The 144,179-nt window shown below is 46.8% G+C and overlaps 1 pseudogene across 1 annotated transcript; it reads right to left on the reverse strand.

Moving 5' to 3' along the window:
• Positions 1–42,633: 42,633 nt before the first annotated feature.
• On the reverse strand, positions 42,634–106,913 carry LOC146822463 (uncharacterized; annotated as a pseudogene). Its single transcript, XR_014963310.1, has 5 exons — positions 106,777–106,913; positions 57,541–57,677; positions 47,374–47,433; positions 46,533–46,586; positions 42,634–46,011 (listed from the first exon to the last, which is right to left on the reverse strand). The product of XR_014963310.1 is annotated as an uncharacterized LOC146822463 (transcript).
• Between the last annotated feature and the right edge of the window lie 37,266 nt (positions 106,914–144,179).

Raw genomic sequence — 144,179 nt, forward strand, 5'->3', positions numbered from 1 at the left:
CGGAAGGGGAAGGAGCTCCGGAGGTCTATATAAGGCCCAAGAGAAATTCTTGTCTTCCCTCTCATTTGAAGGACTATGTCACTTGATTATTGCCACATGATGTTATTGTGTTTATTGTTATGTATTTTCTGTATAGGTGTAAAGGAGGGAGATATGTTGTAATGGCTTTCTTTTCATGTAATTACATATGTCTATGTACTTCAGTCTGATGTTGCCTGGTGTTCTGGAATGTCAGGACTAAGCCAGCTGTGGAATGTTAGTGGGCAGTGAGATCATTATCTTACTGACAGTTGGGTGGATGAGTTGTTTATACCTACTACTAGAAATAAACTCAAGCCTCAACTACTTCAAGCTTCAGCGTCCTTCTTCACCTCAAGGAATCATCCTTTCAACAATATGGTTCGAGCGGCCACAAGGGCCTATCCATATAACGTGAAACTTTTGTGTATCATAATAACTCTTGTTTTAACGATTTGTGCTCCCGTGCTCATAAACAATGTTGCGACACCAGCCCGCCTTTTTTGTCCCATAGGTAGAGTGGGGAAGCTCCTGGAATGTGCTGGAACCTTCTAGAAGGGAGGTGGGGTTTTACTTTTGCCGCCTTGGCTAGAGGTCACCTGACCTAGGGCTACTTAAGAGAGGGAGGGAACTTTTTGTGGTGAGTTGGCCATTGGGGTGAAGCAGAGCTGGAAGAATCCACCAGGAGTGTAGGCGGTAGGGCCTAGCCAGGGACTTATGCCTCTGAGAGTGACAGGATTTAGGTACTGCCTCTTAAGTGAGTGAGGTGGCCTGTGAATCCCACTGATCTTGCCCAGTAGTAGGAGGACCCAGAGACTCTCTGCCAGCCTGACTAGGAAGGATCTAGTCGCCCTCTCCATTCCTATCCCCTGTAACAGAACCCCTGAAGGGCGCCAGATACATCTGCGCCACAAGACTTCATCTGACAACTGAGAACCGAAACCTAACTGTAAGAACTAAGACTGCATGACAAGAGCGAGCTGTAAGCCTTGAATGCCAGAGCTGAGACTGCGTGTCCAAGCTGACCTATCAAACTAAATGCCAAGCCGATTGTCGAGCCACCGGGGATCGACCAGGTACTAGCGCTGTGACCCCCGCGCTCCCTGCCCTGGTCTGTGACCCCCGGCAGCGTGCTCCACTGAGCACAACATCCCCATCCTTAATTTGAGCCCCCCCCCTCTGCGACGACGAAGCCAGCGCACTCACCGCCGCGGCCTGGAGGCCAGGAGAAGTGCCCTGCCGTGTCACGAGGCCCAGGTGAAGCCCGGTGCCCCGTCGCTGCCGTCGCAGCAGTGTGAGGAGGTGCGCAAGGCCGGGGCCGAGTTCCCCCATCATCGTGGGAACGGACGCCTGCCGACGCCGAGACTGAGGTAAGCCCGGAGGCTGAGATCACCCCCGGTGCGCCCCCTGCTGGTTGGGAGCCACACCGCACTCTTGGCCCGGGTTCCCCCTCCGTGGGAGTCTGCCCCCTGCCTGCGCGGCGGAGAGACCCCGCTGAGGGATCCTTTCCATGTGCCCCCTCGAGCGGTACTGAGCGTGGTGCCCTACGAACTGCACTGGAGTCTAGAGACTCGCTCCTCGAGTCCCGCTGCACTCCCCGCTGGAAGCCTCTTCAGAAGTACTGACTAACATTACTCCCGAGTGGCGCTTCGCTTCACCGGCTCCGCTTCAACGTCCTAAGAGTCCGGGACTACGAGTAGTGCGTGGTGTTATATGCTCTGCTCAAAAGTATTTACCTGCCAATGGGTACGAGTAGCGCGTTGTGTTATATGCTCTGCTCAAAAGTATTTACCTGCCCATGGTTACGAGTAGCGCGTTGGGTTATATACTCTGCTCAAAAGTATTTACATGCCAAGGGTTACGAGTAGCGCGTTGGGTTATATGCTCTGCTCAAAAGTATTTACATGCCAATGATTACGAATAGCGCGTTGTGTTATATGTTCCGCTTGAAAGTGTTACGTGTCATCCATTACGAGTAGCACTTTGTTTGATATGCCTTGCTTCACAGTATTAAGTGCCATTGATTACGAGGAGCGCTCAGTTCTACAGGCTCCATGTTAACGTATCCAGTGTCAACCATTACGAGTATTGCGCTGTGTTAGATGTCCTGTTCAGAGAAAGACCTTTCTTAACGCGGGCAGCGCTATAATCACCCGTGCTTAGCCATCTTCAGGAGGTGTATGTATAAGATTAGGCACTGCATGTACATCGTCAGGATTGCCGCATCTAGTGATTGAGGGTATTATAACGCATGTATAGCCTTGCTATTTCCTGAACTGCAACTGACCAGCTCTACTTGGATAAACTTGAAGTATTTGCATAATTTAAACGGTGTGGCGTCACTTATTGTGTGTGTCCCTAGTCCATGAGAAGCGTGTGGTGTATGGTTGCTTAACACACAGCCCTCTGGTTGCCCGACCGGCTCGTGCCACGTTACCGCCCATAGGGCCTGGTGACCCCAGGTTCCTACAGAAAGTAAAGAGAACTACAGACAATCACAGCTGAGTGAAGCAACCTCCCGTCACGGGCAACCTTTAGAGATGGAAATGACTGTTCAAAAGGGAATGTACAAAATACAAACAATGAACACGAAGCATTGTAAATTATTGCATAATCGTTTTGTAATGGCCTTAATATTATTGATTTTAATGTGTATTATATTGTCTTGCATAGGATGGGGACTACATGTAATTTTTACACAGCCTATTCCCAAAGTTACCGTTGAAATGCATACACATGTCACTCTACCCCCTCATGTTGAGTCGAGAAGGAGTGAATTCCGTAACAACACATTTGTTTCTATGCTACACCAACAACAATTGGCTACTAATGCAACAAACTTTTGGGTTTGTGGTCTTCTGCCAAGTTCAGTGAACACTGGAATACCATATATTACCCTTCCTTTTTTTTTTCATTCAATGGTTCTTGTAGTGCATGGTGGGAATTGAGTGCCAGTTGGGTATTTTCTGGAGATGGTGATATCCAAGACGTAAGGAGCTTGGGAGTACATCTATATCATTTATGTTGGCGGGACAGAAAAAGGATATATGGGACGAATAGTGAGAAGTCAGAATATGCTGATCGCCAAACCAGATCTACAGATTTGTATTTCCTGCCCTCCAATAAAACCTCTCGAAAAGGACAAACTTTTCTAGTGGTACCTGGACCAGCACCATTCTGTATTAGGAAAGGGGGGTTAGAATATAAAGGTACAAGCAAATGCCAACATATTGTGACCTTGAATGGGACAGACTGGCCTCGCATGGTGCCCTCACGTAATACATACTTCGTGTGTGGAAATAAGGCTTACACTTCCCTACCTGGTAATTGGAGAAGCAATTGTTATATCGCTTGGTTGTTGCCCCCTACATACATAGCGGATGCCAAGCATCACTTACAGAAAAGAAGGGTGGCGTCTGACCAGGATACGTCAGGACAAGAAGCCGGGGATGTCTTGAAAGGACTTCTTCCATTCTGGGGCCCAATAGCCAACAGTAGAGACATAAGACAACTAATTTGAGTTGTAGAAGCCACTGTCAATCAAACAGCTGGAGCTTTGAGTAATCTCTCTGCAGAACTCGTTGCTGACCGCCTTGTCACGGTTCAGAACAGAATGGTATTAGATATTATTCTTGCTGACCGTGGGGGCGTATGCAAATTGATCGGATCTAGCTGTTGCATTTATATTCCAGACAACGCCCCTACAGTATACCAGGCCATCACTAAGCTACATAAGATTGCTGAGTCCGTTCACCAGGATGAAGGGAATTGGTCTCTGATGGGATGGTTTGGGGAAATACTGTCTATATGGGGATGGAAGATTCTTACCTTTGTCGGAGCGACTTTGGCTATTCTCTTCTCATGTTGCCTTTGCCTACAATGTGGTCCCGCTATATGCGGGCTCTGCGCCACCCTGTGTGTTCCAAATCCTGTATCCCAGAAAGCAGAGAACATGAAGGTAATGCTACAACAACAGCTTGCAGATTTCATGGCTATTGAAGTGGATTCTGATTAATAACAGCCTCGGTGATTTTGCCTGAGTAATGGCAAAAGGAGGGTCTGAGGAAATTTAATTACGGCCCCATCTTGCGTATCGACACCAATGTGATGTTGCCCTCACTCAGGCACCAACGAACTCCGTAGCGTTTCTCCCATACTCTGTACTGTAACATGTAAAACAACCTTTTTTTGTCTCTCTGAGCAAGTACATTCTGAGACCCGTCTCGAAGCAACTAATCCCCGTGATAACCATCTGTTGACCCTCAGCGATCCTTCTCAGCCTCTACAATTGTTTTACGAATCACCTCCTGCAACACGCCAACACGTCCTGTTGTAAATTAATTTGACTTAGGAATGTCCATGCCATCTGACCTATAGGGTCAGGTAGAGAACATGACCCTGGAGAAGGAATTTCTATTACCTATTATCCTGTATCTTATACATGGAATGTTTGCTAGCGGATGATTTGTTTGTTTTTATTGCACATTGAGGGGTTGTTGTTTTAGGGGATTCAAGCGCTATAAAAGACTGTGAGCCACGGATTGAAGTGGCAGTCTCCTGAGAACCTACCACTGATGTACTTCTAGGACAACTGTACCTAGCTGCAGCTAAAATAAATTGAAGTTCCTATGCCCACAGAGTGTTCCGTGTCTCTGTATTTTGGAAGTCGAACTCAGAAGATTTCAGGCGTACGCGGCGCCGCCAGGCCTATTACAGCCTGGTTCTTCAGAGCTGCTATGGAAACAAGCCTTATTCTTGAAGACCTGCAGATTTATTTATTTACTTGTGTGTATAGACCACCTGGCACATCTGCAATTGCCCCTGCTTACATTAATAACTGACACGGTTAACGTCCATTTGCTTTACCTCCAGATCTGAAGCTTTCTCTCTGAGTCAATCAGCTGTCATTATAAGGAATTCCTATCTGTGTTTTTTTTAAACAACATGTGATTCAATCATTCTGTGGTATGGTTTTGTTAATATGAGGCATTCATCTATTTGGGTGCTGTACACGACTGTACCACGTAGAAGACAGAACTACTTATTGTGGTAAAGGAATTTGCAACAGAATATAACAGGACACATTTGCTGATGTATTTAAAAATGTGTGAATACTTTGTGAATATTTTAAGGCATGAACTGCCCCCTGGTTTACGTTAAAAGGATATTGCAAGATAAAGTCATGGACCTCCCACTAACTTGCAATATGATGTTTACATATGGTAGGGACATTTTATTTACGTTACAGTTCTTGGTCATGAACTTCATGTTCTTTCCCTCAGTGCTTTTTTAAATTTTCGTGGCACCTCTTTAATGAAAAATGTGAGATCTTTAGTATTGTTTGCCACAAGAAGCCGCTCCTAGTGTGATAACCCAAACGAGTTACAGGAACGTCGTAGGTGTGGGCATCTCACAAAAAGTTACGGACTGGTCTCACACACCACCTGGTGTCATGCTTCATCATTGACCAGTCCTCGCCCTCTAAAACCTTCGTTTGATAGAGGGCGGGCATACACTTGACGACAAGGATGCACTTTCTAAATGGTTGAGTGGGGGCCCGTGAAACTGTGAGTGGGGTTAAAAATCATTATAGTGGTCAAAAAGTAATTTTAATGTGATTGACAACTATATGATATTAAAAATTATGTGTGACGGTGCGTGGGGTATTTAGTGTCCCCTAACCGTCCTATGTGTGGTCAACATGTTTCTGCCGGAATGGCCCTGTTGGGTCCGTGGCATTCATCAGGACCAAATTATGAGTGAGGGCTCCGTTCTTACCAGGTGTTGGTAAGACACTACCACTGTGTGAGTGTAGCATAGGCCACACTTCACTTCCTATGGTGCTTCCAAAGGTGAAGCCTATGAGAAAAAGTGAGAAACAAGATTTATTTAAAACTTGTTGAGTAGGACGTACCTGTAAACGAAAAGAGAAAAAAGAAAGAAATACAATGCATGCATTGAACTCTAAGAGTGAATAAAGTGTTTGTGACTTTGTGACACTCTATTTGTGTACACTTTTGTGAACATTTTCAGCCTGGGAGCAGTAAATACTGCTACCAAACTTACCCTAATTGGTTGGACAACTTGTCCCAAGGGGGGAGGAGGGACGGGGGTAATCCACCGTTATGTCACTTCTGTTGGGAGAAAAGCAAAGAGCCTAGGTCTTAATCCAAACTTCAGAGGAAATGACACAAAGACAAAGAGAAGGTCTATCATTTGAGCAAATACCCAAACAGAATTGATGGGAAACATGGGAAGTAAGATGCTTATATAGTGAGAGTTAAACAATACTGCACTCGCATACTCCTTAGTCATTCGCACCACCCATACTCTTACTGTAACACGGAGCAGAATGTGCCTGTGTCCTAGGCGTCCTAGGGAAGCAACCTTGTGAGTAAACATTGAATGAGTGTTGGCCAGAAAGCTATAGCAGGGAAGCAACCTTGTGAGTAAACATTGAATGAGTCTCGGCCCGAGAGCTATGGCAGGGATGGAACCTTGTGATTAAACATTGAATGAGTCTCTTCCAGAGAGCTACAGCAGGGATGACCCTTGTGAGTAAACATTGAATGAGTCTCGGCCAGAGAGCTATAGCAGGGAAGGAATCTTGTGAGTAAATATTGAATGAGTGTTGGCCAGAAAGCAATAGCAGGGAAGGAACCTTGTGAGTAAACATTGAATGCGTCTCGGCCAGAGAGCTATGACGGGTCAGGAACCTTGTGAGTAAACATTGAATGAGTCCCGGCCAGAGGGCTACAGCAGGGAAGGAACCTTGTGAGTAAACATTGAATGAGTCCCGGCCAGAGAGCTACGTCAGGGAAGGAACCTTGTGAGTAAACATTGAATGAGTCTCGGCCAGTAATTTACCCTGCAACAGAAAGCAGTTCCTGTCAGGATGTGTCAGCAAAAGATCAATCAAGACCTTGTAAGAGTGTCTTGTGACATTGGAGCCCTGTTCCAATCTAATTTAAGCCACACCAAGATATCACTCCATAGACTATGCAGAATATTCATCAAGGTTCTTGGAGTCTCTTGTCTAGTGCCCCCATGAATGTCACTGGGCATTGCCCTAACAGGAAGCAGACAGATCACTTTAAGACAGTTGAGCGGGCATTGGGGAGGAAAGGTTGTTACCAGAGGATGTCCCAGTTTGGTCTGGAGCTGGTTTGTGGGAAGGTGGCAGCTGGCTTCCATTCTCCTCACTTCTGCTTCTTTTGTCAGAATGTTTGCACAGTTTTAGCCTTTGCATCTAGCAATGTGATAAGTTGATGGTTCGCAGGTTGGGCCAGATTACCATTTTTCAGTATGGGGGAGGGGGGTCAACCACTTTCCAAGATTCAGGAAGAATATTCGCCTACAAAGAGGCCACACTGTCAGCCCAATAAGCAGAGCCTGCATCATAAACAGGCGGTTGCTCTGCTCCTAGTCTTTCACCCAGTAGCTTACCAAACATTTATTATCCAATTGAGTTGTAAAAGCTTTCCTATCTTGTCATGTTATCATTTAAGAGTAAACTCAACCTTTGAGTTACTTACCAAAAGAGCTGAGACACGCTGAACGCACTCCTCGTTTGTAGCCTTATGTCCATAGGGTTCCCTTGGTCACTATGGACGTCATTTGCAAACATCCACAATTGTTTACGGTCTGCTTTTGCACAAATATCGTGAGATTCGCCCCACTGCCCCCCCCCCCCCCCCAGTGCTCTCACACTGACCTGTTAATGTGATTTTTGAGGGACATTGTCTCAACCTTGCCTCCCGGTGCGGGGTTCTTCTTTGCGGTTATGTGCAATCTTGTATTTATCGCCCACTTTTCCAATTAAAGGTCCTTTCTGTGCCACAGTTGTCCACAAGTGACTTTTGCCTTCATCTGCATTGTTTAATCAGTACTTAAGATGCACAACTTTACCCAAGAGCTACAAATGAGACTAGCGCCAAGAGACCTTTGCAATCAGTTTGTTTTATATTAATGATTTATCCTTTCATTCTAATGCACAATATAAAGAATAACAACTTGCATTCCCATAAGTTGCTCCAGAGAGCAGAAGCCCATTTGTACTGTTCTCTCGCAGATGCTTCTCCTTTCCATCTCTCAAACTGTGACATAGAATTAATATGAAATATTATGTTTTTTAACAACTTAACGCTAATGAAGACTTCTAGTTCTTGAGGAGTGGGCGCTTTAGATGTTACATTTCCAGTCTAAATTATTGTTGCGGTGAGATCAAGATCTCCTGTACAGCAGGGGTGGGCAATACAAGGCATATTACACTTTGTAGGTTTGTTAATACCCACAAGCTTGTATGTTTCTGAGCATGTCCGACACTAGAAATGGTGGGAAATATACTCCAGTCTGGGGCTGGAGAAGTCATCTTTAAGGATTGGAAGGGGGATGGAACCCCTAGATTCAATGGGCATAGAAAAGGGCTTTCTCCATGGGCAAAATAGAAAATACATTTGGATTTCCAAAGCTTCTTTGTCCCCCTGGTGCTTAGATGTCTGCTGTGTAGATTTCTGCGTAGGGAGAACAGGAGCCTTCAGGTGATGTCACATGACAATCCCAGTGGTATGTCTGGAGACCAGCACAGCTTTCCAGGAGTGCTACAGGGAACGTTTGCAAGCACCAAATAGTAACTCTGCACCTGTTCATAAGCATAGTTTTAGGGGTGCAGATATTCACGTATGGAAGAATTGGCACTCTATGCAAACGTGATGTTTCTTCTGAGCCACAACTGAATGTTGTGATTTCAATTAAGGTTGCACAAGTGCTATTAGCACTTTTTCAGGCGAACCGATTTACATAATATTTCGTCACATAAAATCAATATGTTTTGTTTGAAATGTTAAAACTGATCAGTAGTGCTCACTAATAACTAATTATGCAGATTTTGTTATCATAAATGTCACATTTAGGATTCCCGGTAAAAAGTATATTAAATTTAAGCATTGTAGAATTGCAATTATTCGCATGGGTTTCCGCTGCACGAATTTGTTTTAGAGTTGCCTACATACTTGCCATTTTCACAACTGAAGTCACTATGTGGTAATCACATCAAGATCATTATACCACATATTACGTTATAGGCAATTTTCATTCTTTATCCTTCTTTTAGACCTGAGGAAGTCATGGGATAACACTCCCGACAATGCGTCGAAACATGTGTTGGCTTTGTCAAAAGGCTAAGAATTCTATGGTTATGGCTATGAATTAATTCAACTGAACATGAGAACAATAAAGAACACAAGACAGGGGTGAAAGCTCTGAGGGTCACGCTTTGCTGCTAACGCTCCCAAATTTGCACAAAATATGTGTAATTATTTAATGTTTAATATTTTTAGAATGGTCCTAAAATTGTTTTTAGAATAAAATTTTAGTTGCCACTAATTCACCGACTGGCCGTAGACCCGCGGAGCGGCCTGTCAGAGCGAGCCCGCCATCTTGAGGGTCAGCGTTCTAGTTGTTTTCTTTCCAGCTCCATAAATATCATGCTGGCCCGTTCCTGCAGCGGGCGCGCCAAAGACAAGCCCGTCTGCGCCCAGAGCGTGCCCAGCGCCAGAACCCAAAGCCAAATCTCTGCCCATAAATACAGTCCACAACAACTCTATGATATTCGGATTGGTGGGTGCCTTGCTTGTAACCGATGGCAGGGGGGAATAGTGCCTGAAACCTATAAATGTACGAGTTGTAGCTTTCGGTTCATCCCACTATTGGGGAATGAGGGGAAGGACCCGGCCACAGTGTATATGGGGAATAAGGACACCTCAACATGCAACAAACGTCAAGATTTAAAACAAGCTCCCCCATACAAGTCAGGTGGAAATAGTGGCCAGGATAATGTAATTAAGATACAAGTTCAAACTTTAACTTGCATGCTATTGAGCATGCGATCTCTCGCAAAACACAAATATGGACTCAAATGCCTCCTGCAAATAGACAAGCCAGATATTGTCTTTTTAACTGAGACCTGGACTGACGCCAGCTCGGATCCTGACTGGAATATAGCTCTTCCGTCAGGATACGCAGTGGTGCATCAGGATAGGATAGAGGGAAGAGGTGGGGGTATAGCTTTGCTCTACCGAGATGGTCTAAAATTGCACCAAGAGGCTTTGATGCTGCTTCCAGCAGAAGCGCCATGGTTCTCATTTAGACTAAATGACCATTTTACATTTCAAGGTCTACTTTTCTGTAGGCCCCCTGGGCCTAGAACCGCTTTTTCACAGGCCATATTGAATTTTCTAGAACTAAGCTCGGAGTCAGATTTCTTTACCATTTTAGGGGATTTTAACAACCACCTCAAACTAGAGAATAACTTGGACACAATAAGATTAGTAGATAACCTAGCAGCATATGGGCTCTCCCAGATGGTCCGGGAACCCACCCATCTGTTAGATCATACCTTGGACGGTATTTTTACAAACCAACCGGCTATAACGGTTACAAAGACCGTACCTTGGACTGACCACAGAGCTATCTACTTTGAGGTGACACATAAAATATCTAGCCTAACACGTCCAACTTGTATTATAAAAGAGAGTGTCCGTAAATGGAATAAGATTAAAAAAGGAAGATCTGGAACAGGCTTTACATCCTGGGCCGCCCCTCTCACACAGTGACAACGACACAGCAGCCAACCAGTTTGATAACTGGGTGTGAGTAGCCGTGCATGGCATTGCCCCAGAAGCAACTAAAGTGCATCAACAACTGGGCCTTGGTACAGTCAGGATCTAAAAATCATAAAAATGGAATGCAGAAGGCAGGAACGGCTTTGGAGGTCAGATTATAGCACCAAACATAAGCTAGCCTATAATTGTAGCCTGGACGATTATAAAAAACAATCATTGAAGCCAAACGTGTCTACTTCACGGCTAAAATAGGAGAGGCAGTACATTCCTCTAAGGAACTTTTTAAAACAGTACATACACTAGCTGAACCTCAGCATACCGCCCAGTTCAGACCAGATCAAGCCCTATGTAAAGAAATGGCCAAATTCTTTCACAGCAAAGTTCAGCTGATCTATAATGATCTTCTAAATATGGCCACCACCGTTCCAGTAAATATCACCGAAAATGTAAAAGTGTGTACAACATTTAGGAGGCTGTCACACTTTAGGGCTTTGACGATGGAGGAGGTTCATGACCTCCTGACATCAACAAAATCCGGTTTGCCATTTGACCCATGCCCACCAGTAACATTCCAAATAGTAGCTAATACTATCAGCGTACACCTCACCCCTCTCTTGAATCAAGTTATAGGAACGGGTAAATATCCCAGTGTATGGAAAAAGGCCTATCCTTAAAAAGCCAACTCTGGACCCCATAGAACCACATAATTATCAGCCAATCTCTAGGCTACCCCTGGAATATTGGAAAAAGCGATGAACAAAGAGCTGATTCACTACTTAGAAGAGAATGTACTGCTGGACCCTACCCAACATGGGTTCAGACCCTGTCATTCTACGGAGACAGCTCTGGTGCTAGCAACGGAGGGGATCCGGAGGATAGTAGATGGGGGGGGCAGAGCGATCCTGGTCCTACTAGATCTCTCGGCGGCATTTGACACCGTGAACCATACAGTGCTGGTACAGCGGCTGAGAGGCGTAGGGGTGGAGGACACTGCTCTGACCCTCCTCTCCTCCTTCCTAGAAAATAGGGAACAAAGCATTCACTGGGAGAACCCACAGTCCGGAACCTTTCAACTCCCATGTGGTGCGCCGCAAGGATCCGCCTTGTCAACAACTCTCTTCAACATCTACGTGTCCTCATTGGCCACGCTAATCGGAAAGCATGGATGTTCCTTGATTATGTATGCTGACGATTTACAGCTTACAATCTCGGTTTCTCAACCATCAGAAGCAGTGGCCAACAGCTTCCATGTATGTCTGAAGGACATTATGAACCGGATGAGCTCGAACTTTCTAAAAATAAACACGGACAAAACTGAGGTACTTGAATTTGGTAAGTGTGAGAAGTTGGCATATCATATGCTGGCCACTACTTATAGTGGCCACCTTGCACCAGTCCAATTCGACTCTTGTGGTAGATAGGTTTAAGACAACCTTTTAAAGAAAGCTATCCTAGTGGTAGCTGTGGAGAGCAGCCTTCAGGCTAAGTCTCTGAGGAATGTAAAGCAGCTTGTTTTACCTTATAATCTCTTGAATTACCAAATGAAAAGACACCACACAGGTATATATATCAAATATATATGTATTTATTTCTAAATATACTCTACTAATCTCTTTATGAGATTAGAGCCAGGTAAACATTCAAAAGATCAACAGTTCTCAATAAATTAAGCACAATTATGGCTGTAGCCCTAGGGGCGTACCAGACCATATACTAAAAAAATGGGTTAACAAACTAGACTTGCAAAATGAAAAGGCCTAGGGCCTTGGGAATCGCTGGGGTTTCACTTCTGCAGTGTTAGCAGGTAAGTAATCAGCCCACGGGAGACGCATGCAGTGTCTAAACACAGCCGCGGGTTTCCTATACGTTTCAATGGCAAATGTTGCAGGTTTGTAATTTACAGTTTTAGGGCACTTCCGAAAAGTCAACAAGCAAGCCACTTACAGGGTAAGTATTTCGCGGGCCAACACACACTTGGGCACCGGAGTGCACGAGTTACCTCACCCAGGGAAGCCGGGTGCATAGGTGTCCTTTGGTGTCGGGTCGCGATGCTGTTTTCAATGGAGATCACTGAAGACTTGCTGCTTGTGTCGTCGGGAGAAGTGTCCGCTGGAATCCGAAGATGGATTGGAGTTGCAGAGGACCTGAAAATTGAAGGGACAGAGTTCAAAGTCACTTGCCAGTGACCGGTGGCCAGCAAGATGGATGACCACAGCTGTCGTGTCGCTTCAGGTGGTCGATGTCGTTTTGTCTCTTCGCTCACGAGGTCCAGGAGGGATCGACGATGACCAGCAGCTGGATTCGGAGAGTCCCACGATGTCTGCAGCAGTTGACGGTGTCGGCAACCGGATTGGAGCCAACAAGCCTTGGCAATTGCAAGTCTCTTGTGGAATGAAGATTGTCGATGGTGCAGACCAGCAAGGTCTGATGGATTTACCCAGCAAGGGTAAGTGAGGGCAGGCCCGGAGCAACCAGGAGAGCCCTTGAAGTTGATGAAAAAGTCTTCGGGTGAGTTACGAGCCAACGGGCAAGCAACCGCGAAGACGCCTTTGCAGGAAAAGTTTCACAGGAGCCCACGGTCACTCGGGACGGGGTAGGCTGCTGATTTTCGGTACTAGACCTGCTAGGGACTTGGACTACAGATGGTCCAAAGCACAAGTTCGTTGAACGTTGTTTAGGGCTTGCACTCGAAATCAGTGCACGGTTCCCTGGTATTGCTGTTCCTCGTCACTCGTGGAGTCCAGATGCCACAGCTTCGCTGGGGACTCAAAATGGCCAACGAGAAGTCAGGAAATCTGCTTCAGGGCACCCAGGGACTTCGGACTCCGGCGAGAGCGGTGAAGTTTGCAACCAAAGTTGAAGAGTTTTGGTGCCTGCCAAGCAGGGGAGTCACTCCTAGACTCCAAGGGAGATTCTTCAGTCTTCAAGAGATAGTGGAACGTCGAAGGGCCAGGATTCTTCTTTGTAGAGCGTCGTCCAGGGTAATCTGGATTGCATTGGCAATGCTTGGTATTTTATAGTGAAAAGATGGGAGGGATTAGCTCTATGACCACTCCTCTAGGAGGGTCAGGGTAGTGGGTGGTTACACCCACTTCCCTTTGTCCAGTTTCGCGCCAGAGCAGGGGCAGGTAGCCCCTGAACCGGTTTGAGCTGGCATATGCACAGAGGAGCCTACTGCTCCCCAAGTGCAGGACTTCAAAGCACTCTAAGAGTGCACCCACCCAGCTCCAATACACTAAATCCTGTCTGGGAGGTGGTGACACCTCCCTGTGACAGGAAACCTTTTGTTGGGCTCCCTCCACTGCGAGTTTCGGTCAGCAGCAGGAGGGCAGCCCGGTGTCTGTGCTGGTGGCATCCATTTTGTGATGCCAGGGCTCGAGAAGATTTCTACCGTTTAGTACAGTGGGTACATGCCATCCTCTCTACAAGGGTGGGATCATACTCCCACACCAGTTACTGGTGTGGGGGTATGATTCCAAGATGTTTGACACCAAACACGACGTGTTTTGATGCAGTCATTCCAAAGTTAGCATTTACCGCGAGGTTATAATGCACTTAAGAGTATATGGTTTAACCGCATCCACAAACAGCAGTGGAGAATAGACTCTGCCAGCTGCAGAGGGGTCCTGCTCAGGCAGAATCATCCCCTCACATAGTAAACCAAACACCCTGCCCTTGGGATTTATAGGGCCTACCATAGGGGTGACTGATAGGTTTATATGTGTGTGTATGGTGAGATATAGGAACCTATACCTCAGTGAGGAGTGCTAACACTACTTCAGTAGCAGGCCTGTGGTGTCAGATTGTGAATGCTTCCCAGGGGTGGCATTATACATGCTGCAGCCCCTGGTAGGCCTGTGAAGTACCAATGCCCTAGGTACCTAAGGTACCATATACTAGGGGCTCATAAGGTACCACAGTATCCAATCACTAGTGCATATAATATGCACACCAAGTTGTTTAGAGAGATCAGTTAGACTGGGGCCCTGATTAGCAGGGACCCAGCCAGACTTTAGCCAGAAACCAGTGTATACATCAGAAAAAAAGTGCGGGCAACACAAGTGCAGATCCTACTCTCCTACACAACCCCCCCCCCCAAACGCAGGGACATTAAACTAACCTTGACCAGTTGAGTCTTCATGTTCTAAGTGGAAATACCTTGAGAGTCCATCTGCATTGGCATGTTGGGTCCCAGGTCTATGTTCCACTGTATAGCCCATCCCCTGTAGGGAAATGGACCACCTGAGCAGTTTAGGATTTTCACCTTTCATCTGTTTGAGCCATAGGAGGGGCTTATGGTCAGTCTGAACTATGAAGTGAGTACCAAACAAGTAGGGCCTCAGCTTCTTCAGGGCCCACACCACAGCAAAGGCCTCCCTCTCAATAGCTGACCAACGTTTCTCTCTAGGGGTCAGCCTTCTGCTTATGAGAGCTACTGGCTGGTCTTGACCTTCATCATTAAGTTGAGACAGTACAGCTCCCACACCCAGCTCTGAAACATCTGTTTGAACAATGAACTTCTTTTTGTAATCTGGACTCTGTAAGATGGGGGCAGTGCACATTGCCTGCTTGAGGTCATCAAATGCCTTTTGACAGCTAGCTGTCCACTGAACCTTTTTTGGCATTTTCTTGAAGGTCAGATCATTTAAGGGGGTCACTATAGATCCATATCCGTTAACAAACCTCCTGTAATACCCAGTCAGGCCCAAGAAGGCTCTCACCTGTGTCTGGGTGGTTGGAGCTACCCAGTCCATTATGGTCTGGATCTTGCTCTGCAATGGTTGAACCTGGCCTCCACCTACAAGGGGGCCCAGGTACACAACCTGACTCTGCCCTATCTGGCACTTAGTGGCCTTGATAGTGAGGCCTGCTTTCTGCAGGGCCTCCAATACATTCCTGAGGTGGACCAGGTGATCCTGCCAGGTGGAACTAAAGACAGCAATGTCATCAAGATAAGCTGAGCAATAGGTTTCCATACCAGTCAGAACTTTATACACCAACCTCTGAAATGTGGCAGGTGCATTCTTCAAACCAAAGGGCATTACCACAAAGTGATAGTGCCCACCAGGGGTCGAAAATGCAGTTTTAGCTTTGGCATCATCAGCTAATTTGATTTGCCAATAGCCAGCTGTGAGGTCAAATGTACTGAGATACTTGGCTTAGGCCAAAGTGTCTATTAGTTCATCTGCCCTTGGTATTGGGTAGGCATCAGTCCTGGTGACTGCATTGAGGCCTCTGTAGTCAACACAAAACCTCATCTCTTTCTTACCGCCCTGGGTGTGAGGTTTTGGCACAAGGACTACTGGGCTAGCCCAAGGGCTATCTGAGGGCTCAATAACTCCTAGCTCCAACATTTTCTGGACTTCAGTCCTGATACAATCCCTGACATGGTCAGGTTGCCTGTAGATTTTACTCTTTACAGGCAGACTGTCTCCAGTGTCCACCTCATGGGTGCACCAGGAAGTCTGACTTGGGGTTAGGCTAAACATATGTCTAAACTGATGTAGCACTTGTCTACATTCAGGTTGTTGATGTTCAGTGAGGCTGCTTGCCAAAGCAACACCATCAACTGATCCATCATCAGGGTTCTGTGAGAGCAGGTCAGGGAGAGGGTCACTCTCCTCCTCCTGGTCCTCATCAGTTGCCATGAGCAAGCTCATGTCAGCCCTGTCCACATATGGCTTAAGTCTGTTGACATGGAGCACCCTAAGGGGGCTCCTGGGAGTGCCAAGATCTACCAAGTAGGTGATCTCTCCCTTTTTCTCAACAATTGTATGGGGGCCACTCCATTTGTCCTGGAGAGCTGCTGGGGCAACAGGCTCCAACACCCACACTTTCTGGCCTGGCTGGTAAACAGAAAGGACAGCCTTTTGGTCATGCCAAGCTTTTTGCAGTTCTTGGCTTGCTTCAAGGTTTTTAGTGGCCTTCTTCATGTACTCTGCCATCCTGGAGCGGAGACCAAGTACATAATCCATCACATCCTGTTTGGGAGGTTTGAGAGGTAACTCCCATCCCTCCTTCACCAGACATAAGGGTCCTCTAACAGGGTGCCCAAATAGAAGTTCAAAAGGGCTGTAGCCAACCCCCTTCTGTGGAACCTCCCTGTATGCAAACAGAAGGCAGGGAAGTAAAAGGTCCCATTTTCGCCTAAGCTTTTCTGGGAGGCCTTTAATCATTCCCTTTAGGGTTTTGTTGAATCTCTCAACTAACCCATTGCATTGTGGGTGATAGGGAGTGGTGAATTTGTAGTTTACACCACACTCCTTCCACATTGCAGTTAGATATCCTGACATAAAGTTAGGTACTCTGTCAGAGATGACCTCCTTAGGGAAACCCACCCTGGAGAAAACTCCAAAGAGGGCTCTTGCTACCACAGGAGCTGTGGTAGTCCTTAGGGGTATAGCTTCTGGATACCTGGTGGCATGATCCACTACCACCAGTATAAATCTGGGCCCAGATGCAGTTGGTGGGTCAAGGGGACCAACAATGTCAATCCCTACCCTTTCAAAGGGGACCCCCACCACAGGTAGTGGTATCAGAGGGGCCTTTGTAGTGCCACCTGTCTTGCCACTGGCTTGACAAGTGACACAGGAGCGACAAAACTCCTTGGTGTCCTCAGACATGTGTGGCCAATGAAAATGTGGCACAAGCCTGTCCCAGGTCTTGTTTTGGCCCAAGTGTCCTGCTAATGGGATGTCATGTGCTAGGGTCAAGAGGAACCCTCTAAACATCTGAGGAATTACCAACCTCCTGGTGGCTCCAGGGGTAGGACCTCTAGCCTCAGAATATAGGAGCCCCTCATCCCAATAAACCTTATGGGACCCACTAGCACTCCCAGCAGCCTCAGCAGCAGCCTGCTGTCTGAGAGGTTCAAGAGTGGGGCAGCACTGTTGCTCTTTAGTCAGATCTTCCCTGGAAGGTCCCCCTGCCCCCAAGAACTCAACCTGACCAGGCTCAAGTTCCTCTGAGGCAGTTCCTTCTTCAGGCTCTGCTTCTCCTCCCTCTGGAGGGGAATCTGAGATCTGAGACAGAGGGGAAGGCCCAGCCTTAACCCTACTGCTCCTCCTCTTGGGTAGCATCTGGTCCATAGTTTCAGGATCCAGAGCTGGTTCAGCTTTATGCATTTTGGCTTGTGACCTGGTCACAGCAAATACCTCTGCAGGTATGCCCAACATCTCAGCATGAGTCCATAATTCTACTTCAGACCAGGGTGAAGTCTCCAGATCATTGCCCAACAAACATTCGACAGGGAGGTCTGCACTGACTACTACCTTTTTGAGGCCAGTTACCCCTCCCCAGGAGAAATTAACAACTACCAGGCTATGGTTGGTCCTGGTGTTGCTAGCATTGATTACCTGGTACATTTCACCCAGGATGATCTGTGCAGGATCCACTAGGTCCTCTGCCACCATGGTGACACTAGCACCTGTGTCCCTGAATGCCAAGCCTGTTTGCCATTTATGATAGGCTGCTGTTTGTATTTGCTCAGATTACTGGGGCTCACTAGGAAGGACATATCAAGGTCTCCCTCACAAACTAGCAATGCCTGTGTTGGTACTCTGACTAGACCAGAGTCCACATCAGAACCCAGGGTCAACCCTACTACACCCTTATTCTGAGCATTACCTCCACCAATAACTGTACTAGGGGGAACAGTTGCCTTAGGGGCTGGAGTGGTGGTGGTTTGGTCTTTGGACTTGGTACAATCAGAATTCCAGTGCCCTTTCTGTTTACAGAATTTGCACCAGGGCTTCTTTTGGCCTTTTCCCTTTGCAGATTGTGACTCTCCACCAGTTGCAGATTTTTCGGGCCCTTGTGAAGACTTCTGGTCTTTAGACTTATCCCCACCTTTCTCTGAGCCTTTAGGATCTTGCTTCTTAGTGTCACCACCTTGGTTCTGGTTTTTCTGCCCCACCCTGGTTCTGACCCATTTATCTGCCTTCTTTCCCAATTCTTGGGAAAAGGTCAGATCAGAGTCCACCAGGTACTGATGCAACAGCTGGTTCTGGCAATTATTAAGGATCTGTTCTCTCATTACAATCCCTTAAAGTCAGTTACTCTACTACCAACCAGCCAACCTTCTAGAGCCTTGGTTGCACAATCAACAAAGTCAGTCCAATCCTGAGTCTGTGCTTTCTGGGTGTCTCTGAACTTCAACCTGTACTGTTCAGTGGTTAAGCCAAACCCATCTATCAAAGCACTCTTCAGGGCTTCATAATCATTAGCATCCTCTTCTCTAACAGTGAGGAGCTTGTCTCTACCTTTATCTGAAAAGGAGAGCCACAAGATTGCTGCCCACTGTGTCTGGGGGACCTGCTGAACTTTACAGGCCCTCTCCATAGCAGTTATCCATTTGTGGATATCATCCCCACTCTGGTAGGGAGGAACAACCTTGGACAGGTTCCTATGGTCTGGAATGTAATCTCTGCCTCTAAGGATACTGTTGCTGCCACCAGGGGTATCTAACACCTCCTTCCTTGAAGTTCTTTGGAGCTCGAAGGCTTCCCTATCTAAGGCCAATTGCTTGGTTCTGAGGGCAAGCCTAGCTTCCTCATACTGGAGCATCTTGAACCTTCTTTCAGAGGAGGTCTCCCTGGGAAAGTTGGAGTTCCTCTGTGGAACAGATTCTCTTCCAGAGTGATAAGACCTGTCAGAGTCCCTTGAGAGGGACCTAGGCCTGTCTCCCACTCTGTCAGTTCTCTTAAGGAGAATTCCTCTGTTCCTTTCAGACCCTTCTGGGTCTGGCCCTTCAATCACAGACTCCAGGTCATCCTGATTTTCATCATCAGACCCAGAGACTATGTTTGACCCACCCCCTGATGCAGACCCTCTTGCTCCTAGAGCTTGTTTCAGGTCATCTGCTACTAACATATCTATCAGGTGTTGTGATGAGGGACTCCTGCCCACCCTCAGTTGTCTTTAAAAGCATAAGGCCTTCAGTTCAGTGTAGGCTATATCTTTGTACTGAGATGAGGTGGACCCACTGGCTCCACCCTGATGAGACATACTAGTGTTGTGCAGTGTTGTACTACCTACACTAGATGGGGCCTACTGAACCTAGCTTGAGCTGTAGCAAGGGTGTGCTTATCCCTTCACAAACAGCTCTAAGTTCAGTAGAACTTATTGATACTAGCTTGACTTTATATGTACCTTGAGTACCTTTAGTGGTTTTCAGTTAGTAATTCAAATAGAGATTTTCTGGTAAAACAATGGCAAGCTGGAATCCCACACACTGCCCACCAATGTGAGAAGTTGGCCTGGCATGTGCTGGTCACTAGTTATAGTGGCCACCTTGCACCAGTCCAGTTCGACTCTTGTGGTAGATAGGTTTAAGACAACCTTTAAAGAAAGCTATCCTAGTGGTAGCTGTGGAGAGCAGCCTTCAGGCTAAGTCTCTGAGGAATGTAAAGCAGCTTATTTTACCTTATAATCTCTTGAATTACCAAATGAAAAGACACCACACAGGGATATATATCAAATATATATGTATTTATTTCTAAATATACTCTACTAATCTCTTTATGAGATTAGAGCCAGGTAAACATTCAAAAGATCAACAGTTCTCAATAAATTAAGCACAATTATGGCTGTAGCCCTAGGGGCGTACCAGACCATATACTAAAAAAAGCATTTGCAATGCATCGGTCTCGCCTTTGGGACCTCTTAAGTGTTTAGACAGAGCTATTGGCACTGCTAATGTGTTTAAGTTATGTTTGAGACAAAAATATCAAGCATCTGCAGGATACTAATTTTCAGTCGTATACTCTCTCGTAAGAGTCATCTCCTCAACAAAACAATTAAAACTAGGGACATTTTGGGTGAAAATGAAGAATGTATGCACAAATCAGAGGGAAGAAAAAGCTAAGGAAGAAATACCAAGCAAAGGCCACCTAAACAAACACCATCTTCCTACAATGTATACTGTAGGTGTTGTGGAATATAAACTTGCAGACATTAACCCCTTCGCTGCTGCGGACATTCCGCTGCAGCGCTGGGGGGGGCAGGGGGGCAGCGCGGTGGGCCTGTGCTCATGACGGAGCCGCTCCGTCATGAGCCACAGTTGAGCTGTGCTCATGACGGAACGGTTCCGTCATGACTCCGCCCATTTGCGTTGTCCCCCCGCACAGGCGGGGAAACAGCGCCACGCAGGCGGAGCGGCCGCCAACAGGATTGTCATGACGGAACCGTTCCGTCATGAGCACACGGCAACCGTGGCTCATGACGGAACGGTTCCGTCATGAGCGGGGAAGGGGTTAAGCAGGATAAAAGATGTTGCAGCCAGGAAACTTTGAGGAGTTCAATTCAGAAAACTCCAAGTGACTTTCTGCTCAACTAACCCGAGACCAGCGAGGATGTCCCAAATCACTCCTACCTGTCGCAACTCTGCCTGATCGCCCTGTTTGCTCCTACTGACTGTTCACTCTGCCTGCTTCTGCTGCACAGTCACTCTGCCTTCTCCTACTGACTGCACTCTGCCTGCTCCTACTAACTGTTCACCCCGCCTGCTCCTACTAACTGCTCACTTTGCCTGCTCCTACTGACTGTTAACACAGCCTGTTACTGCTGGCATTTCATTTTGGCTGCTCCTCTCGACTGCTTGCTCTGCCTGATCGTCTCGTTTGCTGCTACTGACTGCTCACTCTGTCTGCTCCGGTTGACTGTTCGCCCTGCCTGATCAGTCCCCCTCCTCCAACTAACAGTTCACTCTGCCTGCGCCTAATAGACAGCTGCTAATGACCACTCACTCTTTCTGCTACAACTGACTGCTCACACTGCCTTCTCACACTGCAGTGACTGCTCGCTCCGCCTACTGCTGTGGAGTGCTTACTACTCCGCACACTACCAGGTCCTACTGGCTACTCACGCTCCCTACTAACTGTTCTTACTGTCCTAACTCACTGCCAGCTCACGCTGCCTCCTCACGCATACTGTGCCTTGTGCTCCCTACTACATAACAACGAGCTGCTCATACGTTCCACTCACTCTGACTACACACTGAATTCTGACTACTCCGGCTGGCTGCTTACACTGCGCACTCATGCCCAGCACCAGTCTTAATTGGCTACTGCGCACCCCTACTGACTGTCGCCAGCTATTAAAGTACTGCCTGCTTGTACTCACTGTCCTGCTCCTAAAACCTGATCCATACACCACTGACTGCTCCAATTGTATGATCAATCCTGAACGTCCTGCTCTGACTGACAGCTCCGTTTGAATGTGCATCTTCACTGTTCATACTGCCTGCTTCCTCCGGTGAGCACTGCCTGCTCCTGCAGCTGGCGTGCTGCTTGCTCTGGGAGTGAGAGAAGCTAGGACTCCAACTCGCTTATTTAAACTGTTTTGGTGAATTTTCCTGGGCAGTGTTTTCAGGAGCACTACAATTTTACATACATCAAACGAGCGCACTGAATGACGATGCTCATTAGCAGGGAACTACAGAAGAGGCACACGGAAAATAAATAAACAGCAATTTTTATAGCCAGTATGATACCCGTTACTTAAATTGCTTTGTGTAAACACACCGCACACAGATTTCAGTCAGTTGTCAATAAAAAAAAAAACGGGACATGAGTTAAATCTCCTGAAATCAGTCAGAACTGCTTTTGAAAAGCAGGGACTGTCCCGGCAAATTCAGGGTGGCTGGATGACCATATTCAACTCAGAACAGGCATCAGGACCTGGGCTACTTACTACCCGGTTGACCTAATGCGTTACAAACGTCACAAGCGCATGCAGGAAATACTCAGGGCACCAGGGATCGTTATTACGTGCATCTGATTACGTTACAACAAACTAAGGTGAAGCGCTATAAATCATGCAGATACATACATCAAGAAAACCAGTTAAAAAAAACAAGATTTAAGCAAGCCAAACACCAAAGGTACCGGGGGCACAGGGCATACTTACCATCCTCATACGGACATTTACCCCACAGTAGAGATCGACAATAGAACCATACAACAAGCGTGAGACAATGAACAGTTCAACGGCATAGAAAAAGGACAAGGGAGTCCTCGATGTAGTCAATGGAAACCGGCAGACATGTTGATATGGGAACGCCTCCTATACGTGGTTCGATTAGAAAAAATAATGCATTTTCCTAAAAGGCATCGATAACGTGATGGCTGTTAAAATTAAACAATTTAGTTTTAAAAGTAAGTCGCAAGGGTTTACATGTAGGTGATAATTTAATTTTAAATTCAAACGTGTTTGAAAAGAATACAACATCATTATAATTAGAAAAAAACATTTTTACTTAACTTGGAAACTATTTAATTCCAAGTGGACAGAGGTTCGGTGGTGCTTTCATTTATGTTGTTTTGGCTATATACTCTTTCACTCCCATTAAACAAAGTGAGCGGATTTGGTCCAACGGCTAGATTGCTGACTTTGGTGCTGGAGACCACGGTTCGAGCCTCGGGGTCGCATCCACATTCTGTGATTTTGGGCAAATCACTTTATCTCCTCGTGCCTGAATGTGTCCTTGTGTAATGTAATCGGTGCTCATGTAAAGCACTTCAATATATGGGGAAAGTTTGCGCTATATAAATCTATAAAAGTCATCTGTTTCCCGGAGTGAAAACATGCCGATGCGGTTTGATGGGTATGCGCGCACAGGCAGGGGGAGCGCTTACAGACGTGGAGCTAAAAACAACAAAACACCGGCCAGGAAGAGAGCACGTCATCACGATCGCACTATTGTGATCAGGCCGGGTGCCAGAAGAAAGTGCGCAAGTGAAGGGGCCAGTAGCCTTGGAAGGTTACAAATGACGACATAATCGTCATGAGGAGGGACTAGCAAGCCTTAAACAAATCGGAAAGCAGCATTTACTGATCTAATCCAATGAAAAAGATGGGCGGCGAGTGGGCGGAGCTTCCACGAAGCTTCCCCACTAAAGTGAATACTGCATGTCTCGGAGAGACAGTGCAAGCACTGTCTAGGCGAGACCTAAAAATGGGTTAACAAACTCGACTTGCAAAATGAAAAGGCCTAGGGCCTTGGGAATCGCTGGGGCTTCACTTCTGCAGTGTTAGCAGGTAAGTAATCAGCCCACGGGAGACGGATGCAGTGTCTAAACACAGCCGCGGGTTTCCCATACGTTTCAATGGCAAAAGTCGCGGTTTGTAATTTACAGTTTTAGGGCACTTCGGAAAAGTCAACAAGCAAGCCACTTACAGGGTAAGTATTTAGAGGGTCAACACACACTTGGGCACCGGAGTGCACGAGTTACCTCACCCAGGGAAGCCGGGTGCATAGGTGTCCTTTGGTGTCGGGTCGCGATGCTGTTTTCAATGGAGATCACTGAAGACTTGCTGCTTGTGTCGTCGGGAGAAGTGTCCGTTGGAATCCGAAGATGGATTGGAGTTGCAGAGGACCTGAAAATTGAGGGGACAGAGTTCAAAGTCACTTGCCAGTGACCGGTGGCCAGCAAGATGGATGACCACAGCTGTCGCGTTGCTTCAGGTCATCAATGTCATTTTGTCTCTTTGCTCACGAGGTCCAGGAGGGATCGACGATGACCAGCAGCTGGATTCAGAGAGTCCCACGATGTCTGCAGCTGTTGACGGTGTCGGCAATCGGATTGGAGCCAACAAGCCTTGGCAACTGCAAGTCTCGTGTGGAATGACGATTGTCGATGGTGCAGACCAGCAAGGTCTGATGGACTTACCCAGTGAGGGTAAGTGAGGGCAGGCCCGGAGCAACCAGAAGAGCTCTTGAAGTCGATGAGAAAGTCCTCGGGTGAGTTACGAGCCAAAGGGCAAGCAACCGCAAAGACGCCTTTGCAGGAAAAGTTTCACAGGAGCCCACGGTCACTCGGGACGGGGTAGGCCGCTGATTTTCAAAACTAGACCTGCTAGGGACTTGGACTACAGATGGTCCAAAGCACAAGTTCGTCGAACGTTGTTTAGGGCTTGCACTCGAAATCAGTGCACGGTTCCCTGGTATTGCTGTTCCTCGTCACTCGTGGGGTCCAGATGCCACAGCTTCGCTGGGGACTCAAAATGGCCGACGAGAGGTCAGGAAATCCGCTTCAGGGGACGCAGGGACTTCGGACTCCGGCGGGAGCGGTGAAGTTTGCAACCGTAGTTGAAGAGTTTTGGTGCCTGCCAAGCAGGGGAGTCACTCCTAGACTCCAAGGGAGATTCTTCAGTCTTCCAGAGATAGTGGAACGTTGAAGGGCCAGGATTCTTCTTTGTAGAGCGTCGTCCAGGGTAATCTGGATTGCATTGGCAATGCTTGGTATCTTATAATCAAAAGATTGGAGGGACTAGCTCTATGACCACTCCTCCTACCCACTTCCCTTTGACCAGTTTCGCGCCAGAGCAGGGGCAGGTAGCCCCTGAACCGGTTTGAGCTGGCATATGCACAGAGGAGCCTACTGCTCCCCCAGTGCAGGACTTCAAAGCACTCTAAGAGTGCACCCACCCAGCTCCAATACACTAAATCCTGTCTGGGAGGTGGTGACACCTCCCTGTGACAGGAAACCTTTTGTTGGGCTCCCTCCACTGCGAGTTTCGGTCAGCAGCAGGAGGGCAGCCCAGTGTCTGTGCTGGTGGCATCCATTTTGTGATGCCAGGGCTCGAGAAGATTTCTACCGTTTAGTACAGTGGGTACATGTCATTCCCTCTAGAAGGGTGGGATCATACTCCCACACCAGTTACTGGTGTGGGGGTATGATTCCAAGATGTTTGACACCAAACACGACATGTTTTGATGCAGTCATTCCAAAGGTAGCATTTACCGCGAGGTTATAATGCACTTAAGAGTATATGGTTTAACCGCATCCACAAACAGCAGCAGAAAATAGACTCTGCCAGCTGCAGAGGGGTCCTGCTCAGGCAGAAGCACCCCCTCACATAGTAAACCACGCACCCTGCCCTTGGGATTTATAGGGCCTACCATAGGGGTGACTGATAGGTTTATATGTGTGTGTATGGTGAGATATAGGAACCTGTACCTCAGTGAGGAGTGCTAACACTACCTCACACAGGCTGCAGTAGCAGGCCTGTGGTGTCAGATTGTGAATGCTTCCCAGGGGTGGCATAATACATGCTGCAGCCCCTGGTAGGCCTGTGAAGTACCAATGCCCTAGGTACCTAAGGTACCATATACTAGGGGCTCATAAGGTACCACAGTATCCAATCACTAGTGCATCTAATATGCACACCAAGTTGTTTAGAGAGATCAGTTAGACTGGGGTCCTGATTAGCAGGGACCCAGCCAGACTATAGCCAGAAACCAGTGTATACATCAGAAAAAAAGTGGGGGCAACACAAGTGCAGATCCTACTCTCCTACAGTAAGGGACCTCCGTTATGGAATAACAACTATGGTGGCCTATGGAGGCGGGAGCCTGTCCCAGTCCAAGTACCAAGGTAAAGAACTTGGGGGTGATTTCAGATGAGCCGCTAAATATGTCAGCTCAATTTAACCAACCTGTTTCTTTCTCCTAAAATCATTGAGGAAAATCGTCCCCTTTATTACACACATACTTCAAAAAACCATTGTAGTAGCACTTTTTCTATCCAAAATTGACTACTGCAACACGCTCTTTGTGGGAATTGATAAAGCACAGGAGAGGAATCTGCAATCACTGCAAAATGCCGCTGCCAGACTGCTCATGAAGATCCCCAAGGGATGCCCAACATCAGAGGCTATTAGAGCCCTACATTGGCTGCCCGTTCAGCAAAGAGCTAACTCTAAGGCTCTTTGGATAGTACACAAGGCCCTCTATGGAGGAACATCTAGGGAGATGCGGAAACTTTTCACAATGTACTCTCCTGCTAGATCTCTCAGATCCTCAACCAAGGGCTTTGTATGAATTCCAAAAATACGCAGGGCAAGATGGGGTGGCCGCATGTTGTCATTCTGTGCGGCCAAACTCTGGAATCAGATGCCATCCACCTTGCGACTCCAACCAAACCGGACAATGTTTAGGAAAGAGCTGAAAACCTGGTTGTTGTCTCAAACTTAAAGAATCAGAATCTCACGCTAGTAACTCATGTGTCACAGTCAGCGCTAAGACGCCATGGCATTTGTGCGCTTAATAAAGTAATATTTCAAATCAAACAAAGGAAATCACCACTTATATTTGTGTATATTCTGTATTGATATTCTTTGCTTGTGCTGGGGGACTGTGCATATGTTGTTTTGTTGTCTTTGACCGCATACTTGGGAGGAGGGTGGTTCTCTCTACCTTTTCAGCACCACTATTCGCATTCTTTATGAACTACTAAAAACATACTATTTTGTGGACTTTCCCTTTGGGTGCCATTTCCCTACATACTTACGGCCCAACCTTTTCAGTCCATCGGGTGCCACAAGTCTAGTACATCCTCTCGATATCTACATCCCAAGGTTTGAGAAGTAGACCCTTTTAAAATAAACTAGAGCTAAAGAGGTCGCAAATGCTCAGGGGCATAGGATTGAATTGACGGCTTTTCTGTGAAAAACGTTCCAAGTGTGAAGTTAGAAATTGTATTAGAACCTAAGAAACTGAGTGTTTACAAAAACTGACTTACTTACCTTTTATCTAGGAAATCTCCCAGTGTGATATCTAGGCATATCACACTGAGTAGAAAAAGTAATCTGAAAAGTAATCTAAAACGTAATCACAAAGTAACTGAAAAGTAAATTCAACTGTTACTGAACAATTGACCAACCTGTAACAAAACCTATTGTATTCAACATCATTCAACTGTATTCCAGTGCATCATTCTTGCAAAGTACTATTACACTTACCTGTACCAGGTCCTGCTTGGTTGTAGAAATAACATACAACTAAATATTATGTTTTATACAAAACAAATCAGCCAGAGTTCAGTCTTTGAGTGTATGATATCATTTCTTGCCTGAGTGTGTACGATAAAGGCTTAACACCGCTCTCTGATAAAGCCTTACTACTCGCCCACACGACCACAAATAGAAAGTAAGGTATTATCTATTTTCACCGCTGTAAGCCATTGGGGATCCACTCGACTGTGCACACTATACCGTAGTTTGGTATAGTATATACAGAGCCAGCTTACTACACCTGGCTGCGCGTTAGTTCACAGTCAGCATCTTGCCATCTGTCGCGGAACTTGTGGTATCCGTGTCTAAACACCCTTTAGCCTTAATTGTTAGACTATCAGGTGCCACAAGTCAAGTACATCCTCTCGATATCTACACCTCAAGGTTTTAAAAGTAGACACATTTTAAAGTAAAGATGAGTTAAAGAGGATGTTAAGGGGCTTTTTACATAGGTAATGTATTTTGCACCCAACTAGTTTAGTCCGGTTAGATCTAGTTTCTTAAAATCCCTGTTTGGTTCTGAAAATATAAATAAGCATCAGTGTTAAATACCCTACGCATAAACCCCAGGAATTCACCATTGATTGAGAGAGACACTTCTCCCGGAGCGCAGATCCAGATGTAATGGCACCAGTTTTCACCTGAACTGAAGAAGAAGCGTGCAGCGAGACTCCTCCAAGACTCAGGCTGCAATGAATGGCACCAGAGCAATGTTTGTCCCCGAACATGCACAATGGTGCACATTACGATGGCAGACAAGACGTCGGCAGGCCCCCTGCCCAATTACAATGTGGCCGCCAGGCTGGCGGGCTTAAAAGTGCTCGATAACACTGCGGCACACTGTGGAAAAGGGCAGCAGCACAAGCCTCAGTGTTCTTGAGCACTTTGTGCACATTCATGCACCTTGTGCCAGGGACCGTGTGGTGTCTGGCAAACAGTGCATGAATGTGCGCTGGGGCACTACATGTGCCCCCAGGGCCACATTACAGTGGGTTACGGGGTACGGGAGTCCTGCTTGGGATCACTAATCAGACTGCCATCCCGTCAGGATCAGTGGATCCTGTCAGAGGCAACAGCCCGTCCACTGTCAGGGAAGGGTCCGACCACCTGCATTGCAATGTGGTGGTGGCCCGAAGGGCTGCTTGTTGGTGGGCCGTCACCGAAGGCCAGTCGGTGGCAGTCCGCCCGGCATCGCAATGTGCTCTTAAGTCTTTGTCCTTGAAACAGCTGGCAAGCTTTTCCAGACAGACAACGAACCTTGTTGTCCCAAGTCTGTGCACCTTGTAATTTTTATCTTCTGTGATGTTACCATATATTATGGTGAGCACTAGATTTGAGAATTTCAAAATATTTATTTTAACTAAATACGTTAAAATGCATGTTCCATTTCTGATGATCCTTGAGAGTATAACTCATTAATAAAAAAATCATTTGGATCACCACTGTGTCCCTCAACCCATTAGGAGGCTGTTAGCACTGGGACACTCTTGGGAGTAGCCACGCGCTTTATAAATACCAGATAACATAACATAACATAACATTAGTAACCCATAGAGCACAAGTCCCACACTTACAGGAATTCTCAGTGGGTTGTGCAGGGCTGCATTTACCTGGACTTCCCTACTCAGTAATGGTGCGCTTAACTAAGTCCTTCAACCTGTGGGTTAGGAATCTAAACCCTGTAGACATGGCCACTAGGCCCCACAATTTGCAACAAGCCCTTTAGTCCTGTATGTGTTGAGGATCATATTACGCATAACTTGTAACCCCCCCCCACTCCCATAAGGTAGCAAATACCCTTGTTTCACACTCTTCTCCTGTACGGGGAAAGGATCAGACTAGACACAAATTGTGCCCCCCCCCTACGGTGGCAATCTCCCTGCTCTGCCCATTATTTCAGTATGGGATGATGATCAGACTACACACAGCTTGTGAGCTCTGCACTCCAAGGTTGATTTCTCTTCTTCTGCCCTTACTTCCTATTCGGCGTGAGGATAAGACTACACACATTATTTTTCCCTTTTAGTGACTATACTATTTATTTTTCCCTGATCTCCTGGATGGGGTGAGGATCAGACAAGATACATCTTTTACTCCCACTTAAGGTGGCAATACCCATGTTGTGCCATTTACTCCTATATGAGGTGAGGGTCAGACTAGAAACGACTTGTGCCCCTCATAAGCTGGCAAAACAGCTGTTGTGACATTTACTCCTATACAGGATGAGGCTCAGACTAGTCACACCATGTGCTACCCAATACTGGACGGGCTTCAGAATGGAACTATCATGCCAGAAGTCACCCTGGCTTTCAGTGACAAACAGTTGGAGACAGGCTCCGGGCGTGGTGCAGAGAAGCGGCCTTCATTCTTAAATTCTACAAATTGGGAAAACAGTTATTTCAAGCGCTCAGCAGATGTAGGTCAAACAGTCAACAATGTCCAAGTCCAAAAAATGGTGCTCAGGAGGAAGGGATTGGTTCCCACAACCCCAATAAGACAACCAAGGTGGTCCAGAACTATACTCAAACACCTCCGAGCACTCAAATATCCATGTTGAAAAAGTACCAAATAGTAAATAGAATTGTCAGTTGATAAGACACTCCAAATATTTCATCCACTGTTTATTCGTCAGGATAGCAGTTCAATACAAGCGCAGCCGACACTTGTTTCGTAAAGTCATATCAGACTCACAACTTCTTCAGGGCTGAAATAGCAATTCTTAGCGCTCCTTCAAGTCCACAGAAAAGAAGAAATATTTATCCATCCAATCCGGTCTTCCAGTAAATAATCCGACACGTGTTTCGTAAAGTCATACCAGACTCACAACTTCTTCAGGGCTGCAAATCAAAAACCATATAATACATATAAGTACTCCACTCTAGGAGTATAGCATTCTAAGAACACAGTTCAATTACAGTGGAAACACCTTCAACACTCCCAAGTCCCAGAAATGTGGTGTAAAGTAAAGATGACATAGACCCCTCCAAGGACATGAATTAGTCACCCAAAAGAGTGTAATATGTCCAAATGGCAGGCAAGATATCCGCATGCCAAATGTATTCTCATTAAGTACCAAATTAACATAACATTTATTGCCCATAATGATGTCTTATAGGCCCCAAGTAAAGAAACCAGAAATTAAAAGTGATGTGACTCAAGTGGATTCCACGTCATACCTGAAATAGCAATTCTTAGCGCTCCTTCAAGTCCACAAAAAAGAAGAAATATTTATCCATCCAATCCGGTCTTCCAGTAAATAATCCATTGTACACTCTATAATGACACAATGAACGTAGTAAATGTCACCCTAATGATTCCATATTAGTGTCTTCAAAAACGAGTTATCCATAATGGCAACTCACCCTCATTTGCTTAAGGAGTTCCCAAGTTTCCTCCTTCCTATTTAATTCCACTTAAGTAAATCAGCAAATAATCCTCAAGAAAAATCTAAGGAAACAGTATATAAATAATACTTATCACCTTGGCCATTATCTTATTTTAGCGCACATATATCAAGCATTCTCATCTTGACACTCACCCTTGTCAGTTCTGAATTAAATCTCAAGGACAAATTCCTTCTCCTAATCCGCACAAAATTCGCATATATAAAGAATATCCAAAACTATCCTAAATAAATCAAAGAAAAGAAAAGTAAGTCCCCGATTTTAAAAAGGACTTTAAATCCACCACACCTAGCACCCTGTAATTGGCTCACCTAACACGGTAAATTACCGGATAGTCGTGCATTAATGATGTTATCTCTAAACACCACCTCTGCAAAAAAAGTAAAGCTCACATTATTCCCTCATTCAATTCAGCGTGCTCCATTGGGTACGAGTTGTCATTTGCATAATCTCACCAAAACGTAACTCTGTTTCCACGTAGATTTCCTCCGGTCCGGTCTTAACATAGGCTAAGAGAAATTATTATAAACCACCCGTTATTATCCACTTTCTGCACTATATCTGTTATCATTAATAAAAACTAAGTCCCTCAGTCACTCAGTCACTCACCTAGAAAGTGGCAGAATCACGCACACCGAACCTGCCTTTGTATTACTCCTCACCGTAACAAAAGCTCTCCAAATTTCCATACAAAATCGGAACACGAGTACGTGCCCTGTAAAAAGAGTCAAAAGCGCACCATAAGTCACCAAATCCACTATTCAATACTGTTAATTATACTCGCAGCCTCCAGCCTACTCACTCACCCAGGGTAACTCCAATCTTCGTTCAAACTGGTGGCGTCCACATCGGGCACCATCTTAGAGTGGCTTTTTATATGCAACAAAAGTATACGCCATCTTGGAACGGGCAATATTCACCTACCCCCGTTCTTATCTCAATTAATGCCGAAAGTCCTACACATCGCGCAGGATTCCCACATAAGTCACCAGAACTGAATTAGGAAATTATTCCAGACTAATCCTACGACACTCATGCTCAATCGTACACGATTCAATTTTGAATCAGATATCGCGCGCAGTGGTCTTGTTATCCAAAAAGTCATTTCTGACCACACAATCGCTAATAATAATCTTACTCAGTACCCCGCTTCATAACTTATCTTCAATATGAATTTCCATATTTCCGCAATACCGCGATGTTGAGACGGCTGGAGATCACGTGACTATCCTTCAAGATGCTACACAAAGTCCATATGCCACCACACCTTTGGAGTACAAAATAATTAGTTTGCTATAAATGGTATGACGCGGTCCCCACCCCAAGACCACATCTCTGAACAAAAGTATATCAAGTCCCCTCCACAAGTCCATGAGAGAGATGATATAGAGGTAGGAGTTCACAGTTCTTAATTCAATTTGTCCCAGTTAAAGTATAATATCTGTAACTTGAGACAATTTTTCCATGTCTATTTAAAATCATACAACATCACATTCCTTACACGGGCATTGAACTAAACATCTGCCCATATATGTCAAAATTCATAACGCAACATTACATATTCATCATCCTGCAAGAAAAATAAAAGACAGTTCAGTTTTTAACAAATTATTAACACCCAAAATTTTCCATCCCATTCAAAAGTCAGCTATTAGTAGTACTGCATTCTTATACTGATTATCAAGAACATAGCATGTACAAAAATTTCAATCAGTGAAATTGACACTCTCATTTAATTCATCTACCTTATTCCTGTCCTAGAAAGAATTCATATTCGTGATCACGATTAAGGCCGCACTCTACCGCCCTTAATTTGATCAGCCATAGTACCTCCCTCCTTCTCAGTGCAAGCAATCTATTACCCTCACGGGGATCCCGCGGTAAATGATCGATACCATGGTATGTAAAGGTATGTTCATCTCTTTTATCAAAATTCTGTACCATATGGGATGCAATCGGGTATCTTGTATCGCCATTCTTTAAGGCCCTATAGTGTTCCACCATCCTGTCTTTTAGTCTCCTAATAGTGCTCCCCACATAAATCTTGCCACAGGAGCAAACAATAACGTACATCACAAAAGTGGTGTCACAGTTAATAAAGTTTTCGATCACAAAGTCACCAGTTGCATTGTAGTTGAATTGCAGCACCTTTGGTTTCGCCCATCTGCAAGAACTACACCTTTCACATTTGAAAAACCCTTTGTATTTTAGTGAAAAGTCTCGTTTGTCCACTTTTTTAGGGTAGCTCGGACTAACCATGTTTGCCAATGTCAGGCCCTTCCTAAATGTCAAGCTAGGTTTTGACGTCAAAAAAGATTGTAAGTCACAATCTAATATTAATAAATGCCAATGTTTACGCAAAATGTTGTATAATTTAGCACTATCTGTACCAAAATTGGTGATTAGTCTAATCTTGTTATCCCTTTAGAGATAGCAAAATTACTAGTAGATATAAGTAAGATTGAAGATGAGATTAAGGATTTGAATCTTCCAGAGGCGACTATCAAAAACTATACAATTCTTGATGAGATACTTCATGACCTACAAATGGACATCAAGAAGAGAAAAGCACGCAAACTTAAGCGTGATGAGGCTGACTACCGGGCGGGTCGGGTTTACACATTCGCTAAAAGATTTGATTACTTGGTTATAAAAGGCCCGGCGGGTAAACACAAGGGCAGCACTCCTGTTGTTAGTGATACCGATGCGTCATCAGTAATCTCCAGTAGTAAGAATGAGGATGCTCCTGATTTAACTGTAGTCCCTGATACTGATACGACTTTTTTAGAGGAAGTGCAGAGATTAAGGAGGGGCAACAGGGACACAGAGAACAGGAATCGGGTAGCAAATACAAGAAGACCAGGAGAGGGGGGAGGGGTGGTAGGAGATCCAGGAGCAAGAATCAGGACCCTGAGGTCTTGGAAACAACAACCATGAGTAATGTTTCAGATATTGAAGTGATCAACCTGTCTATGCTAGAATTGACTAATGATATGATACAATTGTTAAAGAAAGGTTTAGGCTTTTGCCCTGCAAAGAAGCATAACTGGTGTATGACCAAAATAGATCTGTTTAAATTTGCAAGGAGATTGAAACTGAAAAAATACTTTGCCAATGTACCAGAGAAATCTAGGAAAACAGATAATAAAGCTATCAGCAATTTGACAATACAAGAGCTTAAAGACACACAGTTACTTGTCTCATTAACTGAAAAGGAGGATGACCCGGTGACTATTTCTAGACTGTTAGAGGAATTGGAAGTAGAGAGATTCCAGAGTGAGGGGAGTGGACTCAAAGTCAGGTCCAAATGGGCACCGCAATTACCAGCTGGTAATACGATAGATGTATTCTGTAAGGCAGTGAACATTGACATTGATAAGGAGATGGATGTCAAGAATAGATATGGACTGTATAGGAGAGATGATAATTTGACAGTTGGGGAGAGGAGAGCTCTGAAAGAGTTAATGGAGAATGCAGATATTACAATACGAAGTGCTGACAAAGGAGGCAACGTAGTTATCTTAAACACATCAGATTACAAAGAGGTATACTCCCAGTTGAATGACTCACAAACTTATGAGAGGCTTACTTCCTATCCTTAAGGAGAATTAACTGTTTTGTTGAATGCTAAGATTAAGGAGTGGTATGATCTTTCACTTCTTGACTATGATGAGTACCTTTATCTTACGATCTCTTCACCTAAGGCGCCATGCCTTTATACATTACCAAAAGTCCACAAATGCAGAGAAAGACCGCCCGGGAGGCCTATTGTCTCTGGCATCTGTGGCCCTACAGAACGACTGTCCCAGTTTGTAGACACCTATCTGAGACAGTATGTTTATAATCTCCCGTCTTTCATAGAAGACACTAAATACGTTTTGAATCTTTTGGCGGATATTGTATGGCAAGATGGGATGCTATTGGCTACTCTTGACGTAGTGTCTTTATATACGTGTATTGACCATAGACTGGGCATTAAGGCACTTGATTTCTTTCTTAGTCGCAGGGCGGCCGAACTTTATGACCACACACAAATGATTCTGCAGATGACTGAGCTGATCCTTACTAACAATGTCTTCTTATTCGATGGGCATTGGTTTAGACAACGGACTGGGACTGCTATGGGATCCAGATTCGCTCCGTCTTTCGCGAACCTCTTTATGGGGCGGTTCAAGGCGGAGCGAATCTGGGGACCAGATGGCAGGGAGTGGGTGTCCCATATACATTATTGGGGCCGCTTTATTGATGACTATCTGCTGATCTGGACAGGGACGGTAGACCAGTTGAAAGGTTTTTTCGACTATCTTAATGACAATACTGTTAACCTTAGGTTTACAACACAATATGACACTCACAGCATCACATTTTTGGACGTTGAACTATTTGTGGATGGGGATAGACTCAAGAGTAGGATGTTCAGGAAACCAACTAGCTGTAATGCTATTTTGCATGCTGGGAGTTGCCACCCCAGCAGTCAAATAAACTCAATACCCCATGGCGAGATGATCAGGGCGCGACGGAACTGTGCTCTGGACGTAGATTTTGAGAGGAATCTCCAGGATATGGAGGGGAGATTTTTGAACAGGGGTTATAACAAGCATATAATTGAGTTAGCGGCACGAAAAACAAGGAATATGAAACGTGAGACTACTTTGATTAGACGGAGCAAAATGGAGAAAAAAACGGAAAGGGATAACAAGATTAGACTAATCACCAATTTTGGTACAGATAGTGCTAAATTATACAACATTTTGCGTAAACATTGGCATTTATTAATGTTAGACTGTGACTTACAATCTTTTTTGACGTCAAAACCTAGCTTGACATTTAGGAAGGGCCTGACATTGGCAAACATGGTTAGTACGAGCTACCCTAAAAAAGTGGACAAACGAGACTTTTCACTAAAATACAAAGGGTTTTACAAATGTGGAAGGTGTAGTTCTTGCAGATGGGCGAAACCAAAGGTGCTGCAATTCAACTACAATGCAACTGGTGACTTTGTGATCGAAAACTTTATAAACTGTGACACCACTTTTGTGGTGTACGTTATTGTTTGCTCCTGTGGCAAGATTTATGTGGGGAGCACTATTAGGAGACTAAAAGACAGGATGGTGAAACACTATAGGGCCTTAAAGAATGGCGATACACGATACAAGATACCCGATTGCATCCCATATGGTACAGAATTTTGATAAAAGAGATGAACATACCTTTACATACCATGGTATCGATCATGTACTGTGGGATCCCCGTGGGGGTAATAGACTGCTTGCACTGAGAAGGAGGGAGGTACTATGGCTGATCAAATTAAGGGCGGTAGAGTGCGGCCTTAATCGTGATCACGAATATGAATTCTTTCTAGGACAGGAATAAGGTAGATGAATTAAATGAGAGTGTCAATTTCACTGATTGGAATTTTGGTACATGCTATGTTCTTGATTATCAGTATAGGAATGCAGTACTACTAATAGCTGACTTTTGAATGGGATGGAAAATTTTGGGTGTTAATAATTTGTTAAAAACTGAACTGTCTTTTATTTTTCTTGCAGGATGATGAATATGTAATGTTGCGTTGTGAATTTTGACATATATGGGCAGATGTTTAGTTCAATGCCCGTGTAAGGAATGTGATGTTGTATGATTTGAAATAGACATGGAAAAATTGTCACAAGTTACAGATATTATACTTTAACTGGGACAAATTGAATTAAGAACTGTGAACTCCTACCTCTATATATTCTCTCTCATGGACTTATGGAGGGGACTTGATATACTTTTGTTCAGAGATGTGGTCTTGGGGTGGGGACCGCGTCATACCATTTATAGCAAACTAATTATTTTGTACTCCAAAGGTGTGGTGGCATATGGACTTTGTGTAGCATCTTGAAGGATAGTCACGTGATCTCCAGCCATCTCAACATCGCGGTATTGCGGAAATATGGAAATTCATATTGAAGATAAGTTATGAAGCGGGGTACTGAGTAAGATTATTATTAGCGATTGTGTGGTCAGAAATTAATTTCTGGATAACAAGACCACTGCGCGCGATATCTGATTCAAAATTGAATCGTGTACGATTGAGCATGAGTGTCGTAGGATTAGTATGGAATAATTTCCTAATTCAGTTCTGGTGACTTTGGTGGGAATCCTGCGCGATGTGTAGGACTTTCGGCATTAATTGAGATAAGAACAGGGGTAGGTGAATATTGCCCGTTCCAAGATGGCGTATACTTTTGTTGCATATAAAAAGCTACTCTAAGATGGCGCCCGGTGTGGACGCCACCAGTTTGAACGAAGATTGGAGTTACCGTGGGTGAGTGAGTAGGCTGGAGGCTGCGAGTATAATTAACAGTATTGAATAGTGGATTTGGTGACTTATGGTGCGCTTTTGACTCTTTTTACAGGGCACGTACTCGTGGTCCGATTTTGTATGGAAATTTGGAGAGCTTTTGTTACGGTGAGGAGTAATACAGAGGCAGGTTCAGTGTGCGCGATTCTGCCACTTCCTAGGTGAGTGATTGAGGGACTTAGTTTTTATTATTGATAACAGATATAGTGCAGAAAGTGGATAATAACGGGTGGTTTATAATAATTTCTCTTAGCCTATGTTAAAACCGGACCGGAGGAAATCTACCTGGAAACAGAGTTACGTTTTGGTGAGATTAGGCAAATGACAACTCGTACCCAATGGAGCATGCTGAATTGAATGAGGGAATAATGTGAGCTTTACTTTTTTTGCAAAGGTGGTGTTTAGAGATAACATCATTAATGCACGACTATCCGGTAATTTACCGTGTTAGGTGAGCCAATTACGGGGTGCTAGGTGTGGGGGATTTAAAGTCCTTTTTAAAATCGGGGACTTATACTACTTTTCTTTTCTTTGATTTATTTAGGATAGTTTTGGATATTCTTTATATATGCGAATTTTGTGCGGATTAGGAGAAGGAATTTGTCCTTGAGATTTAATTCAGAACTGACAAGGGTGAGTGTCAAGATGAGAATGCTTGATATATGTGCGCTAAAATAAGATAATGGCCAAGGTGATAAGTATTATTTATATACTGTTTCCTTAGATTTTTCTTGAGGATTATTTGCTGATTTACTTAAGTGGAATTAAATAAGAAGGAGGAACCTTGGGAACTCCTTAAGCAAATGAGGGTGAGTTGCCATTATGGATAACTCGTTTTTGAAGACACTAATATGGAATCATTAGGGTGACATTTACTACGTTCATTGTGTCATTATAGAGTGTATAAGGGATTATTTACTTGAAGTACGGATTGGATGGATAAATATTTCTTCTTTTTTGTGGACTTGAAGGAGCGCTAAGAATTGCTATTTCAGGTATGACGCGGAATCCACATGAGTCACATCACTTTTAATTTCTGGTTTCTTTACTTGGGGCCTATAAGACATCATTATGGTCAATAAATGTTATGTTAATTTGGTACTTAATGAGAATACATTTGGCATGCGGATATCTTGCCTGCCATTTGGACATATTACACTCTTTTGGGTGACTCATTCATGTCCTTGGAGGGGTCTATGTCATCTTTACTTTACACCACATTTCTGGGACTTGGGAGTGTTGAAGGTGTTTCCACTGTAATTGAACTGTGTTGTTAGAGTGCTATACTCCTAGAGTGGAGTACTTATATGTATTATAGGGTTTTTGATTTGCAGCCCTGAAGAAGTTGTGAGTCTGATATGACTTTACGAAACACGTGTCGGATTATTTACTGGAAGACCGGATTGGATGGATAAATATTTCTTCTTTTTTAGAGTTAGTTAGAGTTAGTTTCAGAGTTAGTTGTTGAGACCTGAATGTCTGCAAGGTAGCATCTTTAGCTCTTTCAACTGTTTGAGAGAGGGTGGGAGTCTCAAATTCTGGGGGCAAACCTACCTACAGATCCCCTCATGGTTTTTACTTCTTGCATCTATATTTTGTGCAGATTCCACCTAAGATAGTAAGCTTTTCAGCTAGCTGGTCTGCTTTCAGCTAGGTGGACTGCTTTCAGCTAGGTGGACTGCTTCCGGGAATCAGCCTGCTTTGCTTTTCTCATACTCCAGTCAGCAAAGGAAAATGGGTCGTCCACTAAAATGTCCTTAGCTCACGTTTGGTAATGTGGCTTGAGCAGTAAAGCCACGATCGAAGGTAGAGCAAAACAGTGGAAGTCACGAATTTCATTATAGTGTAGTAAAAAAAGACCAAGATTCAAATCAACTTAAGATAAACAAGACTGTTTGATAATGAGCAAAACTAAAGGCAGGTCTGTGATTTAAGGATTAATAATTAGCAAAAATAACTCTCCTAAAGAAAATAAAGGATACTGTTAGTCATGTATTCAACACCACAAAAAAGAGTAAATGGAAAAAACAGATGATCCACTGAATCAATTCTGAAGCCGTATTGAAAATGGTAGTTGTCCTCGCTAGCCATGCTCGAGGGGGCACTAGTCAGTCTAGTCTCCAGGGATGATTAAAACTGGAATCTGATGCACTGTTTTGAGCTGAATCACTCTCAGAAGGTGATGAGCTGCACAGAAGTGGTTTGGATTGCAAAATGCCCACAAAGTAGAGTTGGGCCAGCAAGTCGAAACTGAATCTAAGGCCATCAAAATGTGTGAAACTTCAGCCAGTTCCAATTTATGGAGATGGTTCAAGGTTGATGATGCGAGCCAAAGCACAGAACATGGTGTGAGAACAAGCAGCGTACAGGAGCTCACGCTGACGATTTGAACATGAAGCTCACAGTCAATGTGTATCACAGCAGCTTCAAAGATCAATCAGTGATTAGAACCCATATCTTAGTTATCCAAGTGGAAAGGTAGAATACCAATAAAGGCAGAACAAGGTGCAGGAATTTCAGGTTTTGGGCTCTCTGTGTTTACATTGTATTCGTACAAGAGGCTAAAATGTGTTTACCGTTTAAAATGCGCACAAAGGATAAGAGTACCGCAGAATATGTTAACAGCAACGTTTCTTTAGCGCCTACATGATGGTAAACACAACAAAATCAAGTAAAAGAAGTAGAAAGGAAAATAGGGTTAAGGACATGGATGAAATGAATGAACCTAACAATCAATCAATCAAATTATTTGTTAAGTGCAGCTACTCACCCGGAAGGGTCTCAAGGCACTGGGGGCAGGGGTGGGGGACGGGGGCGTGGCTCCTTAGCACTCGCGGAGTATCATCAAGGGCCAGGGGGTTTAAAGGTTTACTATGGCACATCAGGGTACGTGGAGTCCTGGACGATTATGGTGATTCGTGGAAGAGCCAGGTCTTGAGCTCCATCAGGAACTTGGAGATAGATGGTGTCTGGCGGAGTTGGAGAGGGAGGGTGTTCCATGTCTTGGCTGCGAGGAAGGAGAAGTAACGACCTCCCGTTCTGGTCTTCTTGATGCATGGTACCGTGGCAAGGGAAAGCTGGGCTGAGCGGAGGGATCTTTGGGGTGTGTGGAACAAGAGGCGGTGGTTGATGTAGACGGCGCCTGTGTTTTGGAGGGCTTTGTGGATGTGGGTGAGAAGCTTGAAGGGGATTCTCTTCTCGACGGGGAGCCAGTGTAGTACCCGCAGGTGTTGGGTGATGTGGCAGTGGCACTGTAATATCAAATAGTTATGACAGGAGTCCCTCAATAATGTAGCAAGTACTTCAAGTTATACATTAACGTAGTAGGCCGCACACTGCTCGTCATACCAGCAAATAGCCCCAAAGAACTCTGGATAATGTAGTGGCAGCGGTGAGTACGCCTATGCCACGAGTGTGTCGCTTAATGCCATCCCTGGACACGTGTTTCGAGGTAATTGCCTCTCGTCAGCAGGGAGCAGGTAAGTATATGGGGTGCAGAGTAGACTGCCAAATTATTAAAGGAATAGTACCTCTCACGGCGCGCAGGTGCAGAACCAAGGCTCGTCAGCCCAAGTCGCTCAAGAGAGCTTAAATACATTAACGTAGTAGGTCGCACACTGCTCGTCATACCAGCAAATAGCCCCAAAGAACTCTGGATAATGTAGTGGCAGCGGTGAGTACGCCTATGCCACGAGTGTGTCACTTAATGCCATCCCTGGACACGTGTTTCGAGGTAATTGCCTCTCGTCAGCAGGCAGCAGGTAAGTATATGGGGTGCCGAGTAGACTGCCAAATTATTAAAGGAATAGTACCTCTCACGGCGCGCAGGTGCAGAACCAAGGCTCGTCAGCCCAAGTCGCTCAAGAGAGCTTAAATACATTAACGTAGTAGGTCGCACACTGCTCGTCATACCAGGATAGCCCCAAAGATCTCTGGATAATGTAGTAGCAGCGGTGAGTACGCCTATGCCACGAGTGTGTCGCTTAATGCCATCCCTGGACACGTGTTTCAAGGTAATTGCCTCTCGTCAGCAGGGAGCAGGTAAGTATATGGGGTGCCGAGTAGACTGCCAAATTATTAAAGGAATAGTACCTCTCACGGCGCGCAGGTGCAGAACCAAGGCTCGTCAGCCCAAGTCGCTCAAGAGAGCTTAAATACATTAACGTAGTAGGTCGCACACTGCTCGTCATACCAGCAAATAGCCCCAAAGAACTCTGGATAATGTAGTGGCAGCGGTGAGTACGCCTATGCCACGAGTGTGTCGCTTAATGCCATCCCTGGACACGTGTTTCGAGGTAATTGCCTCTCGTCAGCAGGGAGCAGGTAAGTATATGGGGTGCCGAGTAGACTGCCAAATTATTAAAGGAATAGTACCTATCACGGCGCGCAGGTGCAGAACCAAGGCTCGTCAGCCCAAGTCGCTCAAGAGAGCTTAAATACATTAACGTAGTAGGTCGCACACTGCTTGTCATACCAGCAAATAGCCCCAAAGAACTCTGGATAATGTAGTGGCAGCGGTGAGTACGCCTATGCCATGAGTGTGTCGCTTAATGCCATCATATGACGAGCAGTGTGCGACCTACTACGTTAATGTATTTAAGCTCTCTTGAGCGACTTGGGCCAACGAGCCTTGGTTCTGCACCTGCGCGCCGTGAGAGATACTATTCCTTTAATAATTTGGCAGTCTACTCGGCACCCCATATACTTACCTGCTCCCTGCTGACGAGAGGCAATTACCTCGACACACGTGTCCAGGGATGGCATTAAGCGACACACTTGTGGCATAGGCGTACTCACCGCTGCCACTACATTATCCATAGTTCTTTGGGGCTATTTGCTGGTATGACGAGCAGTGTGCGACCTACTACGTTAATGTACTTCAAGTTATACGTTGCCGCCCCTCAAACAAAAGCCTGGGACAAGCGCTCTGGTGTTCTATAAGGATCTTCCAATTTGCTCCAATAGCGGTCCAAGTACCTGCATCCGCTTCAGATTTACCACTCCTGTCAAGTTAAATACCTTGAGGCTATTTGCAACAGTAACTTACACCCATGAGTAATTTACACATACAAGATTACTCATACACTTTTGAATAACTTTGCTACTTTTGGCTATTCACCATTTACAGGTGTAAAGTTATTCAAAGTGTAGATTTGTGTAACTCCACTCTTTGAAACGAGGTGCAGCCAAATTTACGAATGTAAGTTACTACCACCAAAAAGGAGCAGTAATAAGTCCAGCCACACACATGGCCAACCAATCATACTGCAACATCCTCTCATAAAATATAATTGAGGCAAGGAAATAATATTATAGTCATTTATTTTGCATTTTTAAGATACATATAAATTCAATAGAATATTAAAACAGTATATATGTTTACAATAATTATTTTATGGTAAAATATGTTAATAACCTTTAATTTAAAAATAATTGTAACTAATTTGTTCTTAAAAAATTCAATTTCAATTAATTCTGTACTTAACGTTTTGTAAGTTTGAGTTCATATACATAGTACATAAATACAAATATTTTCCTTAATATTTTAAATCATATATATATATTTTTTAATTTAATATAGTTAGTTGATCTCCACAACCACTCCAGTTGCCAGTGACAGTCCTACTTACAGCCCGGACCTGGAAAGCAGCAGATTTTCACCATTATTGATAGCCTCATGGAATGTGGCAGACTTGACAAGAGAATGACTTAAAATATACCTCAAACAATTATTAAGTAATTAGACTAATTAAAGCATGTTCATCTCTCACTGTACGCTTTTCTCAGTAGATAGTAAGACCATCAATGGATTTATGTCACTGCGGCTGCTTCATGGGAAGGTTTTGCGATGCTGAAACCTCCTCCCCAGGGTTCACATTGAGCACCTTTTATTCTCCCACATTGTCTCTCCCATGTAGAGACGTGACATTTACAACTGAAGTTTCTGTCACATTGAGAACACTGATATATTTTTTTATGGTTGAGGGTTCCCTTATGTTGAATCAAACTGAATATCTGACTGACGTTTTTCTGGTATTTAGTACAATGATAAAGTTTTTACCCATTGTGGTTTTTCACATGTTGAATGAGACTGGCCTTCAGACTGAAGCGTTCCTAGCTTTCAGAGCGCTCTTAAGGTTTTTGCTCAGTGTGAGTTCTCTTATGTCTAGTGAAAGTTATTTTACAACTAAAGCTTTTCTGGAATTCAGAGCACCGATAGGGTTTGAGCCCAGTATGGATTCTCTCATGTTGGATCTCAGACAGAATTGGTTTTTTGCATGGAGAGCGCTGATAAGCTCTTTCCCCAGTGTGAGCTCTCTCGTGTTTAATGAGGTTTAATTTCTGACTGAAGTTTCTGTTCGCATTCAGAGCGCTGATATGGTTTATGTCCAGTATGGATGCTTTCATGTTTAATTAAACTGGATCTGACACTGAATTTTTTATGGCATTCATTGCATTGATGAGGTTTTTCCCCCGTGTGGGTTCTCTCATGATAAGTGAGACTTGTTTTATCACAGAAGCAGTTCTGGCATTCAGAACACTGATACGGTTTGAGCCCAGTATGCTTTTTCTCATGTCGATTTAAACCGCTTTTGTCACAGAAACCTTTTTGGCATTTAGAGCACTGATACGGTTTATGCCCAGTGTGGGTTGTTTCATGCAGAGTAAGAGTAGATTTGTGACTGAAGCTTTTCCAGCATTCAGGGCACTGATAAGGTTTTTGCCCAGTATGAGTTCTCTCATGTCGAATGAGATGGTCTTTCTGAATAAAGCTTTTCTGGCATTCAGAACACTGATAAGGTTTTTGTCCAGTGTGGATTCTCTTGTGTTGATTGAGACTGCCCCAAAAACTGAAGCTTTTTTGGCACTCGGAGCACTGATATGGCTTTTCACCAGTGTGGATTCTCACATGTCGAATGAGAGAAGATTTTTGACTGAAAGACTTATGGCATTCAGGGCACTGATGAGGTTTTTGCCCAGTGTGAGTTCTCTCATGTCGAATGAGATGGACTTTCTGAATAAAGCTTTTCAAGCACTCAGAGCACTGATAAGGTTTTTGCCCAGTGTGAGTTCTCTCATGTCGAATGAGATTGCCTTTCTGAATAAAGCTCTTCTGGCATTCAGAACACTGGTAAGGTTTTTGACAAGTGTGGATTCTCGTGTGTCGAGTGAGGCTGCCCCAACACCTGAAGCTTTTCTGGCACTCGGAGCATTGATATGGCTTTTGTTCAGTGTGGATTCTGACATGTTGAGTGAGACTGCCCCCTAAATTGAAGCTTTTTTGGCACTCGGAGCATTGATATGGCTTTTCACCAGTGTGGATTCTCACATGTCGAATGAGAGAAGATTTGCGACTGAAAGATTTCTGGCATTCAGAGCACTGATAAGGTTTTTGTCCAGTGTGGATTCTCTTGTGTTGAGTGAGACTGCTTGAAAAACTGAAGCTTTTTTGACACTTGGAGCACTGATATGGTTTATCTCCAGTGTGGATTCTCACATGTCGAATGAGAGAGGGTTTGTGACTGAAACCTTTCTGGCACTCGGGGCACTCATGAGGTTTTTGTCCAGTGTGAGTTCTCTCGTATTTAGTGAGGTGAGATTCATAACTAAATCTGTTCTCACATTCATTGCTCTTATTTGAAATGTATGCATCTCCGTGTTGTGTTCGTTCCTGGATACATGCCATCTTAAGACTGAATCTGATTGCAGAGGCTGTACTTGTTTATATTACACTCAGCGTTAACTTCTAAAATAAACTGAAGATGCTCATCATAACATTTGTATTTAACTAATTATAGCTTTTATCTGGAGATCAATTGCCTACTTTTAAAGGCAGCCTATCTAACTTGTCTTATAAACTTTGACTGTGGAGCCCCCTGTAATTATTAAGATGCATCTCATTGATTTATTTTCTCTAAGTTATACCCGGGTGATTTTGTGACTCCCGTTTATCACATTTGATTTAGGATTTTTAAAAACCCTGATAAGGTCTTTGGGGTTTAGTGTTTGCCTGTTAAGTATATTTGTTCACACAAATAATGACAGGTGAATAGGCATTACAGGGTGGTTTATGCATTATCAATAGCAAAGCACTGGCCTATTTTAAGGTTTCTGTGCCAGTATATGCTTTTTCGCTCAATTGCTAAGGCACTTGCAGGTCCAGGACACTTTGAAACCACTCAGATCAACCCAGCAGACACAGTTGAAGGGGAAAATCTTTCTATATTGGAAATGGTAATGCAGCGTCTTTGTCGTAATGACATCTGAGAAAGAGCATTTCTTTTAAACAATGTTTTCTGTCCTCTGAATCACAGGAGATGTAGACAGAAGCGTTCTCGTTTAAACGGAGGTCATTAGTTTTTCTGATAGTTCTGTCATACCACATGTACAGATACTGATTTGTTGGGGTGCAGTTTGGGTCTCCAAGTCATTTCACAGAATTTACAACAATGATTATTCTCAAGTGCACCGTGTGGGTATCAATTGTTGCCAATGTTTTTTGTTCTACCTATTTTGAAATGTTTACATTAAGTGAAAATGTTCTGACAATTAGTAGATGCAGACTTTCAATTTGCACTTGCGTTTCATTTATATTTCGGAGGCTACTCAATATCAGTAATGGACTCTTGGTAAACATCCTTTACAAATTTTGACAACTTTCACATTAAGCAGTTTCTTACGCTCCAAGTTCCTCACCATTTATGCCACTTAGAATGTGTTTCTCCCTTAGAGCTCCAGAATGTTTTAACTTTCCTTGAAATAATTATTTCTGTTGTGTTTCACTAAATTAAAACCTTCTTTTTTCTGTTGATGTTTCAGTGACCTGTAGAAATAGAGTTAGAGATTGTAAATGAACATGAAGAAAAAATACTTATGACCTTATACATTTACAGAAACAAGATAGGTAATCGTTTTGAGTTGAATTTCCGATAGTGGTGAAACAGGTCTTGGATACTGTGTAGATCGGTAGCTTGGGACCACTGGAACTCGAGATTGTGAGAGCAAAAGAAGTGAATATTTAAGAAGGAAACACAAGTTACACATATATTGTGACTCAGATTCTCAGCAGCAAACGCCATTAATTTACACATTTTGTGTCAATGGCTGGCATCAAAGTGAGATATTTGTAAAACTTTTGATCAATTATCAGATGCGATTTACTCCCCTACCCACTTAAGAGTGTTCATCTATTCCTTTTCCAGTGATTTAGAAAGGGACATTTTATTGAATAAAGGAATTGGCCTGCTTGTAATCACTGCTTTAAATGCCACTGTAAGGATAGGCCGTGTCCAGGTAGCTCAGTGGAATTCACCATTTCAAATTGTGGGAAAGATAAGGACTTACTTGAGGGCAGGGAACTCATCACACTCCTTCAACAGGACCCGAGCACTGCTACACCTGAAAAAGGAGAAGAAAGCATCACAACAGTAAAGGAAACCAAAAAGGGACAAGAAAAGACAAACACAAAACAACACAGGATAAAGAAAAAAAAAGACTATCTTCAACTTTCATCACAGGGACCCAGCACGACCCCTGAATGGCAAACAAGACAGATAAGGGCAGAATAAGAGGACGTGATTAATAGGGATGGCGGAAGTCAGATCCAGACAGCAAGGACACAGACAGAGCAGTCCGAGGGAGGAGACAAATGAGCCGACAGTCAAGGAACTGCTGGGCAACACGGGCGGCAAGTCTTCAAGGACCAGAGCGTCCCAACCTAGGTAGAGACCGGACTTGCACTAGGTGCACCACATTCATAGACCCAGAGAAATGTGTCTCCAACTGGTGGATGCCAGGGTACCCAGCTGGTCGGACACATTAGTGGGAATGCAAAAATAGAATGGGGGGGTTAGCAGCAACATTGGGAGGCTGGACACAACTACAACACCCTGCATGGCGAGGTACGTTGCCAGAGAACACTTAGTATTCGTAAAAGCCCTAGGGTAAGGGGAGGAAAGAAGAAAGTTCTGCAAATTTTTTTAAACTGGAGTTGATTAGCTTAAAGCTGGCAAAAACTAGCTTTTGTAAGAAAACAACCTCAAAGCAGCTAGCAAGCAATCAAAGAAGAGGACTAAATAAAAGTCACATATTGTTTTATTTTATTTAAAAAGCTGAGAGAGAGACTCAGAGAGCGACTAGAGAAGTAATAAGAGAAAAGGAAATAGGGGGTAATGGAAAACCTTACCTAACAGTTATTTTGTTTGTTCCCTCGGGGATGGCAGCCGCACCACCTGGTCCATCCTACCTTGAAAGCAAGTAAAGAGACGCTTCAACCAAGAGCTTATTTGCATTAAACCTGAATCCCACTTCTTCCTATCTTCCAAATAACCATCCTTAACTTACAAAGCAAAAGGAACTTTATTCTCTGGTAACTATTGTAAAGCACCTTTGGTCTATGAATAAATAGATTTTTTAAAACCTTTTTATTGTACTGGTATATACGATGAAACCCCCAACACACATCTTCCTCTAAATCAAAACCTTGCGCTACAATGACCACACTATGAACCCTTGTTGAACAAGGTCTGAGTGAATATACAGCGCACCCACAGGCTAAACAAGGTCCGAATGAACACACAGCACACTCACAGGCAGACCAAGGTCTGAAAGAACAGCCTGAGCACCTTCAGGATGAACCATGTCTGAGTGAACCAACAGTGGAGGCACAGGCTAAACACGGTCTGAGTGAACATACAGCACACCCACAGGCTAAAAAATGTTTGGATGAGCATACAGCGCACCTACAAGATGAACAAGGTCTGAGTTAATATGGAGCACAGCTGCAGCTTAGATAGCAGACCCTAAAAGCCCAGCCCACTTCTTCATAGCCCCATCTTTCCATTTAGAGCCTATGAAACACGCAAATTAAAACAATCTGGTTGACAAACAGCATGTTAAAGTCCTCGTACATAATTCAGTCAAACCTCCATAAAGCAATCAACCACTCTTAGAGCTACACATACCATGCTCTCTCAACAGCAGCGATTCAAGTTCAAACTGATGCAGCGTGAAACGAAGGCTGAGAAATGGCAGCAACGAGGCATCAATGGAAAACCAATCTCAGTTCTTAAGGTGAATTAGGAGTGGAAGGGAGGCAACCACCCCAAAGGACACTGAAGACAGTTTGAGGAGCCAGGGGACACGTCATCAACAACATGTCAGCCAAATGGCTGGTTGTTATGTTGCAGTCAGCAAGTCAGATGAAGGACATTCAAATGGCAGGACCCGTAAGCACTCCACTGCGATGGGAACTTTGCGGTCCATTAGCAAGTGAAAAGGACGCAGATTAGATGACGATGTGCAATTAGTGACCAATGCCCCGGAAGGGAAAGGAGTGAAGCAATGCCTTGTACGATGGGTGGTGATCACCCATTCCATGGCCAGCAACAGTGAATGGAGGGCAGCACGGCTTCCCAGCACAGGGTCGGGCAGGTACATGAGCGGAAAGGGAAGATGAACAAGTGCACACCAGTCACGCCAATATGGATGAATGCATATGCCATTATTACAGCACAAACCCAGCCAGAAGGCAACGGAGCACTGTGCATGGTCAAAGACCAGCATAAAGGGAATGAGTGATAGGAGGGGTAACTGGTTTCTTGACGGTTAATGCACTTGTGATATAGGGTTCTTTAAAGAGGTGCATTTTGACCTCTTTCACAAATATGAGCAGCTTTGGGGCGGCGGTCCTGAAGGATACAGGGATGTTGTTCAAATGTGTATTTCTCACCTCTCATCCTTTGGCGCCCCTGATGAGCCTGTCGAAACCAATGGTGAATAATGATTTTTTTTGAAGGAGTGAAGTTTGTTTGGAGGGTGATGTCATTGGTGTGGCAACCGCATGTTGGGGTTCCCCTCAGAAAAGGGGATTAGAGCCTGATGGGGTAGATTATAGCACTGTAGGGCAGTTATGTGAGATTGGAGATCAGTGGGCTCCTGGCATTCTGACAGGTGAGGTCAGGGAATGCACCAGAGTGCATTGCTTCTGTGCAGCGGCAGCATCAATGGGATTACACCCCATGGAGTGACTAACAGGAAATGTTCAGTGATCCTCCAGCAGGGAAGGTCCTATTCTGTCTGCAAGTTCTCTTGACATGTGAGCATGTAATAGCTGGCAGGATCCATGGAACTGTGTGGAGGAGGTGATGGGGGTTGAGGGGGAGGGGTGCATGGTTGAGGGGGTAGGAGCTAACACTGGTTTCATATGGACTGAAGGATGTGCAAAAAGAGCAACATTTCAAGGAAGTATTACAGTACAGTAATTCGCGCAGAGTCAGTTCTTTTGCTTTTTTCGGCCAAGTATCTAGTATTAGGTACCAAGTGGTGTCAAAGAGTTTATAATTTTCCCTACAATGGTCATCTGCTTTACAAAGCATCTCAATGTAAGGTGTGACTCTAAAAAGCAGCGGACCATGAGGTCAGAAGAGAGAACGCAGAGCATTACTAACATTATGCAGAACCATCCAATTGTAGGGCCTACATACACACAAGGGGGACACCTGAAATGGGTTCTACACCTTACATAAACCCAGTACACAAAACTACCTTCGCACACGCACCAAACATCCTGGGGGTGGGCGGAGGGGGGAGACATGTGAGGTGAGGAGGAAGGGCTCCAGCCATAAAACACATCACAAATATATAAGCAAGAGGTGGTAGGTATTCTGGCCACTGGCATTCGGTGCCCAGTAATGTGTACCAGTCTACTTTAGTTAGTAGTGTCATGGACTGGTTCTGGGGACAGTAGTCGCCTACAACAAGCACCTACCGCTCCACGGCTAAAAGAAAAGGTCTCAATCTACTTCTGACCTTTTTCACCACACATAAATATTGGTGGGGAGGCGCTTAAAATAAGCTGAATAAAGCTAGCAAATGCTGTAAAAAAAAGTCAGAAAACCCCTAACACTGTGGGCAATTCACGTTACATCTAATCCTGGCTTTACCACTTTACCAAAATGTGCTGGAAGTAAACACCAAATGTTAAGTCTCTGCAGGGCCTCTATACAGGTCATTATCCTGGGATTGTGGTTCCTCGGCCTCACCATCACATTCTCTAACACCCCACGTGTGGTTTACTGCACTAGGAAACTACAACCAGGAGACTGTTTAACCCTGGCCTACCAATGTGTCTAATAGTGCGCTTGGGGAATCGCTGATTATATTTATGGCTCTACTCCTATTTATGTCCAAGATCGTGGGTATTTACAATCATCCAAGGGTTGTAAGTAAAACTGTGGTTTTAAAAATGGGCTTAGACTGTGGTGACGCGTCTTTAACTTAAGATTCCGTGCCTGTGGCCCCTGGAGTGTTGATGATGGATCGTCAGGAGTGGTCCGGGCAGCTGTGTTCCAGGTGCAGTTGGGTGAGTGGTGAATACATCTTATTCTTAACCTACTGATGACACCACATAGACATTGGCTCTGGGGAGGGTGGGTACACAGTGTCCAATCTCATGGGCTATTCCCTAGAATGTATCATGCTCCACATTTGCACAAAACATAAAAAGCATGGACAACAGAAGTGCAAGCCTCAAACCTACAAAATAGGAGACAGCAGCAGAGCGAGCAAGCCTTACAAAACATGTGCAGACTCGGCAGCAACTGCCCAGACATTCAGTGAAAGTGTAGGTGTGCACCACTGCCAAGAGGTCCTTGAGAATGTTGAAAACTTTAACCAATCTTTACCCAACATGCTTTGCAAGGCCGAATTTTTAATCCCCTGCTCATATTGGTAAAAAAAAAAACAACAGTACATGTTCCAGAATGGAAAGTAATGTTGGCGTAAACATTATGATTTGTTGTATGCTGAAGTGTAATGGGGAGCAAGAACAAAAAGGTTGGGCTAGGATGCGTCCCGTAGTAATTACCAGTGCCTGAGATGAACCCAAACAATACATCCATCTTTTTCCATATTCCTAAATGCGACAAGAATGTCCATGCTCGCTGCACCTCTAGAGTCAAGGCCCAGAGAGGCTGAAACCAGTCTTGCACTGCTTGTGTTGCGGATCAGAAAGGACCTGGCTTGGCCTTTCAGGCTGGACTGCTCCTATTGGAAGGAATCTTAGGCTGATTTGCATATTTCTGCTTCCTATCTGAGGTGGCATGGTGGGCCACACAATGATGGACTGGGATGCAACCTCAAGTCTTTACCAGTGGCTGAGATTAGGTTTTCAACTTCACTGAAAATTCATCACCTCCCTTTAAGCCCGATGATGTCCACGATATTACAGGAAATAGCATTACATTACAATGGACCCAGACTTGCTACAAATGGAGATGGCATCAGGAAAACTACATGAGAAGACATAGAGAAAAGACTTTTGAGGACTGCCTCGCAGACACTTCCTTTCAGCAAGGTACGCAGGTAGTGCAGTGTTGGGAGCTCCAGGGCCTGCGGCGAGGCACTCAAGGTACTGTCAGACTACTGCAACGCTTACCTTGAGCCTGAGGTGTTGCCTTGTAAAGACGAATAGCAATCACCTCCACAGTCCCTTTCCTCTTGTAACGTTTCTAAACAGGACAAGGAAGAAGACTGGGTCAAGGGAGTGGAGGTCCTCTATAGTTTGGTATAGCACTGTCAAGAGCAAATGTCTGAATCCTGTCACGGGATCGTGATGAAGACGATAAAGTGTCTGGGCTACTCTTCCTAAAGTGTTCTTGATGAGGAAGTGATCAATAATTCAAGTAAACCTAGGCAAGACTCAGTTGACACCACTGAGTCTCTCCTCCTATTGATGCAATCTTTGTAGTGCTTTATAGAAATCCAGAAACAAAATAACAGAGTTGGAACAGCCCCATACAGGGGAAAATGCTTCCGACATGTGGACTATGTGGTTCCCCAAAAAGTGTTCCAGGTGTGTTGAGAACAAAGTAATAGTTAAAGCACTCCAAGCGTGTGGATGGACAACATAATAGGAGCGCTTCCTGCGCATTAGTGAGCAAGACAATGGTTGAAAAGCTTCCTGCGCATTACAAAATAAAGCTCAGAAAAGTGCTCCCAAAGTCACCAATACAAGCATCAGGAGCCCACAACAAGTGCGAGTACTTACGGCAGGGCCGGACTGGGAACCGAAACAGGCCCTGGCAAACTGCTCAGCCTCCCCCTCTCCTCCCGGCTGAGGGGGTGCAGCTGAGCATTTTACGAGGGCCGGTTTCGGCCGATTTTGTTACGGGAGCGATATTGCCGATCCCCTGTAACAAAAATGGCCCCCCAGGGGCCCAAAACCAGCCCCCACACTATTGGCCCATCGGGGAAATGCCTGGTGCCCGCTACGGCCAGTCCAGCCCTGACTTACGGGTGCAGGTGAATAGATGGCTAGGTTTCAGATTGCTATGCGTGACTTTCTATATAATTTCAGTGCAATTATAAATGACATTTCAACGACTATGAGTGACGCTTTCTCGTGAGAAGAATCAAGCAATGGACACATATAAATAACAGAAATTACACCCATTGAGCAATGAGAATGAGCAATGAGAAAAGCTAAGAAGATCTTAAAACTGCTGCAAAGCACCAGAAATGGAAGGGCACTAAACAACATGACATATAGAGATCCCTGCCCCTGAACAGGCCACTTGTTACTAGTAGGAAGTCTCATCTTCCACACTCGCAACAATACCATTAGTGTTTTTGAAAATGTTAACTGAAAGTACAGAGAAACAACTCTAAGAATAGGGCAGCGCTGCAGCCAGCCAGCCAGCACTTGACTGTATGTACCTCATTTAAAATGTCCTTTAGGCTAGTCCTTTCATGTATACCTCTATTTTTCATACATTGTCCTGTCCACACGACAATAACGATTCTAAACACGTGACCTTTTACCTAGTACCTTGCTCCTGTGTCTTTGCAGCCTGGCTCTCAGTACTCTATCATAATCCCTGTACCTGACGTACCAGGCACGGTATAATTATTCTGTATAATGTCACCACTTTTTTTCATCCTTGGCCAACAGCCTGCTGTGCATGATCGCATTTGTTTGGAAAAACATTTAAGATTGTCTTCAAAACATTAATGACTGTTTTTAAAACATATCAATTCTAGAAGAAACCCTAGAGTGACCACTCTAGTATATAAGACCCTTATTCCCCCCTTCAAATTAGAGATTTCCTTCCAAGCTGACACGTGGTCCTGCATGCTGAACCTTCGACATGCAGCGATCTGACATCCCTTGCGGGGTGTCATCCTCGAAGCAGAGACAGGGTTCTTCGTTCTCAACCATCAGTTGAGGGGGATGATTCTTCTCTAGGGGGTTTTTGTCTACACACTTACATATGCGCATATACATGCAGTTCAAGGCTGGGTATATTTAGCCAAATTACTTAGGGCGTTTATTTTAGGAATATGCAAGTGCTAGTGTTTTTATCTGAACTGCTTATTTTCATCTTATTAGCACTATGGTACAAATGTATCTACTATTTACTATATTGGTAGTAGCAATCTCTTGCGTATGCTTCTGTCTCCTGATTGTCGCAGCACATATGTTTTACACAAGACTGACGCTGGACCAATAAATACTTATTGAAATGTCCTAATCGTCCTCCTCTGTATTTTCTGAGAATAAGTGAGCCAGAGTGACTGGGTGAAAAGTACTGTACTGTTTTCCACGATCATTGAGGAATCAGGGTTGTCACGATCAGTGGTTGCCAGAGACTACCTACACGACTGTAAGATACATGGGGGTGGCAGTGGCACTGTAGAGCTAGCTGGTCTAACGGCTGACAAATCCTGTGGATGTGTCTGGAAGCGGTCGGGACACCAAGCACTCAGTTTAGGTCATCCAAAATGCACAGGTCCTGGGAATTCCTAGGAACTACACGACATGGCGCCAAAAACGTTGGTTTGGTTCTTATATTTAACAGTAAAAATCTGAGAAGTTCAGTCATGCTTTCTCAGAAAGCCCTACTCAGACTTTTCAGAGACGTCTGAAGTGGGAAGGGGTATCCGCCTCAGCTGAGCAGTTACACTTTTTGTTTTTACTGAACGTTTAAAGAAGCTTGGAAAGATAAATGGTTCCCCACATTGTGCAAAACCCTTAAATTTCTAAAAGAATATTTATCCATCTCCATTTGAGAATGACTGAGTCCACGAGCAGTGGTTCAGGAAATGGCTTTGTTAACTTCGGAATTGAGGCACACGAGGTGTTCGGATCGGAGGTATTCTATTCTTGGATTCAGTTTCCACCTGCAGATCCACAGATTAAATTGTTCCACACATACATTGTGGCTAAACCACCGCAAGAATACATTCCTTTAAAAAGACATTGAAGTCCAGTTAACTTACCAGCAACTCAGAAAGTGGTTTAAAGTCGCCCTCCCACACACAAAATCTGTCATAAGACTTGGTCCACTCAGCATAGAAGGAGCAACCTGGCCAGTCTTAGCGACATACAAAGTGGATGAAGTCCGTACAATATATAAAGACATAGTCCGGCTATACAGACACATTGTCTAGTTCGTCATGCGAACATTAACAGACCAACCTGCGAGAAGTGTTCCAGTGGGTCCACATCAGACCACACCCAACATTAACCCACAGACACTAAAATCAGTGATGGGGACAATCCCCTCGAAACGGGAGCAAATTCCATTTTGGATAGCACAGAAAACTGCACAGCTGGCAGTAGTATTTCCCCACATGGGTCCGCAGGAAAAACACAGAATGCTAACCATTTGCTTGCCAATAGGGATGTTTCCCTCGATTGAGGATTGTACCACTTGGGGAACAATCTTTGCTGCCATTTACATCAGAATACATGGTACCCCTTCCATACCAGTCGTTCCAGAAGTATTAAAACAGATACAGAATGAGTACGGGCAGGACCCGCCCTGGACTTGGGAATGAACCTGATGGGTAATTTTTCCCAGGTCTCTGCAATCATCCTGAGCAACATAAAAGGGGAGGCAGCAGCAGTGGCTATACACCACCACCTAAGGGAATTAGCTCCTATAAATAATGAGCGGGAATTACCAGAAATTATCAATGAAACCTATGTTGCATTAGATAGATTGGGCGCCAAACCAGGGAAGCCACAAATGGCGGGTAGTCCTGATAGGACAACTCAAAGCAAGCATCCACGTCTTCTAAAAAGAAATGGGAAAATAAAAACTCTAAAAATAACAATTCAGAAAAGAATTCAGGATCAAGGGATGGGTCTCCCCAACGGGAGTCCTCTGAAAAGAGGTATAACCTTAGGAATCACGATAACATTAAGAAAACTGAGAGGTATCAGGACATTGATACACATTCCTTTTGTTCCTTCCAGGGTTCATCAAAAAACTCGGGAGAGGGACGGGCGATCAGAACAAAAGACTGAAGATCGACCAAAGTCAAAGTGGGAAACACATCATAATTCACATTACATCATCAAACAGGAAGAGCAACCTAAAGCAAAACCTCATTTCAAAAAGAAGAAAGTAGCTGGCTTGAAAATTAGACATGCCCAGGTTTCTGAGGACTCAGCTTCTGAACAAGGAATAGGATCTGACGATGCTAGACAGCGAGGCAGAAGTAACAATAGCTCGCCAGAAACTGAAGGATTTTCTGGTGACAGCAGTATTGAATGAACACATCACGGTGGAAACACCTGATACAAGAGTTAGTGTCCCCCATCGATTACACAAAATTACACTCCAAATAGAGGGGGCCATCTCAAGAAAAGTTAAAGGTCTCTTTTGGGAGAACTTAACATATGGATATGACATACTGGTAGCAGAAAAAGATTGGCCGTCTGAGTTTGTGATGGATTGCCCAAGAGAGGAAAGCGTAATTTTGCCTTCTTTCTCCGACCTCGTTCCAGAAACTTTAAAACATTCATACGCGCTAGCGCTAGGTCCAGAATTACATTGCAACCATGTAGGGTGGTACGTGGAGCCTACTCACCACGAAATCCCATTAAAATCTACTCCAAATCCACAAAGACAGTACCTTATTAAAAACAATGCAAAAAGACAGGTCAAAGAAATCTTAGACCAACTTAAATTCCAAGGTATGATTGAGACTTGCACCTCCCTGATGAACAATCCTTTGTTTCCCGTAATGAAACCTGACAACTCATATTGTCCAGTTTTAGATTACCGACATTTAAACACATGCACATGAACATTCGTAGTTCAAAACGCACACAGTTATTAATGAATAATATTGCGTGGAAGAAATACAAAACAGCATTAGATATCTATGTACTATGTAGATGATATCTATCTAACGGATGATGATTTACCTGAACACTTGTGCAGGGTGAACAACATAATTGTGGGTTGTCCCAATTTGGGCTACAAATTTAATTCCAAGACATCAAAAATTTCCCATCTCAATGTCCTATTTTTGGGATATGAGCTCTCAAGTGAAGGCAAGAGCCTGGCAGACAACTTTTTAAATAAGTGCGCGCTGCTCTAACCTCCAAAAACTCTCAAAGGTTTGCAATCCATCTTACAATTTTTTAATTTTGGCAGAACATACATTCTAGAATATGCAGAAAGAGTAAAACCTTTCTACGACTTAAGCAGACCTGATATCACACCACACCATGGACACAGCAACACACAGATACTCTCCGTTCAGTTCGGGCTGACATTATAGCATCAAAACATTTGCACACACATGTGAATTCTACCAACTTGGTGATCCGGGTGGCCCCGGGTTGATCAGGATATACATATATTACTTTCAATGAAGGTGAGACAGTCCCAATTGCATACAAATCACATTTATACAGAAATGCTGAAATGAAATTTGCAGCAACTGAAAAAACATTGACCGTAGTATAAACTGCTGTAGTGAGAGAAAGAGCACTAGCACAGGGGAAATGCATTATTGTTGTAACCCCGGTACCAACTTTAGAAGCTGTTACCAAATTTGAAAGCACTGCATTAGGCTAATTCTCTCACTGCAACAGATGTAGGTTACAAGTACGATTCTATATTAAAAACGCAAGCGTTCCTGCAGTACGAACGAGAATACCCTCTCCCGAATGAAATCTTGTCTCTAGAGAAATATGAATACATCATTTACACTTATGGTTGTGCTCAGCCTGCTATAGGAAGTAAACAACAGTATAGCGCAGCATGTGCGATAGTGAGGGACGTATGCAGGATGGTAAGTTCCATCCCAGCAATACGACTACGCAATCTCTAAGAGATTGAACAGCACAGTTGGCAGAGCTGAAAGCCCTGATACTAGCACTACAGTATACAGATCGGGAATTCTCCACACTGACAGTGGCGATCCGTTCTACTGTGTGCAGTCTTATAATGAATATCTTCATGACTGGGGCCAGAATAGGTTTAGAGATTCAAAGGGTTGCACAATTAAACATAAATTGTTATGGGTACAAGTGGCAAAACTGAAAGCATACCTGCCACGAGCTCAAGTTATTCACACCTTGAGTCTTCAACATGTTGGCGTATATGTTGAAGGGGATTCACTGGCTGATGAAGCTGCCAAAGCGACAGTTGCTGCAATCACTAGTTCTTAGAACAAGAAACACGGTTCCTGTGGAATGGTAAGTGTCAGTGATAATAGAAAAGCGCACAATCGCAATAAACTTGAGGGTTGAAGTGATATCAAAGAGAGAGGGACCAACCACACCACTGATCTTGTTACATAAGTCTGTATTAATCATAAATCATAGAGAAATGATACATCAAAACATTTGTGCAAGGTGTCCCAAGTGTTATATTGAACCTAACAGTTGAGTGACAAGGTGTAAAAATATATACAAGGTTTCACGTTTTGTATCAATTGAAAATGACCACATCTGATATATTCACATAGTATAAAGCAACTATATACAGTGATAAGTGCTTCGTGAATGGTTCGTTTTCATCAATGGTTTCGACGACGTTTCGACCCTCTCTAGAATGTGGGGTCTCATCAGGACCTATGATAATGGTAATAGACCATGTACTGGCGAACTTATAAAGAATCGAGTGAGGCAAGGACAAGGAATACCTGAGTTGTCAAACGCGCAGCTTTAGTGATTGGTGCCAACCGAGGATGAAGTAAGAAAGAAGGTACTCACAAGGAACCCGGCCGGGTTCTGATGGAGTGCAAGATAAAGAAAAACAGAAGAAGATTAGGGACAAGAAGGGCTCTGATGGCAACAATTTGTATACTGATGAGGGGGAGCACTTACCCCAGTTGAGGGTGAGAGCTGGCGTTCGCGATGGGGTGGATGTAGGTCAGGAAGACATGGGATCTGGTGCTGGGGGAGCATACGGAATTAGTACCAGGCTGACCGGGTCACTGTTAGATAAAATTGTGATGAAAACAGATTATTACCGGGGCGTAGCCATCCGATAGTGACGGATGCGTAAAGTGGGTCGGGGTGTTACTGTGTCAATGCTTTAGAAAGACCGATTCCTGAAAGTGAAGGAGTCGTAGAATTAGCAGTGCTGGGTATTTTAATTGTGATGTGAAAGCTCGCAGGGCTGCATGTCTCTTACCCAAATAGGAAAATGGCTCTTGGTGCACTTTTGATGCGGGCTTACAACAGGCTGCCTTCGTCTGTCTGTTGATGGTCGGTAACATGGGACCGACGTGCGCATGGGTTAAATAGTGTGGAACGGGTTAGAAACCGGAGCCGCGCGCAGGCATCTGAAGGATTGCCGCATCTCAGATGGATCCAGTTTTCGGGATAAGTGAAGTGAAAAGTGAGAAAAGACGGCATGGAAGTGTAGAAGGGAAGGTTTGCCTTCTTAGCGCTTTACTTAATATATTATATATACGGAGCCGCAATGTGGACTGAAAACCGGTACACAAGGTGTTTAATGTAGCGGTAAAAAACTCGGTGTGGGTGTGTTGTATTTACATATTGTGAGTCATACCGTAAAGAACATGAAAGGCACATGCGTTGATAATCTATACATATTTTCCAAAATTGGTAGATATTAGGCACAAACTAACACGTCATCTACAATACAAGCTGGGTGCACGTTGTCTGTCAAGTGGCATTGAACTTGAGTGATGCACTTGTCCAATTAGGTAGTATATCGTATTGTAACAGTGCTGGGAAGTACAATTCACAAATAGACATAGGACGAGCAAGGAACATACGATTCACAATTAAACATAGTGCGAGCAAGGAACATACGGTAATGAAACAATGTAGACTTACGTACATACTGGACATAAGCTCGTCAATAACAGGTGTATTAAGTCAAGCGCTAAGATGCCAACCTTCTCTTCTACACTTCTTTGTATACCTTTTCCTCTTCTCTCTCTACCATAAACATGCCATCTGAAGGATTTCCTCGTCTCGGATGGATCCAGAGCAAATTCCGTTCTGGATAGCACAAAAAATTGCACAGCTGCAAGCAGTATTTCCCCATACGGGTCTGCAGGAAAAACATAGAATGCTAACAATTTGGGGCGGTTCCCTCAATTGAGGATTGTACCACTTGGGGAACAATCTTTGCTGCCGATTACGTCAGAGTACACGGTACCCCTTCCTTAGCAGTTGCTCCTGATTTATTGAAACACATACAGAACAAGTACTGGGCAGTACCTGCCCTGGACTTTGGGATGAAACTGATGGGTAATTTTCCTCAAGTCTCTGCAATAATGCTGAGCAATATAAAGGGGAGGCAGCAGCAGTGGCCATACACAGCCACCTAAGGGAAACAGCTCCTATCAATAGGGAGTGAAAATTTCCCAAAAATTATCGAAGAAACCTATGCTGCAATAGGTAGAGATAATTTGGGAACAAAAGCAGGGAAGCCACATATGACGGGTTGTCCCGACAAAGACAACTCAAAGCAAGCACCCACTTCTTCTAAAAGGAAATGGGAAAACAAAATTCTAAAAATAACAATTGAGAAAAGAATTCACGATCAAGAGGTATAACCTTAGGAATCGTGATAACAATAGGAAAGCTGACAGGTATCTGGACACTGATACACGTTCCTTTCGTTCCTTCCAGGTTTTAATAAAACTCGGAGAGGAACAGGCAATCAGAACAAAAACAAGAAGATCGACCAAAGACAAAAAAGGAGCACATTGAAATTCAGATTGTATTATCAAGCAGGAAGAGCAACTTAAAGCAAAACCTCAATTCAAAAAGAGGAAAGTAGCTTGCTTGAAAATTAGACATGCCCAGGTTACTAAGGACCCAGCTTCTGAACGGGGAATGGACTCTGACAATGCTAGACAGCGTGGCAGAAGTAACAACAGCTCACCAGAACCTGAAGGATTTTCTGGTTACAGCAGTATTGAATGAGCACATCATAGTGGAAACACCTCATACCAGAGTTAGTGTCCCACATAGACTGTACGAAATTACACTCCAAATAGAGGGGGACATCTCAAGAAAGGTTAAAGGTCTCTTTTGGGAGAACTAACATATGAGCATGACATTGTCAGGCTCACCTGAGGTCTCCGCAGGGACGAGAGGCAGGAGATTGATGAAAAGATCCCAACGGCCCTCCACCACCAGCCTGCCCAACTAAGTCAAAGCAGCACAGGTGAATAGGGGGAAGAGGGGAGACAAAGGGAGGAAGAAGAGAGAAGCAGGTCCAGCACATGTCCCACACCACTTTTAGCGTCACTGGGGTCCAGAGGAATTCCTGTAAACAGAAGGTTGAATCAATACTGGACTACACTACGTGCAACATAGTATATAGCTGTGATTCTTCATAACATTCTACCTGTTAGTCTCCCCTCTTCCATGTGTGTCCACAAAACATACAAGGCGTAACCAGATATGAATACTTCCTAAACACAGACAAAAAAGAACAATTAGTAATGCTTTTACTGATTCAGGGGTATAATGCCTTTGAATGGCGTATTTTGAGCAGCTTACCTCAGACCTATGAGGAACTCGGTTGTTAGGCAGCCATAATAAGAAAAGAATACTGAAGTGGGTTGTTAACAGTACAACTCAATGTAAAAGCAAATCCAAATGTGTAGTTGCCTAAAATCTGTAGAGCCAAGCTAAGCGCAATAGGAGTAGAGATTCTTGCTAGCTTGAATGCTCCGAAACTACAGCTATACTCCTTGCCTCAGGAGTCGATAGAGCTGACCTTACGTTGTGGAGATACACACTACTATCAATACTGCCAACGATGAGCGTGATCACCTGCTAGGAGATAATCATAAGGAAAGTGCAGATTCCCAACGCGCAACCCAGAGTGCGCCCCTGCATCACAAACAAAAGAACAACCTCTTAGGAAGCCACTGGCGCTAGCGCAAGCACGTTATCACCCAGACAATGAGATCTCAGAGGCAGGGGCCGAGAAGAGCAAACACGAGCCAAGGAAGATCCACAAACTGCCGACAGGAACGATGTTTTGCAGGAAGGCGAGGAACCACAGCAGTTCTCTAGGCGCGACGACTTTGTGGACGCGACGCGCCCGTACCGAAAACGAAGACCCGGAAGTACCTCAGCTGTCCCGGACAAACGAACTCTGGGGAAAACAACTAGAACGCAAAGCGCCAGCGCTTCGCTAACGTCTCCTTTTATGCAGGCTGGGACTCCGCCCCCGCCTCTTTGCCCGCCACTGTGCTGGACTGGGCGCAGCAATGACAGTATATTCCCCCTATAGAACCCCCTACTGGTTTGGGCTTCCAGGGGTATTTGCGATGGAACAATCTCACCAAATGAGGCGCATGCACATGACCCACGGTTTCCCAAGTCCGATCTGCAGGCCCACACCCTTTCCAATGGATGAGGTATTGGAGTTTACCTCGGACTCTTCGAGAGTGTACAATAGCCCCTACCTCGTTCTGAGGTTCCGTAGCGATCTGAACCCTAATATTCGGTATCATAGTACTGACACGATTTTGATACCAATGAACCGCAAATGATCCATTATATACATGACAGTATTTTCGCTACGCAACGAGCTTGGATTCGCTGGAGAATAGGGCATTTCTGTTGTCAAGTCATGGCATCCATTTTAGATGCAGCGTCCATTTTGTTTCTTGCCCTCACATAGTCAATGAACGGACGATGACCCCGGCAGGATCACCTTGTTAAGGACACGTAAGCTCGAGTCCCGAGAAAGGCTGACGCTACATGACTAGGCATAATCAAGCTGCCTCCCTTGCCTGAGGCCTATCCTGCTATACTGGTTCTCGTATCCATTGTCCTGACCGAGAGGCCGAAGACGATAGCCCTGCCCGTTTACGATCCATAAACACCTCTTATCCTGCCTTTCAATCCTTGCACCTGGCTCTGCTCCTCTCCTTCTGGGCTTTTACAATGGGGAGGTTACGATTTTTATGATGGGGAGGATCAGGTAGAGAATGGAGAACTGACAAGAGAATTTGATCGAATACCGAAAACCTACAACTAACCATTGTTTGATGTATATTTATTGTCTGTTTGGGATATCGGGTTGGGCATGAGAAATATTCGTGTAATGTTGCCCCAAGAAATTTTTCGTGTATTTAAGAAACGACCCACTTAATGCAATTTGAACAGTCTCCTAGATTCTGCCTCTGTGTGGTTCCTATGACTTCTGTGTCCCTGCAGTAAATAAACCTTGGTCTTTGACGCCGCCATCGAGAAACCCGCGTCTCTGTTTATTTTGTGCACCGGGACAGGTGGAACTCAGGGGTCTTCGGGTGTTGTTTCCCTGACACCTCTGGACTCTTAAAAGTCCAGAACCTCAAATTGGCGCCCAACGTGGGGCGACGTCATTCGGTACCGGTCCAAAGCCTGAAAAAGTTCGAGGAGCTTCGTGTGAAGATTCCGGAGGGAGGTACCCCGCTTCATCGATCCCTGCATGTCGTAAAAGTGGCCCGACGATCTCTTCCACGAGGGTTCCCGTTCCCAGACGGCTACAGAGGACCGCTGCCTTGGCTGTCGCCCTGTCTTGGACCCGAGGTGCAGACCTTAGTACGGCGAGACGTAGACGGGTTCTCCTTGGTGACGTCTTCCACATTTCAGTTAAGTATTAAGTGGGTCGTGCTCAGTTTGGTTATTCGGATACGTTTGTTTTGGATTCGTAGATTATCATTGGTTGCTCTTGTTAAGATAATCTTTGTCTTTGGTATTGGTTCATTTTTGGTAGGCCTAAGTTCTCTGCGCATTTTTGGTTGGAATTTGTCTTCGTTAGTCATGACTTAAGGTAACAATTGTTTCTTGTCCTTGTTACGTTGCAACGGGGATTCCCGGTTGGAGGATTCGTGTTTGGTTCCTCCGATTGGAACTCCTACATATGAGCTCTACTGTAAACATGGTGTTGGTCCTATTACGTATAATGAAGTATGGGTTCGTTATACCAGAAAAGATGGTGTCCTTAGTTGGCCACCGCATGGTAGTTTCGAAAGTGAAATCCTAGACAATCCAGAAATGAAGTTGTTTAAGAGAAAAGCCCGGCCGGCAATGTTTGATTCTTTTCGCATATGGCGTAAAGAAGCCAAACAGAGAGAAATTAGGAAATCAAAGCAAGAACAGAAAGAGAAAGGGTTGACCTTAATGGAGTCTGCTAGGCAGCTGCATGTCAATGAGACTGAGAAAGCAATGGAGATGGCGAATAGAAAATATAATTTGGCAATTGATACATGTTACCCTGTACTGCCATCTTGTCCTGCTAAGCCGATAGAGGACCTTGAAAAGGATCCTCTGTTGTCTTACCTGTTGAGCTCACCTCCACCGTATGCACAGGGTATTACAGCGCCACAGTTACTACCTGTTGTACAGCCAGCTGCTGGTCAGCCTGGAATAGGTGCTCCACTTCCTTTGAATCCAGCTCCTGTCTTTCCCGTGATTAATGATCCCACGGCACCCCCTCTTCCTGGGTCGCCTATTCCGCCTTTGCCTGTCGTTTCGCATACTGCTTTACCTACTACTCCCACCCTCACTATATCATCTGCTTCAGCTGCCCTGTCCCCAAGCCCTGTCATTTTGACTCCGCTTTCCGTTCGTCGGAAGATAGCCGACTCTGTAACTAACATCTTAACTCCTCTCTACAGGTCTTTTATTGGGACCCCCGTTTCTGACTCTATACAGAGACGTAGCCAGCTTCCTGGTCCCCAGGAACAAGAAATGTTAGACTCGACAGCTCTTAGGTGGATGTCGAAGACTGCGAAGTATGATGTACAAAGGGTGTTAGACACCTTTATGCAATGGAACGAACCAACTCAACGTTACGTTTTTGACGTGATGTGTTCTCTTGTACGTGAAAAATGGGATGATGATGACTTAGATACTGTCCCCTCTGATTTGAGAAATATTCAGCAGAAATTCGCCGCAGGAATGGTGATAGGTTCAGAAGTAGGAAAAGCGATAGAACTGATTTTAGCATATAGAGATGATTGCCCTCTTCGAATGCCAAGGGACCATGATGGTTCACCGATAACTAGAAAAAGACGAGGTCAGTATCCGATGAGGGAAGTTCCGCCCATATGGCGCGAAGCAGTTGCCGCTGATGGGGCTAATGGTATTGCAGCTGCTCCAGCACAATTCCAGAGAGTGTGGATACACATCCCTTGGAAGCGAGCTGAAGTACTAGCAGTAAAACAAGCATTGCCAGACCCGCGTAAAAATCCTGCTGGTTATTATAAAGAGTTGACGCAAACAGTCCAAGCGTGTATCATGAATTTGGCAGACATTGAAATGCTGTTTGGCAATGTAGTGCCACAGCCTATACGGGCCAAGATTCGGCAAGAGAACCACCCAGTCGCCCTAGGAGGTGATTGGCCAGCTATCGTAGCGGCAGACGCACAGCAAATTGGCGGAGCTAAGCCTGAACCCCTGATTGCTGACTTACCTGGCAGAATAATTAATCTGATGAAAACGCTGATGCCAGCGTTACGAGTAAATTGGGATAAACTATCAGCATGCAAACAAAAGAAGGACGAAAGCGTCTCTGACTTCTTCACTAGATTTGAAGAGACCTTCGTAGACCACAGTGGACAAGATATGAGTACCGAGGGAGGTCAGAGGTTGTTTGTCGATAAGTTCGTGTTTAATTTACTACCTGAGCTTAGTAATAAGTTAAAGGATTCGGAAAGTGCATGGGCAGTATCGACGACAGCACAGATACTTGCAACTGCCCAGTATTACGAGAATAGAGAGAAAGAAGAGAAGGAAAAGTCAGAAAAGAAAACAAAAGATTTAAAGACTAAAGTACTATTGCAGCAGGCTTATCCGCCTCGCTCGAATCAGTCAGATTTACAACAGCGACCCCAGTTTCAGCAGCAGTCGCAACTCCAGCAAGGGACGTCCCAAAGATTTAATTATGGATTTCCCCGACAACAGTTAGCATGGAACCAGTGTGCCTATTGTAAAAAGGAGGGTCATTATAAGAACGAGTGTCCAGTACTGCACGCACAGACCAGTGGTGTCCCAGCTCAGAGAGGTAGTGTTGGGTTTATGCAAACTCCTAGAGGTAGAGGACGTGGTACTATGACACCACAGGCCGATCGTCCATCAAATTATTTCGATCAGCGAAATGTACAACCTGCACAGCCAAGTAGATCTTCACAGTATCATGTTGAGGATTACCACGATCATAATGAACAGATTCAGAGAAGCGAGTACTAGGACAGCCACAGGCAAAGAGAGGGAGTAGTATCAGTTCCAGTTGATCAGAGTGGACCTTATGTCTCAGTAGTTACATCAGGCGTGGTCGAACCGTTTCTGTTGGATACTGGTGCGGCAAAAAGTTCAATCATGCGTGCGAAACTCCCTGGCGCACCTTTGTCCGGCTTAACGAACACTTCAGTAGGTTTCTCAGGCGCCCCTGTTCACAATCCTGTGTCTAGTCCTTTATCTATCTCTGTTGGGCCATGCGAGCTAGAAGCACCCCTCATCCTAACAACCGGTTGTAATGAGAATCTGCTTGGTTTAGACCTGTTAAAACGCCTGCATGCGACATTGTACTGTTCTCCTTCGGGAGTACAGCTCACATTAGGCAAGGGAGTCATCTCTCCAATGTACATGTCGATGGATAAGCTCCCACCGGAGCTGCATTCTCTCCCTGATACTCTTTGGGCAACTGGTCCTAACGATGTAGGCCTCTTGGAAATTCCCCCGTATGTGGTAAGTCTAAAAGCGAATGTTAAATTCCCACGAATCCCACAGTATCGGATTTTGAATGAAGGTGAACAAGCACTCTTACTGATCGTGAAAGACTTAATACAGAAAGATGTGATAGAGGAAACGAGAGGAAATGTCTGCAATAGTCCTGTCCTGCCAATTTTAAAACGCACTGACCCTTCCAAGCCTCCAATCTACAGATTTTTGATCGACCTCAGAGAGGTTAATAAAATTGTGATTCCGCAGTTTCCAGTGGTACCAGATATCACTGCATTATTGACGTTGATTCCTGCATTGGCCTCATGGTTTACGGTGATCGATTTGAAAAATGCATTTTTCAGCATTCCGATAGCAGAAGAAAGTAGAGATATTTTTGGTTTCTCCCTAGGAGGTCTCAGTTTCAGATTCAAGCGCGCTCCACAAGGCTATTGTGAGAGCCCTTCAATTTATAGCCAAGCATTAAAAAGTCAATTAGATACTCTTGTACTTCCTCCTGGTGTTGCTCTGATCCAATACGTAGACGATCTTTTACTGGCTGCTGATGACAAGGAAACTTGCAAAACAGCTACAATTTCTTTATTACGACATTTGTCAGACTTACATCACAAGGTGTCACCTTCTAAACTGCAATATTGTTGCCAAGAAGTGACCTACTTAGGTCATCTTTTGTCAAAGGAGGGAAGAAGGTTGACCCCAGAGAGAATCAAAGCAATTTCGCAGATGACTGTACCAAGCACACAGAGAGAAGTGCGTGCGTTTTTGGGTATTACGTCATACTGCAGGCAATGGATCCCAAATTTTTCTCTCATGGCAAAACCATTGGTAGCCCTGACTGGAAAAGGTGTTCCGAGCCCTTTGCCATGGTCTGATGAATGTCAACAGAGTTTCTCCGACTTACGTGATGCGCTGTGTTCAGCTCCTGTGTTGGGTACTCCTGACTACAGTAAGCCGTTTACACTATATGTCCATGAAAGAGAAGGTTGTGCATTGAGTGTATTAACGCAACAATTTGGTGACAAACAGCGGCCTTGTGCGTATTTCTCATCTACATTAGATCCGGTAGCCAGAGCGTTGCCAAGTTGTTTGAGAGCTACAGCAGCAGCTGCAGTGTCTATCCGACAGTCTGCTGGACTAGTCATGAACAACATGTTAATAGTCATGGTTCCACATGCTGTGGATACACTTATGAATCGAACGAAAACTCAGCACCTCACCAGTGCTAGATTATCGGGCTACGAGCTGACACTATTGGCAAGTCACATTCAGATCAAGCGATGCAACATATTGAATCCAGCAACGCTGTTGCCGACTACTCAAGAGTCGAGCGATTTAGAGCCCCATGATTGTTGTTTCAGAACTGAGGAAGAGACAAAAGGTCGGATTGATTTAAAAGACACTCCATTACTAGATCCAGACGGCATTTTATATGTCGATGGGTCCTGCTTTAAATTACAGAATGGTGATGTGACGGCCGCGTATGCAGTTACGACTTTGAGTACAATTGTGGAGACCGCAAGAGTGAGTCAGAATTCTGCCCAGGCTGCAGAATTAATTGCATTGACAAGAGCGTGTGTTTTAGCTGAGGGAAAAAGAGTGAATGTGTTTACTGATAGCCAATACGCCTTCGGCGTTGCACACAGCTTTGGACGTCTCTGGAAAGAAAGAGGTTTTCTCACGTCCCATGGAACTAAAATCCAACATGGACAGTTAGTCAGCGATCTATTGGAATCCCTGACCCTACCGAATGAAGTTGCGATTGTGAAGTGCAGTGCACATCGAAAGATTACGGATGATGTTGGCCGTGAGAATGCATTTGCTGATGAGGTCGCCAAAGAAACGGCCAAGAACATGACGAGCCGGATGTACGTTGCAACATCTGCGAGATGGATTGCTGAATCAGGAATGTGTGAGAATACGATTGACAGTGTGAAGGCAATCCAGAATGAAGCAACTGAAAATGAGAAGAATACATGGAGGGAGAAAACGGTTAAATTGGATTCGAGTGGATGTTGGATTGATCTGTCTGAACAGCAGCGTTGGATGTTACCTGATGCGTATGTGCTTGCGGTAGTCACGATGGCGCATGGAGCGGCGCACATCAGTTCGAAAGGGATCTGTAAAATGTTAGCTCCAGTATGGAAGAATGATGGAATTACTAAGTGTGCGGAAAGAGTGGTGAAAAATTGCATGGTATGCCTGATGCATAATCCTGGCAAGGGAACCCCAACCCCAACTGGTCATTTCGCTCCCCCTTCTTGTCCCTTTGAAGTGATTCAGTTGGATTATATCCATATGGATAGGTGTAACAATCTTAAATATGTCCTGGTGGTAGTCTGTGCCTTTTCAAGATGGGTAGAGGCATACCCATTAAAGGATAACACTGCTATGTCCACTGCCAAAATCCTCCTCAAAGAGTACTTCCCCAGATATGGTATGCCACGGATTGTTTGGTCGGACAATGGAAGTGAGTTCGTAGGGAAAGTTATGAAGAGTGTGTGTGCGGGCCTGGGGATCGTCCAAAAATTTCACAGTGCGAATCACCCACAGTCAGCAGGTTTGGTTGAAGGGTACAATGGCACCCTGAAATTGAAACTTGCTAAAATTCAAGCTTCCACTGGTCTATCTTGGCCAGATGCACTGCCTTTAGCTCTATTGTCCACCAGAGCGACTGTACACTCTCGAGTAGGGCTTAGCCCATATGAGATTGTGTTCGGTCGTCCTGCTAATGTTTGGGGAGTCCCCAGGCCAAAGGAATTCAAACAGATTGAATACCCAATGTTGATTGATTATCTTTATGATCTGACTACTAAATTAAGCCTTATTCGTCAACAGGTATTCGAATCCTTGCCTAAACTACCAGAGAGTCCAGGCCACACGCTGAAACCAGGAGACCAGGTGGTGGTCCGAAATTTCGAACGGACTCGAAACCTGCAGCCAAGATTCGTGGGCCCATACCAGGTGCTCCTGGCAACGAGAACTGCTGTACGACTAGCTGGAAAAAAGAATTGGGTACACGCTAGCCATACGAAACGTGTCCCTCTCCCACTCCCCTACGACAACTGGGTTAGACAGGGATTTGGTGTATCCGAGACAGAACCTGTTCCTAGGCTTATCCCTTTCAGTGATGCAGAGTATATAACGGACAAACAAACTGAAACGAAAAACTCTGACACCTCAGCAGGAACTGCTCTTTCAAACCCTGAACAGAGTGGTGTACAAAGTGAACATTTATCACCTATGGAATCGAACATTTCTGCACCTGAAGACCAGCTATTTCAAGACCAGACAAGACCTGGAAAGTACAGATATAATCTACGTTCTCATGTTTTGAACTAATGACATTACATAATTACCTTTCTGTTTGAAAACTGTATGGTGTTGATCTTGTTGCATTCCGTTCAGTCAGGAAGTTTTTTTTTTAATCTTTTGTTTTTTTGCTATCCTCTTACCTTGCCGTCTGGGTTACCGTAGGGTCGTAACGTGTGCCTTGTTTTAATTTGCAGGGAACCAGACACAAGGTCGGTTTCTTCTGTCTACTTTGGGAACTCCCAAGGTAAACAGAGGCAATTTTTAACAGGTACAAACCATCCGTTGCGAACGGTTGTAGAAGATGGAGCTTCCTGAACTACGACGGGTTAACGTCATAAATGTGCACAAGACCAAACTGTATGATATACTTTATAGCAAATGTTTCCTAATGCAATGTGCCCTGACACTTCTGATTGTTTTTATAACTCTGGTAGGCGGAATTATTTTTGGTATTCAATTAATCTTTGCACCTGTTATGTCTACAATATCTCCCCATGTTTCTGTTTCTCCGACTGTTGGTTCTATCCATTCTTTCCATCCTTTTCCTGCACATGAGCAAGCTTGACGCTCCGAGTTTATAAATAACACTTTCATTCAGCTCTTGCACCAACATCAACTAGTGGTAAACACAACGAACTATTGGGTATGTGGCTTGATACCCCATACCATGGATAAGGGCATTCCCTACCTAGTTTTGCCCTTTAGTTATAATGGATCATTCTGGGCATTTCAGACCATGTTCGCCTATGCTCTAGAGACCTATCCCCCACGTCCTCCGCGTTCCACTAGGTATAACTCCGCTAACAGAGCCTTGGTAAAGGGAATTACTGACATGGTTAGAGACGTCAATGACACTCCGTTTATTCCCAAGGATGAGTTGCGAGTTTACATGGGGTGGAACGTTACAGAATATGGCATTACTCTGGGTGAGAACAAATGCAAAAGCTCGACTCCGATCTGGGTCGTACCTCACCAAGGTCAAGTCTGCTTGCAAGGGAATGGGAGGAATCCGAAAGCTCGACTAGGGAAGAGTGACTGTATTGAAACATGCGTGTTCCCGTCACAATCTTCCCCTGCATTTGTAGCCGCTAAGGGTACCTATTTTGTTTGTCAAGACAGAGCATATACATGGCTGCCCGCTGATTTCTCAGGCTCATGTTATATCGCTCAACTGTTACCTCTGACATACACTGCTGCACCGGACTATCACAAAACTAGAGTTGTGAGAGGTGTTTTCAGTAAAGAAGATACTGCTGGCCAAGAAGCAGGAGACTTTTTCAAGGGTTACCTCCCGTTCTGGGGGCCTATGGCCAACAGTAGAAACCTACGTCAACTAACACGAGTAGTTGAATCCACCATCACCGAAACTGCGGGTGCCCTTAGTCACCTAACGGCTGAGCTTCAAGCGGATCGCCTCATGACGTTACAGAACCGTATGGTCCTTGACGTGTTACTTGCAGATCGAGGTGGGGTATGTAAGATGATCCAATCAAGTTGCTGCGTTTTTATCCCAGATAATGCGCCAACGGTATACAAGGCCATCTCTAAGTTGCACAAAATCTCTGACTCCATTCACGTAGAGGAAGGTGACTGGTCACTAATGGGATGGCTCTGGAATCTGTTATCTGCGTGGGGATGGAAGGTTCTAATGGTCATTGGTGTTGCGTTGGTATTTTTATTTTCATGCTGTCTCATCATTCAGTGTGGTCCTGCCTTATGTAGCGTTTGTTTCATCATGCGTAAGAAGACCACCTGTTTTTAAAGATGCGCCACGGGATAGAGTAATGATACAACAACATATCAGTGACCTAATGAACATAGAAATGGACTCTGACATAGAGTAAGCTATTGCCTATGTAAGGGCAAAAGGACGGTCTGAGGTTCCGTAGCGATCTGAACCCGAGTATTCGGTATCATAGTACTGACACGATTTTGATACCAATGAACTGCAAATGATCCATTATATACATGACAGTATTTTCGCTACGCAACGAGTTTGGATTCGCTGGAGAATAGGGCATTTCTGTTGTCAAGTCATGGCATCCATTTTAGATGCAGCGTCCATTTTGTTTCTTGCCCTCACATAGTCAATGAACGGACGATGACCCCGGCAGGATCACCTTGTTAAGGACACGTAAGCTCGAGTCCCGAGAAAGGCTGACGCTACATGACTAGGCAGAATCAAGCTGCCTCCCTTGCCTGAGGCCTATCCTGCTATACTGGTTCTCGTATCCGTTGTCCTGACCGAGAGGCCGAAGACGATAGCCCTGCCCGTTTACGATCCATAAACACCTCTTATCCTGCCTTTCAATCCTTGCACCTGGCTCTGCTCCTCTCCTTCTGGGCTTTTACAATGGGGAGGTTACGATTTTTATGATGGGGAGGATCAGGTAGAGAATGGAGAACTGACAAGAGAATTTGATCGAATACCGAAAACCTACAACTAACCATTGTTTGATGTATATTTATTGTCTGTTTGGGATATCGGGTTGGGCATGAGAAATATTCGTGTAATGTTGCCCCAAGACATTTTTCGTGTATTTAAGAAACGACCCACTTAATGCAATTTGAACAGTCTCCTAGATTCTGCCTCTGTGTGGTTCCTATGACTTCTGTGTCCCTGCAGTAAATAAACCTTGGTCTTTGACGCCGCCATCGAGAAACCCGCGTCCCGTGTTTATTTTGTGCACCGGGACAGGTGGAACTCAGGGGTCTTCGGGTGTTGTTTCCCTGACACCTCTGGACTCTTAAAAGTCCAGAACCTCAGTACTCCTCTTACTTATCAACTTCAAAGGGAACCGGTTGGACTGGTAACTCAATACCCGGTGTAACAGGGTTCAATAAGGATACATGGAATACCGGGTGTATCTTCAGGATGTCAGGAAGTTCTATTTTCATGGCCACTGGATTGATGACTTCTACAATGCTGTAGGGACCTAATATATCGAGGTTTGATCGGTATGTGGCGTGTGGATAATCAAACATTATTCCCCACAACGTAATCAGGGCTTGGGCGGCGATGAGCATCTGCGCTGTCCTTATAAGCCGCTTTGGCCTTTTCAAGATTCTCTGTTGCTGCCTTTTGTGCCTCTTGGATTTGTGCCAGAAACTATTTAGCTGCCGGGACTGGTGCAAAAGATGTAGAGTGAGAAGGTAGGAACCTGGGATGGAAACCATAAGAAACAAAGAAAGGGGAATACCCTATGGAGGAATGTATACTGTTGTTAATGGAGAATTCTGCTGCCCATAAAAACCTATCCCAATCTACCGGTGTTTGTAACAACTGACATCGTAGATATTGTTCTAAGCATTGGTTGATTCTTTCTGTTTGTCCATCCGTTTGGGGATGATGCCCTGAAGAAAACCACATATCTATACTCAAGAGTTTACCCACTCCCTTCCAGAAGTTAGACACACATTGGGTCCCCGATCAGAAACCAAAACAGTGGGCAATCCATGCAACCTAACCACATGCTGCACAAATAACCATGCTAACTCTTGTGAAGTGGGAAGCGCTTTTAGAGGGCTGAAGTGGGTCATTTTGGTCAACATGTCTACTACCACCCAAACTACTGTGTGTCCTTTGGCTTTCTTAGGAAGTTCCGTAACAAAGTCCATTGAAACAGTGTGCCAAGGACTAGGAGGAGTAGGCATGGGGAGTAGGAGCCCAACCGGGGCTTGATGAGAACTTTTACCCTGTGCACATACATGCCATTTTTGGACATAGGACTTAACATCAGCCAACAGAGAGGGCTACCAGAAATAACGACGTACTAGGTCTGATGTCTTTCTATAACCAGGATGACCCACAAGTACATGAGCATGACACCACCTCAAGACTTGTTCCTGTAACTCGGGTAGGTATCATGAGATCGCCCTGTATGTATAAGAGGTTGTTGATTCTGTTCCCTTGATGTTTCATTTCCCAACTCTTGAGCTCCTCTGTGTATTGAACCTCTCTTACTTTCTGCAAAAAGTCTTCTTCTAGTGTTAGTGCTCCTAAAATGCATTCTGGGGCTATAATAGGGGGTGCATCCGATGTTTGCTCGTCAGCCCCATAACCCAAGCGGGATAATGCATCAGCTTTCCCATGTTTCCTATCAGACTGATATCAGATTGCAAAGTCATATTCACTAAAAAATGAAGTCCATCGTAATTGTCTTGTGGACAAGGCTCTTGCTGATTTCAGAAATAACAAGTTCCTATGGTCAGTTAAAACAGTGACTTTATGTAAGGCTCCCAATAGATACTGTCTCCACTCCTCGAAAGCTCTTTTAATAGCCAGTAATTCTCGGTCCCCGACTGAGTAATTTTGTTCAGTGGTGTTAAGCTTATGAGAGAAAAAGGAGACAGGAAGCAAACACCCAGTGGAAGTGTCTCTTTGAGAAAGGACGCCTCCAATGGCCATCTGAGATGCATCAGTTTCAACCGTAAAAGGACGGGAGGGATCCGGATGTCTTAAGATGGGAGCCTGCGTGAAAGCTCGCTTTAGAGTTACAAAAGCGGATTCCGCTTCAGGGGATTATAAAAACTCTGCGTTTTTCTTAAGCAATCTAGTAATAGGAGAAGCAAACTAAGAAAAATTGTTGATAAATCGCCTATAAAAATTGGCAAACCCCAAGAAGCTTTGTACATCTTTCACGGTTTTGGGGGATGGCCATTGTGAAATTGCCTCTACCTTCTGTGGATCCATGCTGACCCCTGTAGGTGTTAAAACAAACCCCAAAAAGGCTACTCTAGTCGTATGAAACTCACATTTATCGAGTTTGACATATAGATGGTTATCTCTTAGTCTTTGCAGCACTGCCTTCACATGTCTTTTGTGTTCCTCCATGGAGGAAGAATATACTAGGATGTCATCTATGTATGCGATGGCATAGACGTCCAACATGGCTCTCAACACTTCATAGATGAAATATTGGAAGGCTGCAGGAGCGTTACAAAGCCCGAAGGGCATGACTAAGTACTCATAAAGCCCAAACTTAGTACGAAAGGCTGTCTTCCACTCGTCGCCTTGTTGGACTCTCACTAAGTGGTATGCCTCTCTCAAGTCCAACTTTGTGAATATCTTTGCCTGCTTGACCTGATCTAACAAAGAGGATATCAGTGGCAATGGGTATCGGTTTTTTATGGTGTTGTTATTCAGTATGCAATAGTCAATGCAGCATCTGAGACCTCCCTCCCGTTTGGGGATAAAAAAAAGAGGAGAAGACGCCGGGGACCTGGAAGGACGAATAAATCCTATGCGTAACATTTCATCCAAATATTCTCGTAAGTACAGGTTTTCTTTTTCAGTGAGTGCATGAATGCGCAAGGAATCTGGGCTCAAGGTATCAGATCTATCCTACAATCTTAAGGACGGTGTGGCGCAAGAGTCGTGGCCTTTTGTTTATCAAACACATCCGCCCAGTATAGATAACAAGAGGGGTGTTCAGGTTCAGATGGTATACAAGATCCCAGCAAAGGGGCTACAACTTTCACTTGTTCCAAACAATGTGTACTGCAGAAGTCTGAAAAAAAACGTAATCGTTCTACAGCTCCAATCTATACTTGGGTTGTGCTGCGATAACCAAGAAACCCCCAACACCACAGGAAACTGTGGGGATTTAATCAGGTCAAATATAACTTTCTCAGTATGTATCTCTTCAATGCACATAGACAAGGGAATGGAAGCGTGAGTAACTGGACCAGATTTAATGGTACTCCCATCTATGGTTTTCACTGTCTCTATGATAGCCTTTGCTTCAGTCGGAATACCATTCGTAGTGGCCCACTGGATGTCCATAAAATTGCCTGTAGCACCGGAATCAACCATTGCTCGGACTCTGATTTGCTGGCCTTCCCACTCTAACCTTGTGTCTACATGAAAATGTGAACTCACTGTACGTCGTGAATTTTCCGTGACTACGGGTTGGGAGACTATTAAACCTGCGCTGCCTGAAAGTCTTGTCCCATTAGATCCCAGGCTGATTAGTTTCCGTGCTCTTTTGGTCTTTTCGGTTTATCAGGACACGCCTTCAAGAAATGCCCCTGTGTGCCACAATAGAGACATAACTTTTGGTCCCGTCGCTGCTGCCTTTCCTCACTAATGAAAGGACCTCTCAAGCTTCCTATTTGCATTGGTTCACCCTCTGCCGCAGGCCTCTCCAACTCAGCATGCTTTTCTCTGTAGGTTATAAGCCGTGCCTCAGACCTCTCCCTCTCCCTCCTCCGTTCATGTAACCTATGATCCAGTTTGACCGTCAAGTCCATGAGGGCCTTAAAATCCTCAGGTGGGTCTACTACCTGTGCTAATAAATCCTTTAGTTCATCTTTAAGCCCCCTATAAAACAGGGCACTTCTCTTCTCTTCTCTTCAGGCCATCCGGCTTCCACCACTAGGCGATTGAAGTCAGCAATATAAGTTATTAAGTCCTTCGAACCTTGCTTCAAATTCAGTAATTCTGAGTCTACCGACTGCACAAAGGAATGTCTGTCAAACAATTTCTTTAATTCTTCTTTAAATGCACTGTAATTGTACAAAAGAGGATCATTTCGTTCAATTAATGGAATTGACCATGTGGCTGCAACTCCACACAGATAAGATAACACAAAGGCGACTTTAGCTTGTTCAGTTGGAAAACAAGCGGCCTTGCACATAAAGTGCAACTGGCATTGATTAATAAAGGCTGCAAACCGAGAGGGCTCTCCCATGAATCTCTCAGGAGGAGCCAATGGTATCGTAGGAGGAGTGGTGACCTGTATAACAGGGCTACTGACTACTGGTGTGGTAGTAAATGGGGAGGGACCACCTCCGTCAGCCCCTTTTGGGGCTTCTTGGGCCATGCTTCTTTGTAGAGTATCTACTCTTATAGAAAGAGCTTGTGTTTCTTTTTGCAAATTCCCTAACATATGTGCTAAATCTGCTAGGGTAATCTTATTCTCCACCATCCCGCCCGGGCAGAGATTCCAAGTGGGCTTCGCGTTCTGTCAGGCTCACCTGAGGTCTCCGCAGGGACGAGAGGCAGGAGATTGATGAAAAGATCCCAACGGCCCTCCACCACCAGCCTGCCCAACTAAGTCAAAGCAGCACAGGTGAATAGGGGGAAGAGGGGAGTCAAAGGGAGGAAGAAGAGAGAGGCAGGTCCAGCACACGTCCCACACCACTGTAGCGTCACTGGGGTCCAGAGGAATTCCTGTAAACAGAAGGTTGAATCAATACTAGACTACGCTACGTGCAACATAGTATATAGCTGTGATTCTTCATAACATTCTACCTGTTAGTCTCCCCTCTTCCATGTGTGTCCACAAAACATACAAGGCGTAACCAGATATGAATAGTTCCTAAACACAGACAAAAAAAAACAATTAGTAATGCTTTTACTGATTCAGAGGTATAATGCCTTTGGATGGCGTATTTTGAGCAGCTTACCTCAGACCTATGAGGAACTCGGTTGTTAGGCAGCCATAATCAGAAAAGAATACTGAAGTGGGTTGTTAGCAGCACAACTCAATGTAAAAGCAAATCCAAATGTGTAGCAGCCTAAAATCTGTAGAGTCAAGCTAAGCGCAATAGGAGTAGAGATTCTTGCTAGCTTGAATGCTTCGAAACTACAGCTATACTCCTTGCCTCAGGAGTCGATAGAGCTGACCTTACGTTGTGGAGATACACACTACTATCAATACTGCCAACGATGAGCGTGATCACCTGCTAGGAGATAATCATAAGGAAAGTGCAGATTCCCAACGCGCAACCCAGAATGCGCCCCTGCATCACAAACAAAAGAACAACCTCTTAGGAAGCCACTGGCGCTAGCACAAGCGCGTTACCGCCCAAACAATGAGATCTCAGAGGCAGGAGCCGAGGAGAGCAAACACGAGCCAAGGAAGATCCCCAAACTGCCGACAGGAACGATGTTTTGCAGGAAGGCGAGGAACCACAGGAGTTCTCTAGGCGCGACGACTTCATGGACGCGACACGCCAGTACTGGAAACAAAGACCCGGAAGTAACTCAGCTGACCCGGACGAACGAACTCTGGGAAAAACAACTAGAACGCGAAGCGCCAGCGCTTCGCTAACGTCTCCTTTTATGCAGGCTGATACTCCGCCCACGCCTCTTTGCCCGCCATTGTGCCGGACTGGGCGCAGCCATGACAGACATACTGTTAGCAGAAAGAGATTGGCCGCCTGGTTTGTGATGGATTGCCCAAAGGGGGAAAGCGTCATTTTGCCTTCTTTCTCTAACCTCGTTCCAGAATTTTTAAAACACTCATATGCGCAGAAGTGGGCGCTAGCTCCGGCATTATACCGCGACGATGTAGGGTGGGACGTGGAGTCTACCCTCCATAAAATCCCATTGAAATCTACTCCAAATCCTCAGAGACAGTCCCTATAAAAAATGATGCAAAAAAGCAGGTCAAAGAAATCTTAGACCAACTTGAATACCAAGGTGTAATTGAGACTTGCATCTCCCTGATGAATAATCCTTTGTTTCCAGTAATAAAACCTGACAACACTTATCGTCTAGTTTTAGATTATCGACATTTGAACACATGCACATGAACGTTTGCAGTTCAAAATGCACATAGTGCCGCATTAATGAATAACATTGTACGGAAGAAATACAAAATGATTTTCGATATCTCGAATGGATCCTTCTGCCAAAATTTAGCTCCAGAGAGCACTCAGCGTCACTTCCGTTGTTTGCCCCGGGGGGATAAGAACAGCCCGGGGCTATTCTCTGCAAGAGTGTCAGAATTATTACAAACATGTGACAAGAAGGCAGTGTCCTCTGTAGATGATATCTATCTGATGGAAGATGGATTACTTGAAAACTTGAGCAGTGTGAACAGCATAATTGTGGGATTCGTCAATTTGGACTACAAATTTAGTTTCAAGAAATCTAAAATTGCCCATCTCAATGTCCTATATTTGGGATATGAGCTATCAAGTGTAGGCAAGAGCTTGGCAGCCAACTTTTTAGAAAACTGCACGCTGCTCCAACCTCCAAAGACTCTCAAAGGTTTGCAATACATCTTATGATTTCTAAATTTTGGCAGAACATACATTCTAGACTACGTAGAACGAGTAAAACCTTTCTACGACCTAATCAGACCTGATTTCACATCACATCAGTGGACACAGCAACACATAGATACTCTACGTTCAGTTCAGGCTGACATGATAGCATCTAAACATTTGCACACACGTGTGAATACCACTAACTTGGTGATCCAGGTTGTCCCGGGTTTATCGGGATATACCTACATCACTTTCAATGAAGGTGAGACAGTCCCAATTGCATAAAAACCATATTTGTACACAAATGCTGAAATTCGATTTTCAGCAACAGATAAAATACTGACAGCAGTACAGACTGCTGTAGTGAGAGAAAGAGCACTGGCACAGGGGAAAGGCATAAATGTTGTAACTCCAGAACAAACTTTAGAAGCTGCTACCAAAGAGAGCATTCCAAATACAAATGCATTGCATCCACAAAAGATACAATGGGCTAATTCTATCACTACAACAGATGTAGATTACAGATACGATTCTCCATTAAACACGCAACCGTTCTTGCAGTACGAACAAGAATACCATCTCCCAAATTAAATCTTGCCTCTAAAAAAATATGAATACATAATTTATACTGATGGTTCTGCTCAGCCTGCTATAGCAAGTAAATAACAGTATAGCGCAGCATGTGCGATAGTGAAGTGACGTATGCATGACGGTAAGTTCCATCCCAGCAATACGACTACGCAATCTCTAGAAGATTGTACAGCACAGTTGGCAGAGCTGAAAGCCCTGATTCCCCACACTGATAGTGTTTGACTCGTTTTACTGTGTGCAGTCCTATAATGAATATCTTCATTACTGGGGCCAGAATGGGTTTTAGAGATTCCAAGGTTGTACAATTAAACATAAATTGTTAAGGGAACAAGTGGCAAAGCTGAAAGCATGCCTGCCACGGGCTCAAGTTAATCACAGCTTGTTGACGTACACGTTGATGGGAATTTGCTGGCTGATGAAGCCGCCAAGGTTACAGAGCAACCTGCGGCCATCGCTGCAATCACTCTTTCTAGCACGAGGATAAACTGAGACAATCTGATAGCTGTCAACGCCTCAAAGAACGGCCCTGCCACTTCGAAAGACTTTCCATTAAAATATTCCTATAAATTAGATGCGCAAAATACACTGTATGCTCAAATTCCAGGAGTAGGGGATAGAGTTATACCAAACATGGATTGCAGATTAGGTTTATTACTAGCTGCACACAAGGGTCTGGGCTCTGCACACACAGAAGTCCCTGCTACAGTTTTGTTACTGAAGCGGCGATTCTGGTGGCCACATTTGTTAAAAAAAACAAAAGCTTATGTCTTAACCCCTTGTGTGCCCCGCCCTTTCCCCGCCCTGTGCCGGGCGTTTCATTAGCGGGCGGGGTTCATGACGAGCTGGACTCGTCATGGGCACAGCGCGACCGCGCTCCATGACGAGTCCAGCTCGTCATGGGCACACAAGGGGTTAAAGTGAGACATCTGCCAGCAAATGAAAGGTTCCACCATAGCACAGCCACCACAGACACCATTACTCATCTCAGACAGACTTCTCGCATGTGTCTATTTGGATAACTGCGGCCCTTTAAATTCAGACAGGGCTTACAAGTACATCTTGGTGGCAATGGATTCATGCTCTAGATTTCTATGGGTTTGGCCTCAGCGCTTGGCTGACACTCGAACTATTATAAAGGATTTGTGAGTCTTCATCGGGACATACGCAATTGGCGCATTACTTTCCAACTGTGGCCCTGGGTTTATCTCTGGCTTACAAGGAAGCCATGGAAAGTATGGGCATGGCCTTGCGGTACTCCTCTCCCTACCATCCTGAAGGAAATTCGGTAGTGGAGAGGAAAACCCAGGACCTGAAGCAAACCTTAGGTGCGGGCAGTAGTTGGGTCAATCACCTATATGGGGTCCAGAGGGCACTAATCAATGTGCCAAGAAATCCTTGGGAGGACGTACCCACTATGAGATCCTGTTTGGGACAAGAATGTGTGTACTTGACCTAGATTGTGCCAGCACAGTGGCGGATGTAAAACCATTTGAAATGAATGATCGTTTGGCTGTTTTACAGGAACTCAATGAATTTCGTGCATTACAAAGCAACATCCAAGTAAAACGCACCGCCACGGGGGAAGTGAATCTGGTTCTGACAAGGCCTGTCTGGGTTCCGAAGGTTGGGGACCTGGTCAGAGAAAAAATCGTGGACCAGAAGCAGTTTGGACCATTCTAAATAACACCTGTACCTGTCCTGGTGGTTCAGGAAACAAGAACAGTACTTCTTCCATTTCTTGCCAGTAAAAAGAAAAAAGTCTCCAATGATCTGATCATATCACACTATGTGGCCGATTCTCAACAGCAGGCCACATGGAGTCCTGAGTAGCCACGGATTTCCTCTCGCTACTATAGAGGAAGTTTAGATGGAAAGACTAATAAAGTTTAAAGACTCCTCTCTGCAAGATTCCATAGTAGCAAACAACAGAGTACGATTCACACCTGTTGAAACAGAACAACATCCAAATAAAACTGAAACGCAAGTTGCAATTCGGCCAAATAATGAAGTTTACATTAATATGCTTCACAAGAAGCAACTACCAGTTCTACAAACATTGCTGAGCTCCCAAAGTTAGATCAAACTGCGTCTGACTACTTCATCAATTTCAATGCCTTTTCTTCAGATTCAAGTGAACCTGAGCAAATGCCACCCATTTTCAAGAAATAAATATTTTGACAATTCTATCTTTGGCTGAAAAAGACTTACTTTGTCTCCCCTTGGCTGCATCTTTGGCTTACATTAGGGATCATGTTCCTGTTAATTTGGCATGGCATAGTAACTGTCTTTTTCCTACTACTGAATGGACATTACCTCCCACAACGCTCTGCAGTACAACCTGTGAACTTGGTCCTGAGACCACATACATCATCACGCCGTGAACAAAGAGACTTGTCCCTAGTGAACATTACAGCAGTTCCAGTACACAATGGTACAACTTGGGATAGGGTTTCATATGATGTATTTGGTCCTACTAAACGTTTAAAAATTCCACACGTGTTTAACATTTCAGTGAATTATTTCATTACCCCGAGTACACTTCTGATGATTGGGATATTGAGACATTAAATACTATGCTCTCAGATTTAGAACAATCTGCTGCATTTTATTACAGGGAATTGTATGAAGATACACCTGACTTCGACAGTATGTTTTGTTACCAACATTATGGTCATCACTTTTTGCACAGAGCTAGTGTTCCACACACTGTAAACACTTACCATCAATAGGAACATGGCCCAACATCACCAAAAGGTAGTTGTTTGACATTCGCACAGATATTTTCATACTTTTCAGGGTTCAATACATCAGACCCAATGTCATACTACTAGAAGCTAGTACAAACAAATGCAACTGCGAAGAAGATGATGCAGACAAACACCAAGCTTATATATTCAGCACCTTTTATCTCCCATCTGTGAATACAAGGTTTCGACTATTGGAGGGATACAATAAACACAAAATCCCTCTGGGGGACGCAAGATTGGCAGGTTCAGGGATCTGAGGCTTTATTTAGAGCTTTCCTCATTCCATTACAGATGATACTACTGAACAGAATAGTGCAACAGACTACCTGCTATGGGTTTGCAAAAATTAAAGACCTGAAACACCACAAATCCCCTCGCCCATACCTAATGGAGGTATATCGAATGGCACATTGATTAGTGAGAAGGTACTGGGTATAATGATACAGAATGGTATATACAATTCTTCAGCTCCCAATTGGAAGGGATGGTTGGTTTGGCGTATTGACACAAATAGGTGTCAGTCAAGATTCAGGGGTACCCCCAGAGGGTTTAGTATCCATAGGCCTGACACACGCTATGTACATACAGACGACCCAGGGGTAGTGACTTTTTATAGTGTTAAAAAGTTGAGCCTAAAATGGCTAAAAACCTCAACACTACAACAGGTGAAACAACACTTGTCCTTTCTGTCAGACAACATGGATCTTAGGGATTTCTTGCTAGGTGTCAGAAGCTTCAAGTAACACTGGAGTCGACACTGATTCCTATGCCCACTACCTCTGAAAAAGAACTCAAGGAACACTCTGGACAATGGCTGTTAATTAATTGGAAAAAACAGACGAAGTCTCTTACCCTCAATATAATCTGTACAAGCCCCAGGAGGTGATAGATGACAGGCAATGTTCTGTTTATCCTCACAAGAGTCAATCAAGGAACAATGGAGAATGGTCTGACAACACTCTTGAGGAATAGTATGGAGTAGTCCCGACTCAAGGAATAAACTTTGAAGTAGACACTATGACTTAAAACCTAGCTATGAGTAAACTAATATTGTCCTATTGAACTGACTGAACTGTGAAGGAGTACTGACCCCAATTCTGGCACCAGAGATAATTAACTAGAATTTCATGAAGTGGCACCAACTAAATACATACTACGAATTCTTCAATAAAGTCACTTGCCAGAATCCCACGTTGCGCATGCGATAAGAACAACCAAAACAGAAGCGCTGACAGGAATTCCCTCAGAACAAGAACTTCACACAGAGCCGCGCTGTGACTCCGGTGAAGAGGTCAGTTGAAGTGCGCAGATTCCTGAGCAGCTGTGCGCTTCATCTCCACAGCTGCTCGCGCGCTCTCGAAGACTAGAGCGCTCACTCCTCGCTGTTCGTAATCCCCTTCGGCGGCCATGTTGGGATACTCGCTTCTTCAGGTTCTGTACACAGCGCCGCAGGAACAACGTGGTGACTCTATGCTGCCTTCGCCAACATGGATATTTGGAGCCCTGCTTTAATGACCGTTGAGTTTTTGCTGGCACTGATCTAATGCCGGCTATGGTTCTAGAAGTCTTGACAGTACCCCCTTTCAAGAATGTTCCTTCCACAGCGGGCTTGTTGGGGTGTGCCTGATGGAAGGCTTCAACTAGTCGTGGGGCATTTACATGGACTGCTGGTTCCCACGACCTTTCCTCAGGTCCGTACCCCTTCCACTCTATCAAGTAATACAGTTTGTTTCTCGCCACCTTGGAATCTAAGATTCTGCTGACTTCGTATTCTTCGCTCGATTCTACCACTATGGCGGGTGGAGAGTTTTTTAACCTGACCTTGTCTGGACTCTTCTTCAGAAGGGAAACATGGAAGGTCGGATGAATTTTCAATGACTTCGGTAATTGTAACTTCGCCACTACAGGATTTATGATCTTCTGAATTTTGAATGGCCCTATGAATCTAGGCTGAAACTTCCGATTACCCTTTAATCTCAAATGCCTTGTGGATAACCACACCTGGTCACCTTTTAAAAACTGTGGGCCTAGTCTTCTCTTTTTGTCTGCCTGCTTTTTATAGGATTGTTTGGCCTTGATTAAATTGCTCAAAGCTCTTTTGTAAGAGCTCTGTAGCTCTTCCATTACTCTAGCCACGGCAGGGACCTCCCCAATCTGTTTCCCCAGTGTGATAGCTGGATGTCTGCCTGTGTTCAAGTAAAATGGAGTGAACCCTGTGGAATCATGAGTTGCGTTGTTGTATGCGAATTCTGCAGTCCACAGTAATTCGGACCATTCAACATCCTGCTCTAACAGATAGAGGCGTAAATATTGTTCTAGCTCCTGGTTCAACCTCTCGGTCTGACCGTCTGTCTCGGGGTGGTAACTAGTTGAATAACGTGCGTCTATGCCTAAGTTGTGCATAAAGGTCTTCCAAAATTTCGACATGAACTGCGACCCCCTATCTGAAATGATTACTTGTGGAATTCCGTGTGCCCGAATGATGTGTTGGTTGAATGTCTGTACTAATTGCGAAGCTGTGGGTACAGTCTTGAAAGGAATGAAATGTCCCATTTTGGAAAATGAGTCCACCACCACCAAAATCACTGTGTTACCTTGACTAGAGGGCAGATCCACTATTAAATCTAATGTCACGGTGTGCCAGGGGTAGGGTGCGTTAGGTAAGGGTTGCAATAACCCTTGCGGGGCCTGACAACTGGGCTTCCCTTTGATGCAGATTTCACAGGTCGAAACATATTGTCTTACTTGGGCTGCCAGATCTGGCCAACAAAAGTGTCGCCGGACCAGTTCTTCGGTCTTCTTGACCCCTTTGTGGCCTGCCATCCGATCATCGTGGCAACCTCTCAAAGCCTCTTCTTGGAGTGTTCTGGTTGGAAGATATAGCTTGCCTTCATGATATGGGAGTCCTTCGACAAGGTTTCTTTTACCATCTGCCTCGGCCCACTTACGAAGATCCTCTTCTGAGCAGACTTGCTGAATTTGTTCATCGAATTCTTTCATTTGCATGGCTCCGATTATTTGTTTCAATGGGACTATGGGTTCTTCGGCTGAAGGTTTCTCTTCGGCTGTTGGGTTCATGCGCGAAAGAGCATCGGCCTTCCCGTTTTTCGCACCTGGTTTGTACGTGATCACGAAGTCAAATTCTGAGAAGTACAAGGACCATCTCAATTGACGTGGCGAAAGTGTTTTAGCAGACTTTAGGAATTGGAGGTTGCGATGGTCTGTAAACACAGTGACAGTATGCTTGGCCCCCAGTAAGTAGTGTCGCCAATCTTGGAATGCTTCTCGAACAGCCAGTAATTCTTTGTCGGCGATGGAGTAATTGCGCTCCGTGTCCGACAGCTTCCTGGACCGGTAGGCCACCGGATGCAGTTGTCCCGTCGTTTTGTTCCTCTGTGACAAAATTCCTCCGGTTGCGAAGTCTGATGCATCAGTTTCAACGAAAAAGGCTTGTTCCGGATCAGGGTGCATTAGAATGGGGGCGCTAGTGAAGGCCGTCTTCAAGTCCTGGAAGGCTTGTTCTGCAGTTGCAGTCCACACAAATTTTTGTCCCTTCTTTAGCAGGTGAGTGATGGGGGTGACCTTAGACGAGAAATTAGGAATGAACCTCCGGTAAAAATTGGCAAAACCAATAAAACTTTGGATTTCCTTCACACTTCCTGGCGATGACCACTCCTGAATGGCACGGACCTTTGAATTATCCATCTCGACCCCAGCTGCGGACAACATGAATCCCAAGAACTCCACCTTCTCGGCATGAAAAGAACACTTCTCCAATTTCACGTACAAGTGGTTATCCAAAAGCTTCTGGAGTATAGCTCGCACATGCTTGACATGATCTTCCATGTTGTCGGAAAAAATCAATATGTCATCAATATAGACGACAGCCACTCGGTCCAAGAATTCTCTCAGAACATCATTAACGAAGTTTTGAAATGCTGCTGGGGCATTGCTCAACCCATAAGGCATCACTTGATACTCAAACAACCCATACTTGGTCCGAAAGGCTGTTTTCCATTCATCACCCTCGGCCACTCTCACCAAATGGTAAGCTCCACGCAGGTCAAGCTTGGTGTAAATCTTTGCTCCTTTGACTTGATCCAATAGTTGATTGATTAGTGGCAATGGGTACCGATTTTTCACTGTAACTTGGTTCAAGGCTCTGTAATCGATACACGTGCGGAGAGTTCCATCCTTCTTTGGCCGGAAGAAAAGCGGAGACGAAACTGGAGACTGTGATGGCCTTATGAATCCCATCCTGGCAAACTCTTCCAAATACTCTTTGAGGTAGATGTTCTCCTTTTCAGTGAGTGCGTAAACTCGACTGCAGGGCAGGTTGGCACCGGCTTCCAAATCGATCTTGCAATCATAGCTTCTGTGTGGTGGTAATTTCTCAGCATTCCTTTTGTCGAACACACTCGCCAAATCTTGGTATTCTTTTGGTATTTCCACTGCGCTAACAGTGCAAATGTGGAGCGACAACTTGGCCAACCCCGTAGCGGCGATCCCTCGCACTCTTCTGAGTTCTTAGTAAAACAATTCCTCTGACAAAATTCCGAGTTCATCTTGACTGTTCTCCTCTCCCAATCAATAATCGGGTTATGCGTGGTCAACCATGGTAACCCTAAAATCAGCTGGAACTGGGGTGCGTCTATGAGGTTAAATCTAATAAATTCTCGATGACCCTGCAATCCTTCCAATTCTAAGGTCTCTGTTTCTTCTACTATGGGTCCTGAAGTCAAATTGGAGCCGTCAACTGCCTTTACGACTTCGAGATTCTTCTTCTTGATCGCCTTTATGCCCATTTCTTGCGCATATTTCAGGTCACAGAAGTTCCCAGTGGCCCCCGAATCAATCATGACTGAGACTTCTTCCAAATTCTGGGTTCCGAATTTGACTGTAAAAAATACTGTAAGATGGGGGGGCGCTGACAGCAATGTGTTAATCAGTTGCTGAGGTTCATGAGTTGACTGTTCGGAACATCCCACCAGGGCAACTCCTGTTACTGGTGGGATCGATCTTTTAACCCCTGGTTACTCTTGTTTCTCTTCGGACACTCCCTCACAAAATGTCCCGAGGTACCACAATACAAACACAACTGATTTGCTCGCCTTTTATCTTTTTCTTCTTGAGAGAGAGGGCCCCTGATGGAACCTATTTGCATTGGTTCCTCTCCGGTACCCGTATCAGGTTTTGAGGGTTCGGGTCTCATACGGTCTAGGCGTGGCACAAACGACTTGTAGTCTCGCTTCTTTTCTGACCTTCTTTCAAACAATCGATGCTCGATTTGAAGAACTAAATCAATAAGTTCTGAGATTTCCTGAGGACGTTTCGGGATCTGCGCCAATGCATCTTTTATTTCATCTTTGAGACCACGATAGAATATCGCCGCACGTTTACTGTCGGGCCAATCTGTCTCGACGATTAGTTTGTTGAACTGAGCTATATATGTTACCAATTCTCGATTGCCTTGCTTAAGGTCTAGGAGTTCGTTGTCGGTGGCTTGATTGGCCGTTCTTCTGTCGAATATTCGTAGAAATTCCTTCTTGAAACGATTGAAATCGGACAAAGCTGCGTCGTCTCGAGAGACCAATGGCATAGACCAGGCTGCGGCGTCGCCGCTCAAGTAAGACAACATGAATGCGACCTTGGCTTGATCCTCTTTGAACACTACTGATCTGCACAAGAAATGTAGAGAACATTGGGTCAGGAAAATCTGGGCCTTATGGGGGTCCCCGCTAAAGCGTTCTGGGTTGGCTAAGGGGACAATAGGTGCCACTGAATGAATTACTTGCGTGGCCACTTCTGCACCAGAGTTCTGAGAGGAGTTGAAGCTAGGTAAAGGAGTTGTTCCCGCTAAGAGTTCCTCTAATTTCTGTTGAACGTGACGAGTTTCTTGTTGGGACCTTTTTACCTCATCCCTCAGGACTCTATTCTCTTCTGTGGAACGTGTAAGTTGGGTCTGTAACCCTTCTAGGATTCCCGCCAAGGAGTTCATATCAAATCCCTCAGCCATGTCGACTCGAGTGAAAGGTTTGGCACTTCAATCTGTCAGAAGCTTCAAGTAACACTGGAGTCGACACTGATTCCTATGCCCACTACCTCTGAAAAAGAACTCAAGGAACACTCTGGACAATGGCTGTGAATTAATTGGAAAAAACAGACGAAGTCTCTTACCCTCAATATAATCTGTACAAGCCCCAGGAGGTGATAGATGACAGGCAATGTTCTGTTTATCCTCACAAGAGTCAATCAAGGAACAATGGAGAATGGTCTGACAACACTCTTGAGGAATAGTATGGAGTAGTCCCGACTCAAGGAATAAACTTTGAAGTAGACACTATGACTTAAAACCTAGCTATGAGTAAACTAATATTGTCCTATTGAACTGACTGAACTGTGAAGGAGTACTGACCCCAATTCTGGCACCAGAGATAATTAACTAGAATTTCGTGAAGTGGCACCAACTAAATACATACTACGAATTCTTCAATAAAGTCACTTGCCAGAATCCCACGTTGCGCATGCGATAAGAACAACCAAAACAGAAGCGCTGACAGGAATTCCCTCAGAACAAGAACTTCACACAGAGCCGCGCTGTGACTCCGGTGAAGAGGTCAGTTGAAGTGCGCAGATTCCTGAGCAGCTGTGCGCTTCATCTCCACAGCTGCTCGCGCGCTCTCGAAGACTAGAGCGCTCACTCCTCGCTGTTCGTAATCCCCTTCGGCGGCCATGTTGGGATACTCGCTTCTTCAGGTTCTGTACACAGCGCCGCAGGAACAACGTGGTGACTCTATGCTGCCTTCGCCAACATGGATATTTGGAGCCCTGCTTTAATGACCGTTGAGTTTTTGCTGGCACTGATCTAATGCCGGCTATGGTTCTAGAAGTCTTGACACTAGGTCCCAAGAAACAGTGTAAGAAACACTTCTTATATTCCATATACAATGAACTGTGGAAAGTCTCCCAAGAGGATGCTGCTGAGAATTTATGTGAAATTGATAGGATTAACCTAGAAAAGGCCCTGGCTGTGGTAGACAATGGTATGACCACACTTTCTTAAAGTATTTATTCACTGAGCAACATTGTGTCCTCGGCAATTGACATCATGGAACAAGATTTGTCTATTTTACAACATGGGTAATGTCAATCGCGCTCCATTTTGCTTTTGAGCTGGATGCTACAATCGCTGCATTCTGGCCACGTGCCACGGCAGTACATTAATGGCTCAAATCTGTTTTTGGCTTATAATTTGATCGACAGACAGTGACAATGGCATGCAGAGATGCAAAGTATACCATGCTGCTCATTGAAAAATGTGAAAATGTACCTTTTACAGTAGCAGAGTCACTGTCCACAGAATGGTTAATTAATGGCTACATCACACTGCCAAGCACGACATTCCAGGTCAAATACTGCCTTAGATACATCCACGCAGGCAGGTATGAAGCATTGGGTTTAGGGGACATACAAAAAACCTGGGAGTTACCGTACAGATATAGGTGTAGAAATAAGGACACTGCAGTTTTCTTAAGTGGAACAGACTGCGAGAAGGCTTTATGTGGATCTTTAGTGTGTAGGGAGGTTTCGCTTCACTGAGCGTGTAATGCTTCGAAGGCAAACTTATCCTGCTACTTGAAAGGCTCCCAACCTGCAGTGATTCATCCAGTTTTCGAGTTACTTTTGAATGGGAGTTATTTAATGCTGAATGATCAAGGCTGTTGCGGGATGGCGCCAGGCATCGCATATCTAGTCACAGTAAACCTCAGGTTTGTTTGTTTTAAGCAAGTATTGTTTCCCCCAGCTCACACAGTTACGGAGGCATCATTGAATGTTTCCAGTATAAGGTTTGATTCGCTGAGCAGACTGAATGCTATGTTGTTTCAACAAAATGTGGACTCACATTCAGCCCGAGAGACTTTTGATCTCCAGGTTGCAAGGTCTTCAGCAGAGATACAGGCCCTGATCCGTACGAACTTTCCGATCCTTTTTGGAGAAATGATTCATCGTATCTTTAACATGTCTGATACCAGTGGAATCGTACATTATTTAAGCATCTTGGATCAGGTCTCTTAACCACCTTTCAGACCATCTTCAGAGTAATTCCAGCTTTCATGCACTCTGTACTTGGAAGCATTTTTGGAGGGCCTCCTTTGGTCCTACTATCGGTAGCGGGCATCCTAATTCTAATCCTATTGATTCGCAATGGCCGTCTCAATCCCTCAAGACATGGAGAGAACACTGCTCGAACGACATTGTCGTGAGCGTATGGTGTTCTTCTTGTTTACGTCTGTGCTCCGAGAGCTGCGTGAGCATTAGTTCCTGTCTTTCAGACCGGTCTGGCTAGACTGTGTCCTGCCTGTGTTCCGCTGCCTCTTCTGCGGATTCAGATTTTTGTTGTACCTGTGTCTGACACTGCCATCGGTTGCGCCACTGGACATAGACTTGCTCCTGGAGCCCTTGCAGGCCCACGTGTACAGTTGTCCACAGCGTAATTCCCATGCTGATAACGGCATTTCTAGAGCCTCCAAAGGATGCTTCCGCTCCTGTAGGAAGGAAAATCGGCTGCTCCAGTGGTACAGGCATCGGTTCCAGGCATGCATGCATTTCATTCTTCCCCAGGGCCTACTATGGGAACCAGAGATGGCCATCTTTGCTCACTCTACATTGTATTGGAAGTGCTGCAGTGTTTGCCACCTGCAGATGCAATGTTCAGCGATGTTGACTCTGCTGTACAGGATTCATAAACAATCTGGCATTTCCTGTGCAGCGAACTATTTGGCATTTTTTTAAACATTTTCCAAATTGAAGGTCGAAACTGACTTTGTTTTATGTTTTCTTCTCCGCTCTGATTGAGCACAGTGGCTTTCAAGGTGCTCAAGTGTAATAATAAAAACATATACAACTTTATAGGACCTTTGGAATGCTTTTAGGGAATATGGATTTTCTTTTATGAACATTTTTTACAGGCTTTTAAAGTGCTTTTAGTATTAATATAAATGCTTTAAATGCTTTTACTTGCCTTAGCTTTATCGTGACCCTTTTGACCTTTTGATGAGGAGTGGGTTTCATGTCCTTTAGGCTAGTCCTGTCGCAAATACCCCTATTTTTCAGGTTACCTTTTACCTAGTAGCTTGCTCCTGTCTCTGTGATACCAGGCTCTCCGTACTCTATCATAATCCCTGTACCTGACGTACATAAACATGTCCCCCGGCACAGCAGAAGTATTCTGTATAAAGGTCACCACTTTTTTTATCCTTGGCCAACAGCCAGCTGTGCATCACACTTGTTTAGAAAAGCATTGGTGATTGTTTTCAAAACATCTATGATTGTTTTAAAAGCATATTGATTCTAGAAAAAACCCTGGAGTGACCACTTTAGTATAAAAGACCCTCACTCCCCCCCTACAAATTAGAGGAGAATTCCTTCCAAGTTGAGACGGAGTCCTGCATGCTGAATCTTCGACACACAGCTGTCTGACATCCCTGGTGGGGTGTCATCCTCGAAGCAGAGACTGGGTCATTGATTCTCAACCATCAGGTGAGGGGGCTGGTTCTTCCCTGGGGGTTTCTTGGCTACAGATACACATAGCTATACGCATATACATGCTACACATACAGATCTAGTTTAGGTACATTTAGGCAAATTACTTACGGTGCGCATTTTAGAAATATGCAGGTGCTACCTGTTTTTATCTGACCTGTTTATGTTCATCTTATTAGCACTATGGTACATAAACATGTCCTCAGGCACTGTATAATTATTCCGTATAAAGGTCACCACTTTTTTTATCCTTGGCCAACAGCCAGCTGTGCATGATTGCATTTGTTTGGAAAAACATTTATGATTGATTTCAAAACATTTATGACTGTTTTCAAAACATATCAATTCTAAAACAAACCCTAGAGTGACCACTCTGGCATATAAGACCCTTTTCCCCCCATGCAAATAAGAGTAGAATTCCTTCCAAGCTGACACGGGGTCCTGCATGCTGAATCTTCGACATGCAGTGGTCTGACATCCCTTTCTGGGTGTCATCCTCGAAGCAGAGACGGGGTCCTTCGTTCTCAAACAATCAGGTGAGGGGGATGGTTCTTCCCTAGGGGTTTCTTGGCTACATACATACAAATACACATATACATGCTACACATACAGATCTAGGCCTGGTACATTTAGGCAAATTACTTAAGGCACACATTTTAGGAATATGCAGGTGCTACCTGTTTTTATCTGAACGGCTTATGTTCATCTTATTAGCACTATGGTAGAAAGCCATCTACTATTGACTATATTGATGCTAGCAATCTCTTTCCTTTGCTTCGGTCTCCTGATTTTTGCAGTTTCACACAAGACTGATGCGGGACCAATAAATGCTTATTAAAATGTCCCAATCGCCCTGCTGTGTATTTTCTGAGAATAAGTGAGCCAGAGTGACTGAGCGCAAAGTACTGTACTGTTTTCCACGATCCCTAAGGAATCAGGCTTGTCATGATCAGTGGTTGCCAGAGACTACCTACACCACTGTAAGATACATGGGGGTGGTAGTGGCACTGTAGAGCTAGCTGGTCTAATAGCGGACATATCCTGTGGAGGTGTCCGGAAGCAGTTGGGGCACCAAGCCCTCGGGTTAGGTCATCCAAAACCCGCAGGTTCTAGGGATTCCTAGGAACTACCAAAACAACTCCCAAAAGGAAGAAAGAGGGTCTTAGGGAAGAGTTTAATGACCAATCTACAGTTCCAATCCCCAATACAATTAGAAAAAACTACAGAAGAAACTGGTGGTCAGAAAAAGGGGGAAGAAACTCTGTAAGGAACACAAAACCTATATCTTTGCACCCAGATAGACTATCCTAACTGCAATAATCACTCTAGAGCAGAGATGTAAGTGAAAGAAAAAGAAAGAAATGGAAAAGAAGGGAATTAACGCAAATTGATAGGATTTCCATCAACTGCCAAGAGAGGCCAGTGTCATCACTTGGTTTTCCTTCTATCTTGCTACTACTCCTCAAAACATCGAGGGAAAATATGTAGCAAAGATTGCAACTGGACAATAAAGGTAAAGCCAGAAAAGAAACCTTCAGAGACAAAGAATAACCGACATGGTCATGATTTAACAGACGTAGTAAATCGTCTCTTGTGTGATGAAGGTGTAAGTGCAGTGCATATACGTGAAAATTAAAAAGGGAGTTGGGAAAGAGAAAAACAGACTTTAATAACCATCTCTCTACCAATCCTATTAAAAACGTGTATAAGCAACTTTTAACAAATAGGTTGCTTCACAAATTGGTCAACTAGTTTCAGCCTGAATGGAACTTGTTCCCGGCTTTCTTCAGGACCCAAAAATTAAACCGCTACTGCAAAATTAGTGAAAAAGTGAACATAATGATAATTAAAGTGCTATAAAAGTTGTCAAAAATTACAACCGTATGTGATGAGATCTCTAAACAGGCAGGGTACTCTTCACTCCTGTAAGAGAAACACACATATAGTCTTTTTTTGTGAACAAAGTAATGATTTAAAGTGTTCCTTACAATTCTATATGTCTCGATTTAGCGATATCGATCAGCTCCATTATTGCATATTAAGATGCCGCACTGTCATGCACAAATGAAAAACAGTGCACTCACCTGCCTAGTGTGAGATTCAGACCTCACCTCACTTGGTCACTAACTCAGGTATGGGAGACCCCGCCCTATAAGAAATTGATTATATAAAGTGGTTCAATAATAGTATTAAGAATTCACTTGTATTTCTTAAGTTTTCATCTGACTCTATTTTGTAGACCTTATAGTGTCAATTAGATGTTTCTGATGTCAATTAAAATACGGGAAAACAGTAGAACCCCTCGTAGTAATGAAATGGCTGGCCTTCCTTAATGTTGTCTGTGTGGTACTGTGACTCACTAATTTCATTCAGATACGGAGTGACCATGTATCTTATTATAAATACATTCCTGCAGAGGGCTTATTATAAACTTCTAATAGCTTATTTTAGAAATTAATAAACCTTAATTGGAATCTAATTCCTCTGTATGTATAAACAATGTCTCAGCTCGCCCAAATTAAAGAACGGGCATATATAACGATGTATGTTGCTTAGTCATAAGACTGATGTTAATGCGTCTAAAAACTCTAGTGATTACAAAATGATTTATCTTGTTTCGGTCAAACAGGGCCTCTTTGCGAGTCTCAAAATAGTGTAGTTTACAAACTCAAGCAAAAGGATTTTAACTATGCAATCAGAGGCAAAACGCTATCAATGCTATGATAAACAACGCGACTCGTGCTTGTTTGTTTGCCTCTTATCGCGTCAAGTGATATCTAGCTTTAGAGAAACACAGTATGCTCTGTATGTAACTTCAGCACGCTGGCAAGGTAAATCTAAAAGCAAAAACCGCATATCAACTGCCGTGTAGCTCTGTCGCTTACCTATCCGTCGGTGCCTCGGACTCTCCTGAGTATGTGGGAGGTACCGAGGCTCCGACTAGTGACGTTTTTTAAACCGTGTGTTGCGTAAATTACGGCGCCAATCCATGTTGTCGTTTGAAACTACCAAATGACGTCCTGGAGGCCGGAAACGGTAGTTTATCGATATGGTGGCTTCTGTATTATGAAAAAGCTTTATCGACACTTAGAATCAGCAAGCGCACATTGAAGAAAGGGCTTTGGAGGATAAAACACATTGTGTAAATGCAAATGGGAATGTTTGTTCCAGACACTATAATTAACTGGTCAAGGAGTATCAACATAGGAGTATCAAAAAAACGATGAATACTCGTAGGCTAGTTTATTATTAGCCATAACAAAATATCAAGTTGTCTGGCTCCCTCATTGTTGCAGTAGTTATTTTTGTATATGTGTCGACTACCCAAGTAACGACTGTTAATAGTTGCAATCACTTCTCATATGTTATTTTGCACTAATAAAAATAATAAATGCTTCTTTGTCAGATAATCAGTGAATTATAGTACCAGGCAATCTGTGCCCATATACAGGTTATTGTAGGGATGTCCAAGGGATCGAATCATTTAAACCCTTTTTATCACTCTGCAATTTAAAGACCCATCGTTGTTCTTTGTTGAATAGAAATTTGGTCTTATCGCTGATATAGGATGGTATGAATGGTTTCTCCAGGACCGTCCATGTAAAGTCATCTGCTTGGTGGTTTTTTTCGACAGAATGTCTTGTCAACCTAGTGTTGGTCTTTTTGCATCTAAAGGTGCTCTTGTGTTCTAGCATCCTCAATTTCACTTTACGAGTTGTCATACCTACATATTGACTTTGGCAAGGGCATTGCAGTAGGTAGATCAAATTGTCACTGTTGCAATTAGAGAAAGACTTTTGTATCCATGGCCTGGTAGTACCTATATCTATAGTTTTCGATCGTTTCGTTTGTGGGCAAATAGCACATGCCCCACAAGGAAAATGACCTTGGACAGATGGTAAATCCCATAGGGTACCCAGTTTCTTTGGTTCTTGTGCGTGTATGCACCAATTTGTCACGAAGATTAGGACCGCTTTTAAAGGCAAAGAGGGGCATTAGAATTTTCTGGTTACAAGTGTTCAAGAGACGCCAGTTTTTTCAAATGCATTTCTGAATGCCATTCGTAAGTGTGCTAAAGGTATTGACAAATGTCAGACGCCCCAGTGTTGGTTTTTTACTCTTTGCTTCTAACAACACATCTCTATGATTGTTAGTAGCGCGTTTACATGCATTCTTTATCAGTTTTTTGGGATATAGTTTAACTGATAGTTGATTAGAAAGATCACTAGCATGTTGTTTGTATAGATCCAAAGTTGAGCAATTGCGTCTCAGTCGTAAAAACTGGCCAAACGGCAGATTATCGCGTAGGGCTTTAGGATGTTGACTATCGTATCTAAACAAGGAATTCCAAGCCATAGGCTTGCGATAGAGTTCACTCGCTAAGCCATTCGCTGTTGCAAAAATAGATAGATCCAGGAAAGCTATCCTGGTTTTGTTTGCCTCCAAAGTAAACCTTAAAAACGTATTTCGCGTATTGAGCCATTCTTGGAAAAGTACGACTGATTCTAAATTGCCTCGCCATATCACCAAAATATCGTCAATGTATCTCTTCCATAGTCTAATTGACTTATGGAAGGGATTGTCCTAATTGAGGATATGTTCTTGTTCGAATCTGTGGACGTAAAGATTCGCTAAACTTGGCGCAAAAACACTTCCCATGCTTGTACCTGAGACTTGTAAATAGATCTTATCCTCATACATAAAGAAATTTTCTTTCATGGCTAGTTGTGCTAGGGTCATAATAAAATGGACCAGGGTGATGGAGTCTAAATTGGCATCGCTCAGGATAGAAGCAATGGTATCTAGTGTCTTGTCTTGTGGGATCGATGTGTACAGTGATTCGACATCGAAGGAAACAAGTAAATCTTGTTCTGAGTCGAAATCTACTGTTGGAAGAAGACGGAGTACATCTTTGGTGTCTTGGAGATAGGTTGTCATTTTTCTCACTAGCGGTCTCAGAAAGAAATCTACAAAAGTAGATAGAGGCTCTAACATGGAGCCAATTCCTGAGATTATGGGTCTACCAGGGGGAGGTCTTTGGGTTTTGTGTATTTTAGGTAATGTGTAAAAATACGGCATTACCGGATAGGTTGTTTGCAGAAAAGCACTTTCTTGTGGTGTTATCCAACCTTCATTTAGTGCTTCTTCCACTATTCCGATGATGGTTCTGCCATTTCTTACTGTAGGGTCTTCTTTTAATAGTCGATAAAATCTCTTATCGTCCAATTGCCTCAGGCACTCCACTCGATAGGCCTGGGTGTCCATTATAACTATGACACCGCCTTTATCTGCGGGCTTGATTGTGATTCCTCTATCTTCAGTCAAAGTGCGGAGTGCAGCTAGTTCTTTCTTAGGTAAATTCATATAACTCTTTCTCTTGTTGGTACAAAGAGTTGTGATTTCTTCTTGTACTGCTCTTTTTTTTCTTTTTATTCCTAGGAACTACACAACACAACAATCTGCCATAATATTCCATATGTAAAGTAAAATATAAAACAAAAGATAATGTTAATTTTCTTCTGATTCTTCTATGTAGAATGGTGGATGTGATGAAAACAACATCTCACAGTTAAAAAGGTCAAGGGTTCATACTGTTATTTTTTTTATTTGCTACTGATTATTTAAATTACACTTTAAGGTGCGTGCACTGTTGTTTTATATGCAGTTTAAAATGAACTCTGCCTGCACCTTACACTTGGACACGGCACACACGCCAGGGGCCAGGGCACAGCTGTAATGATCTTCAAACTGAGGCCATACTGGGAGATCACAGGGATGCACACTGAATAAGGTCTGCCCTTAGGCTTGGACAACAGCGTTCAGATACATGGGTTTCACTTTGAAAAAAACATCTTGTGCACACTGCCCACCCCTGGAGCACGACCACCTACAGGCCCACAGACCTAAAAGCATGGGGTTCTCCGTGCCACCTTCTCTGGGCATGGCACTGACAGCCACGTTAGCGCACCGCAGAACATGCCACAGCCTTGGATCACAATTATGCCTGATGATGAATTACCCCCTGAAAAGGGGGATATTAGATGGCCTCAAATGTGTCTTCTAAATGAGAAGTGGGTTGTCACTAGTGCAAACGATTTTCGATGCAGGTGCCTTGCCGCTACACCCGACCCACAGCCGGTGCGGCACTAGCCGCAGCTTGAGTACACTCAGCCCATCATGGTCAGACTGTCACAGTGGAGCTACAGGCTCTGAGGCCTCATGTTTAGCTGCTGCAACTTTACTTTGCTCATGATAACAAATGCATAGCTCTGTAGCAAGCAGCGCCATCAGCGGAAAGGGCCAGCTCGCCACAGCGACTTCCTCCCGCATGGGCTCTTAGCAGCGGCTGCGGTGCAGGACTCGATCACTCGCTCCAGCCACGTCATTCACATGGCTGTGCTAGTCTGTAGTGCAATACCACTCTGGACGCGGTCCGGGTCTTGTCATGGCAGGTTCTCACATCATTAGGCAGTGCGTACCACAAGGCAAAGTGCGATGCAGCTAACTTCACTGTTTGTCGTCTGTCCACTTGGGCCACGTGCGGCCATGCAGCCCATTTATTGGTTAAACTCATCACTGAGTCAAGTTGTGACGTCAGTGAATGTCGCAGAGGGTGAGAACGTCGCTACATTGTTTTTGCAATTAACTGCCTTGGAAGATACGAGCTGAGCCAACCCCCAAGCCTGCTTGCAAGCAGCACGGAGCCAGCCAGCTTTCTGTCAGTGGAGCTAATAACGCTCAGTCTTCACAGCTGAGGAGGCGCTAGGAGATATTATGCTTGCCTATATATTTCAGTGCGGTGATGCAGTCCACCACACTGAAACGCGTTGGTCTAACGCCTGATGCATGGTACTTGGCAGGAATGCAGGTAAAAGAGATTTGCAGGTACTTTCACCTAGCACATTTGGTAGATTGAGACGTGGCAACATGCGGTTTGAGCACCGCTGCAGAGGGGTATCCTTCAATGCAGAGCGGTCGCTCAGCAGTCACAAGACAGGGAGCTTTTCCTTTCCTCCCAAACATGAAACAAGGCTTCCTGGTGCTGGCATCTGAAAGGAGACGAAGCAGAATAGGGTTCATTAACCCGGGTCTAAATACCAAAAGACCAGGAAGTCCAACCCAACCTTCTGTGTGTTGGAGTTCATCAGGAAGAGGCAAAGACTAGACTTCGCTGTGCAGCAACCAGACATCCTTCCTTTCAGCAAATGGCCGAAAGGAGACAAATGGCCATAATAGTAGGTCCCACCCGCAATCACAGCACATTCACCCTTTCGCTACAAATGGGAGGAGGCTAAGCAGGGAGATATTGGTTTTGAGACCCAGAACCTTGACAGGGACTATGGGACTTCTCACTCTCGATTGCAGAACCAGGCAAGGACCAGGCTGCACAGCCCGCTAACTCCTTTGACAACATGGAAGGCATATTAGTACAGCGTGGTGCAGCTATGCAGATATCTCATCCACTCCCTTGAAAGGCCTGGTATGGACCAGGATGCATAGATTGTTCTTTCTTGCATGGCCTGGTATTGACCGCAATGTGAGTAAGGGCCTGGTAAGGACCAGGATGTGAGGCGGAGCCTGGTGTGGACCAGCATGTAAGCCAGGGCCTGATGAGGACTAGGATGTTGACACAGGCCTGGCGAGGACCAGGATGTTGAGCCGGGGACTGGCGAGGACCAGGATGTTGAGCCGGGGCCTGGCGAGGACTAGGATGTTGAGTCGGGGACTGGCGAGGACCAGGATGTTGAGCCGGGGACTGGAGAGGACCAGGATGTTGAGCCGGGGACTGGCGAGGACCAAGATGTTGAGCTGGGGAGTGGCGAGGACAAGAATGTTGAGCCGGGGACAGGCGAGGACAAGGATGTTGAGAAAGAGACCTGGGGAGGAACAGGACATGAGCTGGGGCCTTGAGAGGACCAAGGTAAAAGCCAGGGCTTGGTGAATACCAGGACGAGAGCTGGGGCCAGGAGAGGATGAGGGTATGAGCCGGGGCTTGGTGAAGACCAGGATGTGAGCCAGGACCTGGTGAGGACTAGGGTGTGAGCCAGGGCCTGGAAAGGACCAGAATGTGAGCCGGGGCCTGGCGAGGACCAGGAAATTGAGCCCACCCGCACTCCCTTCCAGAGACCGGACTAAATAGCTGGTTCGTCCTATCACGCAGGACCAGGCCTATGCCAGTACTGAGATCCATGAACAACAGAGACTGGGGCGCTTGACTTGCACCCCCTGTTTTCATTATATTAATCCCTGAAACAGATACAACTGTGTGAAATCTCCTTGAGAGAGATTCACTTTATCCCAGATCTCATTCGACTCACAAACTGCAGAAAGATGCTGAGAATGAAAGTTCCTGCACATTTATCACAATGACTGTTCTGCCCTTCTCTACACGATGCCCAGGGAAGGTACCACATATTTCTGTACATTGATCCGCGAATATTCATGCCAGTACTTTAATTTAATAAGTGCATTCTGGGAGTTATAATCTTCGTTGCTTCATTGAAAATAGTGGTTTGTAAATATAAACTCCATGATTAAAGAAGATGTGTTCCTTTGTCATGACCCTACTGTGGCCCTATGGTAACTCCCGATACTTTTCAAAAACTGAAATTAGGACCTCTGCACCCCTAATGGACAGGCCTTACATCCTCTGCACCCCTAATGGACAGGCCTTACACCCTCCGCACCCCCAATGGACAGGCTTCACCTCTTCTGCACCACCAGACAAGCCTCACCTCCTCTGCACCCCACAGGACAGGCCTCATCTCCCCTGCACCCCATGGGCAGGCCACACCACACATGAACCCACCTGGACAGGCCTCACCTCCCTTGCACCCACTGGACAGGCCTCACCTCCCTTGCACCCCTCTGGACAGGCCTCACCTCCTCTGCACCCCTCCCCCATGCACAGGCATCATCTCCTCTGCACTCCCCCTGCACAGGCCTCACCTCTTCTGCACTCCCCCCTGCATAGGCCTCATCTCCTCTGCACTCCCCCTGCACAGGCCTCATCTCCTCTGCACTCCCCCTGCACAGGCCTCATCTCCTCTGCACTCCTACCCCCCGCACAGGCCTCACCTCTTCTGCACTCTCCCCTGCATAGGCCTCATCTCCTCTGCACCCCCTTGCACAGGCCTCACCTTCAGTGCACCCCACCTAGACAGGCCTCACCTCCTCTGCACACCTTGAACAGGCCACACCTCCTTTGCACCCCCTCTGGTCAGGACAGACGTCAACTCCTCTGCAACCCCTGGACAAGCTTAACCTCCTATGCACCCCCACTGGTCAGGCCTCACTTCCTCTGCAACCCTGCCACACCCAGCACAGGACAGGCCTCTCGTCCTCTGTACAGCCCTGGACAGGCCTCACCTCTTTTGCACACCCTGGACAGGCCTTACCTCCTCTGCACTGCTCTAGACAGACTCACCTCCTCCTCATCCACTGGACAGTCCTCGCCTCCTCTCCTCCCCCCTGGAGAGGCCTCACCTCCTCCTGACCCACTGGACAGGGCTTACCTCCTCTCCACCCCCCTGGAGAGGCCTCACCTCCTCTGCACCCCGCTGGACAAGCTTCACTTTCTCTGCACTCCCCTGGACAGGCCTCATCTCTGCTTTCCCTTGGACAGGACCTACCTCCTCTGCACCCCCAGAACAGGCCTCACCTCCTCTGCACCCCCAGCACAGAACAGGCCTCACCTCCTCTGCACCCCCAGAACAGGCCTCACCTCCTCTGCACCCCCAGCACAGAACAGGCCTCATCTCATCAGCACCCCATGGGCAGGCCTCACCTCATCTGTACCCCCTGGACAGGCCTCACCTCATCTGCACCCCATGGACAGGCCTCACCTCATCTGTACTCTCCTGGACAAGCCTCACCTCCTCTGCACCACTCTGAGGATGCCTTACTTCCTCCTCACCCCCTGGACAGGCTTCATGTCTCCTCTGCACCCCCTGGACAGGCCTAACCTCCTCTGCACCCCCTGTACAGGCTTCATCTCTGCTGCTCAGCATGGACTGACTTCATGCCTCCTCTGCACCCCCTGGACAGGCCTCACCTCCTCTACCCCTCTACCGGACAGGACTCTCCTCCTCTGCACACCATCTGTACGGACCTCACTTCCTCTACACCTCCAAAGGTAGGTATCACCCACTCTGTACCCCCTGGGCAGGTCCCACCTCCTCTGTACCACCCTGGACTGGCCTGACCTCCTCCCCACCCCATGGACAGGCCTCACCTCTTCTGTACCCCCTCAGTAAAGGCCTTGCCTCCTCTGCATCCCTCTGGAAAGGACCTTACCTCCTCTGCACCCTTTGGACAAGCCTCATCTTATCTTCTCCCCACAGCACAGGGCAGGCCTCACCTCCTCTACACCCCTGGACAGCCCTCACCAAATCTGCACCCCCAGCACAGGACAGACGTCATGTTCTCTCCCCCACTCCTCCCCCCGGACAGGCCTCACCTCCTATGCACCACCCTTGACAGGCCTCACCTCCCTGCATCCTTTTGGACTCGCCTCACCTCCTCTGCAACACCCAGCAGTGGACAGGCCTCACCTCCTCTGCACCCCTGGACAGCCCTCACCTAATCTGCACCCCCCTGGACAGGCCTCATCTCCTATGCACCACCCTGGACAGGCCTCACATCCCTGCACTCTTCTGGACTCGCCGCACCTCCTCTGCACCCCACAGCACAGGACAAGCCTCTCGTTCTCTGCACCCCACTGGACAGGCATAACCTCCTTTGCACCCCTCAGACGGGCCTCTTTTTCTCTGCACCCCCCTGGACAAGCTTCCCCTCTTCTGTCCCTCTCTGGACCGGCCTCACCTCTGATGCACACTCCCTGGACAGGCCTCATCTACTCTGCACCCCCCAGCACAGGACAGACCTCACCGTCTCAACACCCCCTGGACAGGGCAGGTCTCGCCTCCTTTGCATCACCCAGCACAAGACAGGCCTCACCTCCTCTGAACCCCCTCTGGACAGGCCTAACCTCCTCTTCACCCCCCTGGACAGGACTCACCTTCTCTACACCCCCTCTGGACAGGCCTCACCTCCTACACACACCCCAGCACAGGACAGGCTCCCTTCCTCTGCTCCTTTCTGAACAGGCTTCACCCTCTCTGTACCCCCTGGAGAGGCCTCACTTCCTCTGCACCCCCCCGGACAGGCGTAATCTCCTCTGCACCCACCTGGACAGGCCTCAACTCCTCTGCCCCCCACCCCCGCTGGATCGACATTACCTCCTCTGCATCCCAGGACAGTCCTCAACTTCTCTGCACTCTCTGGACAGGACTCCCCTCTGCAGCCCCTGGACAGGTGTTACCTCCTACGCAACTACCAGCACAAGAGGCCTCATCTTCTTTGCATCGCTTTGGACAGGCCTCTCCCCTGTACCTCTGGACAGGCCTCACCTCCTCTGCTCCCCCTCTGTACCCCTGGACAGACCTCACCTCCTCTCCAAAGCTCTGGACAGGCCTCACCTCCTCTGCATCCCCCTTGGACAGGCATTACCTCTTCTGCACCCCAGGAAAGTCCTCACCTTCTCTGCACCCCCAGCAAAGGAGAGGTCTACCTCCTCTGCATTCCCTGGACAGGCTGCCTTCACTCCTGTCAACCCCCCTGGACAGGTGCTACCTCCTCTGTGCCACTCTGGACAGGTCTCATGCCTCCTTTGCACCCCCTGAACAGGCCACACCTCCTGGACAGGCCTCAGCTCCGCTGCACCGCATGGACAGGACAGGCCTCATGCCTCCTCCGCACCCCCTGAACAGGCCTCACCTCCTCTGCGTCCCCCTGGCTAGTCCATACCTCTTCTGCACCCCTGGATAGGAGAAGTCACATCACCTCCTCTGCAACCCCCTGGACAGGACAGGCCTCACCTCCCTTGCACCACCTGGAAAGGCCTCACCTCCCTCGCACCCCCCTGGACAGGCCTCGCCTCCCTTGCACTCCCTGGACAGGCCTCACCTCTCTTGACCCCCCCTGGACAGGCCTCACCTCTCTTCCCCCACCTGGACAGGCCTCACCTCTCTTGCACCCCCCTGGACAGGCCCCATCTCCTCTGCACCCACCTGGACAAGCCTCACCTCCCTTGCACCCACCTGGACAGGCCTCACCTCCTCTGCACCCCCCTGGACAGGCCTCACCTCTTCTGCACCCACCTGGAGAGGCCTCACACCCCTAGCACCCACCTAGACAGGCTTCACCACCTCTACACCCCCCTAGACAGGTCTCACCTCCCTTGTACCCCTCTGGACAGGTCTCACCTCCCTTGCACCCACCTGGACAGGCCTCACCTCCTCTGCTCCCACTGGACAGCCCTCCCCTCCCTTGCACTCACTAGGACAGGCCTCGCCTCCTTTGCACCCCCTGGTCAGGCCTCACACCTCTTGCACCCACCTGGACAGGCTTCACCACCTCTACACCCCCCTGGACAGGTCTCACCTCCCTTGCACCCCTCTAGAAAGCCTCACCTCCCTTGCACCCAACAGGACAAGCCTCACCTCACTTGCACCCCCCTGGACAGGCCTCACCTCATCTGCACCCCCTGGACAGACCTCACCTTCCTTGCACCCACCTGGACAGGCCTCACCTGATCTGCATCCCCTGGACAGGCCTCACCTCCTCTGCATCCCCTGGACAGGCCTCACCTCCCTTGCAACCCCCTAGGCAGGCCTCACTTCCTCTGCATCCCCTGGACAGGCCTCACCTCCCTTGCACCCCCCTGGACAGGCCTCACCTCTCTTGCACCCCCCTGGACAGGCCTCTCCTCCTCTCCCCTACACCCTGGACAGGCCTCGCCCCCTCGCCATCCCCCGGACAGGCCTTGCCTCCTCTGGACAGGCCTCATCTACTCTGCACCCCCCAGCACAGGACAGACCTCACCGTCTCAACACCCCCTGGAAAGGGCAGGTCTCGCCTCCTTTGCATCACCCAGCACAAGACAGGCCTTACCTCCTCTGAACCCCCTCTGGACAGGCCTAACCTCCTCTTCACCCCCCTGGACAGGACTCACCTTCTCTACACCCCCTCTGGACAGGCCTCACCTCCTACACACACCCCAGCACAGGACAGGCTCCCTTCCTCTGCTCCTTTCTGAACAGGCTTCACCCTCTCTGTACCCCCTGGAGAGGCCTCACTTCCTCTGCACCGCCCTGGACAGGCCTCATCTCCTCTGCACCCACCTGGACAGGCCTCAACTCCTCTGCCCCCCACCCCCGCTGGATCGACATTACCTCCTCTGCATCCCAGGACAGTCCTCAACTTCTCTGCACTCTCTGGACAGGACTCACCTCTGCAGCCCCTGGACAGGTGTTACCTCCTACGCAACTACCAGCACAAGAGGCCTCATCTTCTTTGCATTGCTTTGGACAGGCCTCTCCCCTGTACCTCTGGACAGGCCTCACCTCCTCTGCTCCCCCTCTGTACCCCTGGACAGACCTCCCCTCCTCTCCAAAGCTCTGGACAGGACTCACCTCCTCTGCATCCCCCTTGGACAGGCATTACCTCTTCTGCACCCCAGGAAAGTCCTCACCTTCTCTGCACCCCCAGCAAAGGAGAGGTCTACCTCCTCTGCATTCCCTGGACAGGCTGCCTTCACTCCTCTTAACCCCCCTGGACAGGTGCTACCTCCTCTGTGCCACTCTGGACAGGCCTCATGCCTCCTTTGCACCCCCTGAACAGGCCACACCTCCTGGACAGGCCTCAGCTCCGCTGCACCGCATGGACAGGACAGGCCTCATGCCTCCTCCGCACCCCCTGAACAGGCCTCACCTCCTCTGCGTCACCCTGGCTAGTCCATACCTCTTCTGCACCCCTGGATAGGAGAAGTCACATCACCTCCTCTGCAACCCCCTGGACAGGACAGGCCTCACCTCCCTTGCACCACCTGGAAAGGCCTCACCTCCCTCGCACCCCCCTGGACAGGCCTCACCTCCCTTGCACCCCCTGGACAGGCCTCACCTCTCTTGACCCCCCCTGGACAGGCCTCACCTCTCTTCCCCCCACCTGGACAGGCCTCACCTCTCTTGCACCCCCCCTGGACAGGCCCCATCTCCTCTGCACCCACCTGGACACGCCTCACCTCCCTTGCACCCACCTGGACAGGCCTCACCTCCTCTGCACCCCCCTGGACAGGCCTCACCTCTTCTGCACCCACCTGGAGAGGCCTCACACCCCTAGCACCCACCTAGACAGGCTTCACCACCTCTACACCCCCCTGGACAGGTCTCACCTCCCTTGTACCCCTCTGGACAGGTCTCACCTCCCTTGCACCCACCTGGACAGGCCTCACCTCCTCTGCTCCCACTGGACAGCCCGCCCCTCCCTTGCACTCACTAGGACAGGCCTCGCCTCCTTTGCACCCCCCGGTCAGGCCTCACACCTCTTGCACCCACCTGGACAGGCTTCACCACCTCTACACCCCCCTGGACAGGTCTCACCTCCCTTGCACCCCTCTAGAAAGCCTCACCTTCCTTGCACCCAACAGGACAAGCCTCACCTCACTTGCACCCCCTTGGACAGGCCTCACCTCATCTGCACCCCCTGGACAGACCTCACCTTCCTTGCACCCACCTGGACAGGCCTCACCTGATCTGCATCCCCTGGACAGGCCTCACTTCCTCTGCATCCCCTGGACAGGCCTCACCTCCCTTGCACCCCCCTGGACAGGCCTCACCTCTCTTGCACCCCCCTGGACAGGCCTCTCCTCCTCTCCCCTACACCCTGGACAGGCCTCGCCCCCTCACCATCCCCCGGACAGGCCTTGCCTCCTCTGGACAGGCCTCACCTCCTCTGCACCCCCAAGCACAGGGCAGGCCACACCTGCTCTGCACACCCAAGCACTGGACAGGCCTCACGTCCTCTGCACCCACCTGGACAGGCCTCACCTCCTCTGCACCCACCTGGACAGGCCTCACCTCCCTGGCACACCCCTGGACAGGCCTCACCTCCTCTGTACCCCCTGGACAGGTTTCACCAACTCTCCACCCCCTGGACAGGCTTCACCTCTCTTGCACCTCCCTGGACAGGCCTCACCTCCTCTGCACCCACCTGTACAGGCCTCACCTCCTCTGCACCCCCATGGACAGGCCTCACCTCCCTTGCACCCCCCTGGACAGGCCTTACCTCTCTTGCACCCCCCTGGACAGGCCTCACCTCCGCTGCACCCACCTAGACAGGCCTCATCTCCACTGCATCCCCCTGGACAGGCCTCACTTCCCTTGCACCCACTTGGACAGGCCTCACCGGTCTTGCACCCACCGTGACAGGCTTCACACCCCTTGCACCCACCTGGACAGGCCTCACCTCCCTCGCACCCCCCCCTGGACAGGCCTCACCTCTCTTGCACCCCCCCTGGACAGGCCTCACCTCTCTTGCACCCCCCCTGGACAGGCCTCACCAGTCTTGCACCCACCTGGACAGGCCTCACCTCCTCTGCACCCCCTGGACAGGCCCCTCCAGTGTGCTGTAGTGACGTGTCTCACCGGAGCTCTCTCGGTGAAGGAGTTTCATGGACAGAGGCGCCCTGAGTTCATTACACTCCATCCAGCGCTTCTGACTCCGCCCTGAGCCTCGGGGCGCTACGCACAGGCCTGGAAGAGAGACACTGCTCCCCTGGACCTGCGCCGGATGCAGGACAGTGGCTCAGACCCTAGAGCGCTTTAATACCACACAACAGATACTAGGCGCTACACACGAAAGACGTCTTAATCACTCCTAATAAGGAAATGACAGAAATGTCCTGCTCCTCTTTGCATCTTTCAGCCCTGGTACCTGGTTCCGTTCATGCAGTCCCATGAATGATCCCTCTCCAAAAAAGTGACCTTTAACCCAGGAAGTGACCTCTCTTGGAGGAAGCAGATCTAGTCTTGTGCAGCTGAGATTGTACCCCGCTACTAATGTCTGTCTCTCCAGGGGGTCTTATGCTGCACGTCTCTTCTTCTTGTACATCATTTATGGTAATACACGAGGCGCCTTGACCCCCCAGGCCTCATTCACTCTTTGTAAAGATCCTCAAATACCACCCTTCCCTGGTGAGACTGCTGCTGCCCCCCCTGGTGAACACGTGTCCCACCTTAGGAGGGGGCCCTCTTCTACTCCTTGTGGGAGGAGGGGGGGGGGGGGTGTAGCAAGCAGGGCTGGACTGGCCTTTGACCCCAGCTCCAGGAGGGTGACTGCAGCAGGGGTGGGAGGGGGAGAGAGGGAGAGAGGGTGGACGGATGGACCTCTTACTAATGGCAGCCATGTCAGGAGTTCAAGAGTGCCAGAGATGACAGGACTAAGAAGAAACTGTAGTGAGGAAGACGCTCGCGGTGTGAATGTCCTCGAGACGAAGAAGAGGTTTCCAAAGCGTGGATACAATGGAGACAGCACAACAGCCCAGAAGGGGGACACACTTCACCATAAACCCAGGGCTGCCATTACAGCAAGGTTCATCACTCAGTGCAATACCATCAGCAGTGAGTTCTACAACCTCCTAAAGAAGCATTGGCGTCTGCTGAATGATATCCCTGCCTTAATGAGTGCCTGCCTACCAAACCTTCGATTGCGTACCGCAAAGGAAGATCCTTACAGGACGTTCTATGCACAAGTCATGTGACCAATCCAAGAAAAACCCGGCTACCCCCAAGACCTGTAGGTTTCTGTCCCGGCGGGTCTTGTGGCATTTGCCCTTATGGGGAAAATAAAACCACTGAGTTCACTTACAACACCGCAAAACAACATAATTTGGCACACTTTATAAATTGCAACACAACACATGTGATATACGTCCTGGGCTGCAGATGTAACAACATTTATGTGGGAAGTACGGTGCGCCCACTCAAGGTTCGAATTCAAGAACACCGTAGGGCAATACTCAATGGTGACAGCCGCTATCCCGTAAGTGAACATTATATGGGGCTTCATCCGGGAGTTCATTGTGTGTGAGTCCCCATATTGTGTTTGTTACCCAATGGGTTAAAATACCGATAGGGAATCTTACTATTTCCTTGGGTAGGAATTAAGAGAAGAGAAATACTGTGACCCTACGATCTTGATGTTTGCGTGACGGCCTTTACTGTATGTGCCACCTTATGGGTCATAACACTGATAGGGAATTCTATGTCAGGACCGGAGGCTTCTGATTATGCTTTCTCAATTTCTTTACTGACTCAACAGCAGCCAATGAAAAGTAAACTACACAAGTAAAAAACATCATTTCCCATGAGGCTTTGAACCACGCCTCCTCAAACAGCCAATTGCAACATGTCAAAGTATACGAAATAGAGAGACACCATCTTGTCTTCCTCTTTCTTTGCTGCTCCGCAGTCAAGATAAGTGTCTCTCTATTTTGTCTACTTTGCCATTGTGCTTTGATTGCTATCTTCATTATTGGTATTTTTATTAATGATATTGGGCTTATACACAAAGGGCCTCATGTAGGTAGCTAAATACTGGTCGGTAACGGCCGAAATTCGGTAAATATCCCGTTACCGACCGGTATTTAGACAATTGAGATGTAGGAGGCCAAAAATAATGATTCGGTAATTATGAATCGGTAAATACCGATTCATCATTACCGAATTCTAAATTACCGATTCAGATTTACCGAATCCTTATTTACCGAATCGGTAAATAAGAAACGGTAAAAACGAGAAAAGAGATGTAGGTAAATTCTGTATTTAAGAAATCCCAGTAATTCGGTATTTAAGAGTCGGAAATTAACACAGATTGAACGCAGGTGGAAATCATCAACAGTGCATATAAGCGTTCCCAAAATGCAACAGCGTGGACACCATGGCGGCTCTGTATGTCATTGCAAGGCGCCTACGTCTACAGGCAGCAGGGCTGAGGATTTGGAGACGGGAGGAACGCATTTACAGACAGCGCATCACACTCTTTCAACAGACTGAGGCTGAGATACATGAAAGGTACAGGCTACACCCCCAAACCATCATGGAGCTGATAAGGGACCTGCACCCACTCCTGGACCATCCAACAACAAGGGCGCATGCCATACCACCGCATGTGCACGTGCTCTGTAGCCTACATCTACTGGCATCTGGCAGTTACCAGGTGGTGATAGCTGCGGTAGGCGGTGTATCCCAGAGTTGCCTGTCCCGTTTCTTCAGGAAGTTCCTGGATGCCATGATGCTGAGAATGCACCACTACATCAGCTTCCCAACCACACAGGCTGAACTGCAGAAAACCAAGACAGACTTTTACCACATGGCACAGTTCCCGCATGTCATAGGCTGTATTGATGGCACACACATTCCAATCTGCCCACCAGCAGCCACTGAGCACATCTACAGGAACAGAAAGTCCACCCACTCCATCAATGTGCAGGTAATCTGCGATGCAGGGAACATTATCACTGATATCGTAGCTAAGTTTCCTGGGAGCACCCACGACTCCTTCATCTTCCAGAACAGTGGGATCTACACACGACTGCTTGCCGGAGAATTTGGAGAAGGATACCTGCTAGGTAAGTAACAGTGACGCTCCCTAATACTTAGTGTAAATCATTGTGTATTGAGGCATGTAACTGATGGTTCCCTTTTACTCACCTAGGCGACAGTGCATATGCGGTGCGGTCATTCATCCTCACTCCCTACCTACACCCATCAACCCTGAGTGAGAGACGATATAATGTGGCCCACAAATCAGCACGCAACGTGGTGGAGCGCACGTTTGGACTATTGAAAAGCAGGTTCCGCTGCCTCCACAAAAGCGGAGGCGCACGCCAGTACACACCCATCATCTGCTGCAAGATCATTGCCACTTGTGCAATGCTGCACAACCTTGCCACAAAGAGAGGTACAGAGGTGGAACAAACTGATTTTAAGGACAATGATGATGAGTCTGCACAGCCAGAGGCCAACGCAGCTGGAGTGCCAACAGCAACAGATGGGAGAGAGAGATCACATGCAACTATTTCTGAGTAAGTAAGGGGACACAGCCAGTAGTTGGATGTCATGACGTAGTTTAATAATGCGGCACTACGCCACAACAAAAAGAAAAAGCTGTTCTCTCAACATTGTGTAATGACTACTTGCAAGTCCAGGGTTACTTCACCCAATTGTCTTAGGCTATACTGTGCAGCATTAGTGTCTGCGCCCACGCACTACAGTCTGGGATGCCATTGATTGTGCATCCTCGCTAGTGGCAGCCCCATGCCGCCTGCTGCTCCTCCGTGTATCTGGGACAGGGGGGGTAATGCTGCTCCTGCTGGTGGTTTCTACGCTGTCCACAGCATCCCCAGCACCAGTTGTGGCCGACTGGCTTGTCAGTAGCACTTCCAGTGCACTGGTGACCCTCACCATCCCCCTTGAGACGTCATTGCTGCAGTGCATCAGGCCCTCCTGCATTGCCACAGAGCGCCTGCAGAGCAGCGAAGTGGTAGTTGCCAGCCGGTTGACTGCCCTTGTATGATTGTCTCTTCTCTGCCGTTCCCGGCGCCGTGCTGCTCTGTCCGCATCAAACTTTCTGCACAGCAGCATGACGGACTGGGACATGTCCCGCATGCCCGCAGCCATCTCACTAATTCCCTCAGCCATAGCGCTGATGCCCCTGTCCATATTTACAAATTGATCTTGGAGTCCCCGCATTTGCCGTTTGTTGGAAGGCGGGCCTCGGGGGAGTAAGCTAGACCACCCAGAGGGGCCCCCCACGCTGCACGAAGTAGCCGAGCGCTGCTGAGAAGCCTCCTAGGAGAGGTCCTTCTCCTAGATAGTACGAGCACAGTAACACCACCACACAGGACTCGAGGATGTTTATCAAGACAGGCAATTCTTTATCAGTACTCGAGAAGTTATCGTTGCAATATTTACAAGGGAAGGATCGAGGGATCCGCAAGAGTCTCAATGTCTCTGACAGGGAAGGGGTAGCGGGACAGTCTTTAGCAGTAGCTTGGTACGAGGGTACCTGGGGCCCAGTTCTTATCCTCAGCTGGAGGGCCTCCGAGTCTCGGAGTGGTCGAGCCGCGACGGCGTCAGCAGGGCTCGCAAGATGGTTTCTGTTCAGCTCGAGCCGCGACGACGTCAGCAGGGCTCCGAGGGAGGTTTCAGCTTGGTTGGGCCGCGACAGCATCAGCAGGGCCCCGATGTTCCGGGAGGTTCCAAGGTCTCAACAAGATGGAGCCACGACGCAGTCTGCAGGGCTCGTGGTAGTTCTTCAAGCAAGGGTTCTTCCGTAGGGTCGGCCGCGAGTCACTCAGCAGGGCTCTCGATTCCGGGATACAACTGCTGGTCGGTTGTGAGGTCGCCCCAGATATAGGTCTGGTGCCCTTTGATGTCCGGACCCTTGCGCCCGGGGGGGCGGAGAGGCTGAGCTGGGAGCGGCCAGACGCCCAGCAGGAGAGGCGCCAGGCCCAAGGAAGTGGCAGGACGATCGCACCTAGGGATGGGAGGCCAGTTGGGGGTCCCATCGATACTGTCCTCCGCCGGGAGCGGTGAAGTGTTCATGTGGCACCCCCTGGCCAGTTCGTGGTGCCTTGATGTCGGGGTTTCGCTGGGGCCGAGGCCGGGTTGAGCGGGGTCACGCAGGCTGGCGCACAGAGTCACGTGGATGCCAACAAGATGGCGGAGCCCCGAGGGGTATGCGACCTCGTGCGGCTTGGGATGAGGGGTCTCCGTGCGGCTCGGAAGGGTGGCCCGTGAAGGCCGGGGCGGGGAACGGGCACAATCCAAAGGGGTAAGGACCACGCCACGAGGCCGGGTCCAACAGGCGTCCCCCCCAGCCGAAGGCATGGAGAGTCACCCATCTCCTTGGGGATTCTACTCGTCAAGGCGGAAGAAGCGGGACAGGCCGTCGGCGTTGGCGTGGTCATTGCCGGGCCGGTGTTCAACAGAGAAGTCCATCCCTTGCAGCGAGATGGACCACCGTAGCAGCTTGGGGTTCTCGCCCCGCATTTGCATTAACCACCGCAAGGGCCGGTGGTCGGTTTGGACCCGGAAGTGGGTACCGAAGAGATAGGGACGGAGCTTCTTAAGGGCCCACACTACAGCGAAGGCCTCACGCTCGATGGTGCTCCATCGCTGCTCCCGGGGCAGCAGCCGTCGGCTGATGAAGGCCACTGGGTGGTCGAGCCCCCTTTCATCGGCCTGTGACAGGACGGCCCCGATCCCATACTCGGAGGCGTCCGTCTGTACCACGAACTCCTTACTGTAGTCAGGGGCCTGCAGCACAGGGGCAGTGCACATCGCTGTTTTGAGGGTTTCGAAGGCCGCTTGGCAGCGGGGTGTCCAGTGCACCTTCTTGGGCTGTTTCTTGGACGTGAGCTCTGTGAGGGGGCCAACAATGCTCCCATAGTCCCGGATGAACCGCCGGTAGTATCCGGTGAGGCCCAGGAAGACCCGGACAGCTGTCTGAGTAGTGGGGGGCTCCCAGGCCAGGATGGCCTCGACTTTCGGCTGGAGGGTGGCCACCTGACCGCTCCCCACTTGATGGCCCAGATAGGTTACTGATCCTTGGCCTATCTGGCACTTGCTGGCCTTGATTGTGAGTCCTGCCCCTTGGAGGGCGGCCAGGACCGCCTTGAGGTGTCCCAGGTGCTCAGCCCAGTGGTTGCTGTACACGGCAATGTCGTCCAGATAGGCCGCGCTAAAGGCCTCGAGCCCGGCCAAAACCTTGTTTACTAGTCTCTGGAAGGTGGCCGGGGCGTTCTTCATGCCGAAGGGCATTACCCGAAAGTGGTAATGCCCATCAGGGGTGGAAAAGGCGGATCTTTCTTGGGCCCCGGGGGTGAGCTGGATCTGCCAGTACCCGGCGGTGAGGTCCAGAGTGCTTAGGTAGCGGGCGGCCCCTAGGCGGTCGATGAGCTCATCGGCCCGGGGTAGAGGATGGGCGTCCGTCTTTGTCACGGCGTTCAGGGCCCGGTAGTCTACACAGAATCGTAGTTCTGGGGGATGGCCTGGTGCGGCGGCTTTTGGTACCAGGACGACAGGGCTGGCCCACGGGCTGTCGGAGGGCTCGATGACCCCTAGGGCCAACATCTTGGTTACTTCAGCCTGGATGCAGGCCCGCACCCGATCGGGTACTCGGTAGGCTCGGTGTCGCACGGGGGGGCTGTCCCCGGTGTCGACGTCGTGGACGCACCAGTGGGTCACCCCTGGAGTGAGGGAGAAGAGTGTTGCGAAGGCCTGCAGCAGTTGTTGACAGTTGTTGCGCTGGTCCGGTGTCAGGGAGGGGGCGAGTTGGACGCCCTCGATGGACCCGTCGTGGGTGCTATTCCGCAGGAGGTCGGGTAGGGGCTCCGAGTCGTCCTCGCCCCCTTCGTCGGTCGCCAGTAGCAGGCTTAGTTCAGTCCGGGCAAAGTGGGGCTTGAGCCTGTTAGCATGCAGGACCCGTAGGGGGTTCCGGGGGGACTCTAGGTCGACTAGGTAGGTGACGGGGCTCTTCTTCTCCACCACTTTGAAGGGCCCGGTCCACTTGTCCTGGAGGGCACAAGGGTCAACCGGGGCCATAACCCAGACCTGCTGGCCTGGCTCAAACTCGATGGTGGAGGCGTTCCGATCATACCATCGCTTCATGTCCTCCTGGCTGGCCTCGAGGTTGGCTTCAGCCAGGGCTCGGAACTTGCGTGTCTGGTTTCGTAGGGTCAGGAGGTATCGGTAGACGTCAGGCGGGGCATCTTGGAGCTTCGTCTCCCAACCTTCCTTGACCAGGCTGAGGGGTCCGCGGACCGGATGCCCATACAATAGTTCAAACGGGCTGAACCCCAGGGACTTCTGTGGGACCTCCCGATAGGCGAACAGGAGGCACGGCAGCAGGACATCCCATCTTCGTCGCAGGGGCTCTTCCAGGCCTTGAATCATCCCTTTCAGTGTTCGGTTGAAGCGCTCAACCAGTCCGTTCCCCTGCGGATGATAGGGGGTGGTGAATTTGTACGTGACCCCGCACTGCTGCCACAGGGACCGCATGTATTTGGAGATGAAATTGGTGCCCCGGTCGCTCACCACTTCGCGGGGAAATCCCACCCTTGAGAAGATCCCCATTAAGGCCCGGCCCACCACGGGGGCCGTCACAGTTCTCAGCGGGACAGCCTCAGGGTACCTGGTGGCGTGGTCCACGAGGACCAGGATGAAGCGGTGGCCCAGGGAGGTCCGGGGGTCCAGGGGCCCTACAATGTCTATCCCGACCCGTTCGAACGGCGTGCTGACTGCGGGAAAGGGCTGGAGGGGGGCCTTGACCCGACCCCCCGTCTTCCCGCTGGCTTGGCAGGTCGGGCAGGACCGGCAGTGGTTGTCCACGTCCCTCCGCATCCGGGGCCAGTAGAAGTGGGTCACCAGGCGGCTGTAGGTCTTATCCTGCCCCAGGTGTCCGGCGAGGGGTACATCATGGGCCAGGTTGAGGAGAAATTCCCTGAATCGAAGGGGGACCACAAGCACGCGACTGGCCCCTAGTTCGGCAATCTTTTGTTCACTATACAGCAGGCCCTCGGCCCAATAGACCCAGTGTGTTCCGGTCTGGTCACCGCTGGCCTGCGCGGCCGCCTGTTGTCGGACCCCTTCGAGAGAGGGGCAGATCTTCTGTTCCTGCTGGAATTGCTCTCGGGTGGGGCCCCCGTCGTGGCGCCATTGGGCAAGTTCTGGGAGGGCTTCGAGCGAGGCGATCTCATCAGGGGATGGTTCGGTGTCGGTGCCCACCTCTCCCTCGCTGGAGGCGGGGGGTGGTGCGAGCCCCGTGGCCTCGGCGGGGTCGGAGGCCGTGGTCGAGCGGGGGGCCTGGGCGGCCATGGATCTGGTGGTGGCGCAGGCCCATTCTGATAGTCCCAACATCCGGAGGTGTTCTCGCCGCTCCACGTGAGCCCAGGGAGAACTCTCCAGGTCGTTCCCCAGGAGACAGTCCACTGGAGCGTCATCGCGGACAGTCACTTTTAGCAGGCCCGTCACCCCTCCCCATTCGAAGGGGACCAGGGCCATCTGGCACAGGCTCTCGCAGTTGTCGGCAGTTCGGACGGGGCACAGCACGTTGGGTAGGACTTGTTCGGGGGTCACCAGGTGGCAGCGGACAGCGGTGACACTGGCTCCGGTGTCGCGGAGGGCTTCGGTCTGTCGCCCATTGATGGTGACCCACTGCTGGTATTTCTTGGTGTTGCTCGGGATGGGTGTGCGGGGCACCATTTCTCGGCTGCCCAGGCAGACCAGGGACATGGCCGCGGGCTCCCACTCAGTGGTCCCTCTGTCGAGGGGTTCTTCCTCCTCTTCTCCTTCCCCCAGGGCGGCAGCTGCCAGCTGTCGGGGCGGGGGCCCGCCTGCTCCACTTCTTCGGTTCAGGGGGCAGGCCAGGTCGCTGGCATAGTGTCCAGTTTGCTGACAGCCGTAGCAGGTTATTGGCGGCCGTGGTCCGGTTCTGGTTGGTGCCGCTCCCCGCCGTGCTAGGCTCGGGGAGAGGTGTTGCTGAGGCGGCCCTCGAGGCGGGCTCCGGGGAGGCCCGGCGGGGATGTCCCGGTTCCGATTCGACCCTCCTCCTCCGCCGTGCTGGCGGGGGGGCCCGGTGGAGTTCCTCTGGTACTCCCCCATTGAGTTTCGCGGGACTCGGGTGTTGACCCATCGATCGGCCTCGGCGGCTAGTTTTCGCGGCTCGGTCAGCTTGCTGTCGAGGAAGTGTTGTCTTAGCTCCACGAAGCAATTGTTGGAGAGGTGCTCCCAAATGATGAGGTCGACCAGCTGCCCGTAGGTGGAGACCTTGCTACCCTTGATCCACCCTTCGAGGGCCCGGCTGAAAAAGTCCACATACTCCACCCACGTGGTACCGGGGATTTTTCTGCAGTCTCTGAACCGCTGGCGGTACATTTCCGCTGTTAGTCCGTAGCGGGTGAGCAGGGCCTCCTTCATGTGGTCGTAGGAGGTCATCACGTCTTCTGGTAGCTGGAGCAAGGTGTCTCGGCCTTCGCTAAGGAACCGACCCCACAGGCCGGCACCCCAGTCCTTTCGGGGTACCCGATGGGAGGTCATGGCCACCTCGTACGCCTTGAACCACTACTGTATGTCATCATTTTTATAGTATTCCTTGACGACATCTTTAGGGATATGTACCTTGGCTTCGGTGGGCGGTAGGGTGTCCCTATCGCTGGGGGTGCCGGTCGCCCCCTTCTGTGCCTTTAGCTCGAGCTCCTTGAGACCCCGCTCGTGCTCAAGGGTCAGCCTTTTGTCTTCCAATTCCCGATGCCGCCTTTTCTCCTCTATCTCTTCCTGTAGCCGTAGCTGCTCTATGGCCATTTTTTTTTCAGCCAGCTGGAGTTCGCCATCCAGCCGTAGTCGTGCGAGCTCGAGTTCGTGGGTCCGGACCCTCTCCCGCTCTCGTACTTCCTCTGCGGAGAGGCCGGTCTCCAGGCTGTTTCTCCCTCCGGTTGCCGGGGTCGGTGCGGGTGGTGCGGCTGCATTCAGGGGCAGGGGACCTTCACTCGGGGAGGAACCTGCCTCGGCTTCTAGCCAGGTCCTCAGGGCTTTCTGCATCTCTTCCTTGGTACCTAGGCTGGTGGTTGCAATGCCCTTGGCCTTGCAGAATTGTTTCAGCTCTTTGTGCGTATACTCCTCCAGCCGTTCTGGCTGGAATTCCGTGGTCGCGGTGTTTTCTTGATTGCTCATGATTTCGTTTGTCTGGATGGGTAGTGAGTGGGTTACTTGCTCGTACGTACTGCGTTCGGCTCGGATCCCGTCGCTGGCCACCAAATGTTGGAAGGCGGGCCTCGGGGGAGTAAGCTAGACCACCCAGAGGAGCCCCCCACGCTGCACGAAGTAGCCGAGCGCTGCTGAGAAGCCTCCTAGGAGAGGTCCTTCTCCTAGATAGTACGAGCACAGTAACACCACCACACAGGACTCGAGGATGTTTATCAAGACAGGCAATTCTTTATCAGTACTCGAGAAGTTATTGTTGCAATATTTACAAGGGAAGGATCGAGGGATCCGCAAGAGTCTCAATGTCTCTGACAGGGAAGGGGTAGCGGGACAGTCTTTAGCAGTAGCTTGGTACGAGGGTACCTGGGGCCCAGTTCTTATCCTCAGCTGGAGGGCCTCCGAGTCTCGGAGTGGTCGAGCCGCGACGGCGTCAGCAGGGCTCGCAAGATGGTTTCTGTTCAGCTCGAGCCGCGACGACGTCAGCAGGGCTCCGAGGGAGGTTTCAGCTTGGTTGGGCCGCGTCAGCGTCAGCAGGGCCCCGATGTTCCGGGAGGTTCCAAGGTCTCAACAAGATGGAGCCGCGACGCAGTCTGCAGGGCTCGTGGTAGTTCTTCAAGCAAGGGTTCTTCCGTAGGGTTGGCCGCGAGTCACTCAGCAGGGCTCTCGATTCCGGGATACAACTGCTGGTCGGTTGTGAGGTCGCCCCAGATATAGGTCTGGTGCCCTTTGACGTCCGGACCCTTGCGCCCGGGGGGGCGGAGAGGCTGAGCTGGGAGCGGCCAGACGCCCAGCAGGAGAGGCACCAGGCCCAAGGAAGTGGCAGGACGATCGCACCTAGGGATGGAAGGCCAGTTGGGGGTCCCATCGATACTGTCCTCCGCCGGGAGCGGTGAAGTGTTCATGTGGCACCCCCTGGCCAGTTCGTGGTGCCTCGATGTCGGGGTTTCGCTGGGGCCGAGGCCGGGTTGAGCGGGGTCACGCAGGCTGGCGCACAGAGTCACGTGGATGCCAACAAGATGGCGGAGCCCCGAGGGGTATGTGACCTCGTGCGGCTCGGGATGAGGGGTCTCCGTGCGGCTCGGAAGGGTGGCCCGTGAAGGCCGGGGCGGGGAACGGGCACAATCCAAAGGGGTAAGGACCACGCCACGAGGCCGGGTCCAACACCGCTGCACTGACATCATTGCCTTTGCTTGTAGGCGCTGTATCTTTACCATGGTGGCCTCCAGCCCCGAGAACACTACATGGCTCTCACCCTGTGGTGGTGGACTTTGCACCCGAGCCCTACGGCAATGTCTGGCAACTGTGTGTGCTCCCTCAGAGGCGGAGGGCACACTGGCATGGCTACCATCCAGGGGCACAGTGGATGGTTCCGGCCCCCTGCAGTCTTCAGATGAAGACTCCGACACTTGCAACCTGGAAGCAGCACGCCTCCTCGACCTGAGCAATGCAGGCGGTGATGATGCCGGTGACTCCAGCATGAGTGGCGATGCTGGCTGTGGTGGTGATGCTGGCTGTGGTGGTGAGGCTGGCTGTGGTGGTGAGGCTGCGTGTGGTGCTGATCTCTGGGCAGAACTTGTGGTGGCCTTCCCTGAGCTGTCTTTCCGGTGTGCCCTCTCTCCCGTCTCATGTGCAGTCCTGCGCAATGTATCGTCTGTGGACAGAAATGCAACATCAGCTCAGTGTACCTGAAGCCCTGCATTGTTAGCATCACAATACATTTCTGAAACACTCTCTCATTGTCCTCTGCCTGCTTTTCGCTAATGTGTGTAACATGCCTTGTTGTTCTGTGCTATTCATTTCATGTTTGGGGTTTCCCAGACTACATCTCCCATAATGCATTGCTAGTATGCACTAACACATGGACTGGAGTGGGATACTCATTGCCCAATTGGGGAGTTGGGATAGGGGTAGGGGGGGGCCACATTGCTGTGCATGCGTCTTACCTTGTTTGGTGGCGGCTCTGGCAGAGCTGTCGGCATCCCCAATCCCCACGACACTCTCGGGCTCTATTGTGGACTCCACATCGCTTGTGGGGGCATACAACTTACTGTGCCTTTGCTGTCCCTGGAGTGGCTGTGTCTGGAGCCGCTGTGCTGCTGCTGAGGTCGTGAGGAGCTGCTAGACGGGACTCCAGTTCCCAGGAGCCCGTGCCGTCCGCAGCTGAGTAGCGGCCCGCCCACCCGCATACGAACACCTAAATAACCTCGCGGAACCCGCTGGCGCGGGTCCCGCATCGCTTGTGGGGGCATACAACTTACTGTGCCTTTGCTGTCCCTGGAGGGGCTGTGTCTGGAGCCGCTGTGTTGCTGCTGAGGTCGTGAGGAGCTGCTGGACGGGACTCCAGTTCCCAGGAGCCCGTGCCGTCCGCAGCTGAGTAGCGGCCCGCCCACGAACACCTAAATAACCTCGCGGAACCCGCTGGCGCGGGTCCCGCATCGCTTGTGGGGGCATACAACTTACGGTGCCTTTGCTGTCCCTGGAGGGGCTGTGTCTGGAGCCGCTGTGTTGCTGCTGAGGTCGTGAGGAGCTGCTGGACGGGACTCCAGTTCCCAGGAGCCCGTGCCGTCCGCAGCTGAGTAGGGGCCCGCCCACCCGCCCACGAACACCTAAATAACCTCGCGGAACCCGCTGGCGTGGGTCCCGCATCGCTTGTGGGGGCATACAACTTACTGTGCCTTTGCTGTCCCTGGAGGGGCTGTGTTTGGAGCCACTGTGTTGCTGCTGAGGTCGTGAGGAGCTGCTGGACGGGACTCCAGTTCCCAGGAGCCTGTGCCGTCCGCAGCTGAGTAGCGGCCCGCCCCACCCGCCTATTGGTTCCTGTATTCTTTAAACATTATTTGCTCCCACTGCGCGGGACGCGCCGCGGGAGGCCCAGGTCGAAGCCCGGGCAAAGGGCGGGCCCTCTGTGGCCCTCAGAGGCCTGAGGAGCCTGGCCTGGGCCAGAGACTCTGTTCGCGCAAGTATTGCTCATTCCATTCCCACAGGTGTAGTGACTGGCGCTTTGTTGGGGTTAGTGTATGTGTGATTTTTCTGTATACGCTTTGCCTGTAGTTAGTGCTCAGCAGTAAGATTACCTGATGGCCAAAGGTAAAAGCGCGATCACTCAGCTTGGGGTGGGCACTTTGGACAATTACCTAATTAAGAAGGTAAATCAGATTAACACTGCCAGAAGGGTTTCATCGGGAAAGGAGACCCCCATCGTGATACCTGAAGAGCTGTGTCTTACTTTGGTGGACACACTCGTGCCAAGTAATTCCACCACTAGCGTTGGAAACATTGCTGTGACTACAGCTCAGGTGCACGATGAGAGACACGTAGGTCAGCTAGTTAATTCTAAGGTTGACTCCGAGCATGCCCCACTATCCGTTAGTTCGGCAAGAAAATATAAAAAAGCTCTTCGGAGGCATAGGAGGAATGATAACCAAAAAAGAGTAGCTATCACCAAACTTAACAAGCATTTACAATGCAATGGTCTCGGCATTGGTAAAGTTAGAGCTATTGGCATTGCTCATGACATTATTTTTGTTTTTAAAACATTTAAAGAAACGGCAATGCCAATAGCTCTAACTTTAACAATGCCGAGACCGTTGCTGGATTGGGGACTCTGTCCATTTTCACATTTCTTTTTATTATCATCTCTTATGGTAAGTGTTTTCTAAACTGCGTTTGGGAGGACACTTTCTGTGCTACCGCTGCTCCTCCTTCAAGTACCCATCTCTATACAAATGCTGAGACGTCACAGGCCCCCTGGACAGTGTATGTTCACTTTTTAAGGTGGCTCACTCGGCATCCAGCCAGGAAAGCTTGAGGGATGGCCACCTTGGCCTTCACAAGGCTTCTCAATCTACTTCTCAATTAAAGGCGGGGGAACTGCTTATGTTTTTGACATAATGAGTGAAGACGGCAGACTTCCCTGCATGCTGAGATGGTGCCTTCTTGTATCTGATGTCCGGTTTAACTCGCTGCGCCTGGCAGTCTTGTTTTAGCTGTGTTTGCGGCGTTATTTTTACTTTCTGTTTATCAAATGCTGCTGCTGATTTGTTGTGTTTCTTGAAGCTTGGAGTTATGCCCGCCATCATCAGGTCTGTTTTTCTCTCCATGAATGCATGGAGGGCGCGAGCTGAAGCGGGGTCAGTCGAATTCCGAAGCCATTGTCCCTGGTGTGAAACACGTACACCCGTAGTGCCCTGATCGACCTTGTCAGCGCTGAGCCCCAGGGCCTGTGTTGGCGCTGGCAGTGGCAGAGTCCAGATAGCATCGTTGCCACCCCGGAGGAAAGCGGGAGGACACAGAGCTAGAAGGAGTTACTGCACATTTAGCATATATAGTTGATTGGCAGTTTTATATAGCGCCAACTCGGCCCAAGGATATTGGAGCGCTTTACATGAATGCTAAATTACATTACGCAAGGTCGGGTTATTTTAATTTTGTTTGATCTAAACCACGCGCTGGGAAGGATTGTACTGTAATGTCCTTTGTGCCCCACGCAAACACTGACTGATTTTGAAGGTAGTTTCCGTACTCCCTACCCACTACCCTCACCGGTCTCATGGGCCTTCCTCAGCAGCCACGCATCAGCCTTGTCCAGCTCGGATACAGGTGGCGCACCACCGCCTCCAGCTCCCCGAGGACCCGCCGAAGAGCTGTGCAGCCTCCCCCTGCCGCTCTGTTTAAAACCCAGCCGCAGTAAATTCCCGGCCCACAATAAAGCCGGTCTCCACCAGCCAGAGCCCGCCATCTTTGTGCGGAAGCGGAAAGCTGCACTGCGAGCACCATAGCAACACGCCTCTGAACCAGAGCACACCGAGGGCAATGCGACTGCCAGTCACTATGTACCATGGGATCACCAGGGCTCCAGTTGTCATGAAAAGAGAAGAAAGATAACAAACCTATGAATAAAGTAATGCTTGCCATATGTGCAAGCGGTGAGAAAGCCTGGTTCACGATATTTCTCTTATCGTTATGGAAAATGCCCCGGTAGCTTCTTGTGTATTTTAGAGGCTATATAAGCTGAATTAACCGCGGCGCCGGGTAGAATGTCAGCCTCTGGCACAGCACTGGGACAGGCTTATTTCTCGTGATGGAGGCTGCAGTCATACAGTTTTAGCAGCCGGCTCTCGCGGTAGTTCTGTGTGCATTCTGCGTCGGGGTTGCGTAACTTTTTTGACACGGACTTGTGTTGACTACTTCAGGGTCGGTTATGGCTTGTGATTGTGCTTTGGGAGAGACACTGGGTGTCTAATGGGTATTTCTGGGGTCTGCTGGAGGTCTGAGGTCTTGGGGAGGGACATTTCAGTGTCAGGAGCTCAGTGGTTGTTTGCTGTGAGCTTCTTTTTGTCCAGGTGTTGTCGTCATGTATTATTAATCACAGATGGTGAATTGCACGATCTTAAGCACTAAATATCCTAACATAGCTCCCAAAAAAAGATGAAGCCTTTAGTAAAACAGAGCGCTTTAGCGAGTGTCTTCATTTGGATCCTCTTTTAATAATCCATGCATGTTTCTTTATGTTGTGAAAATGGCTCCTTTAAGCAAGGATGCAGCATTCCATCTTCGAAACACGTTGCACCCGCTCCCTTGTACCCACCCCCCGCGCGCAGCACCATCTGGCCTGTAGAAGTCCACGCAGTGCCTCGAATGCCTGGACAGGTGGGCTGCTCGGAGAGGCGCTCAAATTCCCTCGCATGGGGGCACGGTACGCACGCCACGATGCCAGCTCCCGGGCAGCGTGGCATCTCTCTGCCAGGGGGAGGAGGAGAGGCCGGAAGTGGAGTGCCTGGGGGCGGTGTCTTGTGTGACACCCCTGTCAGTTCTCGCTTGTGTGTTAACAACACTTCCGTGTTGATCCTCGTAGGCCCCTGTTTATGTTTAGAAAACGTCACGGTCCAGCCCCAGGGGGAGTGATCAAGGCACGGCTGAAGCGCTCACACATAAATGGGCCTATTGGCGCTATACCCCCGCCGCACGGATATGAAGAGGTGTAGAGTTGAAGCGGGCTGCATGTAGGGTGACGCGTTCCTGCAGTAGGAGAGCGGTTCACACTGCTTCTGATACTTGAGGGGGTGAGGTGGGGGCGAGGGTAACTGTGCCAAAGGAACGTCCCAGAACAGACCCAGAGTAATCTGAAAACAAGGCAGCACTCATACAGTAAAAAACAAGTAAAGAGGAACAAGCCGAGGGCACCGGAAGACACCACCGCCTTTCTCCGAGGCAGAGCAGAAATGCCTCGGAGAAAGGAAGCGTCGTTTTCGGATTCGGGGGCGTGTTTTGCTGTTGTCTCCTCCTTGAGACTTCTTGCAAAAAACACGCCCCCCGATCCGAAAAGGACGGGGCCTAATCTGAATGACTGACCTCTTCTCCAATGGCTGGCCAGCATTCAAGAGGCCAGCCAATGGAGAACAGGGGAGAAGAGGGGCGGGTTCAAGCCCCTCTTCTCCAAGTCAATTAAATCTCGGAGAGAGACTGCGCAAGCGCAGCCTTCGCAGCCGAGACCTAAAAAGGGCCCTCTTACGCAGCCATTAACAGGAACAAACTCTGTTATGGGAGTCTCAGGGACTGTGACACCTCCAATGATTAACTCCACTACTTCTTTAGCGGACCACATTGATTTACCTAACTCTGGCGTTGCGGGGGATGCGGGGGAAGTCTTGGCCAGCCCACGTATTGATGAACATCCCTTCAGCACGCCTGATAACACATGCGAGTTCCTGCAAGCTTCTCGACCTATAGTGGTGAAGGGGGGTCATCATGTTTCCCTGGATTTTCCCCCGCATCTTCCTCAATCCCAGAAGATACGTCCCCACATAAAGCTGATCGTAAGCAAAGAGGGGGAGGCTCACTATTAGAGTGGCAAATTGAAAACCCCCAGAGGAATCTACACCCAACTTTGAGGATCGTGAATGATCCATCAATTCCCCATGAGGCTACCCACCGCTTTATTAATGAGGGAGACCTTTTGGAAAAAATTGTGCATTTGGTAAAATTATCAATGCAGCCCCTCTTTGAAAAGATTATGACGATTAACACGCACCTGGACCTGATTGAGAAAAAGGTAGAAGAAAACTCACTTTCACTTTTTGGCCTGGTGAAAAATTTAGGTCATACGAACACTAGCAAAATACACGCAAAAGTGGCGACAGTGGTAATACCAACCCCACCATGTTCCACGATCATCTCAAAATCTACTCAGAGTAGACAAACACCATCCTGTCCCTCCCAAATTAAGGTGCCAGCCCCGCCCTCGTCGAATAAAAAGTCTGCCTATAGGATGGAACCCCAAAGCAATGCAGGGGATTTAACAACAGACAATCTGAATCTAGACGGAAAATCAGTATCATCACAACATAAGGCCAATAAGGCCAATAAGGACAGTGAGGCCGGAAACTCTATTAATAAAAATTGGCAACCTCACAGCATAGTAGACTTACCGCCAGAAGCTGCGCCGTACGTGATCGTTCTGGCGGGCGTCCCCGAACTCCCCCTTGAGAATAGGGAAGACCATCAAGCCCTAAGGAATAAAGTTATTTATTGGTTGAGTAATAACAGACCTTTTCCTGCCCACATAAACGGGGAAATATTACACGTTAGGCGCTGCAATTGGGTGGGGGCCCGGCATAAGGACAAAACAGGTGACGCGATTATTGTAAATTTTAAAGATCACAGAGCTGTCAGGCACATTGGGGATTGGTATGATCCAAGTAGCAGTGATTCCATATCTACACACTACCTTAATTACTTCTATCCATATTCTCTAGCCCAACATCGCAAGAACCAGGAGGATAGAAGGCACACTGCTAACAGGCCTGCCTCTATGCATCACAAATATAGCCGGACCCCTCTGTTGCAATCAGTTAATCCTGAGAACATACACTGTGCTGTATTTCTCGGACACCTGTGATTGGTCTGCAGCCAATAAATTTGATCTTTGACTTCACCTAGAAGACTCTGTGTTTCTGTAGTCTGAAACAGGAACTCGAAGTCTTCGGGTGTGCACCCTGGCACCGCTGGGTTGGTTCCGAAAAACCCAGTACTTCAGTTGGCGCCCAACGTTGGGCGATTTCAGCGGTACCGGTCCAAGCCAGAGGTTCGTGAGGAGCTTCGTGTGAAAATTCTGGAGGAAGGCCGCCACTTCATCGACCCCTGCATGTCAACGTGGTCCGAAAGTCTTTACTGCGAGGTTCTCCGCGTCCCGACGGCTACGAAGGACTGCTGCCCTGACTATCGCCCTGTTTTGGACCCTCGATGATTTGGTAGAGCGAAACGATTGAGAGAGTCTTCTGGTGACGTCATCGATACCTCAGTTAAGTATAAGTGGAGCGTCTCCCAGTTAGTTTGTTTGGTATCCTTTCGGGATCGCTTTGATTTGGAACTTGCAAGTGCCAAAGCCGAAGGACTCGTGTATTCACGAGACTATCGTATTCGATAATCCTTTGAAGTTTGAAACTAGACTAGTGAGCGAAGATGCCTGGTTCTAGTATATTTGGGAATTTGTTTTGTTTGGGTTGTAATAGGGATTCCCGGTTAGAGGACTTATGTCCGGTTCCTCCGATTGGGACTCCAACTTATGAGCTTTATGTGAAACATGGCATGGGCCCCATTACGTATAATGAAGTGTGGGTCCGGTACACCAGGAAGGATGGTGTCTTAAAATGGCCCCAAAATGGTAGTTTTGAAACAGAGATTCTGGATAATCTGGAGGTTAAATTATTTAGGAAGAAAGTCCAGCCGGCGATGTTTGATTCTTTCCGCCTATGGCGAAAAGAAGCCAAACAGAAAGAGATTAAATTAGCAAAGAAAAGTAAAAGAGAGAAAGATATGTCGATAATGCAAGCAGCTTTGCAGTTTAAAGATAATGAAGAAGAACAAATGAATGAGCAGTTGCATAGGCAACGTAAACTCGTGATAGACAAATGTTACCCAGTCTTGTCACCTCTTCAACAAGACGCATCAAAAGACAAAGAGAAAGATTCCCTAATGTCACATTTGTTGAGTTCGCCACCCCCGTATGCGCAGAGTGCTACAGCACCTCCGCAACCTTTAAATGTGCAGCCTCCAGTTAATTTACCGCAAGTTCTTCTGCAGATGCCAGCTCCTCTACAGTTGGCTCCTATCCCTACGGCGCAGCCCTCTCAAGGGCCGCCGGTTTCGCTACCTGTCTCTTCTGTGCTTCCTGCGACTTTACCTAGTACATCAACTGCCTCTCTTGGTGCTCTTCCTGATACTACTTCTGTACCAGTGTCTGCACCCGTTTATCTCCCCTCTGTCTTTCCTCCTGTTCTTGCTTCAACTTCTCCTTCTGCACGACAACGAATAACTAGTGCGGTCGCTAGTCTTATATCGCCTCTCTTTGAGTCATCTAGTAAAACCACTGACTCACAACGTAAGCAGTTGCGTAGTCAGCTGCTTGTTTTGGTTGAGAAAGAAGTATTAAACCGTATGGCGCATAAATGGGTTGTTCATCCTTCAAGATATGATGTGGAGTCTGTTGTAAATGTTTTTCATCAATGGGAAGAACCAAAACAGAGATATGTTTTCGAGAAAATGTGTGAATTCCTCTGTGAGGAATTGGAAGATCATGGTTTAGACTCAAGCCCGCAGGAGTTGTGTCGTGTACGGTTCAATTTTGCACAAGGTATGATTGTAGGCCCAGATGTAGATAAAGCAGTTGCGACATTGTTGTCTTTTAGAAATGATGATTGTCCTCAATCGTTGTTCGACCAGGAGTTTCCTGTAGGGAAGAAGGTAAGAGCGCGAAAATACCCAATGAGAGAAGTTCCTCCGGTATGGAAAGACGCTGTTGCGGCAGATGCTGCTCAAAATATTGCTGCTGTGCCAGCTCATTTTCAACGTGTTTGGGTACACGTTCCATGGAAACGCGCTTAAGCAGACATTGCCCGATCCCCGTAAAAACCCTGCAGGATATTATAAGGAGCTATCACAGACTGCAGAATCGTGTATCATGAATCTAGCTGACATAGATATGTTGTTTGGGAACGTTGTTCCTCAGCCTTTGTGGGGACAGATTCGCAACACAGATCATGCACCAGAGTTAGGTGACACATGGGCTAATATCATTGCTGCAGATAATAGACAAGTTGGTGGTGCCAAACCTGAGCCTTTGGTAGCGGAATTCCCTGGTAGAATTATTGCCTACATGAAAACTTTAATGCCCGCAATGCGTGTGAATTGGGATAAATTATCTGCATGTAAGCAGAAGAAAGATGAGTTTGTGTCTGATTTCTTCACTAGGTTTGAAGAAACGTTTATTGACCATAGTGGCCAAGATATGAGTACGGAAGGTGGTCAACGATTATTTGTTGATAAATTTGTGCATAATCTGCTTCCAGAGTTGTGTAAGAAATTGAAAGATTCTGAGAGATCTTGGGCTGTTTCCTCTTCAGCACAAATACTGGCTACTGCACAGTATTACGAAAATAGGGATAAAGATAAGAAGGATAGAGCAGACAAGAAAACAAAAGAATTAAAGACGAAGGTTCTTTTACAGCAGGCTTACCCGCCACGTGGAGATCAGAATAACTATAAGCAAGGTCAGCGTAACTATCAACAACCCCAACAGTTTCAGAATAACTCACAAATGTTTGGGTATTCTCAACCACGTGTTCCTATAGGCCCCAATCAGTGTTCGTATTGCAAAGAAGAAGGTCAGTTCAGTTCAGTTCATAAGGCTTTATTCGGAGCTTAAAAACAAAGTCCATAAAAGCACAAGCATACATAAAAACTTCATCATTTTAACAATCAAACATATAAATACTTTAAAACAGTTTAAAATGACAGATTAGGCCTCGCTTTAATAGCCCGTAGAAGGAAGGTGGCAGTGAAAAAACATACATCAGGTGACGGGTTAAATAACAGATTCATAGTGTCTTTTACAGTCCTGACTCCATATTTCCTAAAAACAGGTTTTAAAAAAGCTGATCGGATGTTTCCGTAAAATGAGCAGAACAGTAAGAAGTGTACAGTACTTTGTGCGGTAATATTGTCACATGGGCAAGAACCTGTTGGGTGTTTCTTAATGCTTGGAAATGCGACCAGATGATGAACAATACCAAAACGGAGTCTTGTCAGAACAAATCGATGGGAGGGTCTAGAAACAAAACTCAGATACGGTTGAAACCCTATCGTTTCACTAAAACTTCCATAAAAACGACAGGTTGTTAAATTACCACTGGTCCTCCCTCGCTTCTCATTCCTGTGGTTCATAAAAGTAGATTTCAACTCATTTTTGGTAAAACAAGAGGCTGCATGATGATCCTCTAATACATTAAGATCATAAATTTCGGAAAAACTTTCTGAGACAAATTTTACCCATGGAATCAATAGGTGCTTATCGGTGGAGAGACAATCTTCAATAATGGCTCTGTTTAAAGATGTCTCTTCCTTTATCCATATTGCACGCCAAAGCATAAGCGGTCTAAGGGCTACATGGTCTGTGAGATGTTGGATCCCAAACTCCCTATGCACCAGATCGGTAGAAGCCGAAGTGGGTAGACTTAAAAGTCTTTTAAGAAAGGTATTTTCCTCCACTTGAAGACTACTACTCGGTGCATGCCCCCAAATACCGGCACCATAAAGAGTAATAGAAAGGCACCTCATTTGGTAGATTTTCAGCATATCCATGAGCCGTTTATCCCCTAATTTAAAAGCGAACTGAAATACCCCATGGGCACTTTTCGCCATTCTACCCCTTACATAATTAATCTCATTGGACCAACTACCTGATTTAGAAAAGGTGATTCCTAGGTAGTTGAAAGTGTCCACTGTTAAAACCTTTTGTCCTTCAATGAAAAAAGAATGTGGCTTCTTACAACTATTGCCACACTCCATGACAAAGGTTTTTGATTTATTGATCTTCAACTTCCTGTCCTTAATGAACAGAGAGAATCTGTCCATTAGACGTTGCAGACCGATGGGAGTCCTAGATAAAATAACGGCATCGTCTGCATAAAGTAAAACAGGAATATGGAAATCAGGGGTTTTAGGGGTATCAGCCGCAACAGTCTTTAAGACCGAATCGACCTCATTAATAAAAAGTGTAAAAAGCAGGGGGGCGAGTACACATCCCTGCCTGATACCACGTCTAATAGGGAACTTAGGGGTACACTCCCCAGCCGAGCCATAACGTACGCTCGATCTAAGATTGGCATAAAGCCGGGCCAAGAAATGAACAATGCCCTCTGGTGCACCCATTTCCAGGAGTTTCTCCCATAAGATCTTATGGTTCACCATATCGAAGGCACTGCTCAAATCTGCAAAGCAGAGATAAAGAGATCCTTTCTTGGCCTTCGTATATTTCCCTATTAGAAGTTCAAGATTGAGGCACTGTTCTACTGTTCCCCGTCCCTTCCTAAAACCATATTGAGAGTTGGCCAGGATATTATTAGAATCAGCCCATTCTTCGAGTCTAACCAAGAGCACCCTACTCATGATTTTCACGGCGGAATCAAGAAGGGAGATTGGGCGGTAGTTCTTGGCATCACTTCTCTCCCCCTTCTTGTATATTGGTACTATAATAGATTCCTCCCATGAGGGTGGGACACCGAGGCAGACTGCTGCATTGAACACAGTTGTTAATAACGGGCCCCAGATCTCTGGTTCTTTTTTGTAGACATCAATGGGCACCCCGTCCGGCCCCTGGGCCTTACCTCCCTTACTGGCAGAGATACTATTCTGGACCTCAGTAATGGAAATATCTAAGGGAATGGCAGACCAGTCGTCTCGGTCTACATCCAAGCTTATGTTCGACTCGAAAATCATTGAAAAATGGGAGACCCAGCTTTCCACGCTGACGTTAGCAGTCAACTCAGGCATCTCCTCGTTTTTAAGGAATGGACTGTTAACAGTAGCCCAGAAAAGGGAGGAATCTGAGGTGTCAGCTGCTTGTTCTAACTTATCCCAAGCCTCTAGCCTTAATTCGGCCTTCCTGTTATTAATTGCAGACCGATAACTGGCTCTGAATTCCCTTACCAAATTTATGTCTCTAGGTTTAGCAGCAAGCGCCTCCTTGAGACCCTTAAGTGCATTGGTACTAGTATGGTCGAACCATCCTCTTGACCTACATGATTTTCCCTTTAGGTACACTGTAAATTTGGCATCAATAGTAGTGTTAATATTAATAAACTTAGGGATAGTTACCTCCACTGCTTCTTTATTCTCTAAAATAACAGTAATATCATTTAAACAGCTATTAATAATGGAGTTGGACAAGATATCTGCTTTGTCCCCTTTCCACCTAATTCTAGTGCCATTGGGACGATGGGGTTCGATATTAGCAATGATGTTAGGTTTAGGGCCCCTTTTCGCCTTCCATAGTACAGCTTCCATAGTTAAACAATTATGATCGCTGATAAGGTTTTCCACTATCAGAGGGGCTGTACACCACTGGTTAAGGCTGGATGAAATGCAAATGAAATCAATCACAGTATTTGCATTCCGGCCCGTAAATGTGGGGATGATTTCACCAGAGTCCCCCGTCAAATTCTCCAACGGTTCCATATCATAGGTCACCAGGATTTTATTAAGTGATTCTCCATATGTATTGTGGGGAAAGTGACAGACACCTTCCCCGCAACAGTTAATAAAACCACATGCCCTGTGAACAGGAGGTGGACAAACAACTGTGTTAAAATCCCCTAACCAAATAAAATCAAACATAACGTTATTACCCGTTACTATATCCGCCAGAGCGGACTCTAAAGCAAAAACCACCTCATGTCTGGTGTTATCAAACACATTATTATAAAAGTTGATTAAAAGGATATTTCTACCCAGCTCCTGAAAAAGCCATAAAACCTGGGAGTGGGCCCCGATGGTTACATGTTTCTTTACAATAAGTGGCACCTCTACAGAGATCATAGTCAAAAGCCCTCCCTTTGCTCTGCCCGAAGTGGAAGCCACAGCCGGCAAGTGGTAAGAAACAAAACCTGAATAATTAATGGGTACCAGACTCCAGGTTTCCTGAAAACAAATGATACTAAAATTATTAATAAAATCAGACCATCCTAGACAGGTATCCTTTTGTGAGAGACCAGCAACATTCCAACATGCAATAGAGCACCGGCCTCTATTGTCTAATGTGGTAGATGTAATTTGATCAATCCTGTCCCCAACACCATTGATCGGCCTTACAATTCTGCTGTCCACTAAGACATCAATTAGATTAACATTGGGGTCTTTTAGGCAAATGGTCTCAACTAATTCGTAAGCCCCCTTGATCGGACTACAGTTTCCTCTTCCCATAGAGACAATCGCAGACCCAGAAACCACCGATGGTAGCCCCAGTCAGTCATTACAGTCAAGACCACTCAGAGGCTGAAATCTGTTAAACGTAGGGATAATAGGGCCATCGCACATATTCAGGCCACTAAACCTCCCTTGATAACACTCAGCGTCTGATTGAATTTTGAAATCTCTATAAAAGAACCCCAAAGGGCGTAAGGATATTCCTTCATCCCGTGCGGGAAGAGAGGCAGCTTTAATCAGCACTGTAGATGTAAGTTGGGGGTTTCGAAAGTTGATAACTATACAATCCCCTCCACAAGTCTTGGGTGATTTCCCCACCCAATTCGTTCTTCTAGTGCTTAGAATATCCCCCGAAAGTGCAACTGGAAAACCGCACTGCCTATGGAGCCAATCCACGGTTTTGTTCTTTAAAGATGAATGCGATTCAACAGAGCCGTGGTTGCTTCCAGATGTATTAAATGGGGGGACATTTGTTAACACTGCTACAAATGGTGCACAGGACGGTGGTAAATCCGGCTGAGGTCTGCTAAAACTATTATGACTTAAGTTGGGGCCCATATTTTTCCTCGATACTGAGTTGAAAGTGGATTTAACTTGAGCCGGCAACTGCAAAAAGGAATTAGGTACAACAGGTACAGCAGGGATAGCTACACGATCGTTCTCGGAGCTAACATTATTGCTATCAATCGTCATTGTGTCAGATATGTGGTGATTGGAGGACGCCACAACGGATGCCAATTCTTCGTCAACTACAGATACTGCCTTTATGGTGCTTACTGAACTTAAGAGGGTATCCACTAAACCACCCAGTCTGGCTACTTCATCAGTAATTGTAGCAAGTTTGGTCAGTAGGGGTTTAACAAGGAGGTCAAGCTTGGCCTCTAGAGCATTAAGCAAAAAGTCTAGTTGCCCCTTATCCAAACTAATCGTGGGGCCATCCTGTGACTTAATTGGGTCATGCTGAATAATAGACGATGAGGGGTCGGTTCTTTTAACAGGGCGATTCCCCCCTCGTTTGGGCTGGTTGGTTTTACTATTAGTCCTGCAGGAACGTAATGATCTTTGTGTCCTGGGGGCCTGCGCATTTGGGGTTTTTGGATCTAGAGACAGATCCACGCCTGATGCTAATTCAATGGTGGGCGTAATAGTATCAGTGGTCTCACTTGTAATATCAATGAGATCACCCAAAATGGGGCTGTTCGATAAATTCGTATGGACACTTACATTTAGGATGGAGGTTGACTGAGATGCTAGCTCAGTAGGGGAAGAAGGGCCTATACTATGTTGCCCCGATCGTCCTAAGGACTTTCTCCTTTCCTGATTAATTTTGTCCACCATCTTTACTAAATAATTATCCATAGTGGACGATGCAGCCGTTGGTTTAGCTTTGGGCATTGTAAGTAGCAACTTTTTGCACAACCAATAAAATTATACACAGAATGACACACTAATTATCAGCATACGTTAATTAACCGGTAAATAACCAAAGATAATGGCCCCCTCCTACCCGCTCCTGTCCCGGACTGTCTCAGACTGTCCGCCCTTTGTCCGGGCTTCGTCCGGCGCGTCCCGCTCGCGTCCCACGTAGCGGTTGCCGTCACGTATTTAAAGGGGCGTCATGAGTCTGTGGCGGGGGGGCGGGGCTGAGCACAGGTGCTATAGCGCACGGGCTCCTGGTATCCGGAGTCCCTTCGCGGTGCCTTCTCCCCACGAGAGCAACGCCACACGCAGCAGCAGGCGGCAATCAGAGCCCCTCCTAGGGCAGCAGCAGAGCAACCAACCAACAACAACCAGGTGGCAGCAAATGCGAAGCGGGACCCGCGCCAGCGGGTTCCGCGAGGTTTTTTGAAGGGTCTGTGGCGGGGGGGCGGGGCTGAGCACAGGTGCTATAGCGCACGGGCTCCTGGTATCCGGAGTCCCTTCGCGGTGCCTTCTCCCCACGAGAGCAACGCCACACGCAGCAGCAGGCGGCAATCAGAGCCCCTCCTAGGGCAGCAGCAGAGCGTCCAACCAACAACAACCAGGTGGCAGCAAATGCGAAGCGGGACCCGCGCCAGCGGGTTCCGCGAGGTTTTTTGAAGGGTCTGTGGCGGGGGGGCGGGGCTGAGCACAGGTGCTATAGCGCACGGGCTCCTGGTATCCGGAGTCCCTTCGCGGTGCCTTCTCCCCACGAGAGCAACGCCACACGCAGCAGCAGGCGGCAATCAGAGCCCCTCCTAGGGCAGCAGCAGAGCGACCAACCAACAACAACCAGGTGGCAGCAAATGCGAAGCGGGACCCGCGCCAGCGGGTTCCGCGAGGTTTTTTGAAGGGTCTGTGGCGGGGGGGCGGGGCTGAGCACAGGTGCTATAGCGCACGGGCTCCTGGTATCCGGAGTCCCTTCGCGGTGCCTTCTCCCCACGAGAGCAACGCCACACGCAGCAGCAGGCGGCAATCAGAGCCCCTCCTAGGGCAGCAGCAGAGCGTCCAACCAACAACAACCAGGTGGCAGCAAATGCGAAGCGGGACATTTTAAGTATAGTTGTCCTAAGTTGTTGCAACGTACAAATAATGCTTATGGTATAAGAGGTAGAGGTGGTCAGCAAGCTCCTAGAGGTAGAGGGCGTGGGAATGTTCCACAGAACGCACGTTCTCTCCCGCCACAAAACACGATGAATAGTTTTGATCAACAAGCTAATGCAACTGGTACGACAGCTCAGCACTATAGTAATGACTATCATGCAGAAGATGAGAATGAGGGAAGTAATGATTACTAGGACATCCATAGACAAAGAGAGGGAGTCGTTTCAGTGCCAGTGGATCAAAGTGGACCGTATGTCAAGGTGACTACAATGAGTGTGTCAGAACCTTTCCTGTTGGACACTGGTGCTGCGAAGAGTTCAATTATGCATTCAAAACTCCCTGGCGCACCTTTGTCTGGCGAAATGAATGTTTCAGTTGGTTTTTCTGGCGCCCCTGTTAAGAACCCTATCTCTAGTCCTATGCCCCTTTCTGTTGGCCGTTGTGAGTTGGAAGCACCCCTTATCCTTACGACAGGTTGTGGTGAAAACCTGTTAGGATTGGATTTGTTGAAGAGATTACATGCGACATTATACTGTTCTCCCTCAGGAGTCAAACTTACACTGGGTAGGGAAGTGATTTCTCCAATGTATTTGTCGAAGAGTAAATTGCCAGCTGAATTGCTGTCTCTTCCGGATGTCCTTTGGGCTACTGGTCCCAATGATGTGGGACTCTTGGAAATACCGCCATATGTGGTCACTTTGAAAGAAAATGTTAAAATGCCACGCATTCCCCAGTACAAGATCTCTAATGAAGGTGAGAAAGCGTTGTTAGCGATAATCTACGATTTGATTGAAAAGGATGTAATTGAAGAGACAAGAGGCAACGTTTGTAATAGTCCTGTTCTGCCTGTTTTAAAACGTACTGACCCTTCTCAGCCACCTGTTTACAGGTTCGTGATTGATCTTAGAGAGGTCAATAAGATAGTTGTGCCACAGTTTCCAGTTGTCCCCGACATAACTGCCTTGTTAACTATGATTCCAGCTTCCGCTGCTTGGTTCTCAGTGATTGATTTAAAGAATGCTTTCTTTAGTATCCCGATTGCCGAGGAAAGCAGGGATATTTTTGGTTTCAGTTTAGGAGGCCGAAGTTTCCGCTTTAAACGCGCTCCACAAGGCTACTGTGAAAGTCCATCAATATACAGTCAAGCTTTGAAAGCACAGCTTGATGCGCTTGTTTTACCTGATGGTGCTACCCTAGTTCAGTATGTTGATGATTTACTCATAGCCGCAGATACTGAGGAAATTTGTAAAAAAGCAACCTTGTCATTGTTGCGTCATTTGTCTGATTTAAATCACAAAGTGTCTCTTTCAAAAATGCAATATTGTCGGCAAGAAGTGACCTACTTAGGTCATCTCTTATCGAAGGAGGGAAGGAAACTGACCCCAGAAAGAATTCAGGCAATTGAAAAATTGAGTGTGCCTAGGACACAGAGAGAAGTGCATGCTTTCTTGGGTATTACATCCTACTGCAGGCAGTGGATACCGAGTTTTTCTCTGCTGGCTAAACCTTTAATAGCATTAACATGTAAAGACATACCAAATCCCGTCCCCTGGTCTGAAGATTGTCAGAAAAGTTTTTTAGAATTGCGTAAAGCATTATGTTCGGCTCCTGTGTTGGGTACTTCCGACTACAGTAAACCTTTTACATTGTATGTTCATGAGAAGGAAGGTTGTGCATTGTCAGTGTTGACACAGTCTTTTGGAGACAAACAGCGTCCATGCGCGTATTTTTCGTCGACTTTGGATCCGGTAGCTAAGGCATTGCCGAGTTGCTTGAGAGCCACAGCAGCAGCAGCTGTTTCCATTCGACAGTCTGCTGGGTTAGTGATGAATAATACGTTGATTGTGATGGTTCCACATGCAGTGGACACATTGTTAAACAGGACCAAGACACAGCACTTAACTAGTGCTCGATTATCAAGTTATGAGTTAACATTGTTAGCGAGTCATGTGCACATAAAGAGGTGCGACACGTTGAATCCGGCTACATTATTGCCAATTGCGACAGACACAGATGGTGAGATTGAACAGCATGATTGTCTGTACAGAACAGAAGAAGAAACAAAAGGAATAGTGGATCTTAAAGATACTCCCCTGGTTGAGTGTGATGGTACCTTATGGGTGAATGGTTCGTGCTTCAATCTTCCGAATGGTGATACGACTGCAGCATATGCTATCACGACTTTGCACACGATTGTTGAAACTGCACGTATACCGCATAATTCGGCTCAAGCAGCAGAATTAATTGCACTTACAACAGCATGCGTGTTGTCTAAAGGAATGAAAGTGAACATATATACTGACAGTCAGTACGCCTTTGGCGTGGCCCATAGTTTTGGGCATTTATGGAAAGAACGTGGATTCCTAACTTCGCATGGAGCTAGAATTCAGAATGGTCAACTGGTAAATGAGCTCCTTGAGTCGCTGACCTTACCGTTACAAGTTGCGATTGTAAAATGCAGTGCACACAAGAAAGTTACTGATGATGTTGGTCGTGGTAATGCATTTGCTGACGAAGTTGCAAAAGAAACAGCAAAGGATGTGACAACTCGAATGTATGTTGCACGCCCAGCAAGATGGGTTGGTGATGTCGGAATGTGTGAAGACACGATAGAAAGTGTGAAGTCCCTTCAAGCTGAGGCCACAGAGAAAGAACTGAGTATGTGGAGAGAAAGTAAGGGTAAATTGGATGAAAATGGTTGTTGGGTTGATTTGTCGGAACACCGGCGATGGTTGTTACCCGATGCGTATGTACTTGTAGTGGTGACAATGGCCCATGGAATGGCTCATATTAGTGTGAAAGGAATTTGTAAGTTGTTGGCTCCAGTATGGCAGAATGCTGGGATTCCAAAATGTGCGGAGAATGTGGTCAAGAATTGTATGGTATGTCTGAAATACAATCCTGGTAGTGGAACCCCAACTCCAGCTGGTCATTTTGCGCCTCCAACGTATCCGTTTGAGGTTTTGCAGCTAGATTTTATCCATATGGAAAGGTGCAACAATTTAAAATATGTACTCGTTGTTGTCTGTGCCTTCTCAAGATGGATAGAAGCATATCCCTTAAAAGACAATACTGCCTTATCCACAGCTAAAGTTCTCGTTAAAGAATTTTTTCCTAGGTTCGGAATGCCGAGAATGGTATGGAGTGATAATGGGAGTGAGTTTGTGGGTCGAGTGATGAATAATGTATGTGAGGGACTAGGTATCAAGCAAAATTTCACGCTGCAAATCACCCCCAATCAGCTGGACTAGTAGAGTGCTACAACGGCACTCTAAAACTAAAGTTGGCCAAGGTCCAGACGAGCACTGGTCTTAAATGGCCTGATGCTCTACCTTTGGCACTCCTATCAACAAGAATGACTGTGCATTCACGAGTGGGACTTAGTCCATATGAGATTATATTTGGCCGCCCAGCCAATATATGGGGTGTGCCAAGACCCACAAAATTCAGTGAAATTGAACATCCAGTACTGCTTGACTATCTGTATGAATTGACGGCTAAATTGCGTGTCTTACACCAACAGGTTCACGATACTCTGCCTCAGGTCTCTGAAGCTCCAGGGCACCCTATCAATCCTGGCTCCTGGGTGCTGATAAAAATTTTCCAGCGGAAAACAAATGATGAGCCCCGCTGGACCGGTCCTCACCTCGTCCTTCTCTCGACAAGATCAGCGGTTCGAGTGAAAGGGAAAAAGAATTGGATACACGGCATCCACTGCAAACGGATCCCTTTGACCCTACCGTACGATCAGTGGGTCCAGGAGGGTATCGCTGATTCTGAGACTGAGACTGTACCTCGTTTTGTGCCTTTTAGCGATGCACGTGTAAAAGGAACAATTTCTGAACAACAGAGTGACGATATTTTGCAAGAGGCTGTGCCACCGTTAATTCGATTAGACACTACCGAGCCTGATCTTTTATTTCAAGATCAGACAGTATCTGGAAAACATTATTATAATTTGAGGTCAAAGATTATGGACAAATAAAATTATCCTCCCTTCCTATTTTTGACATCACAGTTCTCCCATCTGAAGAACTTTTTTGATTTTTGTTTTTCGAACCACCATCCGGGTTCAGCTGTAGGGTCGCGGTGCCAAGACTTTGGAATACAAGCCGAAGACGTTAGGTCAGCGGTTCTGGTTGGTCTAGGGCGTTTCCCTGGACTGACAGGCGTATTCCTTAGCAGAAGACACTCATCCGCCGCGAACAGCACGATTAGAGGATGGAGTTTTTCGAGATGGAGAGACCTGTTGAGGAAATAAATTTCAAGAGTAGAATATGTAAAGTAATGAATAGAAAAAGTTTTGTAGTATTATGTTTGTTTGTACTATTTAGTATGATGATATTTTCTGTGGGTTATGTATTATTGTCTTTTAAAGTGTCATTTGCACCCACTACGCAACCCATACCTCCTCCTACTGTCTATTCACGCTCTTTTCACCCTCTGCCTGAACATGAACAAGCTAGACGTTCTGAGTTCGTAAACAATTCGTTTATTCAGCTCTTGCACCAACACCAACTAGTTATGAATACAACAAATTGCTGGTTGTGTGGTTTGATGCCGCATACCATTGATAAAGGTATTCAGTATCTAGTGCTACCGTTTAGCTATAATGGATCATCATGGGCATTCCAGACAATGTTTCTCTTTGCACTTGAGACTTATTCCCCGCGACCACCGCGTTCCATTAGACCTAACTCCAACAATAAAGCCTTGATGAGAGGAGTTGCAGATATGAGTAGGGATATCGAAGTATATTCATCTATTCCCAAGGATGAGTTGCGACCTTATATTGGTTGGAACGCGACGGGGTATAGCATTAGTCTGGGCGAGAAGCAGCGTAAAAGTTCATCCCCGATTTGGGTCGTACCCCACATGGGTCGGTTTTGTTTGCAAGGCAATGGTCAGAATCCAAGAGCTCAACTAGGGAAAAGTGACTGTACTGAAACGTAGACTTTCCCATCACAGTTTTCCCCTGCGTTTTTGGCTGCCAAGGGTACATACTTTGTTTGTAATGATCGAGCATATACATGGTTGCCCCCTGATTTCTCGGGCACGTGTTATGTTGCAAACTTGTTACCGCCGACATTTACTGCTGCCTCTGATTATCACAAGACCAGAGTTGTAAGAGGCGTTGTTAATCAGGAAGATACTGCCGGTCAGGAAGCAGGAGACTTCTTCATGGGTTTCTTGCCGTTTTGGGGACCAATGGTGAATAGTTGGAACCTAAGACAACTGATCCGTGTAGTTGAATCGACTGTTAATGTAACGGCTGGTGCCCTTGGTAACTTGACAGCTGAGCTCCAAGCGGATCGCCTCATGACGTTGCAGAACCGTATGGTTCTAGATGTTATACTTGCAGACCGCGGTGGGGTATGTAAGGTTATCCAATCAAGTTGTTGTATTTTCATACCAGATAACGCACCGACAGTTTATCAAGCCATCTCCAAACTACATAAGATTTCCGAATCTATTCACGTGGATAAAGGAGATTGGTCGATGAGGGGGTGGTTCTGGGAACTGATATCAGCTTGGGGATGGAAGATCCTAATAGTCACTGGGATGATCTTAGATATTCTTTTCCTGTTCTGTCTATGTATACAGTGTGCTCCTGTAATGTGTAGCCTCTGTGTTACATCATGTGTAAGGAAGCCTGTATCAAAGGACGAGCTAAGCAATAGGATGATGCTACAGCAACATCTCCATGACTTTATGAATACAGATTTGGACTCAGACTAAAATGAGTATAGTTGTTGCCTATGTAAGGGCAAAAGGAGGGTCTGTGGTACTGTAAATGTTGGAACTACGTCGGAGGCATGGCCCTACCATGCCGATTTTGGTATCAGCGAACCGCAAATGACAAAAGCGGTACGTATGAGTGTTTTCGTCATGTTTCACCGATGAATTCACCGTGTATACGATACTACATATTGAACCTTCGGGTTCCATTTTAGAACAGTAGCCATTTTGTGGTTGCCCTCACATAGGCTGTGCACGAAGGCCATGCAGAGGCCTAAAGGACACGTACACCTTCTGTGACTTCTTCGTGACCTGCGCAAGCTGACTCCGCTGCCCGGGGTCAATCCTGTCCGGCCGGTTCCTTTTGCTGCGGCCAAATGAGATTAGCATCAGGGCTCGACACATCATAAAGTCCTTCATCCTACACATTCCCTGACCAATCTCTTTCACATCTGACTCTGTTTCCTACTTTATGGCTTGTTTTACGAGGAGGAGGTGCCCACTTTTATTGGGGTTTGCCGATATCTGATGAGGGTTCTGAGACTTGCTGGGTAAATAATTATAGGCCGGATGAACTGAAATGTGGGAATGTCATCATTACTCTGCCTTTCCTTTGTTGTAAAATATGTGAATGACCACTTGTAAAGTAAGGGCGGTGTTGCCCGAAGCATAATATTCTGTATAAAAGAGAAGATTGGGTTTTGGTTCGGGGGCAGTCTCCTGAGAACATACACTGTGCTGTACTTCTTGGGCACCTGTGATTGGTCTGCAGCCAATAAATTTGATCTTTGACTTCACCTAGACGACTCTGTGTTTCTGTGGGTCTGAAACAGGAAGAACTCGAAGTCTTCGGTTGTGCACCCTGGCACCGCTGGGTTGGTTCCGAAAAACCCAGTACTTCAAACTCATTTTGTCCACTCTCTGCTTGGGGACTTATTAAATGACATATTGTTTATGTATGACCTGGGATACGTTAATGAAATTGCCCAAAAACCTACCACCTTCGCGCCCACATTTATTGGTAGGGGAGCACAGTCTACAATTGACTTTATCATCGCCTCAAATAGCTGCCATCATAAGATTATTAAGTCAACCATTCTGGATCTACCATTAAGTGATCATTTGCCCCAAATAATGGAGGTTGAAAACCCCTTTTCTGATGGGCATGAAGATGTACCCCCTATGTGTACTGTCCCTGACGTAACCCTAGGTAGGCAGAACGGGTACAACCTAAAGTGGGGCAAGGTAGTCCCAGCAATGTTTTTGGGTAGGCTGTTGAATGCTTGCCCAAGCAGTTTTGCTATTTGCTTGGATGAAAAGTCTAATTACGAGATGATAATCGAGCACTTTAATATAATTGCTTCAACAATAAAGGAAAATCTGTGGGTGGAGGTTAGGAAGAGGGCAAAGGGTAAGAAAAGCTGGTTCGATAATCTTTGCACCAGGTCTCTTACTGACTTAAGACGTGCAATCCACAGGATACCTCGTAATCCTATAGAAATAAGAGGTTGCAGGAAAAAATATAATGAAGCCCTAAAAAACAGGAAAAATGCCATAAAAAAGGAGGCCCTGGTAGCTCTATGTGAAGCATCACAGCTCAAGGATGCATCTGCATTCTGGAGGGCCGTAAATACCCCGTTCCTCTATGATAATTCCAAAGCGTGTATAGAGATAGCTATCACTGAGGAGGATTGGGTCGAGCATTTTTCACTTCTTTGTAAGTCCCAAGATGTATGCCACAGTATAGACTCTCCAGCAAGGGTTAATGTGGGTGTTGGGGCTGAAAGTCTGGTAATTACCTTGGAGGAAGTTATTGCGGGTTTGAAAGCAATGAAGGGTGGCAAGGCCGCAGGGCCTGACGGGATTCCAGTAGATCTGTATAAAGCAAACATTCAGATCTGGGGACCAATGCTGGTACAACTTTTTAACGCAGCACTGGTAAGGGGTTTAAACCCGTCCTGGTTCACCTCGATCATTGTACCCATTTATAAGAAGGGAGATAGACAAAGTTGTGCATGTTACAGACCTATCTCCCTTCTGGATTCATCCATTAAAATCCTTGGGAGAATAATTTTGTCAAGATTACAAAGCTGGGCTGAGGAAAATGAGCTAATGAGTGACTTGCAATATGGATTTCAAAAGGGCATTGGCACTGTCGAACAATGTTTAAATTTAATGATCCTCCAATCAAAGTATACAAGGATAAAGGGCGAACGTTTGTATCTCACGTTCGTAGACCTTTCATCGGCGTTCGATTGTGTATCACATGCCAAGTTATGGGCAATTCTGAAGGAGATGGGTGTGGAAGATTCCATTGTCTGCTTTCTTAAAGATTTATACTCAGGGGCCACTGCCTCGGTCCGTTATGGTAATGGGGGCCAGTGCTCTAGAAGGTTTGAGGTGGGCCGGGGTGTGCGTCAGGGCTGCGCCTTGGCCCCTTTCTTATTTTTGATTTACATAAATGGTCTGGAGCGCCGCCTACTGCAGGTGTGCAGGGATATGCCTCAGGTTGGGAGGAGGTCTATCCCTGCGCTCCTGTACGCGGATGACGCGGTCCTGATGGCCCGTACCCCTGTGGCACTACAAAACTTGATTATATCATTTGAGATCTTTATGTCTAGTTTAGATTTAAGGGTTAATTGTAGTAAAACCTTCTCAATGTACTGTGGTAATGGTTCTGGAAAGCAGATAAAAAGAATGTTTTTGAATAATGTTCCTTTGGAAATTACTCCTACCTTCCCTTATCTTGGAGTCTTGTTCCATGAAACTGGGGCATGGACTAGTGCGGTAAAGGCCAGAACCTTATTGTTCCAAAAAACTATAATGGCCTTGAAAAATTTTATCAAAAAACTGGGTAAGAAACCGATAAAAGAAATGCTAACAATATATAAAGCCACATGTATTTCGGTAGCCATGTATGGCTCGGGCCTCTGGGGGTATTCCAATATAGATTTAATTCAAAAAGTTGAGAATAGGTTCTTGAGGTACATCCTGACAGCTCCCCAAAGTGCCGCGACTTACATATGTCACACTGAACTTGGCTTATCTTATATATCTGACATCATCAGTCAGTCAGTCAAAGAGGCTTTATTTCGATATAAATATATCTTAAAAAGCATAACAACAGCATTTGTACAATAAAAAGATAAAAGGGAAGCAGAGCAAGGAAAGATATTTATACAGTTCATGCTTCTACTCATGCCGATAAATTAACAAAAAACAGATTAAAAAACAGATTAAACAACAAGCAAAAGCCTAGATGACCTAATACGCCAAGCCCAGCCTAAGAACTTGGCTAAACCATAAGCAAAGAGGGGCCTTGAATCATTTTTTAATATTCGTAAGGCTTCTATGCAATGTCTGGTACCAAGTTCTCTGCAAAGCGGTTTTAACCACCTACTCCGAGGGGCTGCATAGGCGGGACATTCAAACAAGAAGTGAGGGACAGACTCAGACCGCTTATCACAAAACGGACAGAGGGAATTTGTTTGGCGTGGGACTTTCCACCTGGAAGTTAATTCTCCTACAGGGAGTAAACCTAATCTAAATTGAAAATATAGGGCCCTGTCTTTACGATTAGAGATAACATCCAGGTAAGGTTCACAAAAATAAATTTCTTTAACCAAAAGAAAATCCAGAGTGGACCTGCACAGATTGGCATTACTACTTCTGGTACCCGCCACCCAGCTCCAATAGATCTTTTTTAGCACAGACTTGGGTGGTGCAGTTCTATTGGACCAGGCCTCGCCGAGACCAAGGCAAACAAGGAGACGCTTAACCTCCCTCAGCCAAAAGATCTTGGACCAGCCTGTTAATCCCAGCACCTCATTAAGGCCCTCCGCATAGCTAGATAATTCAGGAGTTCTCCATATGCGCGCCCATAAGAGGAGAGGGCGGAGCCTAGCCTGATCGCTAATTGGTCGGGTGCCCAGGTCCAAGAGCAGTGGAAGAGTTGGGGTACTATATGGAAGCCCCATAAGATCTTTATGGAATTTATTTTCTGAGCGGGACAAATGGTCGACCTTATGGACGCCCCAAAGCTCCGCCCCATAAAGAGCTGCGCTAACCCCCCTTGCCCTATATATATCAAGGACAGGAGCAATGGGTTTCAATGATGAAGCACGATGTTCCTTAAGCAAGGCACCCGCCACCCTCTTGTGGGTCAGCAACATTTTTTGGTGGTGGCACTTCCAACTCATGGAGTCGCAGAGGCGGATACCAAGATAATCAAATTCTGACACTCTATCGAGGGGAACAGAGTCCAAAGATGGAGGTTTAGCCAACCTTTTCGGGGGGTTAAGGACCAAATACTTGGTTTTAGCTGTATTAATAACTAACCCTCTCACATCACAAAAAGACTTGAAGTTGGTTAATAGACTCTGCAAACCCACCGGGGTTTTAGAAATCAGGAGGGTGTCATCCGCAAATAGAAGGGTAGGAATTCTTCTGCCAGCCAGGGTTGGTGCATCTGCAGGATGATGTAGCAGATGCTCCACCACTCCGTTGACATACAATGAAAACAGAGTGGGGGCAAGAACACAACCCTGGCGTACCCCTCTATTTACTGGGATGCGGGGTGTTTTTTGTCCCTGATTTCCCCACCTGATCTGGGCAAAATTTTCCGAATGGAGGTTTATCAGCAAGCTCAGCAAGT

The sequence above is a fragment of the Triturus cristatus genome, chromosome 6 (assembly GCF_964204655.1).
Source record: "Triturus cristatus chromosome 6, aTriCri1.1, whole genome shotgun sequence".
NCBI classification, from domain to species: domain Eukaryota; kingdom Metazoa; phylum Chordata; class Amphibia; order Caudata; family Salamandridae; genus Triturus; species Triturus cristatus.